Source organism: Monodon monoceros, unplaced genomic scaffold (genome assembly GCF_005190385.1).
Source record: "Monodon monoceros isolate NGI ecotype Baffin Bay Population unplaced genomic scaffold, NGI_Narwhal_1 Super_Scaffold_16, whole genome shotgun sequence".
Classification (NCBI taxonomy): domain Eukaryota; kingdom Metazoa; phylum Chordata; class Mammalia; order Artiodactyla; family Monodontidae; genus Monodon; species Monodon monoceros.
In genome coordinates, this window is record NW_021703772.1 from 58709871 (window position 1) to 58854049 (window position 144179).

The 144179-nt window shown below is 40.1% G+C and overlaps 2 protein-coding genes and 1 non-coding gene across 4 annotated transcripts; 1 reads left to right on the forward strand and 2 right to left on the reverse strand.

Moving 5' to 3' along the window:
• The first annotated feature begins 47189 nt into the window (after positions 1–47189).
• On the forward strand, positions 47190–112013 carry SP3 (Sp3 transcription factor). 2 transcript variants are annotated; one of them, XM_029224829.1, is made up of 7 exons: positions 47190–47816; positions 48430–48566; positions 49058–49180; positions 57856–59215; positions 101889–102081; positions 107683–107879; positions 110237–112013. In XM_029224829.1, the coding sequence occupies exons 1-7, from the start codon at positions 47810–47812 to the stop codon at positions 110551–110553; spliced, it is 2334 nt and encodes a 777-aa protein (XP_029080662.1). In that variant the 5' UTR covers positions 47190–47809; the 3' UTR covers positions 110554–112013. The 2 variants fall into 2 exon arrangements, with proteins under 2 accessions (XP_029080662.1, XP_029080663.1); XM_029224830.1 differs by having other exon boundaries at positions 47558–47816; positions 48441–48566.
• LOC114896684 (SERTA domain-containing protein 1-like) lies at positions 85771–87106 on the reverse strand. The gene has a single exon (XM_029224831.1). The coding sequence runs from the start codon at positions 86810–86812 to the stop codon at positions 86096–86098; it is 717 nt and encodes a 238-aa protein (XP_029080664.1). The 5' UTR covers positions 86813–87106; the 3' UTR covers positions 85771–86095.
• Positions 100975–101081, reverse strand: LOC114897381. Its single transcript, XR_003794104.1, has one exon. It is a non-coding gene; the product is annotated as a U6 spliceosomal RNA (small nuclear RNA).
• Positions 112014–144179: the final 32166 nt, after the last annotated feature.

Below are 144179 nucleotides of genomic sequence, written 5' to 3' on the forward strand. Positions count from 1 at the left end.
CATCACATAGGGGTCCCTTCAGCCCTTCATCCAACTTCCCCTACTGTTAATACCTTACATATCATGATACAGTTATCAAAACTGAGAAACTAGCATTGACAGGGGACTATTAACTAGACTTTGTTCAGATTTCACCAGTTTTCCCGCTAATATCTGACTTTTTCTGTTCTAGAATCAAATCCAGGATACCACGTAGGATTTACTTGTCCTGTCTCAATTTTCTCCAATCTGTGACAGCTTCTCAGACTTCCCTTGTCTTTCACAACCTTGACACTTTTGAAGAGCATTGGTCAGGAGTTTTGTAGAATGTCTTTCAATTTGGGCTTGGGTTTGATGTTTTCTCATGACTAGACTGGGGTTATCAATATTTGGGAAGAAGACCCCAAAGGGGAAGTGCCTTTCTCATGACATCATATCAGGGGGCTCATGATATAAGCATGATATATTACAGATGATATGAACCTTGGTCACTTAGTTAAGGCGGTATCTGCCAGATTTTGCCACTATAAAGTTACTAATTTTCTTTTCCATAACTTTGTTACCAGTATGTCACTAAATCCAGCCCACACTCAAGGGGAAAGAAATTAAGCTCCTTCTCTGGAGTAAGGAGTAGCAAACCTTTGTGGGTATATGTTAAACACACCACAGTAATTAATTAATATCTTTGGGTGCATGCGTTGAGGCTATACAAAGATCCTGTTTCTCCTTAAAGTTTCACCCACTACTTTTCACATTCCTCAGTGGATCCTGCCTACAGCAATTACTACTATGGGGCTTTAAAGGTAATTTCTGATTTCCCTCATTCCTTCCACATTTATAATTTGGAATCCTTCTGTAAGGACAGTTCGTCTCTTCTACTCATTTATTAATGAATTCAATCATTTATTTATACCACTATGGACTTATGGATCTTTATTTTTTCTTTGAGTTATAATCTAATAATATTATTATTAATTTTGTTGCTCAAATTGTTCCACTTTTGGACATTAGGAGCTCTTTCAGATTTGCTCTTGTGTCCTTTTGGCATGCCCTCATCCTTTTTTGTGTTTTGCTTTGTTTTAAGCGGTACTTTACTTTCTGTGTCCCACAGTCTCTTTGTATTTTCAGCTCCAGCTACTCCAGCTATGGAATCTGCCATTTTTCCAGAGGGTGTTCCAAGGCATTTTAAATTTCCCTGCTGATATGCTAGTGGCTTTATTTAGGGCCTGCTGCTTTGCCAGGATCAGAATCCTTTCCTTACAGGCAACTCTCACAATCGTAAAGAGTATGACAGAGTCATTGTCCCTACCCTGGCACATAGTAGTTGGGCACACAACTATGTAATCCTCAGTGTTCTCTTCCATAAAATGGGGAATAATCGCACTTCCTTATGGGGTTTGTGTGAGAATTAAACGAGAGAATGCATGTGAAGCTGTTCACTTGCCTGTCATAAGTATTCAATAAATATTTTTTTATGATAATGAAGATGCTGCTGCTTCTGGTAGGGGCAATCGGTTTTAAGGGCATGGACTCATGGCAGATGCCCAGCTATGTAACCTTAATAAAACTCTCTGCACCTCAGTTTCTCATCTGTAAAATGGGGATAACAATAACCATCTCATAGAGTCTTTGTTGGATTAAATAATATACACAAAGCACTCAGAACTGGGCCTAGCTTATAGTAAGTACTTGTTAACTGCTAGCTTTTTTTTTTTTTTTTTTCTTTTTTTGCTGTATGCGGCCCTCTCACTGTTGTGGCCTCTCCCGTTGTGCTCCGGACGCGCAGACTCAGCGGCCATGGCTCACGGGCCCAGCCACTCCGCGGCATGTGGGATCTTCCCGGACCGGGGCACGAACCCGTGTCCCCTGCATCAGCAGGCGGACTCTCAACCACTGCGCCACCAGGGAAGCCCTAACTGTTAGCTATTATTGTTTTTGTAATTATTATTATTATTGAGTAAATCTCTGGTTCCTTTGGTGTTATCTTACCCATAATTGGTAGGCCAAGAATTATGGTAGAAAAATTAAACTATGTACAAACTATGAAATGTAAAGGTAATAGGTGGTTAACATCATGCAGTTATAATCCTTAGAAGGAGTATAGCTGAATTTGAATTCATAACTATTTCAATCACAGTCATGTGCTGCTGACATTTTCTCCTCTGAGGTGTTCACAAATGGCTGAGACGGAATTAATTCACACTCATCTCACGATGATGCATTTGGCTCAAATGGCGTGCGGCTTTGGGGAAACTCTTTGTGAATCCATCAGAGTTGAACATTAAAAAATGATAACTACGATCAGCCAATGCTGAGGGATCCATTTTGTGGAAAAAAAAAATGGAACCAACACAGTTAGTGACACAATAATTAGGACACACGGGAGACTGCTGACAATTTGGAGATATTTTCTTGGAGAAAATATCAAATTATTGAATGACTTGTTTTGGGGAGGGGGAAGGTCTTTATTGATAAATAGGTTACAGTGAAATAGAGTGATAGTTTTTAGGAGACATTAGTAGATAATTAATTTGGCAATTTATTACTGCAGAGTGACAGTCGTGGCCCTCTCCTCTGAGCACGTGAAGTCAAATACCCAAAGGTACCTTCTGCTCTGTCTGTGGGATACAGTGTCATGAAAACTCCTGCCCTCCTGCTGAAAACCCCAGTGAGTTTTCTCGTCAAGAACTGTTAGGCTTTTCTCACTATTAGTGTTACAGTGCAGCTGAAGCTCCGCTCAGGGAAGAGTGTGGAGGTGTGATGCTGTGAGGGAAGGCCCACTGGCTCAGGCTGGACACACAGGATTCCCTCCCCTTTCTCTCACCCGTCTCAGTCCCCCACTCCCATGCCCAGCCTCCCTCATACCCTCGGGGCACTCCTTGATGCCAGGTGAGTTATTCACTGGATGCATGTTCCCTCAACTACAGCCATTTGTGAACAAACCTCATGATTTTGCTTTATCCACAAACCATATGGATTATGATTTATTTACTATTTTTCTTTTAGTAAAACATAATGCCCACGTTAGCCTCATCCTGACCAACAATATCTATGGAGCCACAAGTCTCTCATGACAATGAGGTCAGTGACCTCAGCCAATGGCTAGGTGGGGTCTCCCCTCTCAATGAGGAAAAATCCACCATGGCCTGGCTGGGAACAGGAGCGGAATGCACAAGGGCCTAGAGGAGAAACCGGGCTCTCTTCATGGAGGCAGTTTTCTCTAAATAAGAAGACACTGGCAGCAAGCCCTTCTAACACGAACGGGCACATGTCTGTTCACCATTGACAAACATTAGGGTTCCTGAGGTCCAAGAGGGTGAAAGGCGAGGTGACTGAGAAGAGTGAGGGTGAAGGTTGTTGAATGCGTCAGGGGTCTGCAGGGTGGAGGCAGGCACGTCGGGCCTATAAAACCATCTCGGGGCACTATGGTAGGAGCTCACTATATGAGGTGGTGGCCCCTAGAGTCTGTTCCCGTGATTCTGCACTGCACGACTCTCTGCTTTGGTTACTGCCCACTGTCAGGAAGATGGGGGTATTTCTGGGTAAAGGCTTAAGGCTGACAAAGATGCCAAGCTGCAAACACTTGGATCCCATCAACATTAGCACAACTATTAGTAATAATGTTTTGTTTTGTTTTTTTTTCTGGAGCATAACATACCAAAGGCTCTGAGGAATTCTGTAGTAAAACAACAAAGAAACAACGGGGTTTATTTGGCTTAACTGAATGTTTCCTAATCCTCACTATCTTGACACCCAATCTTTGATTCATAACATTCCCTCTTCTCACATGGTAAGCTTTTAAAAAATGATGGTGAAATACAAGTATCGCAGTTAAAGACAATTTTGCAAGAATTTTGTGACAGTCCCACAGGTCCCTGGAGTCTCCTCCAGGGTATTGCTAAAACAGTGTTGGGAAATATGGCTTTCACTGTGGTCTTGCTGGAAGTTGGGGTTAAGCTATCCTGTTTTCTTTTCTCCTTAGGTTGGGCCATAAATCTCAGAAGATATAATAGCTTACATTTGTATGGAATTTTATAGTTTACATCATCACATACATTACCTCAGTTTCTCCTCACAACAACCTTGAGGGTAGGGATTATTATTCCATTTTATAGATGAAGAAATGGTCTCAAAGAGCTTCAGTAACTCATTCGAGGCCTAAAACTAGCCTGAGGCAATGCCAGGGCTTAAGTCAATCTTTTTACTTCAGATCTGGTGAACTTCCTGTATTTCTAATTTTTTTTTTCCCTTGAGCACATCACTTTGTTTTTTGGTCACATCAGACTGTTGGCTCTAAATTCCTAGGATTTGGGGTTGTAATCCCCTCCCCCAATCTGAAATACTGTTTTCTAGTGAAGCCTTGAGGATCACCAGGGGAAGGCACTGACGATGGTTCTAGCACCTTGAGGGCCTGGAGGGCACCTGCAGGGACGTCAAGGGGCTCAAACCCCCTTGAAGAGGCCCAGGACACAGGTGAGCTGGGCATGACCTGGGCCTTTTGCTCCTTCACCTAAAATCTTTCCCACTCTCCACCATGCCTCAGGGCCGAGAGCGTCCAAACATTTTCTGTAAGGAGCTGCAATGTTGCCTCTTACTTCCCTGACCCTAAGGGAGGAGCCATTCGCGTGAAAACTTGATTTACCGAAAGAGCCTCCTCGAAACACCTTTGCTCGCCTTTAACCCGTTTGGCGGGTGTCACTGGCTCAGTGTTTAACGATTCCGGGTCCAGAAGCGCCGAGACACAGGCGGCCAGCGCGGCCAGGGCCTCAAGTGTCACGGCTTCTAGCTCCCTGGGGAGGGAAGGGGTCCTCACCTCCGCCCGGTGCCCCGTTCCCTGCAGGGCGCGGGGGAGGGAAGAAGGAAGGAGGGAACAGAAGGAGGGGGAGGGGACATGGCAAAGAGAGAGGGAAGGGAGGGTAAGAAGTGAGAGGAAGGGAGTAAGAGTGGGAAGAGAGTGGGTGCTGGGAAAGAGGGAGAGCCGGAAGGGGAGGGGAGAGGTGGAGGCGGAGCGGAGTTGGGGGGAGGGAACGCGAGCCACGGGGGGGGGGCGGGGCTCGGGGCGGGGGTTCCTGGCCACGCCCTCCCGCCTGGGCCCCCAGAATTCTGGTCGGGCCCGCGGAAGTCGTACGAGGTGGCTGGTGATCGCTTGCGTACGTCGAGGGGAGCGCCAACTCCTGTTTTCCGGACGTCCCCGGGCGGCCTGGGGGACAGCTGGGGCGTCGCGGCCCGGGGAAGGGAGCGGAAGTCAGCGTCGAAGCCGCGGAAGGAGGGGCGGCTGGCGGAGGGCCCGCAGCCCTTGAGGCCGGTTCAGCTGCACTAGTGACCGAACGCGGGTGTGAGGCTGGAGTGTGGCCGCGCGGTGCTTTCTGTAGAAGGCATTGGCCAAGAGCGCACCTAGCTTCAGGTGCTCGTCTGAATGGCGGGAGCCTGATGGCCCGGGGTTCAGTGTGACTCCTCCGATTCCCCAACCAGCCTCTCTCCAAGGGGCTCCCATATCTGAGAGTGAGGTCTGCATTTCTGTGGTCCTCATGTGGGAAACTGTCAGAAGAAGTGCGGGGGAAACTTCCAGGTTAAGGTGTGTGAATGCGAACATGTACCGAGTTATGTGAGCCGGAGTGTGCATCCATGAAGAAGAATGTCTTTGTTCCAGGAACCCCTCTCCCCAAACTTACACCGAGTGGTGGGGTGAAAGCGAGGCAGTGTGTCCGAAATCAAAAAGCCAGGAGGTCCCCTGGGAAGCCGTCTTCCAGTAGGACCGAAGTGCTGAGCATCTTTGAAGAATGGTCCAGACACCTGTCTTCCTTCCTGTCCTGCCGGTGGTGATCTCCTAGGAAGCCTATCATTGAATAGTCATGTTTATTGCATTTGTTTTCCTTTCTTGCCTATTACTCTCTCTTCCCGACCCCAGGTAACAAGCTCATACTTTCGTTTCTGCTAACACTTAATTGGATGTCTCCCCTTATTCTTTGACTCCCCTGGGCTTTTGGACACTTCATAGAAGGCAGTGCTGAGTCCAGCTCTGGAGAAAGACTTTGATTGAATCTCATCTCCACCACTAACTAGCCCTATGCTTTGAGGCAAATTACTTAATCTCCCTACACTGCAGTTTCCACCACTGTGAAATGGAGATAATAATAATGCTCACCTTACCAGGTTGACTGGAGGATTCAATGAAATGATTCATGTAGAGTTTATCTAGTCTTATCTGTCAGAGCCATGAGCCCCCTTTCTCCTAAGCTACCCTGGGTATCCCCTTCTATGCACCCCATTATTTTGCCACCTAATCCATTAAGCAGGGGGTTGCTTGACATGTTTTCTTTGTGTACATATAGGTGGATTGTTTCCTCAACCTGCTTTTTAAGTTCTTTAAACATAATGTCATTTCTATGTATACTCTGACACCAATTTGATACATTTCACATAGCTTGTGTTCAATACATGTGGATTGAATAATTAATAAAATTTATCTGATACCTAGAGAGAGATTTTTCTAGAAAATTTGAAGTTATGAAAAAGGAAAGCTCTTCATGGGACAGGGTAAATAGAAAAAACTTAATAGATGAAGTTATCTTGTTCATTATCTTGTTCATAAAAGGTATCATTATAGTAATTTCAGTTATATAAAGAAAACTGTAAAAAAGACAATTGGAAGTGAACATGACAAAGTATAGAGTTGATGCCCTGCTGGAGTAGAATTATGAGTGGTTCTTTTTCTCCTGCTTTATACTTTTTAGTCCTTTCCATGCTTTTCAGAGTATGTATTACTGTGTTACTTAGGAAAAATACTTTATATAATTTAGGTTATAAAAATGATCATATTTTGGATACTTAGAGATGGAGGGAAAAAAAATCCTGAGAATAAAGCAATAGTTTTCTTTTCTTCTTTTTCAGACTAGTGAATCTTTTCTGATTCGTGCTAGAAAATCAACTGATTAGTTTGAAGTATAAAGACATCTCCTTTTCAGTGACCAGAATACTTGTCTTGCCTATTTAGGCACTTCCTTTGAAGGATCAAGATCCAAGGCAGGGAATGAAAATCATAGAAGGGTTCATATTAAATCCAGAGTCAAGGCAAAGTGGTCTTAATGGTTATTTCACCCAAGCTGTAGCAGTCTAGTGAATTTTGACCTTTCCAGTGATTTTCTTTTTTGGCTTAGAGATGCACCAGTGCCGTTCTGCTTGTATTACTATAACTTTTTTTTTTTTTTTTTAGTTAAAAATGCTTTATTGCTAAAAAAATGCTAACCATCATCTGAGCCTTCAGTGATCATAGTCTTTTGTGGTAGTAACATCAAAAATCACTGATCACAGATCACCATGACAAATATAATAAAAATGGAAAATTTTGAAATATTGCGAGAACTACCAAAATGGGACCCAGAGACATGAAGTGAGTGAGCAAATGCTGTTGGAAAACACTTTTTTTTTTAATTTCAAATTTGCGATTTACTTCAAACAGAGTTACCTTCTGTTTTTATTGAAAATGAGGACAACAGCTTGATTTATTTGCACAGTTATTCTTTCATTCAACAAAAATTTACTAAGCATGTACCAAATGCCACACCCTGTGCTGATGCTGGGAATACCGGTCAAGACCTTGTCCTTGTCTTCCAGGAGGTTAGGGTCTCATTGATGGACATGCATATATAAATAATGATGTTATAGAGAATTATCACAGGAGCTTTGATACGTCCATGAGTAGGCAAACTTACAGCAGCCAGTGGGACACGAAGGAGTAGCCCGTTGTAGTGGGGCAAGAGCACAGTGAGAAGGAGGAGACAGGAAAAGCTTCATAGAAAACTAGTTATCTGGGCCGATTACAAATCTTTAGCTTATAAGTGGGTAGTCCTTCCTGATGTGAAACTATTATTTTTTGCATACTTTGCCCTAATTATGTTTTCTTATATTCTCTGATACATTAAGGGTATGCTTTGTGATTCCTTACTTGATAGGGGCAGTGAGTTTATAATGGTCAAGTCCTATTCCACCATATTCCAAGGACTGGCCAAAATTTAAAAATATATAAGTCCTTTTATTAGATATGATTGAGGCTTAGAAAACACCTTAAACCTTAAACTTTTTATTTTTACTTAAAGTGTATACATTCATTCCCCAGTCTTTAGGTGTTGGGCTCACTGTGGGTCCTCTGATTAAACTTACTCATAGTTTTGTCTTGCGTTAGTTCCACTTTTTTTGTTTTTTTGTGTTTTTTTTTTGCGGTATGCGGGCCTCTCACTGTTGTGGCCTCTCCCGTTGCGGAGCACAGGCTCCAGACGCACAGGCTCAGTGGCCATGGCTCACGGGCCCAGCCGCTCCGCGGCATGTGGGATCTTCCCGGACCGGGGCACGAACCCGTGTCCCCTGCATCGGCAGGCAGACTCTCAACCACTGCGCCACCAGGGAAGCCCCCACTTTTTTTTTTTTTTTAATAAATAAATAAATTTATTTATTTATTTTTGGGTGCATTGGGTCCTTGCTGCTGTGTGTGGGCTTTCTCTAGTTGCAGTGAGCGGGGGCTAATCTTCATTGTGGTGCGCAGGCTTTTCGTTGCAGTGGCTTCTCTTGTTGCGGAACGTGGGCTCTAGGCGCACGGGCTTCAGTAGTTGTGGCTCACAGGCTCTGGAGCACAGGCTGAGTAGTTGTGGCTCATGGACTCTAGAGCGCAGGCTCAGTAGTTGTGGCCCATGGGCTTAGTTGCTCTGCAGCATGTGGGATCTTCCCCGGCCAGGGCTCGAACCCATGTCCCCTGAATTGGCAGGCAGATTCTTAACCACTGTGACACCAGGGAAGCCCTAGTCCCACTGTTGAGTCATTGTGTTCAGGATTTCCAGCCTCTGTTTTTCTATAGTGGAGAGAGAAAATAAAGACACTTGTAAAACAATTATAAGTGGGGAGTTTTTTAGGCTTTACAATTTTTTTCTTCATCTTTTACCGTTTTCTAGCTCACAACTAATTTGACATCAATTTTTATTATATATTTTTTAGTGACCTGCCTTTATAGAGTCTTTTCAGAAATCATTCAACTTCATTTTTATATCATTTTTCATGTCCACTTTATCTGTTTTGAGTTTTTTTCTTTTGCACTCATTTCATTATTTTATGTAATAGACATAAACACATTTTAGAATAAATAACTGATTCTAAGGATGCAATTCAACTGTTCTGTAATGTTTCATTTAAAAAATGTTAGTCATGACCCAGTGAATTTATTTCAACCCAGTAAATTGATATGAAGACCTACAATTTGAAAAATACTGTTTTAAAGAGTAGTCACCTAGCATTCAGTGCACCTGGCATCAGTGGGGGTTAGAGAGGGATAGAGAGTGAAGGTTAATCCAGTTAGTTAGTTAAGCATTGTTTCATTAAGAGGGCTTCTACTATATTAAAATTTTGTTGGATTAAATTTCTGGGTCAACCACCAGGGTTTGGAAATCTCCTTGCACTCAAGTTTTGGATGTGTGGCTTGAGTTTTAAAGAAACCTGGCCTGGATCTAAAACTCTCAAGCTTAGAGTTAGTGCCAGTGGCCCACAGAGTTCATGTTATATAGTTAACCAACCATGACTGAGCCATTTTAAGGCCATTTTTATTATATCCTTTTCTACGGATAGAACAAGGAAGTTAATTGATAAAATGTCTAAGCTAATATAAGAAAACAGTTTTCCTAGTTTGTGACAATATCTGGGCTTCTGAGAACCTCCATTTAAGTCCTGTATTCTTTCCAGGGACACAGCACTTGAAAGATATTTGATGGTACCAGAAAAGGATATGGCAAGCAAGAATATTTAAGTTGAAGTCAAGACCTTCCTTCTTGGTGGAGCTTCCCAGATAAAAAAGGTATTGGAGGCTATCCTGCCAGAGAGCATAGTAAAGACAGATGGGTATTTTCCTGGGTTGATAAATGTATTTACCCTGATCTGCAGGACTAGCTCTCAGAAGTTTACCCCTTTTCAAAATGCCTGTTGTTCACGGAAGATGTGGCCAGGGAAGGATGGACCATCTTTGGCAAAATATCTGGGAATACCTGCCTGCAACTCAGGTACCTCTAACCCCTTTTAAATGAGGGCACACAGTGTGATGTTCTTCATTTTTGAGGATGTTAGGCCTGGAACCTTAGGTTTGGTGTGGAGATTGCTTGGAAATAGGGCTTGTAAGGGATATGCACTAGGCATATCTCCTGGCTTCACGAGCTGTTTTTCTAAATCCTGAGATGGAGCTCCCTCTTGTAGATATAGAGAGAACACAATAATATCAGAGAGAGAAGCCAACCAGTTCTGCAAACAGGCCTAATGAGAGGTAATCACAGTTGTGTAGTCCCCAAAACTCACATTGTCAATGCAACTAGAATGATGAGGTTCTCAGGGACTGATTCATGCTAGCCAGACTCACTGAAGTCTTTTGAACAGAATGCCAGTTCGCAAGGGGGAAATTCATCTCCAGTGATCAGGAGACTCCTGTTTGTTCTCCAGGACCCTCACTGCTAAATCCTGTGTACCTGGGGAACCAGAAAGTTGTTTGGTGATCTCAGAATCACATGAGAGAAGTGGATGGTCTTATGGGTTGAATTGTGTCCCCTCCAAATCCATATGTTGAAGTTCTAGCTCCTTGTACCTTGGAATGTGATCTTATTTGGAAATAGAGTCATTCATTGCAGATGTAATTGATTAAGATTAAGAGTAGGGTGGCCCATAATCCACTATAACTGGCATTCTTATAAATGGGGATGGCAGAAAACTTAAGTTGTTATCAACGTAAAATATACTGTTATAGATGTAAGTTGTTATATGTAAGCCACATGGTAACCACAAAGCAAAAACCTATAGTAAATACGCAAAAGAGAAAGAGAACGGAATATAGGCATACCACTAAAGCAAGTCATCAAACGACAAAGGAAGAGAGCAAGAGAAGAGAGGAACAGATAGGGACTACAAAAACAGCCAGAAAACAATTAACAAAATGGCAATAAGCACATACCTATCAGTAATTACTTTAAATATCTATATAACTGGACTATATTCTCCAATCAAAAGACATAGAGTGGCTGAATGGATTAAAAAAAAAAGACTGAGGGCTTCCCTGGTGGCGCAGTGGTTGAGAGTCTGCCTGCCAATGCAGGGAACACAGGTTTGTGCCCCAGTCCGGAAGGATCCCACGTGCCGCGGAGTGGCTGGGTCCGTGAGCCATGGTCGCTGAGCCTGCGCTTCTGGAGCCTGTGCTCCGCAACAGGAGAGGCCACAACAGTGAGAGGCCCACGTACCGCAAAAAAAAAAAAAAAAAAAAAAAAAAGACCTATATGCTGTCTACAAAAGACTCACTTTAGATGTAAGGACACACAGACTGAAAATGAAGGGATGGAATAGTCTGTGCAAATGGAAACCAAAAGAAAGCTGGAGTCGCTATACTTATATCAGACAAAATAGACTTTAAAACAAAGACTAAAAGAAGAAGAAGGGCATTACCTAATGATAAAAGAGTAAATCCAACAAGAATTTATAACACTTGTAAATATTTATGCACCAGCATAGGAGAACCTAAATATATACAGCAAATGTTAACAAATCTAAAAGGAGAAATAGATAGCAATACAATAATAGTAGGGAACTTTAATAACCCACTTAAATCAATGGATAGATCATCCAGACAAAAAATCAATAAGGCAACATTGGTCTTAAATGACATGTTAGACCAAATGGACTTAACAGATATTTACAGAACATTCCATCCAAAAGCAACAGACTATATTCTTCTCATGTGCATATACATTCTTCTCTATCTATTTTTCAAGATAGAAAATATGTTAGGTCACAGAATAAGTCAATAAATTTAAGAGGATTGAAATCATATCAAGCATCTTTTCTGACCACAATGGTATAAAACTAGAAATTGATTTTATGAAGAAAACTGGATAATTCACAGATATGTGGAGATTAAGCAACATGCTACTGAACAACAAATGGATCAAAGAAGAAATCTAAAGAATAATTTTAAAATCCCTGAGACCGATGAAAATTAGGAATGTAACATATCAAAATCTATAGGATGCAGCAAAAATAGTTCTAAGAGGGAAGTTCATAGCAATAAATACCTACCTCAAGAAACAATAAAAGTCTCAAATAAACAACCTAATTTTACACCTCAAAGAACTAGAATAAGAAGAACAAATGAAGCCCAAAGCTAGTAGTAGGAAGAAAGTAAGATTAGAGTGAAAATAAATAAGAGACTAAAAAAAAAAAAGGAAAAAATAAAGTAGAAAAGATCAATGAAACTAAGACCTGGTTCTTTGAAAAGATAAACAATGTTGACAAACCTTTAGCTAGACTCACCAAGAAAAAAAGAGAGAGGACTCAAATAAAATCATAAATGAAAGAGGAGATGTTAAACTGGTGCCACAGAAATGCAAAGGATCATAAGAGACTACTATGAACAATTATACACTAACAAATTGGACAGCCTAGAAGAAATGGGTAAATTCCCAGAAACGTACAACCTGCTAAGACTGAACCTTGATGAAATAAAAAGTCTGAACAGACCAATTACTGGTAAGGAGTAATCAAAATTCTCCCAACCAACAAAAGTCCAAGACTGGACAGCTTCATTGGTGAATTCTACCAAGCATTCAAAGAATTAATACCAATCCTTCTCAAATTCTTTCAAAAATAGAAGAGGAGGAACTCTTCCAAGCTCATCTTCCGAGGCCAGCATTACCCTGATACCAAAACCAGGATTAAGGATGCCACAAGAAAGGAAAATTACCGGCCAATATACTTGATGAACATAGATGCAAAAATCCTCAACAAAATATTAGCAAACTGAATTCAATAATACATTAAAAGGATCATACGCCATGATAAAGGAGGATTTATTCCAGGGATCCACAAATCAGTCAATGTGATACACCACATTAACACAATGAAGGATAGAAATCATATGATCATCCCATTGAAGGAAAGCATTTGACAAATTTCAACATCGTTTATGATAAAAACTCTCAACATAGTGGGTATAGAGGGAATGTACCTCAACATAGTAAAGGCCATATATGACAGGCCCACAGCTAACATCATACTTCATGGTGAAAAGCTGAAAGCTTCTCCTCTAAGATCAGGAACAAGACAAGTGTGTCCACTCTTGCCACTTTTTAGTCAACATAGTACTGGAAGTCCTAGCCAGAGCAATTAGGCAAACAAAACAAAACAAAACCCAAATTGGAAAGGAAGAAATAAAAATGTCACTATTTGCAGATGACATGATATTACATCTTCCTTCTTCTGTTTATACGTTCTTTTTTCTGATAGGTCAATGCCATGTATCATATCTCAATTTTCTTTGCCATACTCCAGGTATGTCTTACAGTACACCTGGGTTGCTCCTGCCAAGCACTTACACGTACCACCCAGGCTATTCTGTTTTAGTTAATGAAAGAATCAGCTGCAGGCTGCTGATTAAAAGAGACAAATGAATACACCAAAAAGAAAAGCAGATTTGTGACCCCTGCCGCTCAGAATTTTGATCTGTAAGTTTATGGTGGGACCCAAGGATAATCATGTTAAATAAGCATCATAGGTGCTGTTAACCTCACTGATTATCTGTTGATTTGTGCTAGATTCTTTCTTAGAGCATAATCTAAATTCCAGGTTCTGGAGACACCCAGCTTGGTCCAACCTTGGTAGGTTGTACTCTTAGCTTTAAGGACTTAGGCATTCCCCAGCTAAGAGTTCAGAAGAAGAGTGGGTATCCAAGCCAGTCCAATTTGTTCATTCATTCATTCAACAAATTTTTGAGCATCTGCTATGAACTAAATACTGTTCTAGGGTCTGGAGATACATCAATAATACAAATAGATACAAACCCCTTACATTCTAGCTGGGAGTAAACAGTCAACAAATCAATAAATACACTAGGTGAGCAGTGCTATAGACAAATACAAGCAGTGTAGAAGGATTGTGAATGCAGAGGGTCTGCGGGCATTACAGTTTTCAAAGGCGTGTCCTGGGCAGGCCTCACTGACAACGTGACTTAGGTGGGCCATGTGGTTCTCCAGAAGAAGACTGTCCCAAGCAGAGGGGACAGCCAGTACAAAGTCCCCGGTCAGAAGCTGAGCACACCTGGCCTGTTAACAGAAACAGGAGGCCAGTGTGCCTGGAGTGGAGTACGAAAGGGAGGGAGGTGGCAGAGGCTGAGGTCAGAGGTTACAGGGGAGTCAGATCATGTCCTTACAGGGCATTGCAAGGCCATTGGCTTTTACTCCAGTGAGACGGGAATCAATTGGAAGATTCTGAGCCGTGACATGATCTGACTTATATTTTTAAAGTATCGTTCAGGCTGCGGTAGGAGGGACAGGAGCAGAAGCAGGGAGGACCAGTTAGGAGATGACTCCAGTAATGCAGGTGAAATGTTGATGATTGGCAATAGGGTAGTAGCAGCAGAGATGGTGAGAGGTGTTAGATGTTGGATAAAATTTGAAGGTAGAACCATTTTCTGACAGATTGGATGTGAACGTTGGAGAAGACAGATGTCAAGGAGGACTCTAATCAGGGTGAACCTTACAATTCTTGCTTGGAATGCTGAACAGAAGCATGTCCAAATGAGGAAGCACATGGCAGACGTCCTATGCCCATGAGGAGAGTCAAACTGTGGGTGGCAGGGCAGAGCGGCAGAAAGAAATGGTCCTGAGGGCAGTGCTGATCCTGAAGCCTGGTCCACCTCTGAACTTCCAGTTACAAGAGCCAATGAGTCCTTTGTCACTTGCCTCCAAAATAGGCTTATTGCTACTCCCACCCAGACTCTAAGGTGTCTCTGAGATGTGCTATTTGCCTAAAGACACTTATCACAGTTCCACCAGAGCTAGTCTTCAGACCTCAGGGATGACTCCCAAAATATTCCTTCTCATGCCTCCCTATCTCACTGGTCTCTTGGCAAATTGTAAGCCCCTTAGTGTACTGTGTCAGGAGCAGGGCCAGACAGACCCGGCACGGCAGAAAGTGTGAAATTATTAGCACAAGATCCCTGTTGTTGGTAGTAGTGGTGGTGCTAGTATCACCTGTAGTTTACAAAATTGAGAGCAGAGATTAAGGGATTTACCATGGATCAGAAAGTCTTCTATTTCAAATCTAAGATGGGTTTGTCTGATTAACCAATTACAATCCATCTATCACATAGAAGAGAGTAGAGCTTTTCAGGAGGAGATCATCTGGCTGGTTGCTTCACTGACTGGTAGTATACTGGTACAGATACCACAGATGTGATCCTCAGCCTTACACATCAAATAACTACCGGGCCCCTTCACTCAGGGTGATTAGGCTGGAAAGGATTAATTCATATAGCCCAACTTATAAGAAATGGACATATAGACCAGCTTGTCAGATTATTTAAAATAGGAAATATTTCTCAAACTTGAGAACTTGTAGACTCTTGAATATATCCCACTTTGAGAAACATTGTATTCGTACTTACATCATGAGACTTTATGTGATCACTTGCTCAAAACAGTCAGAAATGCAAATCTAGTCTGAACATTGGCATTATTCTATGAAAAGGTGGCAATCCAGGTGATGCTTGTGTTAAAATTTTTATATTATCTTTAAAATGAAAACACAAAATTTTAAAATTATTCTAAAGAATTCCTGGACCTCTAAGAATATGATTGAAGACTCCAATATGAAAAATAATGCAATAGAAGAAAGGCTTTGTTTGAAAACGGGAGCTAGTTATGTATACAGGATGCTCTAAAGCAAGTCCACTCAGGAAACCAGATTGCAGATCAGAAGGCAGATTGGTGGGTGTAGAATAAGAACAGAGGGAGTTGGCTGTTCTCAGGGAACACAGTCCTCAGACAAGGGTAGCTGGTTATCCTAACCTGCATTTGCTCTACAAATATTTTTGTTTTAAGACTCTACCAGTCATGGAGAACAGAGCTCCATCTTTCTTGCCTTATGATAGAGAAGGCAAGAACAAATTATTGTTCACTAACTTTCCTTTTCCTAGACTTCAACATGAATCCATGAACCCTCCCTGCCAATGCATCATTTCTAGGTAAATAGGAATTGTGCTCTTCTCCTGACAAGGAAGGGACTTGGACCAGATTAGGGAACTCCAGAGACCACGCTCTTTCCAATTAGCACGTAGCTAGTTTTTGTCATTCAACTAAAATTATGAGGGTCGCTTATATTCTATAGGAGACGGTAAAAACAACTTTTAACTCTCTTCCAATTTTGTCTCCAGCAGACTCTGAGAAATCCATCATTCTTCTCAAATGACTTCTCCCCGTGTTGTCTGCCTACTCCTATTTTAAATCTGCCTTTGACCAACCCTCCCCTTTCCCACCTCCAGCCTCAGCTGAGTCAGTGCTAGGAAGTAGGGAGCACCCACCGCCCATTGCCACGTACTTTCTCCTGGCTCCCGCACTGGATTGGACTGGAGCCAGGTTCAGCGCTGGGCTGCCTCCAAGCAGGCTGAGAGAATGCATCCTGTTCCTGGGCAGCGATTCCAGGGGCAACATTGAATCCTCGGAGCCGGGCAAGGGCATGTAATCCCTTAGGCCACTTGGCAAATGCCTATTTGTTCTCTAGTATTGTCAGAACGGGGAGGGGGTGTGGAGGGAGCGCCTGGCCAGTTTGGAAATGAGAGGCCCCTTAGGGAGCACGCGCTGAACCCCAGGGAGCCTTGATCTAAGCATGTGGTCCTTGCTGAGCCCCCTTACCTGGTCTGCCACACCACTCGGAGCAGATGCCTACACAGGCACCACCAGTGCCCTCCAGCGCCTTTCAGTCCAGCCACTGCTGACTTTCTCTACCCTACCATTTCTCAGGAATGTGTGCCGTTCATCTTCTTCCCGCAGTCTGGAATGTTCATCCCTTTTAGCTCCTCCTCGCTAAATCCTCCGCACCATTCATTCATTCATTCATTCATTTCTTTTCCCTTCCAGTTTTATTGAGATGTACTTGCCATACAGTGTAAGGTTAAGGTGTACAGCATAATGATTTGACTTATATACATCATGAAATGATCACCACAATAGGTTTAGTGAACATCCATCATCTCATATAGATACAAAATAAAGCAAAAATGTTTTTCCTTGTGATGAGAACTCAGGATTTACTCTCTTGCCAGCTTTCATATATGTTAATTATACTTATCATGCTGTACGTTATATCTCTACTACTTATAACTGGAAGTTTGTACCTTTTGACCACCTTCATCCAGTTCTCCCTCACTCTACCCCCTGCCTCTGTGGTAACCACGGATCTGATCTCTTTTTCTATGAGTTTGTTTGTTTGTTTTTGAAGTATATTGACCTACAGTGTTAGTTCCTGGTGCACAACATAGTGATTTAATATTTCTATATATTACGAAAATGATCATCACTCCTCCCCTCCTTTAAAAGCCACAGCTGTAATGAGCCCTCTAGAAGGCCTTCTATGATCTACAACCAGAAAGGATCTCTTCTTTTTTTGTCAACAGCCATACCCATTTTCCTGGACCTATCCTAAAACATAGACAAAGTTCTGGTTTGTATTGTAGCTACTGAGATACATTTCTTATCTATTCTACCAGGAAATAAGGTAGGACATGGGGGGGCATGTGTGACTGCCTTTGCTTTTCTCATAAGGTTCCTCACATTGTAGTTACTTAATATTTGTTGAATGAATAATAAATTGGAAGCATTGTGCACATGGTGCACAAATTACAGAAGACGGGATCCTTTACAAGTTTCCCTTCAGAAGCTGGCCCTAAGCAGGGCTTTCCTGGAGTCTCCTCTAATCTCCCCCCACACGTGCAGCTACAGGGGCCTATTGCAGGGGGAGGGTAGCCTCCAGGTCCTTGATCCAGCAGTAAGCCAGCATCCCTTCTGACTGGTCAGTGCCTAGGCCATACCAGTTGTAAAAAATTTTGAATATCACCGCTGCATCTAAGACAGGCAGCACTCAACCAAATGACATAGAAGAGAGAGTGTATTCAAGTGCATGTTATAGCAGTAAGACATTTCCGTTGTGTGTGAGGCACAGGCTCGGTGTGTTGAGGGAGGCACTAGAGGGTAGGGGAGTTGGGTGTTGCTAGAAGCTGGAAAGCAGGGAATAATTGTACTTTTCATTAATTACTTGTGTAACCTTGGGCAATAGAGCACCTCTGCAGTCTGGAGACCTGAGTTCTGGTGCTGACACCTGCGCTTGGACCTTGGGCAGATCACTTGACCTTGTCACAGTCAATTCATCTACACAATAGGGGGATGGTTGAGGTTATAGTGAGATACAGGGTTGTTCGATGCATGTAGAAAGTCATGAATGGAGCCTCAAGAATGGATAGGTCAAGGGGATAGTGCTTGAGCTTTCCTGTTGAGCCTTCCTGTGGAAGAATCTATTTCCTGCCTGTGCTTTAACAGGAAGTATTTATTGGTTCTAGACCAAGTCTTGGAATTGAACATCTGGCAAAAGATGGAGAAAATAAACAGGGGTATTCAAACATCAGTCTGATAATTTGCCTAATAGTCTGAAGTTTTTTTGCTTGAAGCAGGAAGTGTTTCTCATCAGGTCAAATCACAATTAAACCATGCTTTCTTTTCTCTGTAAAGTTCTTTTAAGTTCTTTGTTATTTCTCCTCTGAAAGGGCTCACAACACATTGCCAGATGTGACCAGTGAGCATGGAGTAGGTTATGTAAATGTCTGGTATAGTTTAGTTTATTGTCATTGTTTTTATTACTTGGTAAAAAGAAAAGTCACTTGTTGGTTATATTTTCCTGTGCAAATAGAATTGCTTAACAGAAGAAAAGGAAATAGAGCAACTGTTACTAAATGACCCAAAAGCAGAAGTTGAGTTCCTTTCACATGAGCATTCAAAAATGTTTCAGCCACGCACTCTGGTCTTGGCAGCCCAGAATCGGGGAAGACCTGAGCTGTGTTGAGCAAGGTCAGAGTGAAGATTTATACGCCAGCAGAGGAATGCGGGCAGGAGGCAGGCACGTGGAGGTATTGGGGGTGAATCTTTGAGCAGAACCACTTAGTAGCCGTGAACACCACTCACAAACCCAGTTATAATCATGTAACAGAAACACATGTTGTGAATTTGCTAATTTCTCAGACACATTATGTTTCAGAATTCTTGAAAGTACCCCAGGGGAGCTCTCTCTAAACTGGTTTCATTCAAGGTCAACGCCTTGGCTAGCTGACCAGTAAGATAATTTTCTAGATTTGGGAGCCATTTGAAATATGAAAGTCTTGAAAAGAAGCATATTACAATAGATTAGAATCTGGAAGAGAGATTACAAATTTAACAATATGCACTTAAACGTGAATTGTTATCATTGGTTAGACAGATATCAAATTTATTCAACCCATAATTCTCAACCTCTTTTTTCCCCATAAAAGCCATAAATATAGTACGAAGTGGGAAATAAAGGCTGCTGGGTGATCGGTAAGACAGCTGATTGTCTCTCTAGCAAAGGAAATGTTTGTAATTTGTTCATATGCTGCTGCATTCATGCTAGAACTTGCTGTCGGCTACTGATGATTCCCTACAGAAATTTGGTTTCTGTTTTTAATCTTGGTAAGAGAGCAGTTGTTATTGTAGTCTTCAGAGGAATACTGGTACCTGAGAGAGAGCCCCACTGACAGGTGGGGCCAGTGTTTTAACGAGGGGAGTTTTGTTACCCAGAAAGATTTTGGAGATGGTATTTTAACACAGTTTCCCTTGGAAGATTAAGTTTTCTAATTGCTTTTGTTGTTAAAATGCAAGTGTATAATATATGTGTCTGATTAGTTTCATAATAAGAAGGCCAGCCCCCAATTCTCCTTATACCAGATATAAGCTAATGTTTTATTTTTACCTTAAATTTGAAGAAAGACTTTAAATTTAAGTATTATAACTAACGGACAACACGGACAGTTATCACTTTCAGGTCGCTTATCAATATCACCTTCTCAATGAAGCCAACTTTGACCACCTTATTTAAAATTGTAATACCACCCGCAACCATCATACTCTTTCTTTTCTCCATGGTACTTATCACTTTCCAATCTACTAATTTACTCTTTTATTATATTTATTGCTTATCATTTTTCTCCTTCTACTAGAAGGTAACCTTCATGAAGGCAGGATTACCCATGTTGTTTACTGATATATTTTTAGCGCCATAAACAGTACCTGGCATATGTGTGTGTGTGTGTGTGTGTGTATGTGTGTGTGTATGTGTGTGTGTGTATATATATATATATATATATAAATATATATAGCAGGCACACAGCAAATGTTTGTTGAATGATTGATGGACATCTATATATCTGTACTTTCAAAACGTCTTCTGTTCAGAGAATACTACTAATATCTAAGAACCCTAAGGTGCATTTCTTAAAGGCACAGCCCCTGTGGGTGCATGTGATCAAAGTGTAGTCAGAGAACTGATGTTGGACACAAGTGTTTGATGCTCCAGTTGCTCTTTGAGCGTTTACCAGAAGCAACTGAGTGCCAAGTCTGCATAGGCCATAAGGACAAATCTCTCTCAATGACTAGAAAGTCAAGACAGTATGTATTTGTGAAGTGTTCATTTCTATGTACCCAGTGCTGAATCCACTGTGAGGTTCTCCTGAAAGGAGAAGGCCCCATCCTTGTTCTCAACAAGCTGGCCATCTGGCTGGGGAATTTTCTGTAGAAATGGCCACCTATGGTTCCTAACTCTTATCAGCAAGAGGATCCACCTAATTTAAACCAAAGAACTGCTTGAATTTGAGGACTTAAAAACTCAAGTCAATGAAGATCATTAAAAGTACATGTAGGGCTTCCCTGGTGGCGCAGTGATTGAGAGTCCTCCTGCCGATGCAGGGGGATGTGGGTTCGTGCCCCGGTACGGGAAGATCCCACATGCCGCGGAGCGGCTGGGCCCGTGAGCCATGGCCGCTGAGCCTGCGCGTCCGGAGCCTGTGCTCCACAACGGGAGAGGCCACAACAGTGAGAGGCCCGCGTACCGAGGAAAAAAAAAAAAAAAAAAGTACATGTAACCATTTGCTTAGACCAGTAGCCAATTCCTTTGACCTGGTATCCAAAGATTTTTAAAGGTAATTGTTTGCACAGTGAGGCTTAGCTGAATATTTTCAAAGTACCTCCATATCAGAGTGCCCTGGAGATGAAGAGAGATTGTATGTTTCCCTGCAGTCCTCTGCTTGCTGTAAACACCTCCGTCTCTTGTCTAACTAAGACACAAGTTTGAGCTTGCCTCTTACCCTAGCTCACCAATCAGAGCCCCCAGGTCCTCCTGAGTGAGTCCCCCAGTGTTCATTGTCTGCTGGTCTCACTGTCTCTGGTCCCTCTACCTCCAGTCCCTCCTGCTCATTAGAGCCAGATGAATCCTTCTAAATCATGGCTTTCACCTTATCGGGTCCCCCTTTAGGAATTAATTTTACAACATGCATAGGACTAAATCCAAACTCCTCACACTACAGTTTTCTCCCATCAGATAGTTCCACCTGGCTTAGATGACCTCAGCTCCCTGCCACAGTGAATACTGTGCTCCAATCTGGTCTCTTTGTTCTTCTTTCCCCTTCCACTTTCTCAGTTTCGCTTTCCCAGCCCTTGCTCTCCATCCTTGGACCCGTCTCTTTGTCTTTATTTGTACTGTTTCTCATTCATTCATTCTTTAAATAGATATTGAGCATATACCATATATGAAGCAGTGTTTTGTGTCCTGGGGATACAAACTCAGCGATTTGGATTATGCTGTCTTCCCTTCTTCCTTAATCCAAGGCAATTCAAACCATACACTGCCCTCAAGCGCCAATTCAAGCTTCACCTTCCTAAAGGTTTCCTGATTCACCCCTCCGGACAATGGTAGGCAGCTGAGTATAATGGTAAAGAGAAAGGGCTTGGGAATCAGATAAATCTGGATTGGAATTTTTTGTCTGCCACCCAATATCTATTGACTATTAGGCAAGTTACTCAACCTTTCTAAGCCTCCTATTACCTCATCTATAAAATGGGAATCATAGTCCCTCATGGGTTTGTTGTGAGAGTAAAGAGAGATAGTAGTCAATGGTGATGTTGCTGTTATCTTTCTCTTCTCTGAAACTTTATAGCAGATAAATGATGCTTGGTCACTTAAGAATGAGTGAATATTACTTATAGTGTTTTTGTGTTTCATGAAACTCCTTCCTCATTCAGCAGCACTTAACAAGTGCACGGTGAATGTATGTACAGTAAGAGGACACTTGGCTGTCTCATTGTCTCTCTCCTATTACGTCCCCAATTCCTCAGGAACACTGGCTTCTGGCTGTCCTTCCTATACCACCTCCTTGTCAAGATGAACCCTTTCCGTGGACTGAAAGCCATCAAGATAGAAATGGAGATGCCTCTATTTGATCTGGGGCTAATGGGAGAGGGAAACTTTTACAAACTGAAGGGTGCCTGAATTTCCAACTAGTGTTAAGTGACCATAGCAAAGTATAACCCATGGCTGCAAGTTGCTCTGTCAAAGATGGAATTAAAGGTAAATTTGAAGTTTCACAACATAGTTCTCTCTATTATGGGTGCCGCTGTGCATTAAAATTGTCTGTGTGAGGCTCATTGGGATGGGCAGAGATTCAGTCACTGCTAATGCCTTAAGGAAATGGGGTGGTGAGAATTGGGGTCATTCATCCCAATTGGGGCAAGAAAGAGAACCAGGAAATGTGTTTTTCAATCTTGACATCTTGCCAGCTGGAGCTAGAGGGAAATGTTTTTTTGAACTCATCGAGCAGCCTACTCACAAATCACAGAGATAGCTGCGCTCAACAAGAATAGAGAGAATTTTTATGTGGTCTAGTTAAAGATGTGCACCACCCATTCAGAGTTGTGCAGAGCACCCCTTAAGGACCCTTGAAACCAGACCACATCACTGGTAGAAGCCCACTTTAGCAAATGCTATGATAACTGGTTTTACGCAATGAGGCTATTTACATATCCTCAGTAACAGTTTGGACTAGTATAAGAAAAATACAATATAGCAGGTGTGCCCACCAAATTCTGCATATTTAGCCATCAACTGATAACTAAGATACTATCTAGTAGGTATAATATTTAGGTGTGGTTAAGTAGTCTTAAAAAGAATAAATATTCTAAACGGTTACAAATCAACTTTGCAGTTTTCAAAATAACTTTCTTATGATCTCAACTGGTTCTGATGACAACTTTGGGACAAGGGCAGCACAGATAATTATAACCATTTTACAGGTGAAGAAAGAGAGAGGTTAAATGATTGTCCAAGGTTACAAAGCCTCTAAGTAGCAGAACTAGGATAAGACTCCTCATAACCATTATTATTTTTGTTATTATCATCATGCTGGTTATTATATTGACTCCTTGATATACTTCTCTGTCTTTTCTGCTCTCTTTCCTATACACAGAGATTTCTGGAATGCACGTGCCCCTGAGCTGCTCTGTCTCCTCTGGGCTGGGGAGTAGGGTGTCCCTGACTGGGTTCTTGGCTTTTACAGGGGCAGATGGGGCTGGAAGCCTGGCCTGGCCCGGCTGGCTGGGTTTCTGATTTTGCCTGGGGCCAGGCCTGAGTGGGATGGTTAGAACTGGAGCCCTTTTTACATTTCATGTTTTTCTGGTTTCTAAAAACAAAACAGGGTAAGAAACCCCTCCAGCAGGAGTGCTTGTTCCAGGCAGGGTGTTCCTGCCAGTCTCCTCCTGCAGGAGGACCTGCCTTTGGGCATTCCTATTCCCTTTCCTTGGTATGTGATCCCTCTGATAAGTTTTAAAGATACATCACATTCAGTGTCCAGGTCTGACTGTTAGATTAGAATGCAAATACAGTAGGTTACATGGTTTCATTTCATTAAAAAAACACTATTCTTGAAGTTGGGAGGTACACGTGTTTACTAATATTATGCTGAAGCTCTAAGAAGGGACCATCCCCCAGCCCCAGAGGAGTCAGCTGGACGGCTTGAGTCTGGAAGGAGTGGTGGTGACCAGCACAGGCTGACACATGCTGGTTGGGTGAGGCACAGCTCAGCCTGGCCTCTGGAGGTTCATTATCTGAAAGAGCGATCATTCACTCTCATTTGGTCATTGCTTGAACTTCTTTGGAGGAAAAAAAAAAAGAAAGAAACACACCCAGAATTTGAAGTAATGGAACTTCATTAAGTTGGAAGCACCAAGGTCGTGTAAATGGGGAGGGTTTTAATTGAACAAGAAAATGTAAACCCCTGCTCCTTCCTAGCTGGAACCCATCCGTGTTGCACATCTGCATTAGTCCTGCTGCCCGTGCTTTTCACGATTGTTTCTGAGGGCAAGGACCTGAGTTTTGGATGCTCACTAATCAGAACCGTACCAGGGGAAACCCAGAAACATTTAGCAACTCTACCCAGAGAATGCAAATAGTCACCCGCTCCGGTTCAGTCCCCTTCACACAGCCTGGACACGGTTGACTCCAGAGGCTGCAGGGGAAGGCATGGCTTTGAAAGTCTCTTTCATAGCGGGTAAGCTCATGCTTTCTCACATAAACCCTGAGACAGCTGGGGAGAGAGAGATTGGAAGAAAGACAGGGAGAGGCAGCGAGACCTTGTCTGTATAGAAGAAGCCAAGAGCACAACAGCAGCCGTCAACGTGCCAGAGGGAGGCTGGCAGAGAGCCAAGAATCTCTGAGCGAGAGCTGAGCATCAGGGCAGGCCCCTCTCCCAGCACCGTTCCAACCAGGAGAATCAGACAGTGCCCACCAGTTGCCTCAGCAACCGGGGGGGGGTGGTTGGAAGCCCCGGGGGTTTGTTAGAACTCTGGGCTCCAAGGAGGGGCCTCCTTATTCTTTCGAAACTGTGTGGTGAGCAGCTGGAGGGTCTGAAGTGGCCGTCATGTTTCGGGGCTTCTGGAGCCACTTTCCCCAGGCCAGCTGAGTCCTGTGACCAGGAGTGGGCTGAGTCACGGCAGCAGCTGTGTATCTCTCCAGCTACGATCTGCATGTAAAATCATACTCGTTATTGTATCCTAACCTTTTCAGCATAGATGTGACTTAATTTTTAAATTGCCCTTTTGCTGGCTGGGGATTGTATTCTTTTCCCAAGTCTCTGCATCACAGTTCCTGAGTCTCCGGTGTCCTCCATAACTTAGTTTTCCCCCTCTCCTACCCAGGCAAGAAAGAAACTGAGAATTATGACTCCTAAAGTATCTCATCCTCCAAGTCCTAAGAGAATCAGACCCTGGGGAGAGGAGGTGGCCTCATGTACACCAGCTGTGTGCCGTCACATGCAGGGGGCCCGGAGGACCACCAAGGCCAGCCTCCCCCCTGCCCTGGCACCTCCTCTCTTTTCAACCCCTTTCCCTTTGAAAACTAAACTGCATTCCCTAGGCTGTGGTACTCTATTTCCTGGCTCCCAGAAATCTTTGGTGTGAGAACAGGCAGAGGAATCTCCTGGGGTGTATTTGGAAGGAAGGGAGTAAGCTCAGGGTTGGATAGCTTCCACGAGCTAAATCTTAACACTGCTGCACAATGGAATCATCTGGGAACTGTTAAAAAATTGAGACTCTCAGGCCCAGGCCCAGATTCAGTGCATCAGACTTGCACAAAGTTTTTGTTTGTCTGTTTTCTGTTTTGTTTTTTGTTTGACAAAGGTACTTTTTGTAACCATTCCCAGGTGATTCTGAGATGCAACCAGGGTTGAGAACCACTGATGTAAAGGTGAATAGCCTGGGCATGAACACAGTCAAGGTTCCTGTGTGCTACATAATGGGTACAAACCTTATTTGTCTGCAGGAAGTCCCTCAGTCTGGGCCAGTCAGGCAGCTGTACTTGCTGGTGAAGACTTCTTTCTTTCTCTCTTTATCTACCAGATACCTCCTCTAACATGTTCTAAGCTTGAGGGAGGTGGTCCTGGGTAAAAAGAACCCAGTTCTGTGGCACCATTATAGTAAGGGAGCTTTCGGAAAGTTAGCAGAGGAGGAATACAACTTCAGAGCACTGAGGGGAGAGGGAGTGGTTTGCTGATTTTTTCTTTACATCTAAAATAAAACCCAGAGGAGGGGTGGGCAAAGACAGAAGGAGGGAAGAAGCAGAAGTGAAACAGAAGATAGAGTCATGAACGAAAATGAGAGAATCCAGGAAGATTACCACCCCTACCCCTCACCCGCCCCCATACCTGTTCTTAGAGAATCTGAGAAGGTGGGGCTTTTGACTCTAATAATTAAAATTGCAAATGGCCTTCCTTGAAATCTGTCCTAAAATTCTGAATAGCTTTAGCTCTGGCAACTGCCTTGGGACAGTTATTTCAGTGTCCCAGAGGAAAGATATTTTGGGGTTTAGTCCTTGCCAGAAATAAGAAGCCAAGGGAAAAGGAGAAACATTACAGAATTTCCAAAAATATTTTGATAGCAAGGCAAAACTTTGTGGAGGCTTAAAGAAAAGTTAGAGTACGCTCATTTCAAGAATGCCTACTGGCTTTGTATTTTGGCTAGTAGATTAATTATGTTATCCTATGTTGTCATCTGGGGAAGGGCAAGTTCACAGATACACATGTGGGAGTGTGTGTGTAAACGTGTGTATGCCATATGCCTGTGTACACTTATTTATACATTTTTACTGTTATGATTTGTGTATATGAAATAGATAAGTTCTATTTAAGTTTTAAAATAACATATAAAAGAACTTTTCCTATTTGGAAAAGTGAGGGAGGTGACATCAGGTTCTAAGTCTGGCAGGAAAATGAAATAGGGAAGGCTTCAGTTAGTGATGTAAAGTTGGACTACACATCTCAAGAAACCAAATATGACCTACCTACCTATGGTCCTCAGGGCAGATGTGGGCCAGTGCTGCCTGGGCCATATGTGGGGACCTTTGGTGGGCCTGCTGGGAAGTAACGTGCTCCAAATAAAGCTTGATGTTTTCCTCCTCCAGCCCTCTTCCCTCTACCTACTCCTGCTTCCCCTGCATTGCCTAAGCAAAGTCACTTCTTTCCAGTGCATCCCGGTGTTAGTGGTTAAAGGATTTTGTTCCTTCCCAGTGGCCCAGCAGTAAGCCTATTTTGTGGGTTCTTATTTTTAATGGGTTTAAGCTATTAGTTGTTCTGTAGTATTTTATTTCTTATAATGTGCTCATTTTCTCTACAAGTACCCAAGGGCTGTGTTGCACAGGGTGCAATTTTAAAAATAAAATAATTATGCCCTGGAGGTTGGCAGATTTGGGCTTAAGAATTATTGCATTGTAAGGGCATCCCTCAGTTATGTGCAGGCTCATAAATATCTGCCCATCAGTCGGCTTGTCTGGGCAGCCAGATCTGTAGAATCAGTTTGCGATCAAAAGTACTAAAAATGGCAAAGCTTTGTTTATCTCAGCAAAGAAGGTCTTCATGCAATTTGGGAGCAGGTAACAAACGTTTCTATGGTGTAAAATGAAAGTAGAGGATCTGATGAGACAAGATTTTCCTGCAGTCAAAAGTGTGAGCCCTTTTGTTTTTGTTTTTTAAAATATTTATTTATTTGGTTGCATGGGGTGTTAGTTGCAGCAGGCGGGCTCCTTAGTTGCACCTTGCTGGCTCCTTAGTTGCGGCATGTGGGCTCCTTAGTTGCAGCAGGCGGGCTACTTAGTTGCAGCTCCAGGGCTCCTTAGTTGTGGCTCGCTGGCTCCTTAGTTGCAAGCACATGGGCCCCTTAGTTGTGGCAGGCGGGCTCCTTAGTTGCGGCATGCAAACTCTTAGTTGCGGCATGCATGTGGGATCTAGTTCCCCGACCAGGGATCGAACCTGGGCCCCCTGTGTTGGGAACGCAGAGTCTTATCCGCTGCGCCACCAGGGAAGCCCCGTGTGAGCCCTTTTGAAGGATGGGCAGCTAATACTGATTCTTACTCTGCTCCAGCACTCAGCAATTGAGTAAATAATATCTTATCTGCTCCCTGAAGTGTGTATTAGAAAATTCACCCCAGTGGCTCTTTTTTTAAAAAACTTTTCCTGACAAGGGAAAGAAATTGTATTTTTCATTTAAAAAAGAAAGAAAAGTAATTTTTATTCGTATGATTATACCTGTAGGAATTTGTTTTGTTTCTTTGAATTTAAAAATTTTGATGTTGGTAACGTTGCAACCATCGCCCCTGCCCCCACCCCCAAACAGAGTGTCAAGTTCATATTGTTGCTAAATTTAAGATTGAATTTAATTAGGAAAATTTTCAAGTTGAACGTTAATTGACAATGATAATTAAAATCTTATAGTTCTTTACAGTTTATAAAAAGCATTCATATGCTTGCTCATTTAATTTTTGCAACATAGAGAGTAAGATGAGGCAGGTTTTACTCTCTCTACTTTATGGCTGGAGAGGTCAAGTCTCCGGAAAGTTAAGGATCTTGTCCCAAGTCATAAAGCTGTCACATGAGGAATGTAAGTCTTCTGATCCCAACCCCATGCTCTCCTTTAACTGCTAACTGATTAGTCTGGTAAGGACTGTTAAAAACTAATGAATTATGTATATGTGCCTTGAATCATATGATTTCTTATTAAAGTTTTAAATTTTGTGAGGGTTCTTTAAAAGAAAATCTCGGCGGGTGGGCAAGCTCAAGCTTCCTGTGGCTTCAGCTCCCTCTGTCCCATGGTCAGGTTTGTTGGCTCAAGCAACTGTTTTTCCTCATCCCAATATTGAATGAGATCTAGAAATATTCTCTTTCCTCTTAGCGGAGTCCAGCCCAGCTGTGACAACATTGGACCCTTTCAAAATTGGCTCACCCTAGTAAACTGAGAAAACCATTGTAAAAACACATACATGGGTTAGTTTATGGAACACAGATTTTTAAATTCTAACTTACCGACAGTCTGGCCAATAGCTGCATTAGCTTTCAGGACAGACACCCAACTCCAGGTCCTGGGTCTTGCTTTCATCCTGTCTGGGGTGCTGGGGAGGATGTGATGCCAAGGTACTCAAACACATAAGCTAGGGTGGATTTCAGGTCTAACAAAATAGTCCTCCCTAGTATTATTCTTCAAGTGTGAGCTGTCTCTGAGTCTGTCCTGCTCCACCTCTGTTCTATAGTCACTTTTGGCTCTTCTGGCCTGTTTGATCCCAAGAATTATGTTATTTATCATATGATAGAAAAGCACTAGACTGGGAGGAAGGGGCCAAGGGATAAGACCAGGTCCCCATGTGTGACACTGGCAAGTCACTTTGCCTTTCTGGGTCTCAGTTTCCACATCTGAGAAGTATGTGGGTTAGACTGGATATCTGTCGTATTTTCCCCAACCTTTGTCCTGGAAGTCTCTCTCAGTAATCACAGATTTCCACTGGTCAGGCTGAGGTGGTGAGGAAAACGGCATGTTTAAATGTGCATATGGGAGAGGGTCAAGTTGCACCTGGGACCCAGAAATGTAGAGACCCTGCTTCTCTAAAGACTTAGGGAGCTGAATACAAACTCATTTGGGGTCCAGAGATGCAAATGACAGAGACAAGCAAGATAATGACCCCTAGACCTAGAGAAGATGCAAAACTACTGCAAGGATTGACGGATGATGCCCAGATAGGACTCTTTGCTGCTGGGATGTAAACTTCACAAGGGCAGGGATTTTCGTTCTGTTTAATGATGGATCTCATACCTAGGCACTCAATATATGCTATTGAATGACAAATGAATACTTTAAACTTGTGATAAGCTAAATAAGCAATGTGAGAGTGTCTAATTTATCGAAATGCATTCACCCCAAAATACCCCCTGTGCCCTAGGGCCAATCTCTGGATAATTCTGAATCACTAGCTAAGCTACTATTCATGTAGCCACTAATTGGCTTGGCCTTTCCTCCTTCTACTTGCACTTTCTCTGGTGTGACCCTTGCCTGTGGAATGGTTGGTCTGACATTTATGGCTCTGCCCATCATCAGTTAATAAACTTCCCCAGAATAATCATACTGTATCAATTCAGTCATTAAGCTGAAATGGTTAGCAAGATCACACAATCCTCCAGACTTTGATTGTGGAGAACTAAGGGTATGGTAACATGTGGGTGGATATGTAAGTAAGTAAATATTAAACTGAGACCAAGAGGAGAAAAAGAGGAGAGAGCTGCCCTGTCTTTGCGCGTGCCTCTCTCTGATACTCAGGGATGTGCTCAGAGCAGTTGAAAAATTCTCCGCTTGGCTTGTGCTCCACTCTGAAAACAGATTTAACTTCGTAAAACAATTTCATTAACATCATTGCACATATAATAATGGCAGTCAGGGTTTTTTGAACACAAGAAAAGCCCGACACAAATAGAGAACAATCCAAATAGGGTAACAGGGCTAGGAAAAACCTGGCAGCTCTTGCAAAACCTGCATGGAGCCAGGGCCAAAGCTCTGAACTGCTGTCCAGCCACACCTCCTCTGAGGCAGGGCTGTTTCTGGTTCACACTCTTCTTCCTCAGGCAGGTTCAGGCTGTTCTCTTTGGTTTATCTCCTCTTTATAATTCAGTTCCACAACCTGATGAGTTTGCTCTTCTGCTTAGTTCCTGTTAAGAGTTGCTTTTTTCTTTTTTACCAACCTCTGTTCCATCTGAGTCTGTGTCTTCTTATGAAAGATTTCCTCTTGGGTGTGTTGGCCAAGGCACTGACCTCATTGGTTAGCCCCATGTGTTCCTCCCAAGAGGCATGTGGGTTTACCTAGTTTGAGTTATACATGATCCTTGCCCTCTAAGCAATTTGCAACCAGGTAAACAGATAAAGCAGGTAAATATTGGATAAGGTGTAAAGAAGTAAATCAATTAACTACGACAATATAAATTACAGGGAATACATTCAAAATGCATAATTTACAAGAAAATAGGTTAGTTGCTTTTAGTAGAGAGAGTAAAAAAGTCTGGCAGATAGGATGGATTTGTGATCTGTTCACTCCCTCATCCAGTAATAACTAAGTAAATATGCTATGTTGGACACGGTAATAGAAAGAAGATGGGTAAGACATGATGCCTACTCTCAAAGGTTATAGTTTGTAGAAGAGACATGATGTGTGCACATGCCTATCTAAAATACGAGGGGGAAAGTGTTCAGTGTTTCGAGAGGTACACCAACAAGGCTCAGGCAAGGGAGCAACACTTTTTGGCTGGGGAGGAGGTGCGGGTATTTGAGGTGGGCTTGAAGCATAGGTGGGATTTCATATTTCCAATGTTTCACCAGGTCACTGATGCCTCGAGGTAAAAATAAGTCACGGTAACTGAAAAAACAGTATTTTTCTGGCTTTGGTCCAAATCTACTATAGTGGCATTCTAAACCTTACCCAGTCTGCCTGCCCCAGTATTCTTTGGCACTTGCCAGTTCTTAACCATTTGAGAATCATATCCTCTTTTCAGCATCTGTGCAACTTATAGAACCTATTTCCAGAGAAATAAACATACATACCCAGTTAGTTGCATGCAGTTTTCAAGAGTTCATGGACCCTTGCAGCCTATTCTTGGACTCCCAGGAGTCCATGGTCTCCAGTTTAAGAATTCCTGATGCAGGGCTTCCCTGGTGGCGCAGTGGTTGAGAGTCCGCCTGCCGATGCAGGGGACACGGGTTCGTGCCCCGGTCTGGGAAGATCCCACATGCCGCGGAGCGGCTGGGCCCATGAGCCATGGCCGCTGAGCCTGTGCGTCTGGAGCCTGTGCTCCGCAACGGGAGAGGCCACATCAGTGAGAGGCCCGCGTACCGCAAAAAAAAAAAAGAATTCCTGACGCAGACAGTCCCTGAAGTGTGGAAGCCATCAGTGTTCAGAGCTACGCAGCAGGGTCCTGCTGTCGATGCATCGGGAGCTGTCACATACGGAAGCCACGCTGTATTCTCTGGGGTCCTCAGTGCTCCTGGCGCAGGCTGACCTGTGTAACTCCGAGGGCCAATTTTGGTTCCAAAGCAGTGCTCCTTGCTAGTGTGAACCCATGTGTACACACACGCACGCACACACACTATCAGAATGGGGAATGCATTTGTGCAGGGTGTACACGTTTTTAAAAGTTTCCCTGGTGATTCTGATACCTGTGATGTGTCCCTCCACGCTCACTGCCTTAGGATGCTATTATCTGTGAGCCTCCTGCATCCCTTGTGCTGAGAAACTCCTGCCTGGCAAGTGCATCAGACATGCCTAGACAGATCTGAATCCTGGCTCTGAGCCCAGCTTAGGCTCAAGCTGGGACATCCCTCCACTCCCCTTCCATGCTGAATTAATATTGCAGCTGGATGGCAAAATAAGGTCACCAACAAGGAAACTCTAGAAAGCAGGCAGTTTACAAGTGTTAAAATATTTATCACAACTTCCTTGAACAGGAGCTGGGCTGGAACCTTTTAGAATCAGGGATGTGACCTGGGGTTGTTGGCTGAATGTTCTGCAGCTCCAGAATTAGACTGCCTTCTGGGAGTAGTGAGTAGGTTGGGGTGAAAACCACATCCCCTTTCCTACTTTTAATACCACTGAACATCAGTGTGGTATCTCCCTCACGACCAAGGCTGGATTACCTGATGGGCAGAGTAAGCATGTGCTTCAGGCACCAGCAGTGCCCTGTCGCAGTTCCTACTCCCACTTTAATCAAAGCTACATGGCTCTCATCCCCATCAGGACCCCCTTCTCAACTGGAAAGGGCAAATCAAGCAGAACTTTACCCTGGGGGTATAACGGTACCTCTTTATTCTGGAGGGCAATCTGTATCTCTGAAGACTTGAGGACAAACACCTAGTTCATATACTCCAGTACTTCCCAGGAATTTCTACGTTTCTAACAGTTACTCACAAACACCCACTCTATCTGGGTGTTGGGTCAGGCACTTCAGAAAGGAACCATTGGCTTCCCTGGTGGTGCAGTGGTTGAGAGTCTGCCTGCCGATGCAGGGGATGCGGGTTTGTGCCCCGGTACGGGAAGATCCCACATGCCGCGGAGCGGCTGGGCCCGTGAGCCATGGCCGCTGAGCCTGTGCGTCCTGAGCCTGTGCTCCGTAATGGGAGAGGCCACAACAGTGAGAGGCCCGCGTACCACCAAAAAAAAAAAAAAAAAAAAAAGAAAGGAACCATTTATGGTGAGTTTGTGGTAGGGAGATATTCTGGGGAATGTGTGAGGAGGAGGCCTTCCTGAGACCCCTTGATTCACAACAGAAAAGCGACTATGTCTACTGTCTTGTGAACCAGGCCTTCTTCTTGCCTTATGTTTTTCTTTTCTATTTGTTTTTTCTTGGCTGAAATTTAATGTAAAACTTTTGCTGTCTTAAATGTTTTCATTAAAAAAATAAAGGGAGGGGGAGAAGAAGGCTTTTAAATCTTTCTGGTTCTTTCTAATAACTTTCAGTTCTGACATTTGCCTTGAAATTGCCATGACTTTAGGCAAGAGGAAGGGGAAGCAGGAAGAGAACTCCTGGCCTCCCTGAGCCTGACTTCGGAGCCCAGGCTCTCCTTCCTATGCAGAAGGAGCCAGGAGCCCCAGGGAAGGACTTGAAGGCGGGGGTGCTCACAAACAGTGGGCTGGGGAGCCTTACTCTGCACAACACTAAAGCTTCTAAAACAGATGATTTTGAGGTTTGGGAGCTGATTTGTCTTAAGAGGTGGGCTTTTTTTTTCTTTTATTTAACTGAGAGTTACTACTATCTTTGGAATTTATTTCCTTGGAGGTTGGTGGCAGCCTGAATTTGGCAGTGTTCAGGGCAGTGTGCTTTTGAATTTGCTTTCATTTCTTTTTTCTTTTTTTCCTCTCCTAAAGCTTGGGGTTGTGAGGACTTAGGGCATTGCTTCATTAGGAAAGGGAACATGTCAACCTGTGCTGAAACTGCTGTGCTACAGGATGCCTAGACTCACATGATGTGCCCTGAATAGGGACAGGCAGGATTCAGGACTGAGCTCAATATTAAAACCAAACCAAAACCAAACCCAAAACCAAAAACAGCTATCAAAGGCAGAAAATAAATGAGAACATTTCACGCCTCTGAATTTCAAAATTAAAAGACAAGTTAAAGACTGGGAAAAGTGTGTTTGAAACATATATAAGAGAAGTTTAATGTCATTTGAAAGTGCACCTTTAGGACTTCCCTGATGGTCCAGTGGTTAGGACTCTGCACTTCCACTGAAGGGGGCACGGGTTCGATCCCTGGTCGGGGAGCTAAGATCCTGCATGCTGCGTGGTGTGGCCCCCACCGCCCAAAAAGTGCACTTTCAAATCAAGAAGAAAATGGCGAATACCTCGACAAAGGGTATAATAATATAATAATGCACAGTATAAGGAATACAAATGGTACTAACTATATAAAAATGCTCACCCTCACTAGTAATCAAAGAATTTCAACTTAAACAAAAAGCCATGTTTTTGATTATCAAATTGGCAAAGATTAAAAATAAAAATAGAAACTGAGGTGGTGAGTATGTGAGAAATGGGTACTTACTTTTATAAGTAGCTAGTGAGTGTATAAATTGGAGGGCAATTTGGCAGTGCATATCAGAAACCTTAAAATTGTGTGTACTCTTTGATACAGCAAATCCAATTAAAGGAATTTAACTTTAGGGAACTCCCTGTCAGTCCAGTGATTAGGATTCTGCGCTTCCACGAGTTAGATCCCTGGTCAGGGAACTAAGATCCCACAAGCTGCATGGCGCAGCCAAAAAAGAAAAGGAATTTAACTTTAAGGAATTATCATGGATCTGTGTAACTATTTAGCTACAAGGATGTTAAATAATATACCTATACTATGAAATACGCAGGTATTAAAATGATGTCATAGGTATTTAATTATATAAAAGGATATTCATAATATGTCAAATTTTAAAAGTTAATTAAAATTAGCATATAACGGGACTTCCCTGATGGTGCAGTGGTTAAGAATCCGCCTGCCAATGCAGGGGACACGGGTTCGAGCCCCGGTCCGGGAAGATCCACATGCCGCAGAGCAACTAAGCCCTTGTGCCACAACTACTGAGCCTGCGCTCTAGAGTCTGTGGGCCACAACTACTGAGCCCACATGTCACAACTACTGAAGCACACGCGCCTAGAGCCTGTGCTACACAACAAGAGAAGTCACTGCAATGACAAGTCCGTGCACCGCAATGAAGAGTAGCCCCCGCTCACTGCAACTAGAGAAAGCCTGCACGAAGCAACGAAGACCCAACACAGCGAAAAATAAATAATTAAAAAAATTAGCATATAACAGTATAATCCAGTTTTTACAAAAGAAAATCTGATGGATAGAGAAAAAGACTAAAAGGATGGAAAAGAAAGTTAACAGTTATAACCAGTAGTTTTTCTAGGGTAGTGGAATTGCATTTAATTTTTCTTCATTTTCATCATCTCTGTTTTATAAATTTTCTACAGAGAATATATTTTCTTTTCATAAATAGAAAAATAAACCTTCATAGCATTATATATTTAGCCAAATGGTGGTATATTTTTATTCCCTGAGGATGGTGCCAGTGGAAGAAGCCTTATGGCTTCAAAGGTAACTTGGGCAATGAGCTCTATCATTTTCAAATTTTAAATAAGAATTTTTTGAATTTGAAGCAATTTGATTTTGCTCTTTGTGGAATAGTAATGTGAAGACTCTCTCTAGAATTAAAAATTCACTCTGACTCTTAGACAAGTGATTTAATCCCCTTTTAAAATTAAAATGATGTTCTGAGGAAATTAGTCCACAAGGACTAACGTAACCATGAAAATAAGCACTGACATTTGCAGAGTTTAAAAATAAATTAGGGCCCCAAAGCCCATTACACCAGTCTAAACATGAGAAAAACATCAGACAAACCCAAATTGAGAGTGGCATTCTACAAAATACAATTGCTCCTCAAAAGAGTCCCGGGTGTGAGAAGCAAGGAAAGACTGAGAAACTGTCACAGGTCAGAGGACACGAAGACAGGACAACTAAACACAACGTGGTATCCTGAGTTAGATCCAGGAACAGAAGAACATTAGTGGAAAAACAGGTGAAATCCAAATAAAGTCTGGAGTTTAGTTGGTAGTAACTCACCAATGCTGTTTTCTTAGTTTTGACGAATGTACCAGGGTAATATAAGATGTTAACATTGTACGGTGACTAACCATCATGGTTTGCCTGGGAGAGGGACTTTCTACATATGAAATATACACTACTCATCTTTTTATTATCTTGCCGTTTGTGTTTTCAGAGATACTTGTTTGCAGGTGGCCTTTTAGATGTATTCACTTTTAGTATACATTAAATAGACTTCTAAAAGTTTGTACTTTTTTCATTCCATGCTTTATCCATGGATTTTACTTACTTTTGAAATATTCATTTCTAAGCCTTTGTTCATATGCTCTCATCTCCTCTCAAAAAAGTTTCCATGATTGGTTGAACCCCTTTATGCACAGGTCCCTATACTGTTCTTATAGAGTCTTTCACTCCAGTATTCTACTAGATTTTTAAAAGTGAAGATTCTATTTACTTTTTTTCTTCCCATTTAAAAAATCAAGGGAAAATTTACATACAATAAAACATCCTTTTCAGGCACAATTCTATGGATTTTGGACTATACTAGATTTTTTACAATTGTAATTCAAATATTCCCTTCTTCATTCTTAATAGATGTTTGAATTCATCAATCAAGATAAAGATGACTTGAAATACTTACGGACTATGTCTATACCAGTTATAATAAATAAAAACTTCATTAAATTATTGTTTATTTCCTAAATATTCCTTTTCTCCTGAAGATTCAGAATTATTAAGTTTAAATTTCATGGAGGACAAGATATTGGTAAATTCTGTAGGAAATCAATGATTGAAAGTATCAGAAAGTTATGATTTAATTTAAAAAGTCAGCATGAATTCACATCTTATCTGCCTCAGTTATGTGAAATAACCTCTGGGTCTAACAAGAAATATCAGCTGAGGGAAGCCATGAACCAATTACTTGGGATAAAGCACCATGAAAAGAATACTATACAAACAACTAATCTGGAAGTTAGAGAAGTAAGGTGTAAGGATGAACTACTTAAGTAGATTAAACATTGACTTTGATATCAAAGTGTGGAATAGTTTGGAATGGATGGATTACAAAGCTCTAGTGATCAATATTAGGACCAATTTTATTCATTTTATATGTCAATGACTTAGAAGAAGGAACATGCAGTTTTGTATGTTATACAAAACGAGAGGGAGGGACAGTCAATACAAAGAAGGAATGAAAAGACTTGAGTAGACTAGGAACAGAAGCAGATAAGTGGCTTATTCAATTCAAGGTGGAGGAAATATGAAGAAGAAAGATCATCTCATAGTAATATGAAATCACAATGTTCAAAATAGAGTAAAAGAATGAAAACTCATTAGGTGAGTAAATAAGCATGCTAGAAATAGAATAATTCAAATGCTATGAGTAAGAAAGGAATATTAACTATAGAGTTTAAATATTAATATTCTAAGTAAAAACATTAAGTGTATTTTTAATGTAGTAGACTAAAATAATAACTCACTGGAATATATATAATTAGAGCAAATAATTATGCTTTGGGAATTCCCTGGCGGTCCAGTGGTTAGGACTCCGAGCTTTCACTGCCAAGGACCCAGGTTCAATCCCTGATCCGGGAACTAAGATCCCACAAGACACGTGGTGCGGCCCAAAAAAAGAAAATAGTGACATTTGCTGTCAGGGATGAGAGAACACTTGTATTCTGGGTAGTCTATCAATACCAGAAATATCTTATTAGGTGGTAGAGTCACCTAATTTATTATTTATTATGCTTTATAATTTACATATATATTGCACATATTTTATATATATCAAACGGTATATAATAAAGACATTTAAAGATTTCCTTACAAGTTTGTGATGATTTGTTCAGCTGGTGAATGCTAGTTTTGTGGCCCCTTTACAATCAGCAGGTCATATCACTAGCAGTTTCTCCATGAAAATAAGATGTCTGAGACTTTCATCTTAACAGAATACAAATTCGTGGTGTATTGAAATCAATGAACCATTTAATAGATATTTGTTCATTATTTTCTCTTTGCTCAACAAATGTTTCCTGAACTTATATCAAACATGTCTCTTTTGATAAAGCATAAAAATCTAACATTTTCTTTTAATATTTGAAATTCAAATAAGTTAATGTCATAGCTTTAAAAAAAAAAGTCCCAGTGGCACAAATGAAGAGTTGTTTTGTTTTCAAATCATACTCCTCTCCTTCCTTGAGAATCACCACTTACAAGTCACAGAAAAAGGGTGAGACATCATGCTGGGGCACAAAACATGTAGGATTGAAACAGTGGTGACAACGTGGTCATGAATTAAGCATAATATTAAGGGTACATACTCTATGTGTCTTGGAAAATTAAAAGCAAGGGAATTACTAATTGCTGGAAGTAATGGCTTTATGGAAGAGGTTAAGACTTGAACTGAGGCTTAAAAGCTTGTTTGAATTTGCAAGAGCACAGGGGAGAGGGCAGGACAAGCCTGGTGGTAGAGTGAGTAAAGGTTCAGGGGTAGGAGTGATTACACACATAGGGCAGTGAGGGGTTTGTATGCATTAGATCATGAGAATCACTAACATTTTTTTTTTTTTTTGCAGTACGCGGGCCCCTCACTGTTGCGGCCTCTCCCGTTGCGGAGCACAGGCTCCGGACGCGCAGGCTCAATGGCCATGGCTCACGGGCCCAGCCGCTCCGCGGCATGTGGGATCTTCCCGGACCGGGGCAGGAACCCGTGTCCCCTGCATCGGCAGGCGGACTCTCAACCACTGCGCCACCAGGGAAGCCCTCACTAACATTTTTGAGGCAATGGAAGGTTAATTTGGTGGCAGATGCAGAAAAGAAGGGCGCAGGAAAGTCTGGAGTACCATCTAGAGCTACAGAAGTCCAGACAGGGCAAAGCACCCTTTGATCTCTTTCAGAAGGAGCTGTCTAACCCTCAGTGATTTCTGAATTTGGAAGATACTCCTTTAGCAATGTATGTAGTGGACTTTAGACTTTGTTATTTCTCTTCTGTTTTATCTGGATTTGTGTATGTTTATCTTTTGTCTCTTAAATGGATTATCTGCTTCTTGGCGGTAGAGACCAAGCAGTACCTTATGGAATAGGGTTCAATAAATTTTGTGGTTTCAGAGGGTAGCTGAGAGAGATTCTGCAGGAAAACTTGTTAGCACCTCGTAACTGGCTGCCAGTGAGAGAAGAAAGAGAGAAATGTGTCAAAGGCAATTTCATGTATGGGCATCTGAGAAAACGAGAACCTTGCTGTCAGAGGTAGGAAAGTCACAAGGGAGAGGGGAGCTGGTTCTGTAGAAAGTTATCAGTTTAGCTTTGAACATTCTGAGTTTGAGGTGAAAGTGAGACATTCCAGAGGAATTTACAGTGCTTGAGGTTATGGAACTGGAACTCAGGTGACAGGAGACAATTACAGAGATTTGGGATTGAATTTAGAGATGGCTAAAGTTGCAGGAATGGTCGAGCTTCCAGGGGATGAGCTTGTAAAGAAAAGCTCAGGGAATCAAAACCTGAGTCTGGAGTAATGTTCATCATTTAGGAGCTGGAAGGAGGGCAAGAAACACTAAACCTGCACTGTCCAGTATGGTGGTCACTAGCCACATGTGGCCATCTAAATTTAAATTAATTAAAATTAAATACAATTAAAAACTCAGTTCCTGGGTCACAATAGCCACATTTCAAATGCTCACTAGCCATGTGTGATTAGTGGCTACTGTAATGGAAAGTGCAAACAAAATGTTCCCCTCATCATAGTTTTATTGGACAGCATTGCAAAGATATAGAGAAATACTCATTTGAGAGAAAACCAGAAAGCCTATGACCTTTCAAGGGAGGAGAAAGTTTAAGGACGAAACGTTTACAGTGTCAAATGCCGAAAAAGAATGAAAATCTGCGTAGGGACAATCCATGGATTTGGCAATAAGGAAGTCATTGGAGACCTTTAAGAGCAATTTCAGGTAGCATGGTAGGGACAGAAACTGATGTAGCATTGCATTAGGAAGGCAGTAGGTAGAGAGCAAGTTATTGAGACCTTGGGCAAGCAAAGGAAAGAAAGAAGACAATAATTAAAGAAAACTGCAGAGTCACATGGAGGGGTTTTAAAGATGGGAGACTTGTTCATGTTTGGAGAATGGACAGAGGCCTATGAAGATGTTAAGGGCTTTGTCTGGGAAAAACTCCTGGTTTCTCTTTTTACTGTCACAGTCATAATCCTCAGAACACTTCACTTCTAGTCACCAAATGTGTGTTTTCTTAAAAAAACTTATATATTTATTTATTTATTGGCTGTGTCGGGTCTTAGTTGCAGCACGCAGAATCTTCGTTGAGGCATGCGGGATCTTTCGTCGCAGTGCGTGGGCTCCTTGTTGCAGCACTTGGGCTTCTCTCTAGTTGTGGCCTGCGGGTTTTTCTCTTCTCTAGTTGTGGTGCACGGGCTCCAGGGTGCGTGGGCTCTGTAGTTGTGGCGCGTGGGTTCCAGAGCACGTGGGCTCTGTAGTTTGCGGCACACAGCCTCTCTAGCTGAGGTGCCCGAGCTCAGTAGTTGTGGTGCACGGGCTTAGTTGCCTCTTGGCATGTGGGATCTTGATTCCCTGACCAGGGATCGAACCTGCATCCCCTGCATTGGAAGGCGGATTCTTTACCACTGGACCACCAGGGAAGTCCCCAAATGTGTGTTTTTAATCCCACACTAACCAGTTCTCCAACATCAGCTGGATGTCCTACAATTCAGTTCTGACACTGTCTGGAATTAGGGTCAGATCTCACAGGTTAAAGGCTCAGCCCCACAAGCCTGTCCCCACTTCAGACACCAGTTGCAAGTCTTAGATTGTTTCCAGTACTTCTGACCGACCAGCGATAAGTTGGGGTCCCTACAACATCATATTTGGGTTTGATGATTTGCTTGAATGTCTCACAGAACTCAGGAAGACACATTTACCGTAAGGGATATAGATGAGCAGACAGATGAAAAATACGTATGGTGAGGTTTGGGGAAGGGGTTAGGAGCTTCCATGCCCTCTCCTGACATGCCACCTTCCTAGCATCTAGCAATCTGGAAGCTCTCTGAACTCCATACTTTAGGGATTTTTATGGAGGCGTCATCACATAGGCACGACCGATTATTGACTCATTTTCCAGCCCCTCTCCAGAGGATAGGGGGTGGGGCTGAAAGTTCCAAGTTTCTAATCGTGGCTTGGTCTTTATAGTGATTGGCCCCCATCCAGGAGCCCACTTGAAGTCAGCTCATTAGAACAAAAGATACTCCTATCATCCAGGAAATTCCAAGGGATTTAGGAGCTCTGTGTCAAGATCCAGGGTCAAAGCCAAATATTTGAACAAAAGATCCTCCTAGTGCTACTATCACTTAGGAAATCACAAGAGTGACAGGAGCTGTGTGCCAGGAACAGGGCTGGGGGTGTGGGGAGGGGGCAGAGAGCAATACATGTATTTTCTGTTATTTCACAGGCACCCAAATCCCTGCCCTGCATTTGCTTCTCTTTTTAGTTATGAGTTCAAGTTTACAATAGTCTGTAAACTTGGATAGCTCATGAATATCCTGCTAGCACCTCCAACTCAACACATCTAAAATCAAACTCATGATTGTCTGTCCCATACGCATTCCATTTTTTATATTCTTTATTCCCAGCTCATCTTTCCAGTTACTAAAGCTGGAAAACTTAGTCATATGTGAATCATTCTCTCCCTCCCCTCCACTCCTTCAGTCAGTCAGCTGCCCGGGCATGCTTATTTTTAATACCTCTGCCATAGACTCATGTATTAATTTATTCTTTTTGTTTGTTTGTTTAAAATAATGATTATGAAATATTTCAGGCAAACAGGGCAGTAATAGAGAAAAATATCATAATGATAGTATACTCAGCCTAGCTTAAGAAAAACTTGAAATATGAAATCCGTTCAGATCCCATCCTTCTCTCCATACCAAGGGTAATCAACATTTAAAATTTAGTATTTATCATTCCCATGCAAGATTTATAGTTTTACTCCACATGTATCCATATATAGTATAGAATATAAGTCGGTATGTTTTTAAACTTTATATAAATGGTGGTATACTGTTTATTCTACTATAACTTTTTTTCACTCACTATTATTTTTGAGATTTATCCATGATGAATCATCTTTCATTTATTTTAAATGTTATTTAATGAATATACCATAATTTATTAACCATTGTGCATTTTACTGTATATAATGTGTATATATATACACCCATATTTCTATATATAATAAATATATGTGTGTGTATAATTGCTTTTATTTTTTTACTCGACTCTAGAGTTGAAATGGAGTGATGACATGGTGCAGCATTTCAGCCATTTTTTGGGTAATTGGAAAAATTCTATTCCTCAAGGCAGGTAAAAACCCTTTTCAATATTTTCTACAGTTCTATCCAGCTTGCTCTCTGCCACCTCATTCTTTATTTTTTCCTCTTTCTCTTACCTCATCTAACTAGGCCTTGGGCATTGTTGGCTCTTTTTGAGAATAGTTGGTAGATCTGTCTGGCTTATAGAATTAAAGGATAGAAAAATGGAATTCCCTGGCAGTCCAGTGGTTAGGACTCGGCACCTCGGCCGTGACCCGGGGTTTGATCCCTGGTCAGGGAACTAAGATCCCACAAGCCACACCGTGTGGCCAGAAACAAACAAACAAACAAAAAATTCCATTATAAGATAGAGATTTAATCATGAAATAAATTTGAATACACTTCATGTTGAAGGTTATTGTTCATCATTGAGAGACACCACAACTTAATGGCATCAGGTTTATTTATTTTTAAGTATTATTAAAGTATATATATATACTTTTTTATAATATTCTTTTAAAAAAAATTAATTTATTTATTTTTGGCTGCATTGGGTCTTCGTTGCTGCGCACGGGCTTTCTCTAGTTGCGGCGAGCAGGGGCTACTCTTCGTTGCGGTGCGCGGGCTTCTCATTGTGGTGGCTTCTCTTGTTGTAGACCACGGGCTCTTAGGCACGCGGGCTTCAGTAGTTGCCGCACGTGGGCTCAGTAGTTGTGATTCGCGGGTTCTAGAGCACAGGCTCAGTAGTTGTGGCGCGCGGACTTAGTTGCTCCGCGGCATGTGGAATCTTCCCAGACCAGGGATCAAATCCGTGTCTCTTGCATTGGCAGGCGGATTCTTAACCACTGCACCACCAGGGAAGTCCCTTAAGTATATTTTTAAGTGTTGATATTTTTAAGTAAAGCTACCTCATAAGTTTGCTAACTTATAACCAAGAGAATTTCTAGCATTTTTATATTATTCTAAGAAAGATAATTCACAAGATACTTTCTAGCACTTTATATTCTTCTAAGACAGATTATTAACAAGGTAGAAATGCATAATCCACCTTTTCTTAGAAAATTGCAACAACTCAGAAATATGGCAGTAGACTAAGGTTCCTGGACTGACATGAATATGACTTCAGAAGTGTTACGGATACTTAGAAAATTTAGAATACCCAGGGACATCAATAGCCTGAATGAAAAGAATGGGATTTCTTGAATTGTAAAAATATCAGTCCTTTTGTACCATGGTGATATCATTGGTGTGGAGCTTGAATGAAAATAAGGGTCTAACTCACTTGGGAAAGTTGATCTTGAAAGAGGTGAACTATTATAAGGTCAAAGAAATTTTATCATACAGTATGTATTGGTTAATTGTAATTTTTTAATTCATCATTCATTTTCCCACAAGATAATTATCTTGACAGTCTTTCTGCTTAGCATTAATTAAACATCCACAACGTGTTCAGTATTGGTTAGAGCATTCAAAATATATGACCCCTAACACAAGGAGTTCACATTCTAAGAAGACTTGCTTTAAAAATGGTCTTCCTGGGCTTCCCTGGTGGTGCAGTGGTTGGGGGTCTGCCTGCCGATGCAGGAGGCGTGGGTTCGTGCCCCGGTCCGGGAGGATCCCACGTGCCGCGGAGCGGCTGGGCCCGTGGGCCGTGGCCGCTGGGCCTGCGCGTCCAGAGCCTGTGCTTGGCAACGGGAGAAGGCTGCGGCAGTGAGAGGCCCTAGTACTGAAAAAAAAAAAAAAAATGATCTTCTTTATAAATATGTATGTTTGATCTACTTTATTGTGTTTATCTTTTCTCTTTTCTTTATTTTTTACATAACAGGTAAGTGAGTCTTTTCAGTTGATCATTTAAGAAGACTTGATATGTTGATTGGTGAGACTGACGCGTGGGTTTGAAGCCTGACTCTGCCATTTATTTGAAAATGACACTGAGCAAGTCTGAAAACCTTGCTAGCCTCAGTTTCCTTATGTATACAATGATGAACGTATGATACTTACCTATTAGCGCTGTGAGGATTAAAGATGCAAAGGAGTTGGCACATAGCAAAAGCTCAAAAAGCTCTCCTTTTTGGTAGACTAAGTAAAAATAAGACAGGAAACACGGATTTTGAGATATATATATATATATATATTTTTTTTTTTTTTTTTTTTTTTGCGGTACGCGGGCCTCTCACTGTTGCGGCCTCACCCGTTGTGGAGCACAGGCTCCGGACGCGCAGGCTCAGCGGCCATGGCTCACGGGCCCAGCCGCTCCGCGGCATGTGGGATCTTCCCGGTCCGGGGCACGAACCCGTGTCCCCTGCATCGGCAGGCGGCCTCTCAACCACTGCGCCACCAGGGAAGCCCTTTTGAGGTATATTTTTGAGAAAGTAGGGAAGATAAGAAATATGAAGGGGGTTAAGTACACCTAGTCAATGTCAACTAGAATGCTTCTGAAATATGATAGTGATTACATAAGTAGAACAAACTTGAAGATTCTTGAAATCCAGTGTACACAAGCTGAAGAGATTCAGAGGTGGGTAAAAGGAGGGTCACAATAATAGCAACAAATTTTATGTTAAATAGACATTGACTTAGGTGGAACTATACAAAATTGCCACCTTTTTAGACAAAAAATGGGTGAATATTGGCAATTTAATATTGTTCACTTAATAGATGTTCAGAAGGGAAGAAAGGCAGTAGGAGCTGTGAAGGAAAGGGCAGAGCCCTTTAGCTGTGGTGCAGTTAACCAGGGCTGTCACTGTTTTTAATACAGAATGGCTAGGCTCCTGCAGATGTGAATCAAGTATTATTTAGTGCCCTCTTCTCTTTGTAGAGAAAAAGGGGATTGAAGATGCATGAAGATGTCATGCCAGTGGGTCTGTAGGTCTTTGAGGCCCTTTGACATTCATCATGGTTTCCAAAGGATTTAACTTACAAAAACACAAATAAGTTTTAAAAAAATAAGTGAGGAAATTGAGAAAAAGGGAAAATAAAGTGACATTCAGATCTCCTGCTGTGATGTAAACAGTGACCAGCATAGAGCTTCCTCAAATCATCTTTGGAAAGGAGAAAGTATAAATAATATCCAGCACAGCTCTTCCCTTCTTGATAAGCAACTGCAGTTTCTGAGTTCCTATGTAATGTAGCAGTAAGTGCCATTGAGAGGCCGTCTTCTACCGAAAAACAATTATCTTTTAATTAACACAAGTTGTATTTCAAGATTTGACTACAGTACTGGAATAACTAAGAAAAGATGTTCTTTCCAGAGACTACCTTCATTTCCAGTCTTCTTAAGATATTCCATGACAATAACTCTTTTCAGTGTGGTCTGAGCAGGTCCTCTGAATCTGATTATGTAGTAGTGATACTTTTGGTATATGTGTCTCTTAAAAGCATTGCATTAAAAGCAGAATAGTTAGCTCTGGTAGGTTATTATTTCTTCAGTTAGATTAGATGAACTGTTTTTGCATCTTGTCAGAATGGTATATGGACCAAAAATGTTTGAAAATGATTTTTTCATTTCCATTTGTCAATTGGTATCAGTGAGGAAATGAACTGAATTTCTGTGGCCAAGTACTTTGCTTTCTATGGGTGGCTAGACTAAGACTTTGTGAAAGGGGCATGGAGGTAGTATGCTTAGACTCATAAAACACATCCCCACTCCTAGAAAAACACCTGAAAATGTCTGAAGTATCTCTTCTAGGGAAAGAGCTATTCTCTATCCACTACATCCATGTAAGTAGAAAGAGTGACAATACTGTGACTTCCCTCCACTTGTTTTCACTTGTCCTCCCCTGAAGCCTCCCATCCCTCTTTTTCTTCTTCAAAAATCAGCTTATTCTATAACACTTTAATTTTCCTTTAGAATTTAAGTGTAAAATGGTACAGGGAGGGTTTATACAATTTACTTTAAAAAGTGATTCTTCTACTTATGAGACAAAAGTTCTCACTGTTAGAAGACATCAACTTCATTCTTAGATTTAGAATTTCAAGTCTTGTTTTTGCATGTTTGTGGTTTTTAGGTCATTTCCCTGGAAATTCCATCTTTTGTACAATTATGTGCCCATTAACCATGCAATGTTTCTGATCCTATGAGAAGATGAAAATATAAAAACTGAGATGCAAGCTCTGTCTCTCATAAAAGAATTCTTAAATTCTTTTCAGTTAGCGCACACAAAATCTCGTTCAAGTGCTTGGGCTTTACAACTCCAGCCCCCAGCACAACTTTATTTACGAAACAAATATAATAATCACAGTTGCAACACTAATTCTTGGAGTCAGATTTCTAACAAAAAGCGTATGGTGGACAGCATTTCTACCTCTTGAGCTTAACCTCTCTCTTGGCAATTAGATCTAAAGGTAATAGGCAGAGATGTCTCTTGGTTGGCAACACACACACACAAAACTTGAGTATTTCTCCCACCCAGGATGACATCAAGATGTCAAGGATGCCAAAGAGCAAAGGAGTGTTAACCTAATCCAGTAAGCGAAACGGGATTTTTAATTAAAGTGTAACTAAAATGTTCCAAGAAAAAAAAACTTCGCTGAGATTCACTATTTTAAAAATGCTGGCAATTATTGATGGGCTTTTTCAGATATTTCACTCGTTACCAAGACGATTAAGAAGCAGGGAATAATTTATGTTTGTGCAACAAAATGGTTATGTGGCCAAAAAAACCATTTTTTTAAAGGATTGTGTCCCTTTGAATATACGCACTACGTATTAAATGAAATATATTTGTCTGCTTTGGTGCCACTGGCCAGAATGAAAGCTCTCCTATCTGTGAGGTGAATTGAGATTTCTTTTCTGCTTAAAATGCCTGCTTCCAGGGTACGTAAAAGTGGGAGACTGGTTGGGAAACCAAGGGCTAAGGGGGATGGGAACGAGATGGCTCAGACTGAATCTAAGAGGTGAACGTGTGCGAGAGAAAATCCTCCTCCAGCCTCGGAGGGGGTGTCTCCCCCAATACCAGCTCCCTCCTCCCGGGCTCGCGGGGCGGGCCCGGTTTGCTCAGTAGCAGCAGCGGTCGCAGCAGCAGCCCCGGGGCTGAGCGACGGCGGCCTCCTGGCAGCGCAGGGAAGCAGTGGCTCCGAGAGCGCCCTGGGGAGATCCGGCTGCCGCCGGGATGGAGGAAGCGTCGAGTGGAGCCGGATCCTCCGGGGACGGATTTCCTCCCCAGCTCAGCCCCCCTACAGCTTGCTGGGGCCTGCTCCGAGCGCCTGCAAGGTGGAAGAGGCCTTCGCCTCGGCCTGGCAGCGGCAGCCGGCGAACTAGGCGGCCACAGCGGGGTAACAGGCTAGCCGTAGCCGCTCTCGGGAACCTTCGCCGCCACGACCGCTCATTGTCTCTCCCCTTGCACCCGGGGGGCAAACAGGAAGCGCGCCGCCTGGCCGAGTGACGGACGGGCATCCGGGCCAATGAGCACTGCCTACGAAGAGCGTGGTGGCGAATGAGCGCGGAGAAGAGGGGCGGAACTTCCGGGCGGGCTGTCACCCTCTTCCCCCCTTTTGGGCTGGAGGCTCCACCTTTTGTGTTTCCCGCACAGTCAATCAAAATAGGAAAAAAAATCCCCGGACCGCTCCGGCCGTGTCCGCCGCCGCTTCCCGCATCCTCTCCCGCCGCCGCCGCCTTCGCTCCTCACCATGTGTAAGGCGGCGGGGAGCCCCGCCTGAGGTGCCCTAAACACACTATGACCGGTACGTAAAGCCGAGAGAGAGCAACCCTTGCTGCTGCCGCCGCCGCCGCTACCGCCGACCACAGCCAGCCGGGGGCCACCGCCGCCGGCTCCCGGCCCCCTGTGTGCGACCGAGTATCTGTGAGAGGCAGAAAGCCGCAATCCCCTCCGCCTCCCTCCCCTCCCCGCCAGCTACCGTCCACCCCTCAAGCCCCAGCAACGCAGTGTCCCCGCCGGGCCCGGGGCTGGCGGTCCGGGCCGCCGGGAGCGTATCCCCCTGTGTGCGGGCGCGGGCGGCGGGCGAGCGTGTGAGTGACTGACGGTGCGAGAGGAGCGAGCGCGAGTGAGAGCGAGCGGCGCGAAGGGAAAGGGGAGGAGAGGAGAGGGGGCAGGGGCAGCGCGGGGAGGAGGAGGAGGAGGGAAAGAGGAGGAGGAGGGTTACAGGCAGCGGCGGGCGGGGGCAGCAGCAGGAGGGGAGGAGGGAGCAGCCGCCGCCGCCGCCGGGGGGCGGGTGGGGGAGGGGAAGGGGACTCGGTCCGGGCTTTCGGAGTAATTTCGCCTCGGCCCGCGGGCCCCCTCCCTCTCCTCCACCCGCCTTCCTCCCCACCCCCACCCCCCCCGCGCTGTGCCTGCAGCTCCCGAAAAGCCCGTGAAACAAGAGGAAATGGCTGCCTTGGACGTGGACAGCGGCGGCGGCGGCGGCGGCGGCCACGGCGAGTATCTGCAGCAGCAGCAGCACGGAAACGGCGCGGTGGCGGCGGCGGCGGCCCAGGTGAGGAGCGGCTTAGCCCCGGCCCGGCTCCCCCCTCGCGCCGCTTTCTCCTCCCCTCGCCTCTCCCCTCCCTCCGCGCTTCTCTCCTCCCCTCCCCCCGCCCCGGGAGCTGCCCGCCCGAGGCGCCAACGCTCCGACCCCGCCCGCGCTCCCCCGCCCGCCGTCTTTTTGTGTGTGTGTGTGAGTGTGTGTGTGTGAGAGAGAGAGAGTGTGTGTGTGAGCTTGCGCCCTCCCGGGGCTGGGTTCCGGGCGGAAGGTGGAGGCCCGGCGCGCGGCCCGCCGCCCGCCTTCCCGCGGACGGTGGAGCCCGTGTGCGTGCGAGCCGGAGGGCGCGAGCCGGAGGCGAGGAGGAGGAGGAGGAGAGCGCGGGCTGGCGCTCGCCCGGGTGCAGCCTGCGAGGCCCGAGTCGCACTTCCTGTGCGAGCGCGGCCCGGCCCTAACCGCCACCCCCTCCCCCTGTCTCCCTCTCTGAACCCGCCCATCGGGGGTAGGACACTCAGCCGTCACCGCTCGCTCTGCTGGCCGCTACCTGCAGCAAGATAGGGCCACCATCGCCGGGCGACGACGAGGAGGAGGCGGCCGCCGCAGCCGGGGCCCCCGCCGCCGCCGGAGCGGTAAGTCTCGCGCGCGGCCCGCCCCCGCCGAGGCCCTGCGCCCGCCATCCCGGGCCCGCGGCGCGCCCGCCATCCCGCCCGAAAGGCCTCCCCGGCGCCCGCGCCTTCCCGGAGAGGGACGGTCGCGCGGCCGGGGCGCCCTTTCCTGCTCTTTCGCATGCTTGTTCGGATTAGAAGCCAGACCAGGCTTTCTCTACATTGTCACTGCGGCACCTCCATCCAAATTCACTACAAAATGAAGTCTGAGAGGGTGGGGGTAGAGGACTCCAAAATGGATGTTAGAGCAATTCATATCAGTGCTGAAAACTCCTTCGCCGAGCGCTACGGAAATTTCAGGCACAGCCTATCGGCCATAGATAGTATCAGCTACGGAGGCAGTGTCTTCAGTTTCTAGTATTTTTTGAACTCGGGGCTTTTCCTGCTGGAAGTTACTAGATCTTACTGATTTAAGTGTTAAATCGTTTTTTTACAAAAAGGAACGAAGGTTTACTCTTTGAATTACTCTTGTATACAAGAATGAACACTTGAATACTTTTTAAGTGCTTTTTTGATGGCCATTCTAAATTGTCGAATTTTAGTTTTTGCAGACTACTTAAATTTACAGTAATTTTTCATAAATGAAATTTAAGTGACCGTTGAAATCGGCGAAGTTACGTAGTACTTTGGCTCTTGAAATTGAATAGGTATACCAGTGTTAGAAACAAAAGTACGTGTATGGAATTATATCAATATTTACATTAATGCTAATGCATACCATACTTAGTTGAATTTGGTTGGCAAAGCTATATTTTCATTTTATTGTGATTGCCAGTCTGATAAGATGTGGTGGGATTCTCTTTATAGGATTTTTAGTTTGTCGGGGGCAGGGGGAGGAGCTGGCCAGTGTTACAGGAGGGCTTCATACCAATTAGCTATAAACTGTTTCTAAGATTTTTGTGAATTTTATATTCGTTTGAATCTTTGTTGTTGCGTTAGTTTAACATGTAGATGTGTTCACTTATTAAAATAATTGAAACTTCTCCCATCATTTTTGCGTGTTTTTTTTTAATGTGGATTATGGGAATCGGTTTGTGTCGTGATATTTTGAATTGTAACTGTGGACAAAAAAGTTTGATATTTGGTATAGTCTGCAGGAAATTCTTAGTATTCCAAGGCATAAAAAGTGAAGCTAATGTTAAGCTATATTAAATATTGTATTTTTAATTTTAGTGTTTGAAATTATACTGTAGAGGGATGTGAGTAGATTTAATGACTTAAAAGTATGACTTTAGGTTTTGTCCTTTTGTAAGCAGATTAAAATGTAAAGGCTTAAAATCATGTATGTGAGAGGCATTGTTACTTTTTAAACAAATTTATGGACTGGTAAACCTCTTTTATGAACTATATCTCGTTAGGCCCACAGTGCCACACACACACAAAAAGTTTATCTTAAAAACCATTGCATGAGTAAAATTGCAAAGCAGATTGCTTCTACTTATCTTTTTTAATCTTTCAAATAGAACAAAAAACTTTTTGTAACTGCAGCTTACCAAGTTTTTAGATATCAGTTCAGTGATTGGGGGAGGAGAGAAGTGAAGGAGGAAGTTACAGGTAAAAAATATGTATATGTACATGAGTCTCACCCAAAGAATAGAATACTGTCTCCAACCTTACCCTGCTGTGGCCATATACTTGTAGGGAAGTTGTTTCCATGCCTCTTCAGCTCCTCTGAACTGCCAAATCTCTACTGACATTACATTTCCCGCCAGATGAACATGAACCAGAATCAGTCTGAGCGTTTTTTCTTTGTATGTTTGGTACCTGTGCATAACATTTTTCACTGAGTAAAAATTAGTAAGACTGCTTGAGTATGTTTGCCTTAGCGAATGGGAAAATTATTTTTCCAGTTCAAAGATGAATTTTAGACATGGACATCTCAGAAAATGAAAGAATTTAAGTGATTTCATAGTAGTTTTCCCCACTTAAAAATGTGCTTGGATAATGTTACTTTATTCAAATTGCTGGGAATTATGAGAGGTTTAGGGAGAGATTTTTTGGAGCTCTGCTTTTTAAAAATTTTATTTTGGGTTTACTTCATATTTACACAAAAGTTGCAAAGATAGAACTGAGAAGTACCTTTTACCTTTCACCCAGCTTCCTCTAATGTTAATATAACCATGGTACATTTGTCAAAACTAGGAGATTAACAATGATACAGTGTTATTAGCTAAACTATAGACTTTATTCTGATATCACCATTTTTTCACTAATGCCCATTTTCTGTTTCAGAATCCAGTTCAGGATACCACATTGCATATAGTATTATTGTGTTTAAAACCAAGGGGAAATATACACATAAAATGCAACTTTATACCAGTTTAGTTTGGCATTTTTTAAAAATTTTTATTTATTATTTTTGGCTGCGTTGGGTCTTTGTTGCTGCGCGCAGGCTTTCTCTGGATGCGGCGAGCAGGGGCCACTCTTCGTTGTGGTGCGAGGCCTTCCCATTGCGGTGGCTTCTCTTGTGGAGCATGGGCTCTAGGCGCGTGGGCTTCAGTAGTTGTGGCGCGTGGGCTTAGTAGTTGTGGCTCACGGGCTCCAGAGTGCAGGCTCAGTAGTTGTGGCGCACAGGCTTAGGAGCTCCGCGGTATGTGGGATCTTCCTGGACCAGGGCTCGAACCCGTGTTCCCTGCATTGGCAGGCAGATTCCCAACCACTGGACCACCAGGGAAGCCCTAGTTTGGTATTTTAAGATTAAAAGGGCATTGAAAAGCCAATAGCTGTACTGCAGATTTGCTTTACATATTTTCAATTTAGAATTTGTTAGAGTATGTTATGTGTTCATCCTGGATCCTGGCCAAGAGTGTTTGGTTACCCTCAGTACAGAGCTGAATAGGTCTAATCACAAAGCAGTCTCACCTGTAATGTCCCACAGCGTGGACTCTCAAAATTGGTTTGATGGCAAGACTCTTTTATACTTATTAAGAGTTGTGTAGTTTTAGTAATAGATCAAGGTATAGAAAAAGTAGACCTTGGGCCTCCCTGGTGGCGCAGTGGTTAAGAATCCACCTGCCAATGCAGGGGACACGGGTTCGAGCCCTGGTCCGGGAAGATCCCACATGCCGCGGAGCAACTAAGCCCGTGAGCCACAGCTGCTGAGCCCGCGTGCCACAGCTACTGAAGCCCGCATGCCTAGAGCCCATGAGCCACAACCAGAGAGGCCACTGCGACAAGAGGCCTGCACACCGCAACAAAGAGTAGCCCCCACTCAATGCAACTAGAGAAAGCCTGCGCACAGCAACGAAGACCCAATGCAGCCAAAAATAAAATAAATAAATTTATAAAAAAAAGAAAAGAAAAAGTAGACCTTTATGAGATATTAACTTGTCCAGTCTACATTTGTGTGAACCTGTGAATTACTAATTTGTTTATTTCGTTTGTAATTCAGTGTAATAAATTGAACAAGTAAATATTATGAAAGGCATTGCCTGAATTTCAGTTTAACTTGTAAATTTAGTGTTCATTTACTACGTAAATGTTGGTGAACTACAAAGTGAATAATAGCTTATTTCAAAAAAAGGTTATTTTGGCTGTTATTTCAAATAAGACTTACACTGTCATTGTAAGGAATTCATTAGGTAATTGTTTTTGTATCTGCAGTCTGTGTTCTTTACGGTTCCTTTGAAGATTTTAAGAAACTTTAGTACTTGCCTAAGAGTGGTTCTTAAGTTTGTTTTCACCTTAGCTTCACACTTGTTTCCAGTTATATTCTTTCCTTGCCCATTTCTGGCTTTCATAAAGCCATTAACTGAGAGGTTAATAATCCTTTCTAAATGTGATGTAACAAGTTGGTATGAAGTTTATTTTTTTCCTTTACACAGGTGTTATGGAGAAGGTATCCTTGGGTGGTGTGTGTGTGTGTGTGTGTGTGTCCCTGTTTTATGCCTGGTTGTAGTGGAGAATGCCCTTGTAATGAATTTGCTATAGCAGTGTCCCAGGGCTACTCTTGGATGTGGTCTTATTTACCATGTGATTATGTGTGTGTATACAGAGGGAAACTCGGATTACCTTCAGTTACAACCTTTTACAGTAATGCCAGTGTCCATGTTAATAGGTGTTTTGTTTGTCAATAAGAATATTAGAATTACTGAGAGAAACACTGGTGGATTTTTCTTTTAATGTCTAGGCTTAATGAAGAGGGTTATCTTGAATCCAAACCAAATACTAATTCTTGCTTGGGATATGTGTTTTTATGTCTCCCTCCCTTTGTAGTGTTTCCAGTAGCCTAACATCACACATTTAAAAAATTAATTAATTAATTTATGGCTGTGTTGGGTGTTCGTTGCTGTGTGTGGGCTTTCTCCAGTTGCGGTGAGCAGGGGCTACTGTTCGTTGTGGTGCGTGGGCTTCTCATTGCGGTGGCTTCTCTTGTTTTGGAGCAAGGGCTCTAGGCACGCGGGTTTCAGTAGTTGTGGCTCATGGGCTCTAGAGCGCAGGCTCAGTAGTTGTGGCGCACGAGCTTAGTTGCTCCATGTCATGTGGGATCTTCCTGGACCAGGGCTTGAACCTGTGTCCCCTGCATTGGCAGGCAGATTCTTAACCACTGCGCCACGGGGGAAGCCCCATCACACATTCTTACAACTGTTTTTTGGTCTCAGATTCTAATTTACCTATTTTTTTTGTATGCTGCTGACGAAATTTCTCTTACAAATGAATGGTTTTAGTAGGCTTTGTAGTTTTGAAATATTGGGGGGTTATTCCTTGTGGAATTGGTTTAAAATTGGTGTAGAGTTTTTCATTGAAGACTGTAATATCTCAAGGTCAGTTTTATTCATTTTTCCTATCATTTCCTTTGCAATAATTTTAAAATAAAATACTTTTATTCATTCAGTAAGTATTTATTGATCATTATGCTAAGCACAATTGGATGTTTTTCAAATCTGTCTTCATAATCTTAGTTATCATAAGGATAATATAGGATTATATAGTGCTTTACAGTTTATGAAACTTAACACTTTCTTTAGGATCTTATGACCCTGCAAGGTAATATTTTTCCCATAAGGTCCTGCTCTAAATCACACATGATTCCACAGTTCTAGCTAGGCTAGAACCCAGTTATGAATTTTTTCCTTTCTAGTGCAATGTACTCCCTTCTTCTAAGCATTTATAGTCTTAGCTTATATTATGAAAGTCTAGTATTCTTGTTTCAGTGTTCATAAATAGTTTTTATATATGCTTTTAACCTTAGGTTTACTCAAAAAAGTTCAAGTACATCATTTTGTCCTAGGTTTGGGGATTTCCCTTCAATTAATGGCCTGCATTGTTGGGAAAAGTGGCACTGTAGTTTATTTTTATTTAGCTTCTGGAGAAGGGGGTTCTAGTATTTATTCAGACTTGTCATTTGAGTAGTTGTATGTATTTTCAAGGAATTTCTTGAACTAGAAAGCTGTTCACTTATGGTTGAATATCTGCTCTTATTAAGATTTTGTTAAAAAAAATACTCAGATGCCATAAATTTGACTTTTTATTTTAAGGATGAAGAAGAGACAAAATGCCAGTACAGTTGTCTCTCTATATCTGTGGGTTCTGCATCCTTGGAGGTCTGCCTGTAGTATACATTTTATGTAAGGGAATTGAGCATGGGGGATTTTGGTATCTGCAGGGTCCTGGAACCAATACCCTGGGGATACCTACGAATGACTGCATTGTAAAATTAATTTGTATGTAAGATACTATATTCTTTGGTATAAGTTGAAAAATTGTATATTTAATGCCGGTCAGAAAAAATTCAAGGTTGGTTCTCCAAAGGTGAACAATAACCTTAAGAAGATAAGAATTGGATTTGAAGCACTATACTTTAGTGTAGATTTCAGTATAAAGGATAGATTTAAATATCTTTAGTTTATTTAAAATGCCAAGTGACTGGGCTTCCCTGGTGGCGCAGTGGTTAAGAGTCTGCCTGCCGATGCAGGGGACACGGGTTCGTGCCCTGGTCTGGGAAGATCCCACATGCTGTGGAGCGGCTGGGCCCGTGAGCCATGGCCGCTGGGCCTGCGCATCAGGAGCCTGTGCTCTGCAACGGGAGAGGCCACAACAGTGAGAGGCCCACATACCGCAAAAAAAAAAAAAAAAAGCCAAGAGACTGAAGTGAAACATGAATTGTTACTCTAATATAGGGAAAGATTACTTAAGCTTGTAATTTTTATACCAGGTAGAATTTGAAGAATGTAAGCTACTTTTAAAGTCTGGTGCTTCATTTTAACAATTTAAGTTTGATAAGTTTAAATGTTTGTGTTTAAAAGATAGATCACTATTTTAGTTCAGGCCTGGACATTTGTACTGGGTCCTACGGTTTCTCTGCCTTTATTGTCTTCAGCCTTTCAGTCTCCTTCACTAGGTCTTAGTTTATCTTTATAAAGCACAGATCTGATTGCGCCACTCACTTGCCTCAAAACCTTTTATAGCTTTCATTCACTATCTGTAGGATAAAGTCCAAACTCCTTAGTAAGACCTGTGAAACCATTTACTACAGGCCCTGATAAAAATGCCTAGTCCTGTTCCCCATTACTCTTTTCTATGAATATGAATGTTTTCTGGATCCTCTCGAACTCCAAACTACACATTATTTTTTTAAAGTCTCTTAAAAGTCTGTGACTTTATTTCTATACCTTGTTAATGCCTGTATTTCTGCTTCCTAACCACACACAGTGAAATCTTAAATTTTATCCACAATTACTTTAAAATCTCTTATGTGAAATCGTTTTTTTTTTTTTCATTTTTCTATGTTCCCCCAAAGTGTTCTGATTATATGCCTAGTGTACACCACTATTCACATAGTAGTAGCTTGTATGTGTATGTCTGCTTGGATAGATTGTGAACCACTTGAAGATGAGCTTGTATGTCTCATGGGCTTACTCATCCTTATTTCATCTTGGCAGATAGGCTCAAATGTCTTGAATGGAGTCATTACACTGTGGTTCATCTATTGAAATATATACTCTTCAACTGTATGTGTACATGAAAATTAGGTAGTGAGTCTCCTTAAATTTTTAGGTTCATCTGGTTGTACAATATTTGTATTAAATTTTGTGGAATGGTTTATGTTGAGAGAACAGTATTTGTCTTAACCTTTTTTTTTTTATGGTCACAAGACCCCCCTTTGAGAATATGAAGAAACTCTAGATACCATTGCCCCCACCCCTACCCCAGGCCCTCTATCAAAAAGTTGGTATGCTATTTTAGAGGATTTAAAGATCCCTTGAATCCCAGGCATGGATCCTAGGTTGAGAATTCTGGGCTAGATATGCTCATGTTCTCATTGTCTAGTGGTGTGTGGAGTTATGGGAAATCATATACAGATCTAGAAGGAAATGGGTTAGGGATGGCATTATTTTGATGGTGATTAATTCATATAGGGTCTCATTCCCCACATCTTTACCCCTGGTCTTAGTGGGAGACAAGTATGGTATAGTATTTAAGAGCCTGGCTTCTGGAGTTAGACTGGCTTAGTTTTAAATCCTGTTTTGGCCATTTGATAGCTGTGTGATTTTGTCTGTCAATTTTGTCATCTGTGATATGGGGATAGTCATAATACCCCATAGGATAGTTGTAAGCAACAGGTGATATAATCTTATAAATCCCTATCATGGTTCTTGGCATATAAAAGTGGTTTTTGGCATATAAAAGAGCGGTTCAAATGTTAGATGTTACTGTTATTATTCCTTAAAAAATTTACCCTTTGAATGTCAATGTAAAAAAAAATTTGACATTGATTTGTTGGGTTTTATTGCTTTCTACTTTCCTCCATTGGTATTTTTCTAGTCTTGTCTAATCCATAAAATATGGAGATGATATCTGAGATTCTAGCAGGTCACAGAATACAAAATGTATATGTCTAGCATTCTTCTGCAAACTTAGGTAGAAATAGTAGGTAAAGCAACAGTCTATATCCTCCAGCTTTTAGATTCTAGAAAAACCTTTCAGATGGGCTGACTTTGCAGTGGTGGTCACAGGGCAATAACCTTTCCTCATTAAAATTTTTTAAGGTCTCATATTTTTTTAGTAGTTCATGGGAAAAAGAATTTGATGGCTCACTAAAGGAATCGCCCTCACCCTGAGTTTACTCTGGAGTACCTTAATACATGCCATGAAAGAGTAGCTTTAATTGTTTGATTTAAGGTTGATAGCAGTAATATACAAATCTTAACTTTTTCTAACTCAGGGAACTGCTGACACTGCTCTGATATTTCTTTTTCGTATGCGTATGTAATGTACTGATTTAGTGGTATGTTTTTAGTGAGTTTTATACCTTTTGAACTCTTTTCAGTGAGGTATGTTTGGTTTGAGCTGTCCGTAATCTTTTCTCTAGCTACTTCTACTTTTATTTATTTATTTTTATTTATTTTTAACTGTAGATCATAGGTGAGGGATTAGAAAATCAGTTGGTAGTCATAAAACAAATAATATTCTAATTGAACTTTTTTCCTGCTCAAATAGCATGGCTTATCTTTGCAATAACTAACAAAATTGGAAGTGATGATTATTGTAGTTTATATAGTACTTCTGTATTTGAGCTGTGTTGTGTTACTAAGAGAACTTTTATTTTCAGGTGGTAGGGTTTATATCAGTTTTTTGAGGATTGGATTAAATGTACCACAAATACATATCACATAACATTTTTTGTTTTCTTTACCCAGACAGGTGATTTGGCTTCTGCACAGTTAGGAGGAGCACCAAACCGATGGGAGGTTTTGTCAGCCACACCTACAACTATAAAAGATGAAGCTGGTAATCTAGTACAGATTCCAAGTGCTGCTACTTCCAGTGGGCAGTATGTCCTTCCCCTTCAGAATTTGCAGAATCAGCAAATATTTTCAGTTGCACCAGGATCAGATTCATCAAATGGTACAGTGTCCAATGTTCAGTATCAAGTAATACCACAGATTCAGTCATCAGATGGTCAGCAGGTTCAGATTGGTTTCACAGGCTCTTCAGATAATGGGGGTATAAATCAAGAAAGTGGTCAAATTCAGATCATTCCTGGCTCTAATCAAACCTTGCTTGCCTCTGGAACACCTCCTGCTAATATCCAGAATCTCATACCACAGACTGGTCAAGTCCAGGTTCAGGGAGTTGCAATTGGTGGTTCATCCTTTCCTGGCCAAACCCAAGTAGTTGCTAATGTGCCTCTTGGTCTTCCAGGAAATATTACCTTTGTACCAATCAATAGTGTCGATCTAGATTCTTTGGGACTCTCGGGCAGTTCTCAGACAATGACCGCAGGCATTAATGCTGATGGACATTTGATAAACACAGGACAAGCTATGGATAGTTCAGACAATTCAGAAAGGACTGGTGAGCGGGTTTCTCCTGATATTAATGAAACTAATACTGAGACAGATTTATTTGTGCCAACATCCTCTTCATCACAGTTGCCTGTTACTATAGATAGTACAGGTATATTACAACAAAATACAAATAGCTTGACTACTACTAGTGGGCAAGTCCATTCTTCAGATCTTCAGGGAAATTATATCCAGTCGCCTGTTTCTGAAGAGACACAGGCTCAGAATATTCAGGTTTCTACAGCACAGCCTGTTGTACAACATCTACAACTTCAAGAGTCTCAGCAGCCAACCAGTCAAGCCCAAATTGTGCAAGGTATTACACCACAGACAATCCATGGTGTGCAAGCCAGTGGTCAGAATATATCACAACAGGCTTTGCAAAATCTTCAGTTGCAGCTGAATCCTGGAACCTTTTTAATTCAGGCACAGACAGTGACCCCTTCTGGACAGATAACTTGGCAAACATTTCAAGTACAAGGGGTTCAGAACTTGCAGAATTTGCAAATACAGAATACTGCTGCCCAACAAATAACTTTGACGCCTGTTCAGACACTCACGCTTGGTCAAGTTGCAGCAGGTGGAGCCTTGACTTCAACTCCAGTTAGTCTAAGCACTGGTCAGTTGCCAAATCTACAGACAGTTACAGTAAACTCTATAGATTCTACTGGTATACAACTACACCCCGGAGAGAATGCTGACAGTCCTGCAGGTGAGTTTTCCAAGTCATGTCATGCTATAGATAAGTTCAGTGAGGTGTTCATCAGTATCTGGCTGTCTTTAAAGGTGATGATACATTTCCCTGTGTCTTTGTGAAAAGTCAACACCAAAATGTGTTTCAAATTGTTCTTCATTGAAAGATTGTAGTTTTTGAAGTCAAAGATTCATTTCTCTGTTATGCCAATTACATTTGTTGTTTTTCATCACTTAGTTTTGTACATTTTTTCACATCTGTTTGGTACTCTCAAGCATCACAAAATTTTTATTTGGCATGTAAGGTGTCTTGGCTGTTCTTGGTGTGATGTAAATTAAATGTTCTGTGCATTTTATTTGGTTGGGCAATCAGGTTGGTATAGTGAAAACATGGTACTGGGAGTAGGTACTGTTTATGCTGTCTCACCCATTAGCTAGCCTGTGTGGTTTTGGCTAAGTTACTTTTTCTCTTGCAAACTCAGTTCTCTCAGCATGTAAAATGCAGCTGTTGGCCTAGGTAACTATATCTCGGGTACCTTCTAGACCTAAAATTCTTCAGTTCTGTGATAGTTTATTCTTACAAGTGTGAAGCACTTAAACCTAGGTGTGTTAGATACGTTATTATTGATAGTATGGGTAGAAATTTCGGAAGTCTACTCTTTGTTGTGTAAGAATTAAGTAGTACATAATTATTTAATAATAAAAATATAACTCTTTTAAAAGATAGTATCCTCATTACCTTTGTGCTGTTATTTATTTAGATAGTGTTTTATTGAATCCTTTGTTGTACACTAAATTCTTACTTTTACTCTTTTACGTCATTATTTGGGTTTTTGTGGAGATTGTGCTGTTACAACCTTCCACTGAGTCAGTGATTCTAAACTCTTAAATTGGGACACTTGGATTTAATTTTTTGAAGTAATGGTATTTTTTCTTTTGAGGAATTTGTGATATATACTTAGAAAATAGGAATTGTCTGTGCTTAGAAAGCCTTTAATTGCATTTGAGCCTTCTGAAGCTATGGTTTAGAGCAGCATTCTCAAAGTGTGGCCTGTGGATCTCTGAGGATCCCTGAGACCCTGTCAGAGGTCCTTGATATCAAACTACTTTTAATAATAGTAGTACAATTTATTTGCCTTTTTTCTTGTATAGACATTTTCACTGATGGTGGCTAAAACTGCTGTGTTTTAGCGCAAATCAAAGCTGTGATGCTAAACTACTACTAGTTGTATTCTTTATGACCATCCACTTGCAGTTAAAGAAAAATGCTAGCTAGCTTCACTGAGCAATGACCTTGATGAACAAGTCAAAAGAGTTATTTTTACTAAACCTTGACCCTTGAATGCTGCATGTCCTTTTTAAAATAATAGCTTTATTGAAATATAATTCACATACTATAAAACTCGCCCTTTAAAGTATATAGTTTAGTGGTTTTTAATATAGGCACAGACTGGTGCACCCATCAGCACTCTCTAATTTTAGAACATTTTCAGCACCTCCCCCAAACCCCGTACCCATTAGCAGTCACTCCACATTCCCTGCCCCGTCCCCTGAGCCCCCAGCAACCACTAATCTACTTTCTGTCTCTTTAGATTTGCCTATTATATCTCATCAGTAGAATCATACAGTATGTGGCTCTCTGTGTCTGACTTTTAATTTACCATAATATTTTTAGGGTTCATCTGTCTTGTAGCCTTTAAACGTACTTTGTTCTTTTTTGTGGTTGAATAATATTCCATTGTACGGATATACCACACTTTATTCCTTTATCCATTGATGGCCATTTCCATTTTTTAGCTATTAAGAATAATGCTGCTATGAACATTCGTGTACAGTTTTTTGGTGTGGACATGTTTTTGTTTCTTTTGGGTATATACTTAGCAGTGGAATTGCTGGGTTGTATGTTTAACATTTTGAGGAACTGCCAAACTGTTTTTCCAAAGTGACTACCATTTTACATTCTCACCAGCAGAAGGGTTCCGGTTTTTCTATATCCCCACCAACATTTATCATTGTCCTCCTTCTTGATTTTAGATATACTAAGAATGGGTGTGAAGTGGTATCTCATTGTGTTTCTGATTTGTAGTTCCTGCTGCATGTCTTCGTAATATTCTTTATGACAAAATGGGAAGCATACTTTAATAAAGCACTTCTGCTGCATACCAAAATAAGATGATTATCTTTGAAAAAATATATATTTTCAATTGAGCAATTGTATGAGTTGCAAGCTGAACTAGGTGCTATTTTTTGGAAACACATTTTACTTGAAAGACTGACAAACTATGGTTATTGAGAGACTCATGTACTTAAGTGACAGATATTTTCTAAAAAGTATAATGAATTAAGTGAGCCTGTCCCTAAAAGGAAAAAACCTTGACTGTTTGCTACCAATGATAAAATTTGGGCTTTCCAGTGAAAATTAGAATTTTGGAAAACTTGAATCTACTACTATGAACTTGGTAACTTGTTAATAATTACATACTTTTATGATGAAATGGACAGTGATATTAATATTAATAAATAGCATTTTGGGGGATACTGTATTATAATGAAATATGCCATCATTTGGAAGATCTTTATGATAACTGAGTGAACCAGTAGTTTTCAGATGATCAACTCATGTTACAAAATCCTGCATGGGTAAAAGATCCATCTGTTCAGAGTTCAAGATAGGCCAACAACAAGCATGTGGAAAGTTTACCAATATAGTTTCAGATTCTACAGTACAACTGACCTTTAAGAAATTTAGCACTTGTCAGATTTGGTATAGTATCCAAGAAGAATAACCACAATTGGCTGAAAGACTATCAGATTACTTCTTTTTCCAGCCACATATCTTTGTGAAACTAGATATTCTTCATATGCTTCAGCCCAAACCACGTATTGCAACACACTGCAAAAGCAAATATGAAACTCTAGTTGTCTTTTTTAACCTAGATATTAAAGAGATTTGCAAAAATGTGAAACATGACCTCTCTCCTCATTAAACTTTTATTTATGTTTTTGAAAAATAGTTGTTTTTCATAAAATCTTAATTTGTGTTAACATTTAATGGATTTATTGTTTTCAAATGAATCAAAACAGTAAAAATTTCTCTTCTAATTCTAATACAGTAAATATCAAAATAAATACCCTACCTTAACAAAAGCTTTTTGGGGACCTCAGTAATATTTAAGAGTTTAGAAGGAGTCCTGAGACCAAAAAGTTTGAGAATATTGGTAGATGACAGACTTCTGAAGACATAGGAGATAGTTTTTAGAAACCAGTTTTTAAAGCTTCCACAAAGTGAAAGTTATGGAGAGATCTATACATGTTAGAAAAACACCTCTAGAGAATTTATTTGTAATTTTGTGGATTTATGTTGGTCATGAAATTAGATTGATATAAAGCACTAAGTGCTCAGTACAATAATTTATTTCCAAAATACTATCAAAATAGCAACAGTGTTTGAATTAAATACAAAATCGAATTTTTAGGATGATAATTTAGTTTATTGTATGTTGTCAAGGAAGGGTAAAATAAGCACTCCAGAAGGCCATTAAATTTGAATTTTTTTCCGAATTTTAAAGGAATGGGGAAAGAACTTGAGAAAATAAAAGTTAAAGAGAATCAGAATAAAAATGCTGCATAGTACATAACAGCATATTTAGAAATAAAAACCAGGAAGTTGTAATTTGGGGTTAATTTGGTAATAGGAAAACTATCCCTTGGTGTACTGTCTTTTTAATTGGCAAGAAGGAAGAAATTATTTTAGGATGTGTTTTCTTACATGAAAAATCAGTAAAAAAAACTTTATCAGTGTTAGAGCATAGTATGCACAGATGAACTGCTTAAAATTTTGACACCATTGGTTTGCATTTTGCTTTTTGGTGAGTATGGAAACAATGTAACACATTTCCCAAATAAATGAGACCACACCGTTTTTTTTACCAGGACTCTGCAATTTCTTTGACCTTTTTTCTAAGCTCCCCTTTCACAAAAATGACCTCTATTCCAACCTGTTTTAAGAAGTGAATCTGATTCAGGGTCTCTCCTCATGAGGGGTATGTTTAGTGCCTCTTATCCCTTAGAAACCAAACCCCCATCTTCCTTGGAACATAGAGCTCATTGGGCCCCAAGCTGCAACCCCACTCACTCCCTTTATTTCTTTTCCTTGCCCACTGAGAAATGCATGCTGTTTCTGAAATTTAATTTTTACTCTACCATTTGCTGTGTATTTGAAGCTAGGCGATCTTTCTGACATCTTTTCGAGTGAGAAAATTTCTCCCAAATTCAAGCCAAGACTTAGCCAGTTTCTCAAATTTTAGTTCTCTACCCGATTTTGGCTTATCCTCTAAGATTGGGTATATTTAAAGCTTGGTGTCATGCACATTTTAAAATATTGTCATAACTATACTGCTTGTACAGTTTTTTTTTATCCTGCTCAATTTTTAGTTACTTTTTTTGGTAGGGTGACCATACCTGTTAAGTATTTAGGTCAGGAATTATATTCTATTTAATTTTCTATTAATATAGTTAAAAAGACCCCACATGAGAAAGAGCTGTCAAATTCACTGCCTAAAACCAGGGCCTGGCCTAGGATTCCTTTTTGTAGAGGCGAGCTTAAAAAAAAAAAAAAAAAGTTTGTTGCTGTCTGTTACTCTAAGGTACAGCTTAAATGAGGCTGTACACTTACAGAAATGAGAAGAGGACATGGGGAAATAGGAGGACATCAAAAATCTTGTGATCAGATTCTGAACCAGTCTGAACCATTGGGCGATTAACTTGGTGTCTAGATTTATGACATCTCCAGTATTAGCTCTGAAGCCAATAAAAGACCTAGGTCTACATTAGGGCCAAACAGACTTGGTGGAAACACTTGGAAAAATGCCAGGCATGGAGGTATAATGCAGAGAGAAAAATTATACTCAGTATAAGCCTGAAAACCAAAATTGCAAAATACATGATGAAGGGAAAATCTATGAAAGATAGCCAGTAAAATCAACAATCAAGAGATGAATTCATGTCCAATTAAAGAAAGATAATTTAAAAATCTGTGGAAGACTTTAAAATCAGTATGTTTATACCTGTCAATGAGATAAAAGGAAGCTGTAGCATCTTTAGAAAAGAAGTTGTGAAACAAAAAAGGTAGATGTGTAAAAGAAACAACCAGAAATCCTAGAAAGGAGAAGCGTATTTCATTGATTCAAAGACACGAATTGTTTAACGTTTTAACATTTCTTCTGAGATCTGAGTATATCTTACCGACCATGGCATGTCAGTGTTTAATTTACAGTGCTTTTTCTTTTTTTACTAGTAGTGGTATGTCTTGATAGCATTGTTTAGATGAAATAGAAAAATTTGGCGGGACAAACAGGAGAACCTTTAGGCTGGACAGAGAAAAAAATGAGTGAATAGTAATATACTTAGAAATTTACCCAGAATATAGTTTAGAGATAATGAACAGGTAGAGACTTGAAAGATTGAGAGTCACCAACATAAGATTTTCAGAAAAAGAGAATAGAGTGAATGGCAAGAGAAGCAGTGTTGGATGAGATAATGGCTGAGAATTTTCTGGTGTTGGAGATACATAGTTTACAGATGAAAATTTTGCTTCAAGTATTAAGAAAGATAAACAAAAATAAGTCCACCCCTGTCTTAAACTAAAATTTTGGAGAAAGATAATCTTAAATTTTAACGGAAAAGTCAGATTGCTAACAAATTACAGACCTACAAACTTTCATCAGCCACACACATACCAGAAGATCATGTAGTAGTATCTTTATAGCACTGAGAGAAAGTAACCAGCAGGCAAGAATTCTGTATGCAATTAAAAATCCTACTTAAGAGTTAGAATATAATGAAGATATTTAAAATAATCAAGGACTGCAAGTTTATTATTCAAAGACCCTTATGAAACTAACTACTGAAGTGTTAAGTAGAAAAATGGATCCAGAGGAAATGAGGACATAGTAATGATTACAGTGGGTAAAAAATTAATAATTTAACTGACCGTAAAACACTAGTAACTTTAAGTTACAGAAAATTTCAGAGATACACCAAAGCAGATAAATGTATGATGAACCTTAAGGTAACCATCTCGCAGCTTCAACAGTTATCAACATTCTGCCTTTCTTCTTTCCTCTTTTCCCACTGTTTGAAATTTTACTCTTGCTGGAGTATTTTAAAGTAAATTCCAGAGAGTGTATAACTTTACCCAGTAATACTAATGGAGTGATTTGCACGGTGTGGCCTAGGAGTCCCAGACCCTTTTCATAGGTGTCTGTGAGGTCCAAGTTATTTTCATAATAATACCAAGATGCTATTTGCTTATTTCATTTTTGCCTCACAAGTGGTGTACAATGGAGTTTTTCAGAGGCTATATGATATGTGATAACACAGCAGATTGAACACAGAAGCAGATATAAAGATCTAGCTGTTTTTTGTTTTTTTTTTAAAATTGAAGTATTGTTGATTTACAATGTTGTGTTAGTTTCAGGTGTACAGCAAAGCAGTAAAGTTATATATATGTATATATCTATTCTTTTTCAGATTTTTTTCCATTATAGGTTATTATAAGATATTGAATATAGTTCCCTGTGCTATACAGTAGGTCCTTGTTATCTGTTTTATAATAAGAGTAGTGTGTATCTGTTAATTCCAAACTCCTAATTTATTCCTTCCCTCTCCTTTCCCATTTTGTAACCATAAGTTTGTTTTCTATGTCTGTGATTACATTTCTGTTTTGTAAATGTTAATTTGTATCAGTGATAGCATATATTTGTCTGTGTCTGACTTATTTTTTTTTTTTTGACTTATTTAACTTAGTATGATCTAGCTATTTTCTAAGAAGCCAGATATTAAAGATATTTGCAAAAATGTCAAACTATTCTAATTTTTAAAAATATATTTTTCATGTTACTTATGTTAAATTTATGAGTTTGTTACTTTGAAATTAATAAATCAACCTTTAAAATGTTCCCAGTTTTGATTCCTAATATGGAAAATATTGATATATAAGCAGAGGACAATTGAAATCTTCATTCAGATTTTTTAAAAATGGATTTTTTTCCATTTTTTTTAACAACATAATTTACATACAGTAAAATTCCTTCTAAAATTTTAGTGCACCATTCTGCACTTTCAGTAACTGAACACAGTTGTATAATCACCACCATAATTAAGATATAGTATCATTTTACCACCTCTCTCCATTCCCATATGCAACTTCATAGTCAGCCATTCTCCTTTACTCTTCTTCTCTGGCAAATAGGTGTTACTCACATAAACAAAAACTCTTTGAAGTCCTCAGTAATTTTTAAAACTTAAAGTGATTCTGATATTAAGTTTGAAAACTGCTGCGCTAATGAATAAGGATTTTAAGAAACATAACCAAAGTACCGTTATTTACAATACCCTAAATTTATAGTTATCCTTTAATATTATTTAATAGCCTTGTAATGTTTAGTTTTCCCCAGATGATTAAAAAATACCTTTTTAGAATTGATGAAGTTAGGATTCATACAAGCACTGTGTCTTTTATTGGTTCATGTGCCTCCAAGTCTCAGCTTTTCAAATAATGGTTTTAGCAGCTTTTCATTGTTGTAACTTGGATTCATTATTTCATTAAGATTTGCAAAAGGTGATTTTTCTAATTTTCTCAGTCCTTTTGTGTTAAGCTGTGATTTTTTTTCTGAAAAGATCCTTCCCTTGCTAGCTATTTGGTTACCCCCGAAGCACAGTTTGTACAAGAAAGGCAGGATAAGCTATTAAATCCATTCCTTTTATTTATCTGTTTTCAGAATGAGTTGGTGTCTTAGCTGCCATCAGAGGTTCTCTCTCTTTCTTTTTTTTTCCTTTGGTGTATCATGGTGAACTCATTTTTTATCAGCTGTATTTTAATACATGGTATTCATTATTCTTGGAAATATTTATATTGTTACGAAATGGAATACTAAGCCTAAAAAAGAAATAGCGGTGTGGGACTTGTGGGGATTGGTTCCTGGGTAGAGGTTCTTGTCATTTTTAGGAGGATCAGCTTTATAGAAAGTAGTTTTAGCCATTTTACATCAATTTATAATTTGGATATAAGTAATTAAGAGAACAAAAGTGTGATTTTATATATATATATTTTTAAGTTAAGACTGTTTTTTTAGAGCAGTTTTAGGTTCACAGCAACATTGAAGAGGAGGTACAGAGATTTTCCATCTACCTTCTGCCCCTACACATGCATAGCGTCCCCCATCATGACGTCTCTCACCATAGTGATACATTTGTTAAAACTGATGAACCTACGTTAATACATCATAATTACACAAAGTCCATAGTTTACATAATGGTTCACTCTTGGTGTTGTACATTATTTGAGTTTGGACAAGTGTATAATAACATATCCATCATTATGGTATAGTAAGAGTATTTTTACTACCCTGGAGACCCTCTGTGTTCTGTCTATTCCAAAAGTGCAATTTTTAACTTCTAAACTGGGGCAGGAGGTAGAAAATTATCAATACAACAGAAAATAGGAAAGGAGAAGAAGTATAGCAAAGAAAAAGACTAATATCAGATGTAGAAATTCAGGACAGTCCTGAGAAGAAAAAAAAATTAGTAATCCTACAACCAATAAAGTTGGTAAATTGCCTGTATAATCTTCTGGTCTTTTTTTTGTGCATATTGCATACTGTGTCTTTACACTTTGGGGTCACTTTAAAATTGAGGTCATATACACAACTTTATCTTTTTTTTTCCAAATAATATATTGTGTGCATTTCCCAGATCATTAGTTTTCCACAACATGATTATTTAGTTTCATTACTAAGTATTTTGGTGCAGATATTTCATGATTTAACTAATCCTCTCTTGTTAGGTGTTTAGGTTATTTTTCATTTTTTTCCCATTACATAGAAATCTTTGCTCACACTTCTGATTATTTCCTTATGCAGAAGAATTTAAGGCTTTTATATATACTGCAGAAACGTTCTTTCACCCCCATTGTATGTGAGGATGGGGTTTTTTGTACTGGGATGTCATTTTATCAAATGGCAGAGTTTTGGGGTGGTAAAAATAGACTCTAATACATTCATTTATTATTGGGGAACTTGAACATTTTTGCATGTTTATTGTCTATTTGTGTTTGGTCATTATCCTTTCATGTTTTTTGCTTGTTTTTCCCTCACTACTGATTTGTAAGACATTTTTAAAAGACATCTTTATGTTAAGGACATCAGTCTTTTGTCACACACCACAGATATTTTCTCCATTTGTTTGCCATTAAGTTTGTTTAGTGGTGAGTTTTAGTACATGTAAGTTCTTACTAGACTTTTTTTTTTGAGTAAAATAATTTAGAAACTTTGAACCATAGTTTTTGAACTCAGTTTGTATTGATTTACAAGTCATCTGATGCAATTCAAGAATTTGTGGAAGAAGTTGGGAATTTCAAATTATAATACCTATGCCTAGAAAAATATCTAGAGTACACTGTGTGTCTTTTAAAATAAATCATTTTAATGTATGTTTTTGGTCACACTTGTTATTTTCTTAGTATCCTGTGGAAAATTAGTGTTCACAGATCCATGAGTAATCCCTTGACAATGATACTTCTAGAGGTCTCAAATATCTTAGGTATAATATTCCATAGTAGTATTATTATATGGTATATATAGTAACATTGGAATATATAATAACAGTATTGTGTATCTCTGTTATTTAAACCATGGAATCTTAGAGAGGTCAACTAGTTTAACTCATCAGATGCATCTTCAACAAATGGCTGCTTGGTGTCTGTTTTTAAATACATTTCTCTTTCTTTTCTGAAATAGTATAATTTATGATTAAACAAATTTACCTCATAATGTAATAGTAATAATGCAGATTAGAATTCTTGATGGACACAACAGAATGGAAAGCACATAATTAATGTGTGGTTTTCATTAGTATGCCTTCTTTGATACATTGTTCTGTAGTTCCATATTATTTTTAATTAGGAGAATAACTTTATTAAAGCTAGTCTTTAAACTACTTTGTCCATTTTAGTGGTTCTTGGGGACAGATTTTGTATCCAACTTTATTTTATGTGAGGGTACTTGACATGTGACACTTCATAAATCTCATAAATTCTCCTCTGATGAACGGTACCATCTTACTGGCAACTAAGATTAGGGAAGTCAGTCATCATTCATTCAGTCCACAAATATTTGAGTCTATACTACAGTTTTCCAGGTAATGTTTTTTAGGTTCTTTGCAACAGTAAAAGAGAAAAAGTCCCCACTCTCATAAATTTTGTGTTTTAGTGGATGAAGACAAATAAGCAGACACGGTAATTTTACATGACTAGTGTTTGAAGAAAATAAAGTTAGGGTTATGGAATAGTAGGGAATAGGGAAAACCATGGAGCTTGGTTGTTATTTTAGGTAGGGTGGTTAGGAAATAACCTTATAACGAGGTGAAAAAGAAGTTCAGATCTGAACATTGAGGAGCCTGTCTTATTGACATCTGGAGGAAAAGTAATGAGCAAAGGTGGCTGGGATTTAGTGAATGGGTGGAGTCAGAATATGAGATTGGAACTAGGCAGGGATAATAAAAGCCATGGTAAGGAACTTGGGTTTTTGGGGTTTTTTTAATATGAAAACATTGGAGGTTTTTATGTTTTAAGAAGATCAGTCTGGCAGATCCCTGTGGCAGGTGGTGATGGGGGTTGGGGGTTGGAATAACAAGAGTAAGGATAAGGCTAGTGCAGTAATACAGGCAAAAGGAGATAGTGAGTCTGGCTAGGCCTAGTAGTAAGGAAAGCCTGGAGAAGGGAGGGGTGAAGGGAGAAGTAAGACTTGTTGTGGCTTTGTTAAATTTGAAATGTCTATTAGATAGCCAAGTGGATGGTTCAAGTAAACAGTTGTATATCAGAATCTGGAGCTCAGGTCGAGCAAGAGATAAAATTTTGGGAGGCTTTAATGTAGATAGAAGTGACCAGATGAAAAAATTTGGGTCATAGCTTTTTTGGCTGTATGGTAGAATCTCCCAGGGACCTTTTTTGTTTGTTTGTTTCAATTTAATTTTTGAATTTTATTCAATTTTTTATATAGCAGGTTCTTATTAGTTATCTGTTTTATACATATTAGTATATATATGTCAATCCGAGTCTCCCAATTCATACCACCACCACCACCACAACCGCCCCCCACCACTTGCCCCCCTTGGTGTCCATACGTTTGTTCTCTACATCAGTATCTCTATTTTGCCTTGCAAAACGGTCCATCTGTACCATTTTTCTAGGTTCCACATATATGTATTAATATGATATTCGTTTTTCTGATTTATTTCACTCTGTATGACAGTCTCTAGATCCATCCACGTCTCTACAAATGACCCAATTTCGTTCCTTTTTATGGCTGAGTAATATTCCATTGTATATATGTACCAGATCTTCTTTTTTTTTTCTTTTCTTTTTCTGTGGTACGCGGGCCTCTAACTGTTGTGGCCTCTCCCGTTGCGGAGCACAGGCTTAGGACGCGCAGGCTCAGCGGCCATGGCTCACGGGCCCAGCTGCTCTGCGGCATGTGGGATCTTCCTGGACCGGGGCACGAACCCGTGTCCCCTGCATCGGCAGGTGGACTCTCAACCACTGTGCCACCAGGGAAGCCCCCACATCTTCTTTATCCATTCGTCTGTCGATGGGCATTTAGGTTGCTTCCATTACCTGACTGTTGTAAATAGTGCTGCAGTGAACATTGGGGGTGCATGTGTCTTTTTGAATTATGGTTTTCTCTGGGTATATGCCCAGTAGTGGGATTGCTGGATCATATGGTAATTCTATTTTTAATTTTTTAAGGAACCTCCATACTGTTCTCCATAGTGGCTGTATCAATTTACATTCCCACCAACAGTACAAGAGGGTTCCCTTTTTTCTCCACACTGTCTCCAGCATTTGTTGTTTGTAGATTTTCTGATGATGCCCATTCTAACTGGTGTGAGGTGATAGCCCATTGTAGTTTTGATTTGCATTTCTCTTAATAATTAGTGATGTTGAGTAGCTTTTCACGTGCTTCTTGGCTATCTGTATGCCTTCTTTGGAGAAATGTCTATTTAGGTGTTCTGCCCATTTTTGGATTGGGTTGTTTTTTTTTTTAATATTGAGCTGCATGAGCTGTTTATATATTTTGGAGATTAATCCTTTGTCCATTGATTTGTTTGCAAATATTTTCTCCCATTTTGAGGGCTGTCTTTTCGTCTTGGTTTCCTTTGCTGTGCAAAGGCTTTGAAGTTTCATTAGGTCCCCTTTGTTTATTTTTGTTTTTATTTCCATTACTCTAGGAGGTTGGTCAAAAAAGATCTTGCTGTGATTTATGTCAAAGAGTGTTCTTCCTATGTTTTCCTCTAAGAGTTTTATAGTGTCCAGTCTTACATTTAGGTCTCAAATCCATTTTGAGTTTATTTTTGTGTATGGTGTTAGGGAGTGTTCTAATTTCATTCTTTTACATGTAGCTGTCCAGTTTTCCCAGCACCGCTTATTGAAGAGATTGTCTTTTCTCCATTGTATATCCTTGCCTCCTTTGTCATAGATTAGTTGACCATAGATGCATGGGTTTATCTCTGGGCTTTCTATCTTGTTCCATTGATCTGTGTTTCTGTTTTTGTGCCAGTACCATATTGTCTTGATTACTATAGCTTTGTAGTACAGTCTGAAGTCAGGGAGTCTGATTCCTCCAGCTCTGTTTTTTTCCCTCAAGACTGCTTTGGCTATTCGGGGTCTTTTGTGTCTCCATACAGATTTTAAGATTTTCTGTTCTAGTTCTGTAAAAAATGCCATTGGTAATTTGATAGGGATTGCATTGAATCTGTAGATTGCTTTGGGTAGTATAGTCATTTTCACAATATTGATTCTTCCAATCCAAGAACATGGTATATCTCTCCTTCTGTTGGTATAATCTTTAATTTCTTTCATCAGTGTCTTATAGTTTTCTGCATACAGGTCTTTTGTCTCCCTAGGTAGGTTTATTCCTAGGTATTTTATTCTTTTTGTTGCAATGGTAGATGGGAGTGTTTCCTTAATTTCTCTTTCAGATTTTTCATCATTCGTGTATAAATGCAAGAGATTTCTGTGCATTAATTTTGTATCCTGCAACTTTACCAAATTCATTGACTAGCTGTAGTAGTTTTCTGGTGTTATCTTTAGGATTCTCTATGTATGGTGTCATGTCGTCTGCAAACAGTGACAGTTTTACTTCTTTTCCAATTTGTATTCCTTTTCTTTTTCTTCTTCGATTGCCGTGGCTAGGACTTCCAAAACTGTGTTGAATAATAGTGGTGAGAGTGGACATCCTTGTCTTGTTCCTGATCTTAGAGGAAATGCTTTCAATTTTTCACCATTGAGAATGATGTTTGCTGTGGGTTTGTCATATATGGCCTTTATTATGTTGAGGTAGGTCCCCTCTTTCTTTTTCTTTCTTTTTTTTTTTTGCGCTACGTGGGCCTCTCACTGTTCTGGCCTCTCCCGTTGCGGAGCGCAGGCTCAGTGGCCATGGCTCACGGGCCCAGCCACTCTGCGGCATGTGGGATCTTCCTGGACCGGGGCACAAACCCCTGTCCCCTGCATCAGCAGGCAGACTCTCAACCACTGCGCCAGCAGGGAAGCCCGAGGTAGCTTCCCTCTGTGCCCACTTTCTGTAGAGCTTTTATCATAAATGGGTGTTGAATTTTGTCAGAAGCTTTTTCTGCATCTATTGAGATGATCATATGGTTTTTATTCTTCAATTTGTTAATATGGTGTATCACATTGATTTGCGTATATTGAAGAATCCTTGCATCCCTGGGATAAATCCCACTTGATCATGGTGTATGATCCTTTTACTGTGCTGTTGGATTCTGTTTGCTAGTCTTTTGTTGAGGATTTTTGCATCTATATTCATCAGTGATATTGGTCTGTAATTTTCTTTCTTTGTAGTATCTTCCTCTGGTTTTGGTATCAGGGTGATTTGATGGTGGCCTCATAGAATGAGTTTGGGAGTGTTCCTTCCTCTGCAGTTTTTTGGAGGAGTTTGAGAAGGATGGGTGTTAGCTCTTCTCTAAATGTTTGATAGGATTCACCTGTGAAGCCATCTGGTCCTGGACTTTTGTTTGTTGGAAGATTTTTAATCACTGTTTCAATTTCATTACTTGTGATTGGTCTGTTTATATTTTCTATTTCTTCCTGGTTCAGTGTTGGAAAGTTATACCTTTCTACAAATCTGTCCATTTCTGCCAGGTTGTCCATTTTATTGGCATAGAGTTGCTTGTAGTAGTCTCTTAGGATGCTTTGTATTTCTGCTGTGTCTGTTGTAACTCCTCCTTTTTCACTTCTAATTTTATTGATTTGAGTCCTCTCCCTCATTTTCTTGATGAATCTGGCTAATGATTTATCAATTTTGTTTACCTTCTCAAAGAACCAGATTTTAGTTTTCTTTGTTATTTTCTTTGTTTCGAATTCATTTATTTGTGCTCTGATCTTTATGATTTCTTTCCCTTTGCTAACTTTGGCGTTTTTTTGTTCTTCTTTCTCTAGTTCCTTTAGGTGTAAGGTTAGATTGTATATTTGAGATTTTTTTTGTTCTTGAGGTAGGCTTGTATAGCTATAAACTTCCCTCTTAGAACTGCTTTTGCTGCATCCTATAGGTTTTGGATGGTCGTGTTTTCATTGTCATTTGTCTCTGGGTACTTTTTGATCTCCTCTTTGATTTCTTCAGTGATCTCTTGGTTATTTAGTAACATATTGTTTAGCCTCCATGTGTTTGTGGCTTTTACGTTTTTTTTTTTTCCCCTGTAATTCTTTTCTTATCTCACAGAGTTGTGGTCGGAAAAGATGCTTGATATGACTTCAGTTTTCTTACATTTACTGAGGCTTGATTTGTGACCCAAGATGTGATCTATCCTGGAGAACGTTCTGTGTGCACTTGAGAAGAAAGTGTAATCTGCTGTTTTTGGATGGAATGTCCTATAAATATCAATTAGATCTATCTGGTCTATTGTGTCATTTAAAGCTTGTGTTTCCTTATTTATTTTCATTTTGGATGATCTGTCCATTGGTGTAAGTGAGGTGTTAAAGTCCCCCACTATTACTGTGTTACTGTCGATTTCCTTTTTTATAGCTGTTAGCAGTTGCCTTATGTATTGAGGTGCTCCTATGTTGGGTGCATATATATTTATAATTGTTATATCTTTTTCTTGGATTGATCCCTTGATCGTTATGTAGTGTCCATCCTTGTCTCTTGTAACATTCTTTATTTTAAAGTCTATTTTATCTAATATATGAGTATTGCTACTCCAGCTTTCTTTTGATTTCCATTTGCATGGAATATCTTTTTCCATCCCCTCACTTTCAGTCTGTATGTGTCCCTAGGTCTGAAGTGGGTGTCTTGTAGACAGCATATATATGGGTCTTGTATTCATTCAGTGAGCCTGTGTCTTTTGGTTGGAGCATTTAATCCATTCACGTTTAGGGTAATTATCAATATGTATGTTCCTATGATCATTTTCTTAATTGTTTTGGGTTTGTTTTTGTAGGTCCTTTTCTTCTCTTGTGTTTCCCACTTAGAGAAGTTCCTTTAGCATTTGTTGTAGAGCTGGTTTGGTGGTGCTGAATTCTCTTAGCTTTTGCTTATCTGTAAAAGTTTTGATTTCTCCATGGAATCTGAACGAGATTCTTGCTGGGTAGAGTAATTTTGGTTGTAGGTTCTTCCCTTCTATCACTTCAAATATGTCATGCCATTCCCTTCTGGCTTGTAGAGTTTTTGTTGAGAAATCAGCTCTTAACCTTATGGGAGTTCCCTTGTATGTTATTTGTCATTTTTCCCTTGCTGCTTTCAATATTATTCTTTGTCTTTAATTTTTATTGATTTGATTACTATGTGTCTTGGCTTGTTTCTCCTTGGGTTTATCCTGCCTTAGACTCTCTGTGCTTCCTGGACTTGGGTGGGTTTTTCCTTTCCCCTGTTAGGGAAGTTTTCGACTATAATCTCTTCATATGTTTTCTCTGGTCCTTTATCTCTCTCTTTTGCTTCTGGGACCCCTGTAATGCAAATGATGTTGCATTTAATGTTGTCCCAGAGGTCTCTTAGGCTGTCTTTATTTCTTTTCATCCTTTTTCCTTTATTCTGTTCTGCAGCAGTGAATTCCACCATTCTGTCTTCCAAGTCACTTATCCGTTATTCTGCCTCAGTTATTCTGCTATTGATTCCTTCTAGTGTATTTTTCATTTCAGTTGTCGTATTGTTCATTGCTGTTTGTTTGTTCTTTAATTCTTCTAGGTGTTTTTTCTTTAATTCTTCTAGGTCTTTGTTAAACATTTCTTACGTCTTCTTAGTCTTTGCCTCCATTCTTCTTCCGAGGTCCTGGATCATCTTCACTATCATTCTAAATTCTTTTTCTGGAAGGTTGCTTATCTCCATTTAGCTTTTCTGGGGTTTTATGTGTTGTTCCTTCATCTGGTACATAGTCCTCTGGCTTTTCATTTTGTCTGTGTTTCTGTGAATGTGGTTTTCCTTCCACAGGCTGCAGAATTGTAGTTCTTGCTTCTGCTGTCTGCTCTCTCTCACAGGGAACTTTTTAAAAATGCCAACAATTTGTGTTGAGCATCCTCCCAATTCTAATTTAATTGCTGCATTAGGCCTAGGAAAGATGTATTTTAAAAGCCCCCAAGAGATTTTGAAGTACAACTGGTTTGAAAATTAGTAACTTAATACAGAACGAATATAGATAAAGAAGAGATTGGAAAATAGTATCTTGAGCCTCAGATTATTTTCCTTGATTTTTCAAATGCAGTGTCTAGCACAGAATCAGAGGTAGTTGGGCGTATGAGGAGATGACATGCCATGAGTGAGAACCAGCAGAAACATCAGACAATAGAAGTAAGACTTACTGGGACTTTATATACCACATATGGATTTAAACAATTGTTTTACTATGGTCTGGAAGGAAAAAGCCAAGGTTGAAAATTTTTAACAGAGTTGGGGATTGTTATGAAAATGACATGGCAGATTTGTAAAAGGACCAAATACAAATTCAGGAACTGAAACTTAAAATGACCAAAATTGAGGGAAATCCTTGGCTTATTCTGAGGGCATTTTCAACATTTAGAGGGCAAGAAGTAGAGGAGCAACCAGTAAAGGAAATGGAAGGCGCTTCCAGCAGAGAGGAATATCCTGGAAGCCAAGTGAATGAACCACTTAAAGGAAGAGTTCTGAACTTTTCAGATATTGTGGAGGGTACATAAGATGGTAAAGAATGGGAATCCGGTTGTTGTGTTTTCAGTGGAGTGTTGGGGAGAAAAAGTCTGAATAGAGTGATTTAAAAGGAGATGAAGGGAAGAGGGAGTAGCAACAGTAATTACAGACAAATAATTTAAGGGTTTTTTTCTGTTAAGAAGAGGAATGTTGAAATAAGACATGGTAGTTGGAGGTAAGCTTGAGGTCAGGGTGGGTTTTTCTGGGAATGTCTCAAAAAAAAGGAAGAAATTGATGATGCAGGAAGAAGGTATAATGGAGGAAAGTTATTAAGAAGGCAAGCAAGATGAAATACAGGATAGAGGTTGGCCACAGAGAAGAGTGGGAATAATCATGTTTTAATGGGAAGGGCATGGGATAGGGCTTTGCGGGTACAGATGGGTTGGTAGGAAGATAAGGTCATTCTTGTCAGGTTGCTTCTAATTTCCTTTTGTTATAAGAAGCTGAGATGGGTGAGGAGGGCAGGTTTTAGAAATTTAAGAAGGAAAAAGGCATGAAATGGTCATCTGAGACAATTGCAAAGTGAAATTATTGGTGAGACAATTGCAGGTGTTACTGGGTGCTCAGTTGAATAATTAGCACAATTGTGTTTTTTCTCCAGTTACCTTTAGTTGCTTGCATGCAGGTGCAGGGTTAACTCTTTTCTGTTTCCTGGTAGAAAGTTCCAAGTCCTTTTGGTTTTATCTCTGCCATGTTTTTGTGATCTGTTCTTCCTTTCCATTCTCATTTTATTAGTCTGGCTTTTACTGTCCTCCTAGGCGGCTGTTATAATAATTTGTTTTCCATGCCTCTAATCGTTCCTCTTTATAGTGCATTTAAAATCCTTTTTCGAAAAACTTTTTCTTGAATAATAAGTAATACCTGCACAAGGCATACATTCAGAAAATATATTAAAGGGTAATCATTAAAGAGTTAGTCTCTTTCCCTCCTTATCTTAACCCCCCAGTTTCTCTCCCTAGAGATAGCCGTTGTTACCAGTTTTTTGGTTTTTTTTTTAACTGTATGGAGTATCTCTGGTGGAAGGATACATTTACAAGCACTACCATACCTATGTATTCTCTACCATTCCCTGAAATTGTACCATTCTTCTGCATAAAAAATTTTTATGTTGGATCTCTTAATATTACAAGTAGAGAGCTATCTCATTCTTAGCAGTGACAGTAACAGTGTTCTATTGAACAAGTATCTTGTCATTTAGTAAGATCCTTATTAGTGGGTATTTATTTTCTATCTTACTTCAAATTATACTGCAGTGAATATCCTTATACACATATTTTTTTTTCACTTATGGAAAATATGTGTATCTGAAGAACAGATATATATCTAGAGATTATATACATCTTTAATTTTGGAAGATCCTGGAAGTTGTTCCAGTATATCCTTTACATCAGTGAACACAGGTCATGTTGTTGCCTTCTTTAAAATCTTCACTGGCTCTTCCATTGCCTTTATTTATTTTTTATTTCATTTGTATGAGGTATAATTGACATGTAAAATTGTATTCCATTGCCTTTAAATTGAGGTTTATTTACCACTATGTATAGAGTTCCTGCTGTGTCCAGTGCTGGGCATACAAAGGTGAATAAGATACTTCTTGCACCAGAATTGTTGATAATCTAAAGATCAGACTGGGTATTCTCAGTCTCCACGTTACTGATATTTTCGACCTGATAATTCTTTGTTGTGGGGACTGTCCTTTCCATTGTAGGATGTTTAGCAGCATCCCTCACTAGATGCCAGTCGCACCCCCTAATCCTTCATTCATGACAATAAAAAAAGGGCTTTAGACATGGCCCAATGTCCACTGGAGGGCAAAATTTCCCCCCTTTTCTTTGAGAACCATTGGGTTAGGCAGTCAGGTAGAAGATTCTGATGTAATGTGGTAAATGGTACACTAACATTGAACCACAGTTGGGAACAGGGAGGAGTAGAGGAGTAACCTTTGAGTGGACATCTTCCAAGGCTTAGCTCAGATACTACCTCATCCCATAGCCTTTCCTGACTCCTGCCTCCTTTATTTTTAATAGCATGTTTGTGTATTACAGTTAACATGTTTGTCTTCTTTTGGAAATCAGCAATTATTTCTTATTCATCTTTTGATCTCTGCTTTTTTTGAGAGTGAATGAATGAAATGTCAGTAATAGGTACAGGATAAACATAGGTTTGTGTGGTAACATATAATGTAAATTTTACCTGCTTGCTTCTGAAATGATTAACTTTGTTCAGTTTTGTGAGATTCCTGGTACTTGTTTATTTTATACTGCTTCCAATTGTGTAATTGTGTTAAATGTGTAGCTTTTTAAAGACTCTTGGCATTGAGAATTATGTTTCAGAAAGCAATCTATAAATCTGGGGGGAAAAAACAAGAGAAGCAAAAAGAACTTAGATTTAGTCTTGTCTGCATATGAGGAAATTTAGAAGAATTAAAGTTCAAAGAAGTCTTAGATCAAAGAGGGTTCCAGCTGTCAGGGAAGATTTTATGGAAAAGAGAGAACTTCAGTAGAGGAATATAGATTTGTATAGGTAGAAAGATGAGGGGAAGGTATGTTCTAACAAGGCAAAAAGCCGTATAAGTGAGAATAGAGACAGTCTATCCAGAAGACAGTTTAATAGCCCAGCATTTCCCAAAAAATGGCTTGTAAGATATTAATGGATATTATTAAATAGGTTATGAAAAATTCTCATTAGCTTATTAAAGCCTGAGAAATCCTGTGGAAAATAAACCTGACTGTTTAAGGAAAGGAAGCAGCATCCTTTTTCTTTTTTAGACTATACATCTCTGGAGATAAGTATTTCATTGGGTTAATTGTGAGAAACGCTTTGGGAAATGCAGTAACAGCATAAATAGAAGGCTTTGATGTTGTCTGGGGACCAGAGACTGATAGGACATGTTTGGGTAAGAGTAGACAGCGCTAAGTACTATTGGTGAGGATTTTAATATTTTTAACGTAGGCCCTTGAAGGTTTTTGAACAAATGAATAACATGAATAAATCAACTCTTTGTACTTTAAGAATATATTGGAATGGGAAGAAACTGGCACTGTAGATGATAGGAAGCTATTTCAATTATACAGGGATAAAGTAAGGAAGTAAAAATGCTCGACATTTCAAAAGATAAATCTACAGGATTTAGTGATAAGCTATCTGGAATAAAAGATGAGTCCTTTAGGGCTTCCCTGGTGGCGCAGTGGTTGAGAGTCCGCCTGCCGATGCAGGGGACCCGGGTTCGTGCCCCGGTCCGGGAGGATCCCACATGCCGCGGAGCGGCTGGGCCCGTGAGCCATGGCCACTGAGCCTGCGCGTCCGGAGCCTGTGCTCCGCAACAGGAGAGGCCACAACAGTGAGAGGCCCGCGTACCACAAACAAACAAAAAAGATGAGTCCATTATTTTAAAAAGATCATACCATGGGCAGAGTTCGGAAGGGAAACTGATCTGGGGGAAGTAAAGGGATACCAGTTTTAATGGATTGAATTTGTGGTGCTAGGTTGCAATGACTACTGGTGGTAGAGATAGAGGACTGAGCTCAAGACAGAGGACTGGAATTCTGTAGAAGAGAGGTGATAACATGAAGTCATAAGTAGGTAAACTGAATGAGAAAGTTATAAGTAGGTAAACTGAACGAGAAAGTTATAAAAAAGATTTGGGGGAGAGTTTTGGGGATGGGGACTATAAATTAGGTACTCTGTTAGCATTAATGAAAATGTGTATATTTGGTACCATTTCTAAGATATTCTTTTAGGATTATAAAGTTTTAGTGGGTAGTAGATTTCTTTGGGTAGCAGAAAAACAGGTATTTCTCTTTGATGTCTGGCATCAGAAAGTTTAGTTTGGATTCAGTATAGTTTTTGGTTTGTTTGTTTGTTTGTTTGGGGTTTGTCTTTGTCTTATTATTTTCTCTCAGAAAGTCATCTACATTGATTGCTTATTAGTTCGAGATATTATCAGTTATTCTTTATTTAAGAGTTTATTTTACCCTGATTCATAATTAAGTTAGAATACCCGGCTTCAAAACAAGGATTTTATAGGGCGGTATTAATGGTTATATGAAACCAATCCCCATATATACCAGCACACATGTATTCCCTAAGCAAAATTTGCTGTTTTATTTACATTAGTCCCTCCTTGTGATGCTTTTTTTTAATTAATTTTGGCTGCGTTGGGTCTTCGTTGCTGTGAGCAGGCTTTCTCTAGTTGTGGCGAGCAGGGGCTACTCTTGTTGCGGAGCATGGGCTCTAGGCACGCGGGCTTCAGTAGTTGTGGCCCGTGGGCTCTAGAGCGCAGGCTCAGTAGTTGTGGCACATGGGCTTAGTTGCTCCATGGCATGTGGGATCTTCCCGGACCAGGGCTCGAACCCGTGTCCCCTGCATTGGCAGGTGGATTCTTAACCACTGTGCCGTCAGGAAAGTCCATGATGCTCTTTTTTGCCTACCACTTATACCTCACTGAGATACCCTTTAATACCTAAAACTTCATGTAATCCAGCCAGTATCTTGGGTCCTCTAATAGGGTAAAATTCTTTCTTTGGATGCTTAAGTGAAGGTGGAATAGAGTGTAAGAGTTTATTTTTTAGAAGAAAGGGGTTTCAGCCTTAGACCTGTGAAAGTAGAACTTTAGGCTTTGAAGTAATACCTTTATTTTGGATGAATAAATAGGCAATTGGTTTTTTTTGGGTTTTTTTGGGTTTTTTTGCGGTACGCGGGCCTCTCACTGTTGTGGCCTCTTCCGTTGCGGAGCACAGGCTCTGGACGCGCAGGCTCAGCGGCCGTGGCTCACGGGCCTAGCCACTCCGCAGCATGTGGGATCTTCCCGGACCGGGGCACGAACCCGTGTCCCCTGCATCGGCAGGTGAACTCTCAACCACTGCGCCACCAGCGAAGCCCAGGCAATTGGTTTTTATGTTACAGTGTTAAATGGCAGGATGTTAACTTCTAAAGGAGATAAGGAAATCTTTTAGAAAAAAGTAGTAGAAGTATCTTTAGTGTTGATTAATGTTATTTTCCTCTCTTTTGTCCACTTTTGAGGAATAAATGTGGCTTTTCCTCTGCCATTTAATTTTTCTTCAGCCTTGTTTCAGTGGCAGTAGTCCCTTGGAAAGGCTTGATAAGAGAAGTTAAAGAGGATTTGAAGTACTTGTTTGCCAAAATGAAGTAAAAGGAATAGTATTTGAGCTCTAGTCACACCTTTTCAATTACTTTTACTGACTCTTCAGAAACTTTATTGAAAAAGTTACATTTCATAGCAAAGAAAGTGCATTTGTCCTAGAGTTCTAACTAGCTAGTAGTAGCTTACTACTTCATTGCTTTATTTGCTTTTTGAAGTAGGTGTCTATTGGGAAAAAAGGAAAATTTTAAAGATATAGTTCTTTGAAGACATAATTTGGAAGTTTTTAATTGCAGTTTAAAAATTGGGTGTGATAGTCATTAGAGCTATCTACCTGTATTTCCGGATTTCTTTCCGGGCACAACCAAGTTGGATGCAGCTATGTAGCTTGCTTTGGCCAGTGAACTATGTATGCTCTACTGACTGTTCTGCCAGCCTGATCTGTAAGTGAGGAAAACATACAGAACATTCTTGGCTACGGTGGACATGAATAAAAAATAAGTCTTCGTTTTAAGCCACTGAGATTTCAGGGGCTGTTAGCTACTGCAATTTTATTTTGCCCTGCATGGTCTAATACGGTAGCCATTTGCTCCATGATGCTGTTAATAAGCACTTGAAATGTGGCTAGACTGAATTGAGATGTGATTAAGTATAAAAATATAAACTGGATTTTAAAGATTTGGTATGAACAAAATGTAAAATAACTCAATAATTTCTACATTGCTTGCAGGTTGAAATGTAATTATTTTGGGTGTATTGGGTTAAATGAAATATATTAATTTCACTGTTTCTTTTTACCTTTTAAATGTGGCTACTAGAAACTTTACAATTGCATATGTGACTTGAATTATATTTCTATTGGGCATTTATGTAACCTATCCTGACTAAAATCAAAGTTGGTACAAGCAGTAGGGTACTCTAACAGAACCCCTCAAATGTTGCATTGGTCAAGGGTCAGGTAGCAAGGAAACTGATATTAGAGGCTGGGAAGATGCAATGCAGAGAAGCATTTGGTAAAACTTGCCTGCAATAACTTGGAAGGCCAGTAATGTACCTAATGCATTTATAGCTTTAGGGACGAGGCTGGAAAACAAATTGTATTTTAGCTGCTGTTGGCTCCATTTGACAAGATGGAAGAAAAAAAATGAGCTAGAACGTGATTGGCTAGTTTGCAAGTGGGAATGAAGAGCAATAAAGAGAGTCCAGAAATTTGGGGAATTGTAGGATTGGAAGAAGCAATTGTTTCTCACTGTCAGTCAGTAAGAGATGAAACTAAGAAGCCTTTTGAGCAGATAATTAAAACTTTTCTGGCAATCAGGGTTATGACCATCACTCTCATTGTTAAAAAGTCCGAATGGATTAAGGTGATTCAGAGTAAAGGTCTACTTAAGGGGGTGGTGCCTTTCTGTTGGGTTAGGGAAAAGAGACTTTTTAAAAAAGGTATGGATTCCCTACTAAAGCCAGGTAGTTCCAGGGCACCCACAATTAAGTAGAGAGAAATAGATAGCACACAGTCTCTTGGGGCAAGAAAGCAAAGAAATGTAGAAAGTCTAAAAGACATATCTAGAAAAAAAGCTATGGTTCTAGACATTGGCACTTGGAAATGGCTAGAACAGATAAGAAGCCTCTAAGTTTTTCAGGGAGTTGTACAGCCCAAGAAACCAGCATGGAAAGTGTGAAGAAAGTGTGATTGCATGAGTTGGTCACCACCCCCTAACCTTCTACCAGCAGGCTGAAAATTCCTCTTAGCTAAGGATGCACACTCCCTGTGTTCACTTCACTTGTGGTGGAGGAGGATAGCAGGCAAGAAAAAAAATCTCCTGGAAGGTAGAGCCAAAAGGCTCAGAGAATACTAGACTGAGAAACTCCTCCCAGTGATCAGTCAGAGAATTCTCTCCCCCAGAACAGAGAGCACTTACACTATCTGTTCAGCGGGGTATGTGAATTGCTATGAACTATTGACTATTATCTCCTGTTTCTCCTCTTTTGAACAGGAGTGTTTTTTATGGTTATACTTAGCTTTTTCTGTCATTGTGTATTGTGTCTGTGAAGGGAGGTAGGTAACTTGATTTAGTAAACAGGTCTTTGTGAACAAGGGCCACGTCTGGACCTGAGAGCTTTGAGCTTGGTGCTGTAACTAGGTGGGATTTTTGGGTTATCTTCTGCATGAAAGGGGACAGGTGTATCCAAATGTGGGAGGAAAAGTAAATTGAATATTTGATCAGCACAGGGACTTGGGAATCATGCTTCTTCATAAATAGACCACTTCTCTTCTAAGCACATGATAGGATTGCCCTTTCATGTCATTATTGAAATCAGGCATGGCTATCTGACTTACTGTGGCCAATAAAATGTGAATGAAAGTTTAAGAGCAGGATGTGATTTACCACATTATCTTTTACCTTCCTTGGCAAGACAATCTTGGAAGCATGTGTCAAGTGGAGGGACTGTGATAAGCAGATCTCTCCTGCCAACCAGAGTTGGACATGTAAAATTAATGAGAAATAAACTTTTGTTATGTCAAGCCACTGAGATTTGGGGATTGTTTGTTACTGTACCACCACCTCACTAGTTCCGATTGATGTGTTAGGTTATAATTTTAGTCACAGTAGGTGCTCAATAAATGTTTGAATTGAATACATTGAAATTTGAGGGCAGAAGAAAATGTACAAATTCTGAAACTGCCAAAATACAGCTTTTGGGCTTATATTCCTTATAATAGCCAAGCACACACATGGACTAAGTGCCCTCTTTTATATATAAGTAATATGGCAGAGAGATTGTAGAAGACACAGGAAAAATTAGAGAACAATGAAACTTGTAACATTTTAACTAGAAATAATTGTTCAAAGCTATACGTAGCATCATTATGGTTTACTGAATCATTTAAAGCATTGTTTCCTCTTTCTGGTGGTAAAAGCTCAAATTAAGATTGTTGAATCTATAGAAAGTGTAGTGAATAATCCTTAGAAAAAGTAATATGCATTTTAAACACAGGATTGAGGAAATCAAGGGACTGTTTTGTTTAAAGGGAATATTTTTTTAAATGAGGTGAGCAGGGGAAAAACCCTAAACCATTATCTTTTTTTAACCCTAGTGTCAGTGGCAGCAACATCAGTTTTAGTTCAGTGCTAGAGCAGAACCTAACCTCAAATGAAGCCTTAGGTAGAACTCCAGTGTATAACACTAATCTTATGGGGTTGCTCTGATTTATATGAGGATCTGAGACTTTATACATAGTCATCTTTTCTGCTGACACCTGTAGTGTCTTTTAAGAAACTATAGTTTGAAAATCCCTTTGCTGGAGCAGGTATAGCCACTGTGGCCATCTTCATTTTTTTTTTAACATTAAAAAAAAAAATTTATTTATTTGTTTGGGTTGCGTTGGGTCTTTGTTGCTGCACGGGCTTTCTCTAGTTGCGGTGAGTGGGGGCTACTCTTCATTGCGGTGTGCGGGCTTCTCATTGTGGTGGTTCTCTTGTTGCAGAGCACAGGCTCTAGGTGCATGGGCTTCAGTAGTTGTGGCTCGCGGGCTCTAGAGCGCCGGCTCAGTAGTTGTGGCGCACAGGCTTAGTTGCTCTGTGGCATGTGGGATCTTTCCGGACCAGGGGTCAAACCCATGTCCCCTGCATTGGCAGGCAGATTCTTAACCACTGTGCCACGAGGGAAGTCCCCATCTTCATTGTTTTCAGTTTGGGTTTCTTAGGAAAAGCTTTAGGTTCTTTCTGTAGACCTAATTTATCCAATATTTATACACAGTTTTAACAATCCTGGCTGATTTCCAAGTTTAAAACTGGTTTGGAAGATAAACATTAGAATGGACAATGGATGTGTAGCCTGAGAGATGGAGGAAGGAAGAGTTGGGAAGAAGGCAAAAAAAAAAAAAAACCCAAAAAACCCACAAGTAGATACAAGAAATAAAAAGCCAGAATTCTGTATATGTTTTTAGTACAATGTTCTAGGGCTTGTTTACTACCATAAATTATTTTTAATAATTTGAGTCATTAGACTGAGCTTCCCACTAAAGAAGGTAGGTAAATGTATAATTAATTCTGGAGAGATTTCCATTCAAAATATGGTAACCTGTAGTTATCTGGTAAACTACCATCCTAAACAACTCATGCCCTGAAGGTTTAAAATTTTAGACGCTTTCTATGTATTTTTAAAGTGATATACAAATAATTAAACATTGAAGTAGTAGATCATACTCTTTTTTTTTTTTTTTTTTTTTTTTTGAGACTTCCCACGACTGGCTTTAATTTCAAAAAAACTGGTTGGGGTCTTTTCCCACATCAGGGAAAGAGTATACCAAGCTCTGCCTCCAGGGATTCAGCACTGGGCCTGGTCCAATCACATTCCAGCCACCAGGCCCTGTCATTTCATCACAAGGGCCAATTCCAGACTACCCCCATCAGCCAGAGACCAGAAGACGGAGGTGAAGTTGCCCAGGACTGGATTCTTTCTCTCCAAAGCCCCTCTCTAGGGAAGCCAGCTGTGTCTTTCAAAGGAGAGTTGGTCCAGCCACCAGGCTCAGTTTGGACACCAGATCAACATCCCAGCTCTGGAAGAGTCAGCACCCTGGCCCTGGTGGCCGCTCCAGTGCCTGTGTGCCCACCAACACGTCCATGAGGTAGTCCAGTTCGGCCTCATCCAGCTCTGGAGCTTCTTCCTTGCCTGGCCCATCCTCAGGGCTGGATTTGTGGCCCTCAGAGGCTGGTGCCCAAAGTTCACTGTCATACATGGATGTGTCAGTGTCCTCAAACAGGCCCTCAAGCCCATCGACCAGCAGACATCCAGTGGCTGGGCCGAGCAGGTCCAAGGCACCCAAGCTGGGTGGGGCTCCCCCAGTGGGGTGGCCTGGTGGCCCCTCATCTACCAGGGGCTGGGGAGCCTGGCTCAGGCCCTCAATATGGCTGAGGTCCTCCAGAAGGCTGGCCATGGAGGCTGAGAGGGAGGCATCAGAGCTGGCCAGCAGGTTGTCAGCTATGCCTGGGGCTGTAGGCAGGCTGGGCATAGGTGGCAGGGCAGCTGTGGGTGCCATGCACGCCTGAATTCGCCGCAGTGTGTTCACTACCAGCACCAGGTGCTGCAGGTCCGGTTCACTCTGCTGCAGGCTGTGGTGGAGCTTGAGCACCGAAAGGTCAAAGAGGGAACGGGAGGCCACGGCTGGGGGTGCGTGTGCCACTGCTGGGTGGCCAGGACCCAGCCACCAGGTGTCGACTGCCAGGGCTTCTTTCCCCTCCTCCTCCTCCTCTTGCTTTCGCTTCAGGCCCTTGCTCAGCATCATCCAGCTCACCAGCTGTCAATCAGAACGAAGAGGGAGCCACCCGCAGCCAATCAGGAAGCGGTGGCGGCAGCACTGCTTGCCTGGTCCCCTTCAGCAACTGGCGCCTGAGTTGAGAGACAAGACGCAGTTCTCCATACTCTTTTCCAACGTTTAATTTTTTAAAGAGTTTTGTTTGTTTGTTTTTGGCTGCGTTGGGTCTTCCTTGCTGTGCATGGGCTTTCTCTAGTTGCGGTGAGCGGGGTCTTCTCGTTGTGGAGCACGGGCTCTAGGCGCACGGGCTTCAGTAGTTGTGGCTCGCAGGCTCTAGAGCGCAGGCTCAGTAGTTGTGGCGCACGGGTTTAGTTGCTCCGCGGCATGTGGGATCTTCCCGGACCAGGGCTCGAACCCGTGTCCCTGCATTAGCAGGTTGATTCTCAACCACTGTGCCACCAGGGAAGTCCTTTTAAAGAGTTTTTAATAATTAAAACTTACAAAAGAAACCCAGGTTATATAAATTTGAGATGAGCATATAGTATACTATATGCTATTGCCAGTGTATTTCAACAAATTATGATAATACATAGTATTCAAACAACTATCTGTTCTTCCATAGCTATTTTTTAAAATAGTGTTTTAACAGATGACTGCAAACCAATTTTTTTTTTTTTGACTGTGCTGCGAGGCTTGCAGGATCTTAGTTCCCCAACCAGGGATTGAACTTGGGCCCCTGGCAGTGAAAGCGCCGAGTCCTAACCACTGACCCTCCAGGGAATTCCTGACTGCAAACCAGTTTGGAAGAGACTTTTCTTGCAACATGAAATTAGAATGGATTAGTAGTAGAATTAATGTAGAGCTATATTTTGCACCCTTGGTGAGTAACATAAACATAGCTTTGTGAACATGGGAGAAGATATGTTTATCTATCGGATGGATGATATAAAAACTGAGAATAGGATTGTGAGAGGTGAGGTTAAAAAACAAAATCATGTATAACTTACTACATTTTTGTATATTTCCCCTCTTGGCCTTCCTAAGAAGACTTAAAAAAAAAAATTGGTCCTGAATTGCTTAGGCTGAGGAGGTGTTCTGCTAATTCCAGTGATGATTAGGTGCTAGGGAGGTAAGCTGCTGTAGGGATCCAATTTATATTGTGGTCACGGTTTGTTTTGAATGAAGAGCAAAATTATATCTTCCAGTTTAAATACTAGTATTATTCATAACATGTGACTTCTGGTTATCATCTTGTCTCTAAAAATTGAATCTACTCTTAGTATGAATGTTTGGTACTGTTAGGATTTGAATAGTGAGAGTTGTGAGAGCTGCTGGTAACAAATCACTTTCTTATTGTTTCTTAGGGGGCAATCAGGGCTTTTTGAGAACTATCTTTTTGGTATTATTTTAACCTGGGGGAGTGTTGGAGGAAAACAGCTTTTACTTTTTAAAAAACTTTGCAATAGTTTTAAAGTAGTCTTTATAAATCTGAAATTAGAGAGGAAAACTAGTCTTCTGCAGCTAATGGAGGAAGGGATGAATCTTAGCAAAGAGTACTGTTTGCAGTAATATCTTATATTGATGTGTATCCTTCATAGATAATTTGAACTTCTTACCTGTGACACTGAAGATTTTATCTGTAAGCTTCCTAACAACATAAGTCATCTCTGGGAGTGGGAAGTAACAGGGGAGATTTTCCCAGATTTTTAAAAATTATAGTAAAAAACACATAACATTAAATTTACCATTTTAAGTGTATAGTTCAGTAGTGTTAAATATATTCACACTGCTGTGCAACAGGCTGTAGAACTTTACATAATGAAAAACTGAAAATCTGTATCCATTCCCCTTCTTTCCTCTTCCTAGCCCTTGGCAACCACCATTCTACATTCTGTTTCTATGATTTTGTCTACTTTTGATACTTCATATTAGTAGACTCATACAGCATTTGTCCTTTTGTGATTGGCTTATTTCACTTAGTGTAATGTTCTCAAGGTTCATCCATGTTGTAGCACATGACAAGATTTCCTTTTTAAGGCTGCACAATATTTCATTGTATGTATATACATTTTCTTTATCGTCCCCAGATTTTTTAAGTCACACTGGTTTGAACAAACTACAATTAAAACTACATATTCATATGTAAGGAGGCTAGACTACTATTCCTGGGAACTAGCCCTGGGAGGGAACTGATTTTTTTTTTTTTTGCGGTACGCGGGCCTCTCACCGCTGCGGCCTCTCCCACCGCGGAGCACAGGCTCTGGACGCGCAGGCCCAGTGGCCATGGCTCACGGGCCCAGCCGCTCCGCGGCATGTGGGATCTTCCCGGACAGGGGCACAAACCCGTGTCTCCTGCATCAGCAGGCGGACTCTCAACCACTGCGCCACTAGGGAAGTCCCCTGGTTTTTTTATTGAACTATAGTTGATTCACAGTGTTGTGTTAATTTCTGCTGTACAGCAAAGTGATTGTTATATGTATATATACATTCTTTTAAAAATTATTTTCCATTATGGTGTATTACAGGATATTGAATACCGTTTCCTGTGCTATACAGCAGGACCTTGTTGTTTATCCATTCTGTATATAATGCATCTGCTAACCCCAGACTCCCAATCCATCCCTCCCCCGTACCCCCTCCCTCTCAGCAATCACAAGTCTGTTGTCTAAGGACATGGATTCTTTGAATAAGATGTTGTCGGGCCCTTGACATCTGCCCTCCATTGTGGTCTACTCTACATTGTGCTCTACCTCAGAGGTCTCAGACTTTGCAAAGTTACACACAGGTAATGTTTCCCATCCCAGTTTTCCCCAAATTATTATAGTGACCACCGTAGGGTTGCCAGTATTTGGATGGAGGGGCAGTGCTAGGTATGGACATTTTCAAAAGCGAGGGAACTGATTTTTGCAATGTTTATAATACGGTTTTGCATAATTCTTTGTCTTATGTCCTGGCTCCACCACTTTTTAGCTGTGTCACTTCAGGCAAATAACTTAACCTCTTTGTTTTCTCATCTAGAAAGTTGGGAGAAAAGTATGACTAAAACGGTAGGGTAGTTGGGAGTACGAAGTAAGTCAGTGTATGTTAAGTGCTTGTAATAGTGTCCAACAAGTAGTAAATCTTATATGTTATCGTCATCATAGAGTAGAACACTGTTCCTTTTTTTTTTTCACACCTTTATTGGAGTATAAATGCTTTACAATGCTGTGTTAGTTGCTGCTGTACAACAAAGTGAATCAGCTATATGTATACATATATCCCTATATCCCCTCCCTCTTAAGCCTCCCTATCCCATCCCTCTAGGTTGTCACAAAGCATCAAGTTGATCTCCTTGTGCTGTGAAGCATCTTCCCACTAGCCATCCATTTTACATTTGGTAGTGTATATATGTCAGTGCTACTCTCTCACTTCATCCCAGCTTCCTCCCCCCGCCACCGTGCCCTCAAGTCCGTTCCCTCAAGTCTGTTCTCTACGTCTACGTCTTTATTCCTCCCTTGCCACTAGGTTCACGAGTACAGCTTTTAAAAATTCCATATATATGCATTAGCATATGGTATTGAACACTTCCTTTAACAGTAACTTATTTAGTACTTCAGATTAAAGTGAAGTTAGTATTTCACTGTTCACAGTGTATTAATTGCAGGTCATAGTCTCTCATATATTTGTGGTATGTCTGTAAAATGAGGTCTTCTGTAAGGCATATTAGAAAATCAGTCATTTCCAGTTATGTTTATATCTACGTGTGTGTATCTTACAAAAGCTTGTATTGTTTAGATTTACTAGGAAGAATACTCCTATTAATGTATAATCTCCAGTTGGGTAGAAAAGGTTTGAAAATAATTTGGGAAACTGCTGTAAAAAAAAAAATAGAAGGGGGTTGGATTTGAAAAAGATTAGTAGAGATGAAATAAAAGATTAAATTTAAGTGTGGGGGGGAAGGGAGCAGTCATAGAAGAGTAATGATCCAAATCTAAGGAGATAGGGTTTATGGGAAAGAGATTGCTTCATGTTAAAGCAGAGATTTTATATATATAAAGTTTATATTTGTTAAAATTGGGTTTTAAAACCTTCCCCTAAAGTGTTAACCTCTTTTGATCAGATTAGTGAACTTATATTTTTAGGAATCCATGTCTATAGTTTAGAACTATCCCATTGAAAGAAAAACTAGAAAAAAAGACTTGGTAGCTCTGAAATGTCCATAGGAATCTAAATAGTTATGAATGTGAAAATGTAATTAAATAATATACGAGATCTTGTAGAATTATCCTGTAATTCTGTTTAGGTGATTTTTATAGCAGGTGAAACTGATTAAAGAAAAAATGTAAGGAAAATAAACTTTCAGAATCAAATGAAGTAATTTCATCAGTACTTTAAAAATTGAAGGCAGAGAACATGAAAGCCTTTAATAAGAACAACAAAATCCTAATGATACGCTATTGATAAAGGATAATGTCTCATTTTATCAATAGTACTGTAATTCATATTTATCTAGTATTATTTAAATTAAATATGCATGTTTCAGACTTGATAAACCAGTAAATAATTTATCTTAAATATTCAATTAGCTCTATTGACAAATAAGTAGCAAATAGTCTCAGGAGGAAGCATTTAACATTTTCTTGTAATATTTTTAATAGAAATCTAAACATACTCTTGAGTTATTAATGCTTAACTAATATTGATTATACAGATTGCCATTGGTGCCTTCACTAATTCCATGTCATTTGTGTTTGTGTTACATATGATAAGCCTGCTCACTTACCCACTTTGTTGCTTTTAGCATGCTGCTGCATATTGCTGTTTATATGTACTTGGATATGCTTGGATTAAATGGAATTGTATTTTTTGGTTTTAACTGAATGTCCTTCAGAGTGGACAAGTGGCTTTAATATTCATGTAAAGAAACCATGGATTGAATAGAAAAGAAATGCAAGTATCGTTGAAAATGGTAGAGTTTCCATCTGCTATTGATAACACTGAATCTTACCTAAATATTGTTGTGACATTATCTAATATTGAGATATCGCAGTTAACAATACATTTGTTTATCTTATATAACTATTTGTGTTTTATAATGTTTAATAATCAGTTAGAATAGTATTACTTGTATATACTTAATAAACACATTTACGGGGTGCATGTTCACAACTTTACTAATAGTGTCGAGCAATCAAGAAGATTTGGAGACCACTGGCTTCATCCTCTTCCTAATCCACAAAAACAGCCAAACTCTTTGAAGTCATCAGTGCTATATAGTAGTGTCTGTGGGAAGTTGGATCCATCTACACCCTCACCACCACACTTCCGTACGCCAGTCTCTTACTTTTTTGGTATTTCTCTACTTAAAGTGTATTAATGACATGTTAAAATAATACCTTTCTGTTATTTTGTGTTTGTCCATTGGCTATACAAGAAAATTAGTCTTATCTTTGTAACCATACTGTGTTGTGTGTGTGTGTGTATTTTTTCATCATTTAAAGTCTCTGTTTCTCTCTCTTTTCCTTTAGCTCTTACCGAGGTGTGCAGGAAATTGGAAAAAAAAATTTTTTTCATTTATATATCCCTTTCACAAACTTGTTTTATTGGGGTAGGCCTTGAAAACAACTATAACTATGGCACAAAGATACTGTCAGTCATATACCAGGCCAAATGAAGTGGACATTTAAACATTTTGAGGTAGAGAATAGATATAATCAAAAACCAGTGCTGTTAGTTTATAAAGTTCTTAAATGTATACTCAAATGTCCTTGAGAATTTGTTTCCATTGCTTACATTTTTTTCTTGCGTTTAAAACTTGTTATTCCTTAAGTACCAAAAGTCAAGTTTAAATAAGCATGTTCATTTTTATATTACTAGTGTATATCATATAGGTAGTGCTACTGAAAATAAAGGTGAGTTTACACTATTTCAGGTAGTGTTATGTGTTAAATCTACCCTTGTGGGCTAGTTTAGGACCTTCAGTGCCCTTTTTATAATGCTTACTTTCCCTGCAGAACTCTTGGAAAGACTTGTATATACTTGTTTCTAGTTCATTTCCTTCCATTTTCTTGAATGTACTCTGGGCAGGGTTGTATTCTCACTTCTCTATTAGAACAGCTCTTGTCAAGATATTACCACATTGTTACATCCAAAAGTCATTTCTCAATCCTCATTTTACTTGACTGACAAGCATTTGACATCTTTGATTATTTTCTTCTTTTCTTTTTTTTTTTTGTGGTACATGGGCCTCTCACTGTTGTGGCCTCTCCCGTTGCGGAGCACGGGCTCCGGACGCGCAGGCTCAGCGGCCATGGCTCACGGGCCTAGCCGCTCCGCGGCATGTGGGATCCTCCCAGACCAGGGCACGAACCTGTGTCCCCTGCATCGGTAGGCGGACTCTCAACCACTGCGCTACCAGGGAAGCCCCTGATTATTTTCTTCTTGAAATGATTTCTTCACTTGGCTTTTGGATACCAGCTTCCTCCTGTCTCACTGGCCTTTTTTCTTTCTTTTTTTTTTTTTAATCTCTGCTTGTCAGCTTTGAAGTGCCTAGGGTTTCTTCCTATAAATATATATATATATACTCCATTCCAGGTGACTCTCAGTAACCAACTGTAAATGTTGATGATGCCCAAATTTATATCTGTGGGCCATACTTCTGTTTGAACTCCAGATCTGTCAGCTGCCTAATCAACATGATCATTTGGGTATTTCATAGGTACTTCAAAACTTTCATATCCAAAAATGGACCCCTGAATGGCACCCCTCTCCCATAATTTTTTCTACCCCCACTCTACTCTGTTTCAGTTAATGGCAACTCCATCTTTTTAGTTGCTCAGGACTAAAACCTTGGAGTTATATTTAACTCCTTGTTCTCACACCTCACATAAAACCCTGTTAGCAAATGTCTTTGACTCTACCTACAAAGTATTTCCTGATTCTGACCATTCCTTACCACTTCCTCATTAACAACTAGTTTTACGCCACTATATCACCCCTCTACTCTCAGTGGCTTCACTCACTGAATAAAATGTAAACTTTTATTTTTTTTTTTTTGCGGTACGCGGGCCTCTCACTGCTGTGGCCTCTCCCGCTGCAGAGCACAGGCTCCGGACGCGCAGGCCCAGCAGTCATGGCTCACGGGCCCAGCCGCTCCGCAGCATGTGGGATCCTCCCAGACGGGGGCACAAACCCACGTCCCCTGCATCGGCAGGTGGACTCTCAACCACTGCGCCACCAGGGACGCCCTAAAATGTAAACTTTTAGTGGCCTACAAGGTAGTACACAATGTATAACATCATATATAATCTTTTCCCACCTTTACATTTTTATCTCTGCTCTCTTGTCACTTACTACTCTTCTTTCACATTCATTTCTTTCTAGCCACACAGGCCTCCTTGCATTTCTCTGAACACACCAAGCATACATCCACCTTGCTCTTCCTTCTACCTGGAATACTTTCCCCCACCTTCTTGCTCCTTTGCCTCCTTCAGGGTCAAATGTCACCGTATTGGCAAAGCCTTTTCTGGCCACTTATTTAAAACTGCAAGTACTTCTCCTTTCACTTTCTGTCTATCCTTACCTCACTTTATTCCCATAACAGTTCACCACCACACAAAATGCTGTTTCACCACCACACAAAATGCTGTGTACAGTTGACCCTTGAACATGGGTTTGAACTGCTCAAATCCATTTACACGCAGAGTTTTTTCAATAGTAAATACAACAGTATTACACGATCTGCAGTTGGTTGAATAGGCAGATGTATACGGAAGGAGAACTATAAGTTACACAATGGCACTCCTAACTCTGCATTGTTCAAGGGTCAGCCATATTTACTCGATTATTTGTTCTGTCTTTTCCCACTAAAAAGGAAACTTGATAAAGACATGAGCTTAACTGTTGTTAACTTTTATCCTTAGAACCTAGAACAGTGACTGGCATATTGTAATCACTCACATATTTGTAGAGAATAACATTATGTCCTAAACTTCAAATTGACTTAATTTTTGGAGCACAGTCATCTTTATTTTTCTTTTGATTATGACTTTATTCTTTTACAATAAAATCCCTTAGACATCTTTTTTTCTTTTTCTGTTTTTTCCCTTTAATTCTTTGTCCCATAGCACAGTGTCTGATATCCAGTAGATTCTTAATAATTACTTACTGAATATGGAAGTGTATTGTTATGCGTTTAAGACACTGGAAATTCAAATGAGAAATAAAATGTGATTAATTTCTTGGTCTTGCTACTGCGTTATCTTAACGAGGGGTTTATTAATTTTGTATGGACTAGTGCTTAAGAGTGCAGGCTCCGAAATTCAAATGTCTGGGTTCAGATCCAGTGCAATACTTTGCTGGGAGCCCAGTCATCTTAAGGTTTTGTTTGTTTATTTATGTTTTTGTTTTTAATTCCAGTGGTGGGAGAAGGGGCTAGTTGGTTATACAGGAACTAGAGATGAAACCACAACAAACATTGATTGACTGTCTTTAACAAATTCCCTAAGTAATCTCCTATAGATTACTTAAAATTTTTTTATTTAGAATGATCTTTCAAAGTATAATATACACTCAGAAAAATGTACAAATCATAGGTGTGTAACGATGATTTTTTATAAAACAAACACATAGGAAAAATTACCACCTGGATCAAGAAATAAGATATTGCCAGCAGTTCCTCAATCTCCCTGTACCCAGTCATTATGCCTCGTAAAGGTAGGCAGTCACTGTATAGTAGTGTTTCCTGTTGCTTTGAGCTTTATTTAAATGGTATATCTGTCTCTCTATAGATATAGGTATTATATGTAAGAGAGAGTGTGTATGTGCCTTCTTTTGTTTAAAATTACGTCTGTGGTGTTCCTGTTGCATGTAAGTTGTTAATTTTCATTGTTTTAACATATTCCACTGTATGAATGAATATATTATGATTTTTCTATTCCAACACTAGTGGATATATGAGTTACTTCCAGTTTAGGATGCATTTCTGTACTTTTGGTGTCATGTGTATATGCCTTTCCGTTGGAGTGAAATTGCTTCCGTTATAGGGTATACAAAGGTTCATCTTTAAAAGATACGGTCAAAAGATTTCCAAAGTTGTTATACTGATTTACACACCCACCACCAGTGTGGGAGAGTTTCAGTTGCTCTATTACTTTGCTAACAGGTGGCCTGTTAAAAAGTTTTAGCCATCTTGGTGGATGTGTAGGATATTTCACTATGATTTTAATTTTAATTTTCCTGATATCTAATAATATTGAGTACCTTTTCATACTTCTGTGGGCCATTTTGGTGGGTATCACTTCCCCTTCTCCTGAGCTTTATAAACAGTAGATTTCTGAGAATAACTAGATACCATGCAGGACACTAATGCAGCATGGTAAAAAATATTTTGCTATTATCTACACTAAGATATAGAGGGAGATACGAACTTGACTGCCTAGTACTGAAGACCTGTTTTTTTGGGGTTTTTTTGCGGTACGCGGGCCTCTCCCTACTGTGGCCTCTCCCGTTGCGGAGCACAGGCTCTGGACGTGCAGGCTCAGCAGCCATGGCTCATGGGCCCAGCCGCTCTGCGGCATGTGGGATCTTCCCGGAACGGGCACGAACCCGTGTCCCCTGCATCGGCAGCGGACTCTCAACCACTGCGCTACCAGGGAAGCCCTGAAGACCTGTTTTTAAAGGTGTCTGTATTAAGTTGATAATGCAGGTTGGCAAAGAGGAATTATTTAAGATTTACTAGATGGGTGAAATTTATGATTAAGATTCTAAAATACCCCAGATGTGTATGAGCAAGAAAAATGATTAAAAATTGGGTATAACACTTCTTGGGCAAATAATTTATTGTCTTTAATGAACACTTTGTGGTCCTGTCCATATGAACTGACTCTTTTTTTGTTTTCAGTAAGTCATGCTAGAAAATTAAGTATCCATTTGAGATAAAATTAAATTTTTAAAATCTTCTCTATATGTATTATTTGCAGCTAGAAGGAGCATAGAGAAGTAGAGGGCAGAGTTTTCCAGGTAGATTATTACCTAGACTGGAAGTTCCTCCTTAAGGAAGGGTTTGTTCATTTAGTCAGATTGTATTTTCTGAGCACTTTTGAGTGAAGCATTTATTATCTAAAGGGATGTATGAGCCAGTAAGTAGAACTAATTCTACCATAAGCATGTATAAGGGAGATGACATTTGAACTAATATTGAAGGATAAGTAGATGTTAGTTACATGAAAAAGGAAAAGAGCTAGAAAACAGTCCAGGCAAGACAGGCATATACTTATGGGTGTGACATTAAGAAAGGACATGGGTTCTGACAGTAATGAGAATTTCAGTATTTTAATACTGAAGTTGGAAGAGCAGTTGCGGCCAGATTGAGAAGGTTCTTGAGTACCAAGTTAACAAGTTAGTACTTAATACTGTAGAAAATAGAGAATTAGTGCAGGTAATGAATCAGGAAAGTGATGCCATTAGATTTTGTATTTAGGAAGAAGATTCTGGAAGCTCTGTAGAAGTTGGATTGGCAGAAGCGAGACATGAGAGGCTGGGAATGGACTGACAGGACTCACCTGAAATTGATGGTTTGAGCCATTAGGTGGCTTGCAATTATCAATAAAGGGGGAAGCAGGAGAAGGTTTGGTGAGTGGACAAGATGTGTTCAGTTTGGACATGTTATGTTCTATGTGCCTTTGTTTTATTGGAATTCAGTAGGAAAGAGAACTAAGTTATAAGTATACATGGCCATGACACACTCTTTAAAGATATTTTGTAGGTTCCAGTAAGAGAATTAGCAATAGGAGTAGGAATGACCTGTAATATTGTTATCCCCTCAGTCAGGTAGTATTTCATTCTTGCCCTCTCTCATCAGTTACTTTATTTGTTCTCTACGATTTCTTTAAATCTTCTCTCTCTCTAGACTCCTTTATCTGCTCTTAATATTATTCTGTCGTCCTTTTTCCTTGTTGTCTTGTCACAAATAATGTAAGATGAGTAGATTTAAAAACATCTGACAAAATTCCTCGTTTTATGGACTTAAAATTTATCTAACTCTGGATATGTGCTATCCATATGCTGTCTTTTATTTAACTTGTAAAAAAGCTAATACTATGCGGTATTTGTGCACATGTTTAAATGTCTTGTCATGATGCAGGTGGACACCTGATTATAAAGGAACAGAGGTCAGTACTCATTTATGTTGTGTGTTTGGATGAATTTTATACATATCTAATTCTTCATCCTTTCACTGAGGAAATAGAAACCATTTCCCCTTAATTTCTAGGCATCAAATTCTCTCTGCCTCTGGGGTCTAGCACAGTTCATGGCACATAGTAGCTAATCACTTATTGAATGAATGAATGTGTCTGTATCTTTTCTTCCCTCATGTAATAGAGGAGGTGGCTGTGCTCCAGCAGTTAAGCCTGTAAGTGCTATGGCTCATCATCTCCTCCTGACTTCTTAGGGACTTTATTCTTGTGTTTTCAGTCTCTCCCTCTATAGTGGATCTTTCTCATGAACATTTACACATGTTCAAGTCTTCCCTGTCTTCAAACATAGAACAAAACACTTCTTCCCCCAGACTCTCTTTTTTGGTCCCCTTTAGCCTGTAGTGTCATGTTTCTGTCTCCCTCTCAAGGCAGACATATCTGTACTTGTTATTAAACACTTTTTCACTTCTTGCCCATTTTCTTAGTTTCCTTCTTGAATTTTCTGCAGTATTTGATGTTGACCACTTTTCCTTTCTTCAGTGTAGCACATTTTTCTGGGTACGCCTTTCCTTCACAGGTTCATCCTCTTCTGCCTGTTCCTTAAATGTCTGCATTCCTCATAGGCTACTTTCTCTTGTCATTCTACTCATAGTCCTTGAATGATCTAACCTACTACTTTGGATGCACTCCATCTGTGTAGATCCAGCTTTTTTACTGTTTTGTCTCACAAGCTGTTCAGACTCTGTGACCAGCAACCTTGAATTAACTGTCCTTCTTTACCTCCACCTGAACCTTCTCCAGTGTTTCCTATTGCAGTGAATGGCACCACCATCTACCCTGTTGCCCAGGCCAGAGTGCCTTCTCTTTCCATTTCCCCCCTTGATTCTTAGTTGTAGTTTTTCTGATAAAATAAATTAATTTTAAACTGTTAGAGGCATTTTTCTTGGTTGCACATTCTAGTTTTCATTAGTATAAATTCAGGAGCTATTAGGGCACATTTGATTTCTTTAGGCTATTTTTGGCTCCAATTATTAGTGACTGGTATAAATCTAAAATAAATGTCCATTAAGATTTTTAGTTTACATAAATCAAAATTAAAATGTATAGGAATTTATGTTTTATCAAAGATGATTATATTCAGTGTTTGTTCTAAATCATGTATTGTGGGGGTTTTTGTTTTCATTTTTATTTTTTTTTATTGGGGAATAGTTGCTTTACAATGTTGTGTTAGTTTCTGCTGTACAATGAAGTGAGTCAGCTATATGTATATATATATCCCCTCCCTCTTGGACCTCCCTCCCCCCGCCCCCAATCACGCCCATCTAGGTCACCACAGAGCACCGAGCTGAGCTCCCTGCGCTATACAGCGGTTCCCATTAGCTGTCTGTTTTACACATGGTAATGTGTATGTATATGTCAGTCCCGATCTCCCAGTTCATCCCACCCTCCCTTACCACTCACCCACCGTGTCCACACGTTTGTTCTCTATGTCTGCATCTCTATTCCTGACCTGCAAATAGGTTCATCTGTACCATTTTTCTAGATTCCACATATATGTGTTAATATACAGTATTTGTTTTTCTCTTTCTGACTTACTTCACTCTGTATGACAGACTCTAGGTCCATCCACACCTCTACAAATGATCCAATTTTGTTCCTTTTTATGGCTGAGTAATATTCCATTGTATATATGTGCTGCATCTTCTTTATCCATTCGTCTGTCGATGGGCATTTAGATTGCTTCCATGTCCTGACTATTGTAAATAGTGCTGCAGTGAACATTGGGGTGCATGTGTCTTTTTGAATTATGGTTTTCTCTGGGTATATGCCCAGTAGTGGGATTGCTAGGTCATACGGTAGTTCTATTTTTAGTTTTCTAAGGAACCTCCATACTGTTCTCCATAGTGCTGTATCAGTTTACATTCCCACCAAACAGTGCAAGAGAGTTCCCTTTTCTCCACACCCTGTCCAGTATTTATTGTTTGTAGAGTTTTTGATGATGGCCATTCTGACCAGTTTTGATCTGCATTTCTCTAATAATTAGTGACGTTGAGCATCTTTTCTTGTGCCTCTTGGCCACCTGTATGTCTTCTTTGGAGAAATGTCTATTTAGGTTTTCTGCCCTTTTTTTTTTTGCGTTACGCGGACCTCTCACTGCTGTGGCCTCTCCCTCTGCGGAGCACAGGCTCCAGACGCGCAGGCCCAGCGGCCATGGCTCACGGGCCCAGCCGCCCCGCGGCATGCGGGATCCCCCCCGGAGCGGGGCACGAACCCGCGTCCCCTGCATCGGCAGGCGGACTCTCAACCACTGCGCCACCAGGGAAGCCCTCTGCCCATTTTTTGATTGGGTTGTTTGTTTTTTTGATATTGAGTGCATGAGCTGTTTGTATATTATGGAGACTAATCCCTTGTCGGTTGCTTCATTTGCAAAACATTTTCTCCCATTCTGAGCGGTGTCTTTTTGTCTCGTTTATGGTTTTCTTTGCTGTGCAAAAGCTTTTTAGTTTCATTAGGTCCCATTTGTTTATTTCTGTTTTTATTTTCAGTACTCTAGGAGGTGAGCCAAAGAAGATCTTGCTGTGATTTATGTTAAAGATTGTTTTTCCTATGTTTTCCTCTAAGAGTTTTATAGTGTCTGGTCTTATATTTAGGTCTTTAATCCATTTTGAGTTTATTTTTGTGTATGGTGTTACGGAGTGTTCTAATTTCATTCTTTTACAAGTAGCTGTCCAGTTTTCCCAGTGCCACTTATTGAAGAGACTGTCTTTTCTCCATTGTATATTCTTGCCTTCTTTGTCATAGATGAGTTGACCATAGGTGTGTGGGTTTATCTCTGGGCTTTCTATCTTGTTCCATTGATCTATATTTCTGTTTTTGTGCCAGTACCATACTGTCTTGATTACTGTACCTTTGTAGTATAGTCTGAAGTCAGGGAGCCTGATTCCTCCAGCTCCGTTTTTCTTTCACAAGATTGTTTTGGCTCCTCGGGGTCTTTTGTGTTGCCATACAAATTGTAAAGATATGGAATGCTTCATGAATTTGTGTGTCATCCTTGCACAGGGGCCATGCTAATTTTTTCTCTATCCTTCCAATTTTAGTAAATGTGCTGCCAAAGCTAGCAGTCATGTATTGTTTTTTTTTTTTTTCTTTTAATTAGTTTTCTGAGTTGAAAAAACCTCTTAGTTTCACATAGGAAATGATGTTATATCATTATCGATACAAAGAAAGATGTTTGGCTATGCTGACAGAACAATGTAACTTCCTGCCATATCCACTCTTCCTCACCATTGCATGCTCATTTTGTTTCCCAGTCTGCTTTATAATAAAGCTCATTGAAAATAGAAACTCTCTCATACTTATGCACGTCCTTCCACAATGATATTGTGGTTGTGGCCATTATAGATTTTTAGTAAGGATTGACTTTAAAACTTAAGTTTATGAGTAATAATTTCATTGTACCTACAAATAGGCATAATTTCATTCCCATAGGACCTATATTTTGCATTCCCATAGTATCTACAAATATGCATAATTGATACAGGCTGTAAAAAAGAGGTTTAACAGGCATTAGAATTTGTTCTATTCTGAGTTGACCATTGATTTAGTGACTATTTGAACAATTATAACTGAAGTTTCAGATTGTTTTATGACTCAGCTTGCTCAAAAGAAATTGGCTGTCTTAATGAATTTTCAAAAGCAAGCTCTCATGGTGGCTTTATTCTCTTTTTGGCTTAATCTCTGATATTTAGAATAAAATAGATTGTTTTAAAAGAATAATCCACAACAAGGAGCAATGATTATGCTCCACAAACAGATGATTTTTTACTTTTACATAGTATTTATTCATTCTACCTTAGAGAGGCTCAGATCTCATGCTATCTTTTTGGGCCAGTGGGCTGCTTCTCATCTGTATTTGTTTTCTTCTTTAGATATTAGGATCAAGGAAGAAGAACCTGATCCTGAAGAGTGGCAGCTCAGTGGTGATTCTACATTGAATACCAATGATCTAACACATTTAAGAGTACAGGTGGTAGATGAAGAAGGGGACCAACAACATCAAGAAGGAAAAAGACTTCGAAGGGTAGCTTGCACCTGTCCCAACTGTAAAGAAGGTGGTGGGAGGTATGCACACACGAAACATACTTTTCTTTTTAGACTGTTAATATCATCACCCTAATTTTTGAAATGCTGCATGCCATGTCACTTAACTAAGGGAAATTATTCATTACATGATCATCTTGTGTGTTTGTCTGTATGAGTGTGGCAGAAAAAGTTAGAGAACAAAATATATGAAATCAAATTTTCAGTTCTAAATGCCTGTTTTAAAAAAACTAAAATTACTTAGTTTACTTAAAAAAAAAAGTATAGTAAGATGCCATTTAACAGGCCCATATTGGATATTAGTCTGTTTGCAAACCAGCAATGGATTTGCCTAAATACTGCTTAAAAAGCTGATTCTTCTGTACAGTAGAAACTAACACAACATTGTAAAGCAACTATACTCCAATAAAAATAAATCTTTAAAAAAAGTTGATTCTTAGCTTGAGAATAGCAGTTATATAATATAAAATAAGTTCAGAAATTGTTAATAAAGCATAAGTATTTTCCATTTTTAGTAGAAATGAATAATAAGCCTTAATGATGGAATTTTTAAAAAAGTGGAACTGTAATATTTCCATTCAGTGTTTTCAGAAATAAACATTAAGAAATAATAACATGACAGGAATAAACTCAAAACAGATCAGTAATTATATTAAATGTGGATGGATTAAGCTTAATAATTGAGAGATTGACTCTCAGGTCATATTTAAAAGACATAAAGCCCAGCCTTATATTGATTATAAGGAACATCTCAAATTGGTGCAGGAATGTTGAAAATAAAGGAATGGAAAAGACTTATTAGGCAAATGTTAACAAAAAGGAAACTTGGACATGCTAAGATTAAGGTGAAAATATCAAATGGATAGATAGGGATATATTTCTTTTTTTTTTTTTTTTTTTTTTTTTTGCGCGTTATGCAGGCCTCTCACTGTTGTGGCCTCTCCCATTGCGGAGCACAGGCTCCGGACGCGCAGGCTCAGCAGCCATGGCTCACGGGCCCAGCTGCTCCGCGGCATGTGGGATCTTCCCAGACCGGGGCACGAACCCGTGTCCCCTGCATCGGCAGGTGGACTCTCAACCACTGCGCCACCAGGGAAGCCCAGGGATATATTTCTTAATAATATGAAGTTTTCACCAAGAACATTTAATAGCCATGGAACCTTTCCCCCACAACTTTGAAATACATAGAGCAAAAACTGATAGAACTCTAAAGACATTATAACCATATCCTCTAGTCATAGTGAAAGACCTTAATATAACTCTCTCAGAAATGAACTATTTAAATAGACCAGAAAAAAAAAAAAAAAACCCTGTTAATGCAGTTAATGAACTTGACCTAGTAGAGCCTCTCTGCCTTTTGAGTTGATTTGTACATTGGCCAGCCCATTCACAATGATAGTAATGACTAGTAACTGTTAATACTGAGAGCTTACTGTGTTCTAGATGGTCTTGTAAGTGAGGCATGGAGAAGTTGAATGATTCTTTACAGCATACACAGCTGGGATTTGGACCCAGTTTCTTATCAAGGCCTTAACCACTGCACTGTACTGCCTCCCAGGTGAATTTGCTTCTTCTCCATCTGATCCTTAGGCATTTGTATTTCCTACTGGTAATTTATTCACTTGTTTGAAGTTTTACTTATTCTTTGAAATGTTTTGGTCAATTTAAATAAGTTAGTGTGGAATTCTGGTTAGACAACTTTTCTGAAATTTACTCTCATTTTTACGGGAACTTTCAAGATAAATTTTCATGAAAGTCAAATCTAACTGAGGGTCAAGGCCTTGCCTGTGTTTTGCTTATTCTTTTCTTTAAATTGAAAATCTTTTAAAATTATTTTTATTAAATTAATACATGCTCATAAAAATTCAGAAATATAGAGGAGTTTTAAAAGAATACGAAACTTCTACCCTACTTCAAGATGACTATTGTAACATTTTTGTATATATCCTTCCAGACTTTACTCTCACTGTTTTATGTGTCTGTTTTTCTTTTGAAAATTTTTGTGATCATATTTCCAAGTGTACATAGAGTTTGTATCAGTTTTTTATGACTGTATAGTATTCTATGGTATGGATGTGTAAGAATTTAACAACTTTTGGGAGTTTATTGTTGAAATTCTAATTCTTACACATATATCTTTGCACATCTGATTATTTCATCATTATAAGTTGGCAGTGGTGGAATTGTTTTATCAAAGGGAATTGTCTGCTAGAAAGGTTGTATCAATTTATACTCCCATCAGTGGTGTATGAGAGTATGTTTTCCCACACCCTTGCCAACAATGGATTTTATAATTTTTAAAAACCTTTTAAAGTCTGAGAGATGAAAAGTAATTCCTCACTATTGTTTTATTCAGTATATTTTTGTTACTTTATTTGAACATTTTTTGTTGTGTTATTTTACCATGTCAAAATTTCTTTCGTGAATTATTTCTTTGTCTTTTGTGAATCTGTTAATTTGTCTGTCATATGTGCACATATTTTTCCAATTTTACATTGTCTTTCAACTTTGTCAGTGGTTTGCAAAATGCATTTATTTACACAAGTAAAGAAAGTTCTCACTTAAAGCTTGCAAACCTTTTTTTAAGTACAAAATTTTTAGTTGAGATGCATTATTATCATGCTATTAAAAGTCTTCCTTAAACTGAGGATTATAAAAATACTCATATTTTTCCAGAACTTTTGTGAGTTCATTTTTTAATAACTTATTCTAACAATTAAAATTGAAGTTCTTAAGAAAAACAACTGTTGTTTCTTAGAGCTCATTTGAACAAAATTCAACTAATATACTCATGATAGGCACAATTGTATCATTGACAGTTGCTGCATCTCATTAGTAGAAGCATAACATATAGTAAATCCTGTTCTGCAAAGGTGAGGTAGGTGGCACTTTATACATTTTAGAATATTAGCCTTTCCGCAACAGTATTCTTTTAAAAAAATAATAGTACGTATAAAGTGGCATCTTTAGAGAACTAAATTTTATTTTTTTACCTTTTTGAGCAAGGTGTAAAATATAATTAAATATTTTAAAACTGTCTGTATTCATTTGGGCATTTAGCCAATATTTATTAAGCAGAACCAGACTTCAGAAACTTTATACTCTAGTGGAAGAGACAATTTTATAAAGTAAAATAAATTCTAAAGGCGTTATTGTTATATAGGTTTTGTGTGGTTTAGACAACCTCAATCCAGTTTTTAAAAATTTAAGTTAATTTGTAAAATCTGTTTTCTTCCCTGTTAGCCTTTCAGTTTGTGTTCCGTTTCTCCTGTCCCAAGCAAAAGACTCGATTTACTTAACTTTTCTTAATCCATCTACTCAGAATTTAGCTTTATTTATTGTGTCACTCTGTCTTTGCATTATTAAAATTTTGGGAGCAAGTTTAAGCAGTCAAGAAAATGAACTTAAAATTGTTAGTTTTGTAAGATCATGTAGTAGGTATTAGTGGTGTAACTATATAAATCAAGGGGAAAACTTAACGGTAATCTTTTACTACTTGAAGTTTGTTGATAAATTCACTTCAGTTCTCTTCCTTCACATCACATGCCATAAATCCATATCTAGATGTTATCTTGAGTAAAAAAATTTTTTTTAGATAAAAACTTGGACCTCGGTATTGGACTTTTTCCCTTATATTGTATATTTTCGTGTGCCCCGTCTCCATTTTTTTTTCTTAGTTGCCTGTCCCATTTTCAGACAACGAGTATGTCTTGTTACCTTATAATTCAGTTGATGCAAACATCTTTCCCTGGATTTTTGGTTCTTTGGGAACTCATATTTGTTGCTGTAATTTGTTATAGTCTTGTGCTTTGTTCGTGCTCTCAAAGCTAAATTTTGCTAAGTTAGTAAAATAGCACTTTTGAATTTATAAAAGCACATTGATTCACCTGAGTGGTAGGATTAGAAGAGAGGCAAGAAGTTAGAGTGTAGAGTGAACTGAATTGGGTTCTCTGTGAAATTGCTATGGTGAACACAATATGTAAAATCGGTTTGTACACCAATAGCCACAGACATTGCTCTTTTTCTTAGGGCCATTTAAGAATAAAACAAATTTTAAAAGCTAAATTAAATGGAAATATTATTGGCTTTGGTTAAGACTTTGGCATTGCAGGTGAGCCAGCAAAACCTGTTTCACTCAACTCAGCTCTTTGAAGAGAGTTGTAGAAATTGGGGGTGGACTGGAGCAGAAACTAGAATTGTGTTAGATTATGACATCCTTGCCCTTGAGACAACAGCATGACTCCTCCTTGTCTTTACTTATGCTATTCCTCTGCCTGGAATGCCTTCCCTCCTTTCTATCTAAATCCTACCCACCTCCTCCACGAAGCCTTCTCTAACTACTGGAGCCCACATTGATGTCTCCCTGTTCAGAACACCTATGGCATCTAACAGCCAGCACTGCACCGTTTAGCACTGTTTGTCCTATGGCAATTTCACATGCTACTGAGTGTGAGTACATTAAAATATAAATGTGGGGAAATATGCATTTTTCCAGTAAAATTTGAAAAACGATAGGTATATTATATACAGGAGGATTTGCAGGCTTATGGAAGGTTTACAGGCTATACCTAGACTGTGAGATTGTGGGAGGAGGGGAAGTTGGGGGGGTCTTAAATGTACCTTTTTGTAATCTCAGAGAAACTGCAAAGTTTATATAATATGATTTTGACAGTTGATGAGTCTAAAATGTCATTTTTTTTATAAACTCATTTGTTTTTATTCAGTAACTAGCCTTTTTCTTTTTTATTTGAGGTTGAGTAATAACATTTTCTATAGTGTTTAATATGATTTCAATATCAGTTCTGGAATGAAAAATGTTTTCTTCTTGCTTAGGCTAAGATACCTGTGTTCACCCATCTAATAAGCACATATCTTCTAAACCCTGTTCTTGGTATCAAATACTGAAATGTAACATGTCAAATTTTGCAATGTGGAGAAACTGCATTTTATTATTTCTCTGATTTATAATTTTGGGTATCTTTGCATGGTTAATAGGGAATTTTAACTGTAAAGATAATTTTAATTTATTTCATGTAGTTCTAGGGATCTAAGACAATAGCTTTGTCTAGATTTTTTTCTCTGATTTTCTCCAAGTCAGTGTATATTCAGGGTGTGGCCATACAAATATGTGAATAAATAATGCTTATATCATCTTAATTTAAAGTCTTCTTAAGGTGCCTTAATTGTACCTATGATTAGTTATGCATTTATTGTTGGTTTATTTACTTTTTAAATTAGCTAACATCATGACTTTGAATAGGCCATTTAGTTTCTGGTACAACTAATTTAATCGGATTGGGCTTATGCATAGAATTTGGGAATGGTTCTGACCGAATAATAAATAACTTTACTATACTCTTTATGTATGAAATGTTCTTTTAAATTATATATTTCTTGAGCATATTTACATTTGGACAACACTCACATTAGTTGTGGAGTAAAATGAATATGTAAAACTTATTAATTTTTCTTTAAATTGATTTTAAATGGTCTTGGTTTCTGATTGACCTTACAGTGATAATGTCTTCTATTTGAAATTCAACATGGGGAGTATGATATGAGTGATAATGTCCATTTGAATATTTTCATATAAGTATATATTATTCTGTGTGTGTTTTTTAGAGGTACCAATCTTGGGAAAAAGAAGCAACACATTTGTCATATACCAGGATGTGGTAAAGTCTATGGGAAGACCTCACATCTGAGAGCTCATCTGCGTTGGCATTCTGGGGAGCGCCCTTTTATTTGTAACTGGATGTTCTGTGGTAAAAGATTTACTCGAAGTGATGAATTACAGAGGCACAGAAGAACACATACAGGTTACTAATATTTACTTTTACCAGATAAAAATTAACTGTAAGGCTACATACTACCTTGAAATTTTTTTTTAAGCATACCTTACTGAACTGAATCTTTTAAAATACGACCAATTACATCATATTTCTGTCTTCAGTAACACCAATTTAAAAACACTAATTCCAAACAAGTCAGTATGGCTTATTTTATAAAATAATGTTTTATTTTATGCAGACTTTGGTTAGCTTTTGTTTTCATATTATTCAGTGTCTTAAGCCACATTTATCTCATCATTGTTAATTATGTTAAAGTTTTAAATTAGTTGTGTGCTTTTACTCTTGATCCTTATCTTCTTCTTCCTCCTTAACACTGTAATAAATAATAATTCCTTTTCCTTTGATAAATTCAGGCATTTCACCCTTTCTCGTTTTAATATGTGTGAGGTAAGCAAAAGATATTTCACTGAGGAATAACCAAGGCATTGTTGATGTGAAGACTCTTTCATTTAATTGTTTTAACACATAGTGTTGTGTGGTTGTTACATGAAATGGACCTAGGAATGACCCAAATTGAATTCTAACTTAATATAACATATTTTTCTTCTACTGCCATGTAATGATCAAGGTGTTCATCAGTCTATGCTCAATACTGAAGAATTGAAAAATATATAATGCATTTACAAAGTTTAGAGAGCATAGAAGAAAGAACTATGGTGAAACGGTGGACGATATGGATTTTGAAGTCTCTTAGATCTAAATATATAAAATAACCCATGAAGTATGTAGTATTATGTTACATACTCTACTCGTTTTAATTTCTGTCTCATCAGGTAGGTAGACAGATGAGCTTAACCTGTTTGAAACTGCAACGGACAATATAAGAAAGTAGATAAAGTGTGCTTGGAGGCAGAGATCATTATTGTTGGGATAGTAAGGCATTTTTGAGCATGGCCCTATAATAGAATTTTCCTCAGTGGAATTTGATCAGCAGGATATAAAAAGAAATAATGTAAAAGGGAAAAAAGGTCTATGATCAAATAAGTGTAGGAAACACTGTGTTAAAGAGGGTTACTATACAAGTACTTTCAAGGAATGCCTCTTAGGACCTTTAATAGAATGTTAATGAGCACTGTACATCTCCCAAGTCGCGGGAGGTAGTGGCAACCTCTCATTGTGCCATTTTGCCATGGAGTATGTCTCAGGACTAATGTTCCAAGAGAAGCTTTGGGAAATACCTTCCCAGAAGAATAGAATAGTATATGAATAGAAGAAGTGAGAGATCATTTGTCACGAGTGAAGATGAGATTTTATTTAACACATTTCTGTTACGTAGGATTGAACCACGTTACTGGAGTTAGGTAATGGAGAGTCTGAACTGTTCAGTTATCTGCAGGTTACTCTTGCATTCCCATACCACCTAGTACAGTGGTGAAGTTTTGTACTCTAATAAAATTTGATATTTAAGGAAGATTTGTCTGGCATTGATTTGTTGGATTGGAAAGGGAGAGACTAGTGTGCCATTGTAATATAGTTCAGGCATGAGGTCTGATGAGGACTTACTGAGAGGAGAGGTGCTGGAACAAGAGATATGTAAGAAAGACATTTTGAAGAAAATAAATTAAGAAAATACTGGATTTGTTTATTGATTGAGTTCTCCTTAGATTCCTTGTAGGTTGGCCTTTTGCCTTCTACTAATTGTCTTACATAGTAGGTCTTCAACATAATAGAAGTTCTGTCTGTCTTTTGTATTTAAAAAAGTATTTATGCTGGGAAATAAATTTAGGCATCATAGAGTCTTATTAACTTTTAACATCATGATTTATTAGGCTTGCTCTTGATTATTCCAGCTGAAATCAGGTCATCTGGCCATCTCCATTATTCTTGGGACTACTCAGTCTTTATTAGACTTCAAGCTTGTGTCTTGGCTTTAATCTAGAAGTACTCTGTAGTTACTTAAATTCGCATTTAAGAGTTGAAGGTTGAGTATCAGGGATCTCACATGTTAATAATACCTTAAATATAACTTAAAACAGTGTATTTTTCTTTAGAGAAGTATGCTACAGATAGTCATTTTTAAGCTGGTATTTTGTAACAGATGTTTCAAAACTATTAGCATAGTTGAGGTATTAAATTCTTACCTGAATATCAGTGTATAATAAGTTTGAAGATTGCTTTTCATCCAGAAATAAAGGTGACAGATTTATTTTGAGGAAAAGTATTCTATGAGAGAAATTTTGCAGGGACAGCTCATGAAACTAATATAGTTCTAATTGAACTCTGCTCCCTGTCCCTAACTGTCAGTGTTGGCTTATTTTCTTTCTCAGGGAATGAGAAATTTAATGTTAAATTTAAAAGACTAAGTAACTTAATTTCTTCAACAGGTGAGAAGAAATTTGTTTGTCCAGAATGTTCAAAACGCTTTATGAGAAGTGATCACCTTGCCAAACATATTAAAACACATCAGAATAAAAAAGGTATTCACCCTAGCAGTACAGTGCTGGCATCTGTGGAAGCTGCACGAGATGATACTTTGATTACTGCAGGAGGAACAACACTTATCCTTGCAAATATTCAACAAGGTTCTGTTTCAGGGATAGGAACTGTTAATACTTCCACCACCAGCAATCAAGATATCCTTACCAACACTGAAATACCTTTACAGCTTGTCACAGTTTCTGGAAATGAGACAATGGAGTAAATATTACACAAATACTTATTCATCGTGGTTATTTTTATACAGTAGTGAGAAGAACATTGTTCCTAAGTTCTTAGATATCTTTTTATTGATGTGCAAAAATTTTTGGATTGACAGTAACTTGGTTATACATGACACTGAAATGCCTTACTTTGTATGATATTCCATAGTATATTAAAAATGGTAAAATTGCATGGGTTTTGTAGGTACTTTTGGAATCTAGAAGAAATGAAATTTTACCAAGTTATATAAAGAGAAAATTGAATTTAACAATGCGAATGGTAGTCTTAACCAAATGCATCAATCCTGTGTGGTTTAGTGTAAAAATGAGAACATGTTGGTATTTATCTATTGTAAGATAAAAAAAAAAAAGTTGGTGGGTGAAAGAAATCATGTTATGATAAAAAAAATTTTTGTAATTTTCTTGATGACTGGAATTTTTATTATGCATAACTGACAAATCAAGTTTCCAAGCAAATGTTACATAGTGTAGGCTTTACTTAGCTTATCAATTTGTCATTTTGAAGCTAATTATTTTAATTAGGTTAACTATGTACAATATTTTAAGCATTACTCTTGTAAGATTTTGAAAACTACATTTTAACATGGAACTCTAGGGATAGTCACCTTTTAAATCCTGTTGAAAAGCCATGTTTAAGATTTAATTTGCCAAAATAATGTCTTGTTAATATTCTTTCAATAACGAAGTTGGGCAATATAACCAATGTTTAAAAAAGTTTAAAATGTATAGGTTGAGGCATTTGGGTGGTAAGAAAATGTTATAGTGAATTATCCCTTTTCTTGAGTATTGGAGGACCAAAAAAATAAGGTGTTATTGCGTCTTAGCAGTGATTTTTTTTTTTTTTTTTTTTTTTTTGAATCCAATCTTGTTTCCAAAAACCACATGTCTGCCAGGGCCTTAAAAGCCATCATGTAAATTACCAGTAAAGTATAACATATGCAAACATAACAAAATCACTTCCATAGTGACGATACTCCAACCATATGGATATTAGTCATAGAGAACTAGAGGTTTTATGATATTTTTTTAAGTCTTTTTTGTTTGTTTGTTTTGTTTTTGGTCTAGGTAGTCAGTCTGCACTTAAATATCAACCATTTTCCTTTTTTGCTTTTTCCCTTAAAATTTATATGTATCCAGTACATTTAATTGAGAAATGTATGTTTTTTATTATGCTGTATTTTCTTTTTATTTTTTAATTATTGTTTATATTTTCAATTATTAAAAAATGTACAAAATAAAGTTTCATTGCTGGTCTTGTAAGAGCTATACAATTTTCCAAAATGTATACCTATAACTGCAGCAGTTCACTTATTTCAAAAATTTGGGATTCTGTTCATTTGTTATTCTTAAGACCACCTCAAATTTAAAGGCTACCTTATTGTACGTTTAAAGTGTATTATAACAGTGTGGTAGTTAATAAAACACTATTTTTTTTTTCTTTTGAGTTTGTTGTATTCCTATGCATTTAAAATAATTGCAGTGGTATGGGGTAAGAAAATCAGTGTGGTTTATTTTTCTTAGCATTTTATTTGCAGATTCTTGATTTCAGATGCTGAGATTATTGTAAACAGGTATATTTACTTAAAAAGGGAAGAGTAGAGGCTCTAGCAGATTACTATTTTTTTTGCCTAAAAATGAACTTATTAAATAGAACTTTTGAAAAAAATCTTTTAGCCCACATTGATTCATTAGAATTTTATCAGTCCATTTTGCAAACCTTATTTTTCCTTTGTTTGTTTCCCCTGTTAAAGCAATGCAGGATATTGATTTATCAAAAACTTGAGTTTACATGAAGATTCTTGAAAATGATAACATAAGACAAGCTTTGGTAACCATGGCAAGAGTTATTTGAAAGGGTTATGTTTTTGAATTTATATATGTCTAATCATAAAGGCAGGGTAAGAGGGAAGGAAAAATTAACAGGATATTAATACGACTATTTTAGATATTTTAAAATAAAAAATCCAATTACTTTCTACATGTATACAGTGGGGTTAAAGATTTCCATTGTCTGTTTTCCAGGCCCAATCTGATACTGTCAGTAATATCTTTGAACGCATAGGACAATGCTAGATACACATAAAAACACAAAGTTTTTCTCATGTGAGACTTAAGCTTGTGACGTGAAATAGGAAGTATTACTTGGAATCATAGAAATTAATGAATGTACATTTATTTTGAAGTTACATGGTTAGAATTTGAATCTTCAAACTCCTGTAAATAATTTCTAGAATTTAAAAAATTAGGTTGTGTGAAGAGGATTATGTGAGGAGGTGGCTCACTTGAGCAGAAACACCTATTAAGTAAGGAAATTAAAAAACTTTTTAGAGTGCGATAGTAGAGCTGTTTTTAATATTGAAAATTTATAGTAAGCTTATAGAGAGTTTTTGATCCATGAGTTTCCAAGCAAATTTTATCAGTTCTTAGAACATGAATGCAATGAAGATAGTAAGTAGTCTTAAATATTATTTAAATAAGTTTTTAGAGTTTTTTGAGTGCCCACCTGGAATATACCTGTGAATTTTGGATCTTTACCTAACAAAGAAATGAAAGTTATTGTTCAACCTCAACCAAGGTGATTTTAAATACTTCTTGATTTTTATTGAAAAAATGTTGAATATACTCTGGAAACTTAATATTTGAAGAATTACCCTGAAGTCATTTTTTTCTAGTTATAAAATCTATTAGTATTGTGTATGGGTATAATATTTCTTAGTGTAAGTATATTCTTCAATAAGGTGTTTTTGGCAATTGCTTTATTTTTGTAAAGGCTAGAGTTAGTGCATATTCAGTATATTTACATACAGATAATTCTTGTTTATCAGAACATACTCATCTAGTGGACTAGGTGTCTATACTCTATACCTCAATTTAAAGAAAATAAACACTTAAGAAAATTTTATTTTCTGTTGAGACTTAATGCCTTTGAAAAGTAATTAAATTACTTTATTAAATTAAAAGTAATTATTAAATTACTTTAATAAAGTCTTAAAGACATACACCTATTGCAAAAGGTCGGGTGCCCTGTAAGTAACTTTGGGCAAAATAATGAAGATGCTTAAGTTATTTTCGAATAGTGAAAACGCTTAAATAGTAAAAATACATGTACATGTAATTTGAAAGCATGTCAAATATATTTCATAGAAAATAGTTCTTAGCCAGTATTGTTCATCAGAAAACGCTGGGACCATTTAAAAATGTCCACAGGCCTAGCTTCGTTCTTGACCTAAATCTACATTTCTGGAGATGGAGAATATACACACGTGACCCGTGAGTGCCGGTGGGTTTGAACTGTGGGGTGTCTGCTTAAACGCGGCTGTTTTTCAGGAGTAAATACTGCAGTGCTGTACAGTCTGGTTGGTTGAGTTAACAGATGTGGATGAATCAGGCATAGTGAGGGCCATATATGTGGATTAACCCCCTTGTTTTTCAGGGGTCAACTGTATGTATTTCTAACAGCTCCTCAAGTGGCTCTGATAAACACTCCTGGGTTAGAATCACTCTAAATAGAGCAAGCATCCCTTTAGTATCTTAATTGTAGTAAGGATCCTATTACTGACTTACTCATGATTCCAGAGTTTTTGTTCTATTAAAATTTTTATTGTATTCAATATTGTTTGAAATGTGGGGTTATTAATAATAACATTTGGTTTTAAAATATTGTTGGTCATGCTCCCCTAGTAGACGATTTGGTTTTCAGTTTTAATTATGTTAAGTAGAAAAGAATTGTTTTCAGTGTAAGAACAATTTGTTTTACTAAACAGTATTTTTAAAACTTCTTGCCATGACTGAGCAGTAAGTCTTTTGTAGTCTGATAATCAGCACAGAACAAAATTGGTCAATATCTTGGGAACAAGATTTGATACTTTAGTGAAATCATGTTTTTTATTTAGTGTTGGAGACACAAAGATAATACTGACTTGGCCCCTTGTCTTGTTCAGGCAGATTTGTGTATAATCAAATATATTGTGGTAAATACATGCTAGTGGCAGATAAAAAGCGCTCTAGAAACTTAAAAGAGGGAGAATTCTGCATGGAGAAGTTGGGAAATTCAGGCAGAGGAGATGGCTCTAGCAAAGGAACAGTACGATTTTGCTATGGATGATAGGGGAAATTGTGAGAGATGGAGTGGGGACGCTTTGGAGGAGGGGCTGTCAAATTGAGAAGGGGATCAGATTTTAATCTTTACCAGTGGTTCCTAATCTTTTTGGGATCATAGGTCTTCATTGTTGTCTAATGTTAAAACTGTTCAAACACTACATGGGGATTCATTTGAGCAAAGGCCTGAACCTTGGAAAATAGCCACGTTAAAGGAACTGGTGGAGAAAGAGGAGTCCTCAAGGAGACTGACATAGAAACTGAGTGTCAAGATGGTGATGAACATCAAATGCAGTAGAGAGGTCAAGTTAGATGAAAACAGAAAAGATTTTGGCAATGAGGAGTTGCCACCTGATCTTTGTTAGCAGTCGATGGGTCAAAAACTGAGGACACAGGAAAAGAGGCTATGGAGACAGGAAGCATAGGATATTCTAAATTAAGTCGTGAAGAGAAGAAAGATGGGCAGATGTGTGGCTCAGTCAGGATTAAGAAAATTGTTGGAAAAATTTCTGATTATATGAGTGATACTTACATTGATAAATATTAAGAAAATAAGAGTATGAAGGAATTTAAATAACCTCTGAGCTACTCAGAGATAACTATTATTTCCTTTGAAAATGCATATCAAAGTTGGAGTTGAAATTTAGAAAAAGCTGCATGATTTGCTGTCATGTAACATGATTTATATCGGTTTTTTAAATTATATATTTTAAGATATATGATGTGCTGAAAAAGGAGTCTATTGCCTTTAGCCTTCCTCTCCCCACCCCCCAGCTTTTTAACAGCCTTGCTTCTCTCCTAAATCCATATTAAGCTACATACTATATGGTGTGATACTGGGTAGGTTTCTTATCTTCTTAAAACCTCATTTTCATCATCCATAAAAAGGGGATAACTAACAATAGTATCCCTCATAGGATTGTTGCGAGGATTAAAATGTAAGCATTTAGCATAGTTCCTGGCTTACAGTAGGGACTCAATAAACGGTATCTTCCCCTGTCCCCTACACGTTTATTAACTGGAGATTTCACTTTTCCGTAGTGAAGGGACCAGTGTTTTGGGGTGTCCATTGTTTAAATACGGTTCATGCATTGATTTTCACCTTCAGAATGAGGGGGAGTTTTCAAAGCAGAAATCTGAAAAGAGAGCTATAGAATCTAAATTGATAGTGGACAATGTGTCTGAAGTGACTGCCTCATCAGAAAGGATGGAATAAGAAGAAAAGAAGGAAACAGAAATTACACCCTGATAGAGAATTCTAGTTTAACATTTTTAGGAACAAGCCAAAGAATCTTTAGGTTCATTTTGATTGAAAGGTAACATTTGCAGTTTAGTGGTCCCAACCTTAAAATTGGAAGAGGTCATCAAAGAAATGCAGCTTATTTCTCCAAAAAATGTCTAAGCCTCCAATTAATAGGCAACAGTGAAATAACAGGAAATGTTAGGGTAGATACTTTTTAGGATATCTGCCCAACTTATGTCCCATTTTCTGAATATTACTTCCTGCCACCTTCAGGGGCGAGCTGTTTAGGTCATTGGACAAGGAGTGGACATCTGGTCAAATCTGAGCCAATTAGATGATTTCTCCCAGGAGTTCGGAGTCGGAAAACTGATGTCTTGGGAAGTTGCATTTGTAACCTGCGTGTGAAGCAGAAAGAGAATAAATCGAAGATGAGAGACCATACAATCCCAGAAGAAAAAGATGAAGAGAACGGCTGCCTTGATTCCTGATAACTTTGGTTTTTGTTCCAGTGTTTTGTGCCTGTGCATTTCCTGTTCCTGGGTTCCATGAGATACCCTCAAAACCTTCCAGAGACTCCCCCACTTCTATCTTCAGGTTTTTCTTAAGTTTGAGAGGCTGTTACTTGCTACCAAATAGTGCCAACTAAAACATCTTTGAGATACAATTCCTTCTTGAATAAAATACACTGGTTGAAATGGTTGATGACTTGGTGCTGTAGAAATTACCAACGAAAAGTCATGGTTAGTGCCAGACTTGGTGCTGTAGAAATTACCAACGAAAAGTCATGGTTAGTGCCAGATCAGTTAGGTTTAGATGAGGGAAAACTCAGCATAGAGCCCGAATGAGTCAGAAAGGGTGAGCTTTGGAGGACCAATAAGGTGTGCCCAGGAGAACTGATTTAAAAGGCCTAGAAGTCCATCTACAGTCTGAGGATACTTACCAGAGGGCTGTGTCTATGTTTGTGTCTGTGTTTGGTCTTAACGGAGCACTGACTTTTTGCCAGCATTAGCTTTATGGTTAGTATCTTCCACCACATGGTCTTTATATTTTCATGATGTCTTCTGACTCAGGTGCAGTTTGGTTCACTTTTAATTGTGTGTACCCAATTACTTAGCTTCCTCTCATCCAAATCCTTTAAGAATTCTTAGTTAATTGCATCTTTCCCATTTTTACTGTTGGTAACTTTGTGTGGCTTTTTCATCTTGAATCATTTAGTAAAGGTGAAAACTTTTCACAGTATAACATAGTGCATAGATTTTGGACTTGGGCACACGTGGGTTTATGTCCTGGCTCTGCTGCTTACTAGCTGTGTGACCATGGATTCTACCTTTCCACCCTGGGCCTCAGTTTTTTAAAATGTAAAATGGGGGTAATAGTAGCATCATCTTCATAAGGGTGATGGAGGAGATTAAATAGGTTAGTGCATGTAAACCACTTCCCACAGTGCCTGGCACATAGTTAAGTAAATGTTAGCCTTAGAGAAATCAATAATCTTCCTACACTTGGAAATAATTATCCCCATCTTGTATTAATGTGTTCATTCACTTAGATCCCCCTAGTTTTCTGTCAGCAGACATTAACAAAATTGCTAGTATTCATATTGTGCCTTTTTGATGAAGCATTTCAAATATATAGAAAAAATATAGAAAACAATATAACAAATACCTGTGTATCCACCATCCAGATTTTACAGTCTTAATCATTTTACACATATTTGCTTGTTTCTTTTAAAGAGAAACGATTATAGCTATAGTTGAAATCTACATAGTCCTGTCTCATTCCATTTCTTTCCTTTCACACGCAGGGGTAACTGCTGGTCTGAATTTGATGTTTATCAGAATGATACCATGAATGGTTTTAAATGCTTACTATATGTGTGCATATATAGGGTTGTTTTCATGTTTTTGAATCTTTATATAAATGGTATCATACTGTACATAATCTTTGGGCACTTGTTTTTGCACTCATGTTTTTGAGATGTATCCATGTTAACACATGTTCCTCTAAACTATTCATTTTAAATGCTGTAGTTCTTTGAGTATATCACAGTTTATCCATTTTCTTGTTGATGCACATTTCAGTTATTTCCAATTTTTGTCTATTATAAACAATGCTGCAATGAAATACTTGACATGTTTCCTTGTGCATGTGTGTGTTTCTCTGAGGTATGTATCTAGAACTTCAGTCACTGGTCAATAAGATATTCTTATCTTCAAATTTACCAGATATTGCCAAATTGATCTCCACGGTGTATGTGCCGAATTCCACTGCTAGTAACAGTACATAGGAGTTCACATTTTCCCACACTCTCCCCAAATCCTTGGACTTGGCAGATATTTCTTTCCAATGAAAAAACCAATGCAATTTTATTTTGGAGTCTGACAAAGTGCTTTAAAATTCATCTGGGAGAAAAACAAGCAGGTGTAAAAAGTTAAAAAGGAATCAGAAAAACAAAGCCATGTATATATAAAGATATTGATACCAGTAGGCATAACCAAACAATGTTAACTATAGCAGAAACAATGCATGTTTTTCTTACTGGTTCCACCATTTAACTCTCATTCAACCCATGCCTTGGTGTGGTACTCCCCACAGCCTCTCACTGTAGGGGTTTCTTCACACAGTATACAGCCCTCTTGGATTGAATATTGGAAAGAAGGCTCAGGCCTAGCTAGCTGTTTTCCATGATGTTCACTTTTCCCAGGGGCTGGGAGTATAGTCTGTGCTGTGGCCTCTTGCCCTGTTTTCTCCCAATTCTTTCCCCTCCATCTCCACCCATATTCCAGCTCAAGTAGTCATAGATCAGCCCATCAGCTGCGGAAACCCACTTCAAACTGGGGAAATCCTTTCTTGCAGAGACCCCAGTGTTGCCACTTAAATATATATTTATATATATATCTTAAATATTTTATATATATATTATATATATATATCTCCATCCCTACATGAATGATATGAAATAATTCATGATTTTGATTCTGATTTCTCTGTATTCTGGTGAGGTTGAGCGTATTTTTGTTATGTTTGTAACCCATGTTTCCTCTGAAAGGAATTATCTATTTGAATCTTTGCCCATTTGCTTTTATGATTATTTTTATTTTACATTGATTTTTAAGCATTCTTAATATTCCAGATACATATTATTTTAGATATATATGGGCAGATAATATCTTTTCCCAGTTTGGCTTATCTTTTAACTTTGTTTATGGTGTTTTGTATGTGTGGTAGTGTTCTACAGAAGTTTTATTGAATCTATGTCTTGTAGCTTTTCTGTCTTTCTCAAATTCTCTGGTGTCATAAAAGTATTTTTCTCTAAAAATTTTCTTATTTTGTCTTTCAGTTTGGCTTATTAATCCACTTTGAAATGATTTTTGTTCATGGTGTGAAGTTCCTAACACTTTCCATGTGGATTACCAGTTGTCTCAGCACAGCTTATTGAATGGCCCAACTTTTCCCCACTAATTGTAATGCTACCTCTCATTTATCAAGTTTCCATTTGCGTGTGGGTCTATTCCTTGATTTCTTTCTGCCTTTCCTGTGCTGAGACCATACAATCAATACCGTGGGTTTCACTTTTTTTTTTCAATTGGAGCATAATCGCTTTACAACGTTGTGTTTCTGCTGTAGAACAAAGTGAATCAGCTATATGTATACATATATCCCCCCACCTTGAGCTTCCCTCCCACCCCACACCCCACCCAATGCCAGCCCTCTAGGTCATCACAGAGCAGAGAGCTGAGCTCCCTGTGCTATACAGCAGCTTCCCACTAGCTATCTATTTTACACATAGTAGTGTATATATGTCAGCGCTACTCTCAACTCGTCCCACCCTCCCCTTCCCCCTGTGTCCACAGCATGGCTTTCACATCTTGATGTCTAGTAGGGCAGGTCTCCTCTGCCCACCCCTTACCTGTCCTTCAAAATAGTTCTGACTGTTCCTACCCACGGACCTTCTTTATCTCCACTTATTCAAGTCCACTTTAATGTCCTTTATTGTTTTCTCTTTGAAAGGTCTTAACACATTTTTACATTTATTCCTATGTAATTTTTTTTTCTGGGGAATAGGCTTTTTTTAAGTTAATTTGTAAATTGATCAGTGTTGGTCTTTATAAATGCTATTGGTTTTTATAAATCGATTTTGTCTATTCTACATACTTTTTTTGCTAGTTCTAATAGTTTGCCTATAGATTCTATAAGATTTTCTATGTAGACAGTCAAGTGGGCCTCAAATAAGAAAAGGTTTGTCTCCATTTCCAATTCTGATACCTTTATTTAAACAAAAAGTATCTTACTGCATTGGCAGCTTAATATTAACTAGAAGTGGTGGTAACAGACATCTCTGTCCTGTTTCTGACTACCATTTACCTTTCTTTCCCACACGTAACCCTGTTTGAGTCTTCTGATACACACTCGGCACTTGGGATAAAAAAATTATCAATCCATAGTTCCTGTCCTGAAGGATATAGTTAGAGAGGCTGATGACATTCTGACTATAATTACCTTTCTGACTTAAATTAAAAAATTCTACCTGGTTTCTCTAGTTTCATGTACTCTTTCCATTATAGCAACATATTCCTTCTATTTCAAAGTTAGGGGAAGATTAACTTTTTTTTTTTTTTTTTTAATACACATGATCCTCTAAGAGCTACAGCATAAACCTGCTAACTGTCCACAGATGTGACATCTGGAACATCGTACACCAAGCATGCAAGAGCCTGATGTGGGCCCTGTGTCTGCTTGGCACGGGGTTATATACATGAGGGCGCCTAATAAAGCTTCTGTGACATTCAAAGAAAGAACATAGCGGCTGACTTGCTCAGGCTCTACTGTTGAGCTCAAGGCTTACTTGATAGGCCGAGTTTCAGGGTAGGAAAAAAACAAAGAAAAGTTGCTAATGGGGTCTGTCTTTCTGGCCAAAGTCTTTTCAAATCTATTCTACTACTGGAGACAGTCAGCCCTGAAGTGGAAACTGGAGACTACAAGGCAGCAACATATGCGCACAACAAACTTTCTCATCAAAGTGGGTGAAGAAGGAAAAAAATAATCCCGCCCTGTAAAATCATTGCTCTGATGACAACATGGAAGGGGCAGTAGGTGTAAACACCACCCAGAAAGCCCAGGGCCTTGTCGTATCCGGCTCCTCTCTGCTGGCCTGCTTCCTTCTTCAACTGGTAAAAAGATAAAGGGACAGCTTTTGAGATATTTTTTGTGTCCCAAAATTTAAGATTGGGACACAGGGAGGAGAGGCTTGGAGAAAGGAAGTGAGCAGTTAAGAGCCGCTGACGTGGAGGCATGTGCAGGAGAATCATGGGGCAGGGCTTAGCCTTCAGCCCTGGTGCTGGGCATGCTCTTAACCATCTATACGGAAAGAACCTCTGAATTTATTCACAGGAGCCAACTTCTTGCTGCTGGTACAGAGTTTTAACATTATCTGAAGATGGCTCTTGGGATTCTGCCCCAGAGTCTTTGTTCCTGAGGCTCTCCCTCACAACTTGAAAGCTGCTGGGGAGCAAGCTGCAAACTTTTATTCCTCCGGTTTTGCTTTGCAAGGGCAGAGAAGACTGTCCCTTTGCAGTCATAAAACTAGCAGGATCCCAGGGTGGCTACTATCAAGTTGCCAGACAGGCCTCCGGCTGCAGAAGGGCCTTGTTCATGCTTATCACGGATCTCTAAGAATCAGCAGTGCCAGGTTGCTAGCTCCTTTATCTTTGGCCAAGTTTCTTCTGCCTTCATTTCTCTCTTGCCAGATGGACAGGCAGCGAAGGTGAGTGAAGTCAGCTTCTTGAAAGAGTGGTCCACACTCTCTACCTACCTTCCTTTCACTCTTCTCAGTTTCCTCTCAGTTTCTTCTGCCCCATCACTCCACTGACAACGCTCTTGACAAGTCTTTAATGACCTCCATGTCACTAAATCCTGTGACACAAACGTTCACATCCTGCTTGACAAGAGTGTTCGGGTCAGTTGGCTATTCTCCCCTTCTTGATACAGTCGCTTTCTTTGACATCCACGGTCCTCCTGGGTTTCCTTCTGCTTCTTTCCACGTCTCCTCTTCTTTGCTGGCTTTTCTTCTTTTTCTACCTGACACTTAAATGTTAGGTGTTCTCCAGGCTTGATCCTGAGCTGATTTCTCTTCTCACATTACACTCTTACTGGATGACCTCATTCATTCTGGGGATTTCCTTTTACTTCAGACATGGACAACTCCCAGAGTTCTGTCTCTACTCCTCACTTGAGTTGCAGCTAAGATATTGAACTATCTGTTTAGGCTCCTCTGTTGGCAGTTTTGAAGGTACCTCAAACTTTATGTATTCAAAACTCAGTTTCTGCGTGTCTTCCCCTAAACTTGGACTTTCAGGATTTATCTGAATGACTAGCACCATCATATGCACCTAGATGCTCATGCCAGAAAAGTGAAAGGTAACCTGGACAGCCCCCTTCTCATCCCCCATATCGGTCCCGTTGATATTCCAGGTGTCTCAAAGGCATGGATCGCTCTACATCTCCTCCACCAGTATCCTGGCCAACAGCCATCATTTTTGCCTGGATTATGACAATATCCCTTAATTTGGGCTCCCCATAACCACTCTTCTTGAACCCCTACTAAGCTACTCTCCAAGTAGCAGCCCAGAATGATTTTTTAAAAAAATATATCGGCCTCATTAAAACTCTTTATTGGCACTTCAAATAGCATCCTGAGTCTTTGCCGTGGCCTGGTTGGTCCTCCTCAGATGAGCCTGTACCTCACTTGCTGTGCTCCAGCCACAATCCATCTCTCACTTCCTCGGATACCTCATGTTCCTGCCGGCTTGCCTCTGGGATCGTGTATTCTGTCAGGGATGCATTATGACTTCTGTGCGCTCTAGGCACTTTTGCCTTTAAGGGCTCCTTCATAAGTAATAATAAAAAACCATATATTTTATGACTACATTGGTACCAAGATGAACATAATCCATAATTATATTTTCTTTTTTCTATCGAGATTAAAATCACATAACATAACCATTTAAAAATGTCCAATTCAGTGGCATTTAATATAGTCACAATGTTGTACAACCACCCCCTCTGTCTAGTTCCAAACCATTACTGCAAAGAGAAACTCTGTACCCATTAAGCAGTTACTCTCCTCCCAGTCTCTGAGAACCACTCTTCTGCTTTCTGTCTCCATGGATTTACTTATTCTGGATATTTCATATAAGTGGAATCATACAATACACGGCCACTTGTATCTGGCTTCTTTCACTTGGCATAATGTCTTGGAGGTTCATCTATGTTGTAGCATGTATCAGTACTTGATTCTTTTTCACAGCTGAATAATATTCCATTGTATGGATTTACCACATTTTGTTTATCCTTTTGTCCACTGATGGGCGTTTGGGTTGTTAACCTTTTTGCTATTGTGAATAGTGCTGCTATGAACATTTGTGTGCAAGTATTTATTTGAATGCCTGTTTCAACTTTTGGGGGGCGGTATATACCTAGGAGCATAATTGCTGGGTTCATTATTCTCCTGATTTTAAAAGAAATTGAAAACATTTTCATGGACCCCTAAACATATTGTGAGCCTAGGCACTACTGTGCCTACCGTGCCTGGCATTAATTGCACCCTGAATTCTTTTCCTTCTGTCTGAGATGCTTCTATTGCATCTTTGCTGCACCAGGAGAGGGGCAGCTCCAGTTTGTGAAATGTCCACTGGGAAGACCTCCTGTGCCTTGTAGAGCAGATGGGGCTCACTGAGTAGGGTAGAGAGTGGATTTATTCTCAGCTTCCATTCCAGTGAGAAATGTGAATTGGTGGCAATGGTCAGTCTGAGCTCAAAGCAGAGAACTGCTCTGCATATCTGTATCATCAGCTCACCTTCTGGCTCCCTCAGCTGGAGACTATCCAGGTCCCCAGCTCCTGGCACCAGGGTCCTCTTGGTTCTCATGCTTTCACCCTATTTCACTACTTCCCCTTGGGGAACCTGACCTTAACAAAAGAAAAAATGACCAATCTCTCTAGTCCGGAGGATGGCACTGATGGTGTTAGATAGTAAAATATAACCATGTTATACTGCCCTAAATATTTTTTTCAAGACCTTGTGCTTTTCGGAAAGTCTCAGGTAAAATTGGAACTTTATGAAGAAAGAAATTCCAAGTATCAATAGAATAATGTACAACAGAGAGTGTGGTGATTTCCCTAGCATTATATCATATCTCCTCTGGCATTTTTGCAGCAACCTGCTGGCAGCAGAAGGGGGTGGGCAGGGATAGCCATGTTTTGTCAAAATACGTCTTTCTCTTTTTATGTTAACCTCCAGGTTCTTTGTTTTCCTTCTCTGGACTTCTTTTTCTTACATGTTAGTTCAGCAAAAGACGGAAAGGGGGCTGGTACCGGGTTTTTATCGGAGGGGATGAAGTATCTGAATTTACCAGCTTTACCATTTAGAGTTATCTCTGTCTTTCTCACTATTTGTCTGCATACCAGGTGGTTAAGAGGAAGAGCCTGGACAGATCTACCATCGTTTCATGTTCTTTGCATCCATACTTCCTTGTGCTGACATTTGTAACAAGAGACAATTTTAGTCAGGAAAAGTCCCTATCCAGTTTTTTTTTTAAGTCAAACCCACAATATTTTCCATTCCCCCTTTTAATTACATTTGCTCTGTGGTTTGGGAAAGCAGACCACATTGCTTGCTGCCTAAATTATTTTCTAACTACCAAATTGCTCCATCCCTGAACACATGCCCAAATCATCTCCTACATGTTTTCAGGCAAGCTGGCTTTTAGGACATTGAATTATATATATCCTTTATTATGATACATAATTACAGCATCAGTGTCTGTACACCTTTGGTACAAATATATGTTAATGACTCTTTTTCCTGTTTCAAAAATCTTAAAGCAGTTCTTAGGCATTAAGAGGTATTGTCAACAGAGTAAATATTGAACAGAAGACTGTGGGCAGGGAGACTCCAGAGAAATCAAAGTTTCTGTAGATTAACCTAATAACTTTACTCTTGCCGTGATACCTCTTAATATATTTTGACAGTTAGTAACTGGTGCATTTCCCTTCCTCCCTTTGAATTATTTTTGTGAAACCAAACGGGTCATCATGAATAATAAGATTATTATGACTAAAGATTACTCTGTAATCTTTTATTTTATCACATCAAAAGTAGCTGCTCTTGGAGATGTTTAAATAGTATTTGTCAGTACTGAGCAAATGTTTCACCATGACGGAGAATTGCCTCTGCTTTTGTCAAGAGCTCAAGATGATAAACACCATGGTAACACAGAATGGCTAGTGGGTCTGGGAAACCTAAGAACATAGGCCAAGATTATTATGGATTAAAAAGAAAAATGCAAAGAGGAGAAAGAGTATAAAAGGGCTGGGGACCCCAGATGACCACGGGTCCAAAGTGAGCCTCAGCTTCTGCTATTGGCCAGAGAAAAAGCTGTAGAAAAAAGTTTGGGCAAAACTAGAATGAACATTTGCTGGTTATCTTCATCAGGTAAGATACTCTAAGGCCAGACAAGATTTTCTCTGAGCCTCTTGGCGCTGCTCAAAAGAAATAATGAGCTAATTGGCCACTTCTTCCTTGTCAAAAAATATGATAGAAGCAACCCTGCAAACTAACATCCTGAAAGTGTCGGGAGAGATAACTTACAGGGCACAGGGATCTCTCTAACGTTGATTCTAGTTGTTGTTGTTTTTTCCAGTAAATAACGTAGCAGAAACGAGAGAAGATAAAAATGTTTCATTTTTGATTTCCATTGAATAGGATTCTTATAAAATGGAAGCTTCCTCCGCTGTCCTTCTCTGACCACCCTGATGATAGATCAGTGCCCACAATGTTTCCAGTACAGCCTTGGCTCCAGCAGCTCTGTCATTGAAAGTAATTTGATAACTGCCGCGATGTTCTTTCCTGGGCTACAGTCCTCTGCCTTCTGTCACCTCCCAAACAAGCCTGAATGTCAGGAGAGTGACTGGGGGACATTGCCCTGGGTGTACCATTGACGTGGAAGGCAATGAGGTCCCTCGTCACTTTCCCCAAAGTGGGAGAAGATTGTGCCACCAGGAAATGTCAACATGCTCTTGTCCCTCCATGGGTGAAAAAAGGCTTGAAAATGATCTTGATGCAGGGCTCCCACTGCCAAGTATTTGCACCAACCAGAGAAAGGCACTCGGGGCAGATGCAGCCCCTCTAGGACTCAGGGCTTGGCAAGGGGACTTGGCTAGGTTTCAGTCCCTACTTGCACTCTTGTCCAGGTTCTGTCCTTCATAACGGTGCGTGGTGGCTCTGATCCAATACGCCCCTTAACCAAGGCTGATATGATTCCTGCAAATGGCAGCTTCAGATAGGAAACTTAGGCGGATTGTTCTTGGCACTGTGCCACTCTTCTTTCTCTATTCCTCTTCTCTCTGCACCTCTCTCTTCTCTCCACCTGGGTCCTGCTACCTGGCCCCCCAAAGTCAGCACACAATCCAGGTCTCTCCTCTTAGACTTCTAATCTGGTTAATAAATCGATGCTAAGTTGCTAGTGGTTAATAATATATTACTCTTCCAGATGCAAACTTGGATGAATATTTATAGATTGGGCCACAGCATTTACATTTTAGTAGAGACCAGCCAGACCTCAACCCAAAAGAAGAAACTCTATGAAATGGCTTCTAGACTCTGTTTACTTCCAAAAGGTCACTTACCCAAGATTTGGGCAGCTGCCATCTTGTGGCCAGGACTGCCCCATGAGATTGGAGGGGCCAGTAGGCCTTCTGGAGTTGCTGCCCTCAGATTTCAAGATCATTGTTTTATGTTACTAATCAAATGGCTATAGCTTTAAGCTTCTACACAGTAGGAAAACTTTGAGATTCAGTCTGTTTTTGTAAGATTGGAAAGCCACAGAAAACTTAAGTAAGATGTAGAGTTTTGGGAGTTTCTTTTAAAAGATGTAGAGTTATCCATTGCTATTTAGTCTTGGGCTGTGAATTTATTCTAAATCTTTCCTTCAGGCCAGACTTCTTTGGGGTTTTACTTGCTCTGGTCTTCAGCCCTAAAAAGAAACCAGCCCCTGTCATGAGTTTGAGAGAGAGTTGCAGGGACAGGCTCCGTTAGCCTCATGCAGGCAGGAGTAATATTTTCCTCGGCATGTTCGGTAACCATGCTGCTATCACTCCCTCTTTCACTGCCTTCTGTCTAATTAATACTTCATTTACATAGGAAAAAACTTCTTTAATTAGACATTGCATTTCACTAATCCAGCCTTCTGCTAAAAATCACATTTTAACAAAACTTTGTATTTCCCAGACTCTTTTAAAAGTCATCTGTATCTTTTTTTTTTTGTAATTAGTAAAAATTTATTGTGCACACACTAAGAAGAGAGTTTGAAAACCAGGACCCCAACCAAAACACAAAAGGGGGGGGGAGGGATAAATTGGGAGATTGGGATTGACACATACACACTACCATACACAAAACAGATTAATAAGGCCTACTGCATAGCACAGGGAACTCTACTCAATACTCTGTAATGACACATGTGGGAAAAGAACCCAAAAAAGAGTGGACCGATGTATATGTATAACTGATCCGCTCTGCTGCACACCCAAAACCAACACAACACTGCAAATCAACCACACTCCAATAAAAATTCAAAAACAAACAAACAAAGCTTGGCCCCTTTTCTCTTCTGAGTTGTTAGAGTGTATCTACCAAAGAATACAACAGTTTTTGTGCAGCTACTCGGTGTTTTAATCACAATGCAAAAACAACATGGCTAATCTGAACAATCTACATGGATGACAACTCGCTGAAATAACTATCAATTAACAACATAATTGTCACTTATACGTTGCCAGCATTAAAGTAGGCAATTGTTACTTCTGTGAGGCTTTTGTGCTTTCTTTTTCTTCTCTTCTCAGGGTGTGGATATAGGGCAGGGGCCTGGGTTGAAAAGTTTAAACTGATGACCAAGTTAATTGTTGTTTTAATCACTGTGTGTGTTTTTTAAATTAATTAATTAATTTTATTTATTTTCTTTTGGCTGCGTTGGGTCTTTGTTGCTGTGCGCGGGCTTTCTCTAGTTGCAGCGAGCGCGGGGGCTACTCTTGGCTGCGGTGCGCGGGCTTCTCATTGTGGTGGCTTCTTTTGTTGCGGAGCATGGGCTCTAGGCAAGCGGGCTTCAGTAATTGTGGCACGCGGCTCAGTAGTTGTGGCTCGCGGGCTCTAGAGCACAGGCTCAGTAGTTGTGGCGCATGGGCTTAGTTGCTCCACGGCATGTGGGATCTTCCTGGACCAGGGCTCGGACCCGTGTCCCCTGCATTGGCAAGAGGATTCTTAACCACTGCACCACCTGGGAAGTCCTAATCACTGTGTTTTAATCACGACCTTTCTTATAGGTCGTTGTAAAGTGAAAACAGTGGTGCTAGTCATAAAATTTCATTCCAGGCTTGGTGGGTGAACCTTGCTTTGGTTCTGAAATCTCTACAGCATCAAATGCTTTGCCAGGTCTATAGTCTCTTTAATCGGGAGCTATTGCAGACAGAGCATGACATGTGCTGTTTTGTTCGATCAAGATGATGGCAAAGAAAACGCATCCTCTGTGTGAAGGCAGAGTCCACTTTTGCTAAAGCAGCTGGAAAGAATTTAGCCAGTATGGTCAGGATGATGACCCTGGTGTCTTCCTCTCTATGCTGTGTCAACAAGAGCACCTGGCCACCACAGCCTCTGTGAGTGAGTGGGCACCAGTACAAGGAGGAAGGGCACCAAGAAGATCTAAAGTGCCAGGCCCTCCTTATGTGTTGTGTATATCTCTCACTTGGCAGAAGACAAGGTGGTTCCACCAGGTGGAACCAGGTGTCTGGTCCTGCAGGAACACCTTCAGGAAGAGCTGCTTCAAGTAAGACTCCAGCCTCTGTTTGGGTGCAAATAACTTCATGGTGCAAAATCATGTTCTACTAGCCAAGACCTGGAGCTAGCTAAAATAGGAATTAAGACATAAAGAAACTGGTTGTTTTGCATTGGGTCAATTCATCTGCACATCAACAGGTGGCACTTCTCCATCTGAAGGCAAAAGTCTGACTTAGAACTTGCAGGAAGCAGCCACTCCCTCCTTGAGGGCGTTGCAGTGGCATGGAGAGAAAACAGCCTTCCAGCTAGACCCCGGGGTTTGGAATATCAGTGCTTTGAGTTATTGCTGCTGTGGCCAGGCTCCTTTCTAGGATCTTTATTACCTCTAAAATGGTGAGAATTTTTCCATTTTGTAGGGCTGTTTAGAGGGTTAAGTAGGTTGACACGTGTAAAGCGTCAAAGGTTGTGTACTGTTGGTGCTTACTAGTGGCTTGGTCACTATTAATTTAAAGAAATAGCGACAAAGTCACTTTTACTGACCTAAAAATATTTCAGTTAATGAAGTAGGTTTGCTTCTTTGATTTTAATGAAAGCGAATTTAAATTCTTAAAAAGAAATTTAAAAGTCGTCAATTAGTGTTTACATTTTTTAACTCACTTTCAAAATCCAATGAGCTATTACTGTTATTACTATTCATAATAACTTCACTGATCACCAACCCCGAATCCAGCTTTTCTGTGCAGCTGGGTAGGTGCTGTTTCTAAGTGAGCCAGTTTTGCAAACAGACTGTGACATGTACAGGCGGCATTTAATAATAGTATAACACATGTTCTTTGTCTTCCCCTTGTGGTTACATCGTTCAAGTGTTTATAGTATAGTCAGTATTCCAAAGAGAGCAAGAACTATTATCCTAACTTAGCAATCATGTCTTACTTGGAGAAGATGTGATTCTGCTTTTTTATGCCCATCGGCTTAGGGTTGGGGGCGCACATTTTAGGTGCCAAAAACCAAGGTTTCTGGTTATTTAATATTTTGCATATTTTCCTTCTGTAAATGCTTCCCCTTAAGCAAGCCCATTGTCGTGCTTGTCACTCACTACTATGGTGATTCTGGACGTGTGTAGGCTTCTCCAGCTGTGTGGAGATGCACTTCAACTTGGGGCTCCTCCCTTCGAAGGTTACGTTTGCTGCACGGAAGAACAGTTGCCTCTGCTGATAGGGAACGTCTCATTGCACCTCTTTTCCACACCATCTGTCAGACCTGGACCCATTCCAAACGCTACGGCTTTGTTGGTAGAATGGTCTTCCTGCTACAGAAGTTCTGTAATCTGCTAATTGATGGGGTAAGGAAAATTTATATTTGGGTTACAGCTGAAAAGGTGGATGTTTCTTTGATGGGGCTTTAAATACTGACATATGCTGCACTGGTTTTTGATTTTAGGCATCCTCGTTTGTGCACGAGCACACACTCTCCCCTGTGTTCTCTACCTCATTGAGAATATGGCATCCTTTGGAGAAGAACACCCGTATGATCTACCAGGGAATTATCCTCTACTTAGTTTACTCATTAAGCAATGATTTTAGTATTATTATCCCTTTGTAGTATGAGACAGATGGCAAAGAAGGAGTTTGCTTTACTGCACAAGATGCATTGTTGGACATGGCAAATCTCCCTGAATGGTTAACATCTGCAGTATTCATTCTTTCTAATAAGCATCTTGGCTTTTGCACAGGGCCTGGTTCTACACTCATCTTTTTTTTTTTTTAATTTAAGTTTTCTTTAAAATTACAGTTTAAGTGTCTCTTTTTTTAAACATTTTTATTGTAGTATAATTGCTTTACAATGGTGTGTTAGTTTCTGCTGTATAGCAAAGCGAATCAGCTATGCATATACATATATCCCCATATCCCCTCCCTCTTGTGTCTCCCTCCCACCCTCCCTATCCCATCCCTCTAGGTGGTCACAAAGCACCGAGCTGATCTCCCTGTGCTATGTAGCTGCTTCCCAATAACTATCTATTTCACATTTGGTAGTGTATATATACATATATGCTGCTCTCTCACTTTGTCCCAGCTTCCCCTTTCCCCTCCCCGTGTCCTCAAGTCCATTCTCTACATCTGCGTCTTTATTCCTGTCCTGCCCTTAGGTTCTCCAAAACCTTTTTTTTTTTTTAGGTTCCATATATATGTGTTAGCATACAGTATTTGTTTTCTTCTTTCTGGCTTACTTCACTCTGTATGACAGACTCTAGGTCCATCCACCTCACGACAAATAACTCAATTTCATTTCTTTTTATGGCTGAGTAATATTCCATTGTATATATGTACCACATCTTCTTTACCCATTCATCTGTTGATGGACACTTAGGTTGCTTCCATGTCCTGGCTACTGTAAATAGAGCTGCAGTGAACATTGTGGTACATGACTCTTTTTGGATTATGGTTTTCTCAGGGTATATGCCCAGTAGTGGGATTTCTGGGTCATTTGGTAGTTCTATTTTTAGCTTTTTAAGGAACCTCCATACTGTTCTCCATAGTGGCTGTATTAATCCACATTCCTACCAACAGTGCAAGAGGGTTGCCTTTTCTCCACACCCTCTCCAGCATTTATTGTTTGTAGATTTTTTGATGATGGCCATTCTGACCAGTGTGAGGTGATACCTCGCTGCAGCTTTGACCTGCATTTCTCTAATAATTAGTGATGTTGAGCATCCTTTCAGGTGTTTGTTGGCCATCTGTATATCGTCTTTGGAGAAATGTCTATTTAGGTCTTCTGCCCATTTTTGGATTCGGTTGTTTGTTTTTTTTGACATTGAGCTGCATGAGCTGCTTGTATATTTTGGAGATTAATCCTTTGTCAGTTGCTTCATTTGCAAATATTTTCCCCATTCTGAGGGTTGTCTTTTCATCTTGTTTATGGTGTCCTTTGGTGTGCAAAAGCTTTTAAGTTTCATTAGGTCCCATTTGTTTATTTTTGTTTTTATTGCCATTTCTCTGGGAGGTGGGTCAAAAAGGATCTTGCTGTGATTTATGTCATAGAGTGTTCTGCCTATGTTTTCCTCTAAGAGCTTTATAGTGTCTGGCCTTACATTTAGGGCTTTAATCCATTTTGAGTTTATTTTTGTGTATGATGTTAGGAAGTGTTCTAATTTCATTCTTTTACATGTAGCAGTCCAGTTTTCCCATCACCACTTATTGAAGAGGCTGTCCTTTGTCTCTTGTAATAGTCTTTATTTTAAAATCTATTTTGTCTGATATGAGAATTGCTACTCCAGCTTTCCTTTGCTTTCCATTTGCATGGAGTATCTTTTTCCGTCCCTTCACTTTCAGTCTGTATGTGTCCCTAGCTCTGAAGTGGGTCTCTTGTAGACAGCATATATACGGGTCTTGTTTTTGTATCCATTCAGCCAGTCTATGTCTTTTGGTTGGAGCATTTAATTCATTTACATTTAAGGTAATTATTGATATGTATGTCCCTATTACCATTTTCTTAATTGTTTTGGGTTTGTTTTTGTAGGTCTTTTCCTTCTCTTATGTTTCCTGCCTAGAGAAGTTCCTTTAGCATTTGTTGTAAAGCTGGTTTGGTGGTGCTGAATTCTGTTAACTTTTGCTTGTCTGTAAACGTTTTAATTTCTCCGTCGAATCTGAATGAGATCCTTGCTGGGTAGAGTAATCTTGGTTGTTGCTTTTTCCCTTTCACCACTTTAAATATGTCCTGCCACTCCCTTCTGGCTTGCAGAGTTTCTGCTGAAAGATCAGCTGTTAACCTTATGGGGATTCCCTTGTGTGTTATTTGTTGCTTTTCCCTTGCTGCTTTTAATATTTTTTCTTTGTATTTGATTTTTGATAGTTTGATTAATATGTGTCTTGGCGTGTTTCTCCTTGGATTTATCCTGTATGGGACTCTCTGCACTTCCTGGACTTGACTATTTCCTTTCCCATGTTAGGGAAGTTTTCAACTATAATCTCTTCAAATATTTTCTCAGAACCCTTCTTTTTCTCTTCTTCTTCTGGGACCCTGATAATTCAAATGTTGGTGTGTTTAATGTTGTCCAGAGGTCTCTTAGACTGTCCTTAATTCTTTTCATTATTTTTTCTTTATTCTGCTCTGTGGTAGTTATTTCCACCATTTTATCTTCCAGGTCACTTATCTGTTCTTCTGCTTCAGTTATTCTGCTATTGATTCCTTCTAGAGAATTTTTAATTTCATTTATTGTGTTGTTCATCATTGTTTGTTTGCTCTTTAGTTCTTCTAGGTCCTTGTTAAATGTTTCTTGTATTTTCTCCATTCTATTTCCACGATTTTGGATCATCTTTACTATCATTACTCTGAATTCTTTTTCAGGTAGACTGACTATTTCCTCTTCATTTGTTTGGTCTGGTGGGTTTTTACCTTGCTCTTTCATCTGCTGCATATTTCTCTGTCTTCTCATTTTGTTTCACTTACAAACAAGTTTGGGGTCTCCTTTTTGCAGGCTGCAGGTTCATAGTTCCCGTTGTTTTTGGTGTCTGCCCCCAGTGGGTAAGGTTGGTTCAGTGGGTTGTGTAGGCTTCCTAGTGGAGGGGACTGGTGCCTGTGTTCTGGTGGATGAGGCTGGATCTTGTCTTGCTGGTGGGCAGGACCATGTCCGGTGGTGTGTTTTGGCGTGTCTGTGAACTTAGTCTGATTTTAGGCAGTCTCTCTACTAATGGGTGGGGTTGTGCTCCTGTCTTACTAGTTGTTTGGCATGGGGCGTCCAGCACTGGAGCTTGCTGGCCGTTGGGTGGAGCTGGGTCTTAGCGTTGAGATGGAGATCTCTGGGAAAGCTCTTGCCAATTGATATTACGTGGGGCTGGGAGGTCTCTGGTGGTCCAATGTCCTGAACTTGGCTCTCCTACCTCAGAGGCTCAGGCCTGACACCAGGCCGGAGCACCAAGACCCTGTCAGCCACAGGGCTGCTGGTCTTGAAGAGTCCCCTGGAGAGGCGGGGGCGGCTGCCCCTCACCCTGGGGCCATTCATCCATGTGAACCTACACTCAGCTCCTCATTTAAATGCAAAGTTGTTCTCAATCCTTTTCCCCTACAAAAGGCTGAGGACAGGAGAATCCTAGGGAAGGAAGTAGCATAAAAATCATGCTGTTCAAGTTGACCTTTGTGGTTGTCCTCATCCTGAAATTGTGCATTAAAACTCAGCGTGAGCAAGCCCCACATCTTTGAGCATGGTCGTGCTTACTGAGCCAGACCCACGTCCCTAAAGCGCAGGAGCACATGCACGTGTTGGGGGCAGTGCACGAGTGTGGTGTGACATTGTGCCTCTGGACCCCTGGGCTCCTCTCTCAGTGGCAGCCCTCTCAACCTGCACTGAACAGTGCCTGGCACAAAGAAAAATGAGGATGAAAGAGGATTTCTTCCCTACCTTTGAAAACTTCAAAAAAATTGTTCCCAGTCTGGTTCTGATGATCCATGTCTTAAGCAAAGCGCGCACAAAGATTGGAAATCTGCCCACTGATCGGAAATAGTTTTTGGAAAGTCAGATTTAATCCCACGAGCCAAATGATCACTACCAACAGCGTTCAGGGAAAACCAAAGTCCACAGCAAATTTTAATTTGGCAAGTGCATAAAATGTTCAAAATAGCAGAGGTCTCATTTACATTCCTCCCTCTTATATGGGATTTTCTTCTATATTAGTAATTGAAGGGTGAAGCCTATAGAGCGCAACTATATCTCATAATAGCCATCGGGGACACACTAACAACTTCCTTGAAGTAACGCACACTAGGGTGTTTATGGTTCAGTGTCACATAGGCTCTCTTTGATCTAAATTAGGATTCATTGGCAAACTCACAATAGGCTCCACATGTACCCCTCTCAACCTCTTTCTTTTAATCATGGAAATTAGAGATGGAAAATACCCATTAAGTCACTTAGTCCACTTCCCTGCCAGGGTGAAATTGTTGCCTATGTTACAGGGGTAGTGCTTGCTCCAGCTTAAATTTAAATGTCTCAGGGGATAGGCAGTCTCCTGATTTTATAATTTTCCTCTTTCCCTTAAAATTCAGAGGAGGAAAAATACAAAACGGAGGAAGAGATTTCCTCCCCTCCTGTGGGTTGGAAGTAATGTTGATGGGTCGCTGAATGCGCTCACATGGTGGCAGCTTTCTGGAAACCACACCTCTTGAGATGGCCGTTTCATTACTGGTAAGGGACACAGTTAAATTCAACCCCTGTCTCCCAGCGTGTTTTACTCTCCAGCTTAATGGAACTCTCCAGATTCCTGGACTTCTCCTGTAAACTCGAGCGAGCAAGCACTCCAGCTTTGGTGAGGGGGCATGAGGCCCAGCAAAGGAGAACTTTTGTCTATTTTAGGCTTGGTGGTTGATTAGTTATAAACTGCACAGGCCCTCCTGGTTAGAGTGTGATGTCACCCATGAGGTGTGAACTCATGAATGCAACACCGCCTGTCTTATTCCACTCAGTGACCAGTTGAGGTATTTTTCTACTTGGAACATTTGGCATCTGAAAGATGTGAGGTGCGCATGGTCGCACAATGAATCCTCTCAGCAAGACCGCCACTCAGCGTCTGCCTGCATCTCCCACTGTGGAAGTCAAGTCGATGGGAAAGTAGCAAAGTCCGCTGACCGTCTTCCCAGTGGGGCCTTTACTGGAGAACACACGGCAATGGCTGAGATGAGACTTAAAAAGGGAAATGATGACCCATGATGAGATTCACATTTGGGGTTTATTTCAGAGGCTTTCTTTTAGTTTGCTAAAATCATCTGTGAGATTGTATTAATTTAGGAAAATCTTATAAGTGAACATTTCAGATTCTGATACAGATGTTTTAGAGCGTGATTATTCACATTATAAGATGGGAGTCTCCCCCACCCCCAAATCCCTGCCTCACACTCACTGTGGGTTCCATGAAGTAGCTGACTTTCCTAATGCATTTGAAAGAGGATCAGGTTTGCAAAACCTGATGCAAAACAATGTCTTAGGAAGATACTTACTGTGGTTTCTATTAGGCAGAAAAAGTTTGTCCTTCGATATGTCTGTATTAGTTGTGCATTCACAGAGACATGTTTCAGGGCTTCTACAATGTACAGTGTATTCCTGGGATGATCCTTGTTTTAAATACCCTTGGGTAGCAATGGATAATAGTTCTTCGAATAGAAAAAAAATAAGAAAAGGTTGGAATCAGTTATAAGTTGATGGCCTAGAATTAGAATTCTGTTGAATGCAATTCTAGTATTGGATCCTGTACTTGGCTAATGAAAAGCTCAAATTTTAAAGCGCTTGTGGCCAAGACTGCTTGCTGTTCTCCCAATATCCATTCTCCCTGGTTTTAGTGCCTCTGCTTCCCTCCCACCTGCTGTCTCACGGTGTCCTGGCTGAGAAGATGTGAGGGAAGTGGTGTGGAGCCCCCTGCGGTGTGTCCTTAGGGACACACGCCCTTCCCCTCTTCCTCTTGCTGTTAGCCTGGAAAGCGGACGAGGTGGCTGGAGCCCCAGCTGCCGTCTTAGAGCACAGGGATGAAGACCACATCCTGGGAGTGACTGAAGGTGGCTGCGTCCCAGATAATTTCATGGAGCTGCCAGACTAACCCTAGAGAAACCTTCTCTGAACTTCTTTTACATGAAAGGCTAAAACCTAGTGGGTTAAAGTCACTGTTTTCTCAGCGTTTCTCACTGTTTTCTCAGGGTTTCCTAATCAAACCTAATCCTGATTAGGTAGATACTTAACATCTCGTTAAAGCCGAAATATTTGCATTTCAGCTGATAATCAATGCCAGCTCACATTTATTCCTTTGAACATGGCCTTGAAATGTTCGGAGACATAGGTGTATGGAATAACCCCAAACTTACAGATTCTCAGATATATGATCAGCTAAAATAACAATAAGGACTTTGAGGAAAAGTGTTTTCATTCACTTTCTCGTATCTGTTCTGTTCACAACATGTAGGAATGTACACACACTCTCATTCCATAGAGGATTTAACGAGAACACAGGCCAAAATAATGGGTAGTGTAAATAAGAATAGAGTGAGGGTGAGGAAAAGCATAAGTACGGAGTCAGGATCAGGAAAAGATAAAAACGGACAGAGGTACAGGTAGGTTCCAGAGAGGTGTGCATATATGAGAACATTGGTGGTATGGGAAGAAAATACATTAGAATGTTGAGAGACATTTTTCATCTAGAATGAGAGGTGTTAAGATTTAGTGCCATCTAACATGTGTTTGTCATGTGCTTCCCTCAGCTGGCCCCTGACACTTCTGGAAGGCGTTTGAGGAACACTGGGCAGACGCCCTACAACCAGAGAACCCCAGAGCTTCCTTGTGCAGGCTGGGGCATCTTGCAGCACACGTGCGTCCAGTTAAGTGGATTTCTAGTTTGTATTGCCCATGTTTAAGTATATCCTCATAAAAGGAGGATAGTAGCTTAAAAATATTTCTGCAAAGAAACTGCCAGTTTTGCTTCATACTGGTATTATCTTGAAGCAAAGAAGGTACTGGTGTTGCCTGAGCAAGCTCTTTGTTAGACTCATTAAAAGTAATTATAGGGCTTCCCTGGTGGCGCAGTGGTTGAGAATCTGCCTGCCAATGTAGGGGACACAGGTTCTAGCCCTGGTCTGGGAAGATCCCACATGCCGTGGAGCAACTGGGCCCGTGAGCCACAATTACTGAGCCTGCGTGTCTGGAGCCTCTGCTCCACAACAAGAGAGGCCGTGATAGTGAGAGGCCCGCGCACCGCGATGAAGAGTGGCCCCCGCTCGCCACAACTACAGAAAGCCCTCGCACAGAAACAAAGACCCAACACAGCCATAAATAAATAAATAAATAAAATTAAAAGTAAATATAATCTAGTTGGGGCTGAAAGAAGAGGCTAAAATAATTTTGAAATTATTAGAAGACCCTTTGAAATATGCATTTATATCCCCATTCATTAACAATGAACTTCAAGCTCTGTGTATATTATGATTTATATTATCTTTTTTTTTTTTTTTTTTGCGGTACGCGGGCCTCTCACTGTTGTGGCCTCTCCCGTTGGGGAGCACAGGCTCCGGACGCGCAGGCTCAGCGGCCACGGCTCACGGGCCCAGCCGCTCCGCGGCATGTGGGATCCTCCCGGACCGGGGCACAAACCCGCGTCCCCTGCATCGGCAGGCGGACTCTCAACCACTGCGCCACCAGGGAAGCCCATATGCTCTGATTTTCTTAAATCTGTGCAAAACGATTGCCAGAGCATTGCAGAAACAATACATTTCAGTCCACATTTTTCTTGAGGAATTTTTGTGCCATAATTTGGTTAACATCTCTGAAGTGGCAAACTTGTGATTTGTTTTCACTGAAATCTCCCGAGACTCCCAGCTTTGTCATAATCCTCTGACCTTCCTGTGGGCCTCGCCCCTCCCTCCTCCCACTCACCCTCCCTCCCAGCTGGATGACATTTCCTCTGAAGATGACAAAACTGTGATGCCCGTGCCTAGCAGACTGGAAACTTGCAACATTGAAGCAATGAGCTGCTCCTATTTGTTGTTTTGGGTGTGTTTTCCAAGCTCAAATGTGAAAGTTGAGATAAATCTGGGTAATGTTTCATGAATCTCTCCCCCTCTCTCCCTACCACTCTACCTACTAGTTCTTCACGTGCAATGACTATTCACCTCAGGTTCCAATCAGAGCCCCCAGGATGGCCTTACGGTGGAAGGAGGGGAGCCGTGTTCTCTTGGATGCAGTTGGATGTGCTTGTGCTCGAGGCTCAACTGAGACATCTGGGACCTCATTAAAGATGGGTTAAGGAGGATGCCAAAGGGCTTTTGAAAAAGTTAAATCTCCTAAACCACAAAAAACCTTATGCTCTGCGTCCGCACTGGGTTAAACCGAGATTCACCTTTTGCTGGCACACACTCATGTGTGTATTGGCTGCTTGAATGTGGAGATCTATCTGTGCCCATTGGTAGATGCCCCTGCCGCAAGCGCCTGTGTCAAGCCCTCTCCCTCACTCCAGCTGCTCTGGACCCCACGGGAAGCCTCCCTTCGCTCCGCCATGATCCAGAATGTCATGCCTAGACTAAACCGGCTGGTAAGGTTAATTTGTAAAGTGTCACTGTGTCACAGATCTGGCCCCCAGTGAGCCTCAAGCATCCTCCGTCTGCCCTCTCCGAGCCTCTTTCCTGTCCCTTGGCATCCTTGATCCCTCAGCAGCCTTCACATCTTGACTGGTGAGAGCTTCTGCTACTCACAGGTGTGACCAGGGGCAAGATCGTACCCTGCCCTGGCTTCAGATCGCCCTCTACAAAAGGGAGATAAGAAAATGACTGGGGCCTGGAGCTTGGCACATGGGAACCTCTCAAGAACATTAGTTCTCTTCCTCCTGCCGCCCTCTTCCTCCCCTCCCCTTCCTCTTCTTCCTCCCCTCCCCTCCCCTCCCCCCCTCCCCCCCTCCCCCCTTCCCCCATCAGAATCATCTGGGGAGCTTGGTAAAATCCAAATCACTGGGCCCTACGCCCAGACCTTCTGACTCAGTAAATGTGTGTGTGTTGGGGGTGGAGGAGAATTTGCACTTGTAACAAGTTCCAAAGTGACACTGTTGCTGCTGGTCCAGTGACCACACTTTGAGAACCACTGCCTTAAAGCAGTGTTTCCCCTCCTTTCCTGGGCACCTGTTAAGGAACAAAGGATCTTGGGTCCTGCCCCAACTTGCTGTACCTGACTGTCCAGGGAGGGGTTTGGGCTTAGTTTTGTTAATAGGCATCTAATGGCTCTTATCTTTGGGGAGGTTTGGAAACGCAGCCTTAAAGCAACATGAAGTGCAGAAGGAGACCCACAAGCCTATGTTAGAAAAATAAATATTTGAGTTTGGAGTTTTGGAGTTGCTGGTGGTTTTGCTGACAATTTTTTTAAAAAATGTTGAAATAAATATATTTATAAAAAAACGCTAAAAGTGTTTTAGGACTTCCCCCTCTTTTCATCCCAAACTCAGCCTTGGGCATTAGTACTGGATCTCCTAATGGATGGTATAGAATGACTCAGCTAAAGCAGCGGGTCTATTGTGGAACATTGGTCAGCATTGTAGGGCTTTTCTGTATAGAATATAACTTACCTCAACTTATTTTTGAACCCCATCTCACAGATGATTTAGGGGATGGGGAAAAATTTTTGATTGAAAACTGAAGACTGATATCTCTATTTTCCGCTTTAAAACAGTTAATTCAGGGTCTTACTGGTAAATGCTCAAACGTTGGGAGTTTCTCCCCCTTCCTCCTCTTCTAGCCAATCTGGTTTCTGGTGTAGGGGGATGCTCAGGTGTCCAGTGTGTCAAGGGAGAGGGGATAGCTGATCCTTAAATATGAGGGTCACCTGTCAGTGATCTTGATGGCCTGCCCACATTGTCATGATTATCCCAGCAGCCCTCAGGTCTGCGTATGATTTTCTCCTGGGGTAACAAGTCTCCTGCCAGGTTGACAGTGGGTCCATGACTTAGATTTTCAAATGGATGCTGGAATTTGTTCTGCCAATGAAGAGGAGGAATTTATATACACATTGGTAGATGTCTATGAATGTTCTTGGGCTCAGGAAGATTCAGTGACTTGCCCTAGATCACAGAACCTGCTTTTTAGTGATTGACCAGGGGCAGAATACAGGTCATGTGGTTCTTGGACAAGGATTTGAGATGTTTGCCCCATCCTGTGTCACCATCCCCACACCTGTGCCTGCCCACAGCTCATCCTTCACAGCCCCCTGTTTCATTCTATCTCCATATGCTGCTCTTAGCTTCTCCAGATCCATGAGGCAATTTGTTATAAGAGAAATTGACAGGGTTGAGCCAAAATCTGCTGTCCTTAGACCTAAATATGACATAGACCTCAATTCCCAAAGACTTAAATGCCAAGCTGTGTAGAAAAGCATCCCATTCACTCACTCATTCACGCATGCACGTATTTATGGAGGCTCAACCGTGTATTGGCATTGTGCTGGGTACCAGGGAACAAGTACACAGCAAGGTCCCAGACATAGGCACGTAAAGATGAAATTGCAATACCAGGCAGCCTTTGATTAAGATCAAAGTACTGATGCTGTTAAGTAAGAGCTTGGAGGAGAATGTGCCTTGTGCTGGGACAGTAAGGGATGCTTTCATTGAGGGGCTGGGTCTTAGGGCCAGGCTCTGGGCTGAGTTAAAGCTCAAGGGGGTGGGATGAACCTGACAGGTGTGGAGATTGAACTGTGCAGGACGCCACACGCCACAAGTGTGTCCTGGGGTGGGTGAATTCTAGTGAGTTGTCAGACGTCATGGTCATTTACAAACTGGCAGAGCAGATGACGTGGAGACTATGGAAGAAAGGGATGAAGAGTAGGGAGAGGGGAGAGAGTTTGATCTTGTGCCACCAGGAAGATGTTAAATTTCATAGTATTTTATCAAGAGCAGATGTTGGTGTGAGTTAAATTGATCCAAATGCAAAACCCACCAAATCTTAGGTGTACTAAACTCTCTAAGCTTTGGGAAAACTGGAAATTTTACAATCTATTGATTTCAGTGCTCCACTGGTGCACTGGTGTAGCAATCGTACCTAAGAAATGTTTAATATGAAGTCTATTTTTCCTCTCATAAAACTTAAGGATGAAATGTATGAGGGAAGACAACACAGGGTATATTTTTGTAGACTAGTAGTAAATTCAAATTATCCTACTGCACAGCTGGGTCCGTTCATTGGCCTGACTCCAAAAAGCTATAGAGGGAATGTGAGCAAAGGCACCTTCTACTCCTTGGAGTTCATCAAAATCCGAACCTTTTACAATTCTTTTTATGTTGGCCCTAAAATGTTACTTGACTGAAATAATCTTCTCCTGGATAGCGGAGAATGTCTCACAAACTACAGATTGATTGATCTCCTTGACATTCCAGGTTCCCGATAGCTAATGCTGGCCCCCCTTTTTCTAGAATACAGATCTTGTGTGTGATTTAAGGGTAGGAATGATTTAAGACTCAATTACTCTCCTTTTAACAACGCTTATAATGCCTCGTACTCTGAATTGTATAGCATTTCCCATTTGGTTCCCTGTGCTCCAAATAATTCTCCTCTCCATTACTTTTTTTTTTTTTTTTTTGCGGTATGCGGGCCTCTCACTGCTGTGGCCTCTCCCGTTGCGGAGCACGGGCTCTGGACGCACAGGCTCAGTGGCCATGGCTCACAGGCCCAGCCGCTCCGCGGCACGTGGGATCTTCCCAGACCAGGGCACGAACCCGTGTCCCCTGCATCGGCAGGCGGACTCTCAACCACTGCGCCACCAGGGAAGCCCTCTCCTCTCCATTTTAACGCACTGACTTCTTCCTTGACTTTAAGACTCACCTTGAAAGAAAATGAATATTTATTGATGCTTCATATACACCAGACTCTGCACCAGCCACTGACATTGGTTGTCTATGTAAAATGATCAACAGCTCTTTGAAGAAGCGATTATCTTTGCCTCGCCCCCCCAAAAAAAACCCTAATTTTTCATTTTACAGTGAAGAAAGCAAGGCTCAGGGAAGCTAAGGAATTTGCCCATCGCCACATGTGGCGGTGGAAGTGAATCAAGGTAGCTGCGGGGCCGGCTATGATTTCTCCTCATCTGAGAAAGGCCCGCAGTACCCAGGTGTCGAGGGGAGGCACCTGACCCTTGGCAGACCAACCGAATCATTCCCTGGGGATTTTGTAGCTGGAACTGGGGAGAGGGAGCTAACCTCTCCCCAGTGCTTAAACTGGGGATGAGGAAGAGGTCGTGGTTGCACTCCATGGACAAAGCTCTCCTGGGAGAAATAATGCTGACTCAGAGAGAGAGGGAGAGAAAGAGAGCACATGGGGGCTGTGAGTCCCTGGGCCCCGCCCCCTCTGACGTCCAGCGGCCTCCCTGCCCTTCCCAGACCCCAGACGGGGATGTGAGCCTTCCAATAAGTTTGCGCTTTCGCTCAAGCTAGTTTGGGTTTCTGTCTTTTGCAATCGAGTGCCCTAATTTTCCTGGTGTGCAGCACAGAGATTCCAGAACGCACGCCTTTTCCATCAGCTATAGGACAGGAAACGGAGGTTGTCCTCACCAGGCCTTCCCTGGCTCAATCCCGCGGATAACCTGTAAGTGATGTCATCTGGTCATACCCGCCCCACGGCCTTCTTCTTACGTTTGGGGCAACAAGGAAGGAAGGCAAGAGTCTGACAGTAGCAAACTGCATTCCATGCTATGACCACAAGTACTGTGCTTGTTCCGCGTGACTTACCTGAGCACACAGACCAGGACTTTTGAATTATTACATCCAATATTGGGACATCTCAACTGTAAACACATTTAATAATGGAACTTTGAGTCTAAATGAAGTCTTGTAAGAAAATCTGGAATTAAGCTATCTTTGAGTTAAGAAACAGGGAAGCAAACAAATATCCAGGCTTACAGAGTATGCACAAGGCTACATTTGGTTGAGAGACAGAAAAAAGTCATTGGAAAGGAGGTAAACAACAAGAAGTGTGCGTGGGAGAATGAGCGAAGGCCGAGTGCTTCACCCTGAACCATTACCTGCCTGGGCTAGTTCCTGAGGCCTGAGCAACAGAAAATACAAGGCAGGGGTTCCTCCCTGGAAGGAGCTCTTGCTTTATTTTGATAGCGGAGAAACGTGGATTCAGCAGACAGGCTCAGTGTTTGCAAGGTGGAACTGGAGAGACCTCAAGCGGCTAGACCTTCTCGGTCACCTCCCTTGGCCTCCCTTTGCCCCGGGCTCCTCCCTGGTAACGTGAAGACAATCACAGACGCTCCCTACCAGCTCTAAGATGCAATCATTCTGCGAGCAGGAATGGAAAGGGAACACCATATGCCGTTTTCCGATGGAATCTCAGTACGCACCTGCTTAGATAATGCGCATCTTCTAGAAAAGTCAGGGGAGACTGGATTAGCGTGGCTGCTTTTCTGCTCAGTGGCAGCTGGTGGAGGGAATGGACAGAGACAGTGCGACTCCTGTTATCCCCATGAGTGACTTGTCTTTTGTCATCTACTTCCAATGAAAAAGGAAAAATGTTCTCCCCATCTCCACCCCTGGCCCTTTATAAGGAGTAAAACCAAATCTAAAAATAACAGGAGGGAGCAGGCTGAAACCGGCAGGCAAGGAAACCCTGGCAACTCAGAAGGGGAGCACGGAAGAGCTTTAGCTGGAAGCATGTACCCAGGAATTGCCTGCGTTGGAATGGATGATAAGATGTGTGAGATCATCCCTGTGACCTCGGGACTGCATTTCAGGTTTCTGCTTCTCGCTCCCAGTGGAAAGCAGCTGATTCCTTCCTTGGTAGAGGAGAGAGAAATACAGAAATACAGGTGTTTGCTTATGAACTGAGGGAGAACGTAGCGTCTCACCTAGGTACCGAGGCGAGTCTCAGTCTGCTTTGCAGAGAAGTGGGCTGTGAATTGAATTCAGTGCGTAGGCTGGAGGAGAGCCAGGAGGCCAGC

Coding starts and splice junctions, on each gene's coding strand:
- LOC114896684 (XM_029224831.1), bottom strand. CDS start 86,812: ATGATGCTGAGCAAGGGCCTGAAGCGAAAGCAAGAGGAGGAGGAGGAG.
- SP3 (XM_029224829.1), top strand. Junction 49,181..57,855: donor CCCCCGCCGCCGCCGGAGCG/GTAAGTCTCGCG, acceptor TTCTTTACCCAG/ACAGGTGATTTGGCTTCTGC. Junction 59,216..101,888: donor GAATGCTGACAGTCCTGCAG/GTGAGTTTTCCA, acceptor TTTCTTCTTTAG/ATATTAGGATCAAGGAAGAA.